Source organism: Sebastes fasciatus, chromosome 3 (assembly GCF_043250625.1).
Source record: "Sebastes fasciatus isolate fSebFas1 chromosome 3, fSebFas1.pri, whole genome shotgun sequence".
NCBI lineage: Eukaryota > Metazoa > Chordata > Actinopteri > Perciformes > Sebastidae > Sebastes > Sebastes fasciatus.
Genome location: NC_133797.1, coordinates 13,652,664 through 13,777,315, shown reverse-complemented (window position 1 = coordinate 13,777,315; position 124,652 = coordinate 13,652,664). Strand labels below are relative to the sequence as shown.

Below are 124,652 nucleotides of genomic sequence, written 5' to 3'. Positions count from 1 at the left end.
GCTTCAGCCTCCCGACTGCGCCCGCAAGGAGACACCTGCACCCAGTCAGAGACGATAACATTTCTCGCTGCGGAGCCCCGTCACTTCACAAGACACGGGCACCTCTGTTGGTCTGGAGGAGCTGCAGCAGTTATTTCTGCAAAAACGTCAACTGTACATTCACTAGATATTATCGGAGCTACTAACTCTTCTGCAGTGTGCAGTGAGCGCGCATGAACGTGTGGAGGTGGAGCGAGACAGCGAGAACGCTGTGTGAGTGAAGGCAAGCAGGCAGAGGAGGAGAGACTCTGGCCACACGCGAGCGCACATATGCCAGGGCGTATGGGATACTGGCCCGGTAGATTTATACCTGTAAAAAGTTACAAACATTATACTGACTACTACCTACCAACGGCTCTCCTGAAGGCTACTACCTACCAACGGCTCTCCTGACAACTACTACCTACCAACGGCTCTCCTGAAGACTATTAACTACCAACGGCTCTCCTGAAGACTACTACCTACCAACGGCTCTCCTGAAGACTACTACCTACCAACGGCTCTCCTGAAGGCTACTACCTACCAACGGCTCTCCTGACAACTACTACCTACCAACGGCTCTCCTGAAGACTACTACCTACCAACGGCTCTCCTGAAGACTATTAACTACCAACGGCTCTCCTGAAGACTATTACCTACCAACGGCTCTCCTGAAGGCTACTACCTACCAACGGCTCTCCTGATGACTACTACCTACCAACGGCTCTCCTGACGACTACTACCTACCAACGGCTCTCCTGAAGACTACTACCTACCAACGGCTCTCCTGAAGACTACTATCTACCAACGGCTCTCCTGAAGACTACTACCTACCAACGGCTCTCCTGAAGGCTACTACCTACCAACGGCTCTCCTGAAGGCTACTGTGATAGGTAGAATATTATATGAGGAAAGCTGATCAGCTATAAATAACTTCGAGTAATAAGGGCAATTGTGGTGACATAAAAGATTAATTAATTGTGAAATGGGTCATAAAAACATTATTTTGGTTAAAACCTCTCTAAATGTCATAATATGTCCTATCTCCCTGTCCATCTGTGATCTACCTGTTGGGCCTGTTCGGAGATTGATTAGTAGTACCTGCTGAGGCCTGAAGGGGAAGCTCGCGACTGCGGTGCCTCATTCTCATGAGACTGAAAGAGAGGAGGCATCGTGTCAAGAGTCTCAATACAAATATTTCCCTATTCAGGTATAGAAATAAGTATTTCATTTTCAAAGCTGTCAGATGTGTTTATTAAGTTGTTGAGTTGTGTTTTATTGATATGATGACCTAGTTTAGAGTGTTTTGTGTGTTTTGTTGACATTGTTCGAGCACTGGTTCAAGCTAGTTAGCTGTGTTTGATCCTGCCGCTTTGATAGCGCCACAGGATGGCGGTGCGGCGCGACTCGTCGTGTGTGTGTGTGTGTGTGTGTGTGAAGACAGTATGGGCCGGTGAAGTGTATGTGTGTGTTTGGGGGTAAAGATGATGTATTTGTGTTAATTATAAAGTGATTGTTTAGGACAGAGGGAACTTAGAGTAATTTGTGTCATTTAGGATATTTTTGTTTAATTCCTTTTGCTGAGATAATTAATGTTTATTGATTTATAGGCTGTTTACAGTAATATTTCATCTGTTATAAGAATTTATGTCCCTGTTGATATTGTTTGTGGAAATTAAAGATTCTCATGAGACTGAAAGAGAGGAGGCATCGTGTCAAGAGTCTCAATACAAATATTTCCCTATTCAGGGCACAACATCTTGGAGGCAACGCTGGGAAGAATGTGACGAGGGTAAGCTGTTCCAGATAGACGTCCCCGATCATCATTCAACTCATCACATCTACAGCCGAGGTGGAGGAGAGCGTGTGGTGGTTCGACAACTGCGCAGAGAGACTTGCATGCAACCTGAGGTCAACCGCTGGTGCCCGGAGAGCTGCGTCGTCTATTCTGCAAAGGAAAAGTTCCGCTTCACACTGACACTGTCCCACGGCCAGAGACTGAAATGGATTCGTCGGAGCGAGAGGATTTGAAACTCGAAGTTGGTGGTGCACTGTACACATTGACAAGAGATGATTTGATTGAAGTTTGTGATTTTCTACACATTGCTGGGTCAAAATTTGAAATAGTGTCAGGCAAAAGTCGCTCCTCTCTTATCGTACATGTCACAAGGCACATAGAAAGAGAAGAGTTAAGTGAGCTTGAAGATGAGGGTATGGTAGAGCTACTGACTTTAAAAGACAAGATAGATGAGTTGCAACAGGCTGCCCAAAATAGTGCAGTAGAACAGAAAAACTCAGATGCAAAACAGACAGATTCTGTGCAGGAGCAGATTATTCAGCCTCCAGAAGGAGAGCGGTTACAAAAAGAGATAGAGTCACTGCAATTAGCATTAGCTTTGTCACTTCAGGAGAAAGCAAACCTAAACAATAAAAATCAAAAGTCAGCGAGTGAAAACAGTAACAGCGCTAAAGGAGACCATGTACCTGCTCAACAGACCTCCCAACCCCGCCTGTCACTACAGTGGGGCAGAGAATTTAAAATATCAGGCCAGATAGGTGAGCCAGGTCAAAAGGACAAACTTACCTTCTCCAGTCTAGCACACCAGATTGAGCAAGGCATCAATAAGGGATTTCCTGAAATAGAAGTAGTTGATGCAGTGATTAGAGCAATAGCACCAAGTTTACAACTACGCAGTTACCTTGAGGGAAAGAGTAATCTTAACTTACCTACCTTAAGGAGGATTCTTAGGTCCCATTACCAAGAAAAAGGTGCAACAGAACTGTACAAACAGTTAACCTCAGAGGTTCAGAGTAGCAAGGAAACCCCACAAAATTTCCTTATCCGAGCCCTAGATTTGAGACAGAAAATCCTGTTTGCATCGCAAGAAGCAGAATCTGGTTTAAGATATGATCCTGTCCTCGTACAGAGCATGTTTCTTCATACCGTTCTGACAGGCCTGCAAAATGATAGCATTAGAAGTGACCTCCAGCCTTACCTGCAACAAACAACGACAAGTGATGAGCTGCTTCTTGAAAAACTTAACATTGCTTGTGCAAATGAAGCAGAACGACAAAATAAAAAGAAACTACTAAGCCAGCAGCGACCAACAACTGTGCACTCAGTTCAGTCTGACCCACCTGTGGATAAAGGGAGGAAAAATCCAAGCTCAGAACAAACCAGCAAAACCCAGCCTGATGTACTGAATGAATTGAAAGAATTGCGCTCTGACATGGCATTACTGAAAAATATTGGTGCTGAAGTTGCACAAATCAGAGAGTCAATTCGACAGCCTAGTCCAGCACAGACACAGCATGTGGCTGCACAGGAATACCTTCCCCCTCCTCAGTTCCAGTATCCACCACAAAGCGTCTGGCCTCCCCCAGGACCAGGACGAAGAGGAGAAACAGCACAATATCAACAGAGGTTTGCACCACAGCCACATTATCGTGCTCCAAATCGTGCACGCCTGAGAAAATGCATTGGCTGCCAGCAGAGTGAAAGTGAATATTGCACTCATTGCTACAGATGCGGCAGTGATGAACACTTCCTCGCAGGTTGCAAAGTGAGAGGAACCAGACAAGACAAAGATGGGCCTTTAAACGAAAGAGGGTTACCCCCACGGGACTAGGAGTAACCAGCAACAGTATAAAGTCCCAACAGCACTGTTCCCACTGTGGTCTCTCTGGGAAAGACAAAAGCTTAAGAAAGTGTGCATCATGTAAAAAAGACATTTACTGTTCAAAAGCCTGTCAAGTTGAACACTGGCCAAAACATAAGAAACGATGCAACAAGCCCACTAACTCACCAGTAAATCAGTGCTCTCACACAAAGACAAATGCCACCAAAACAAAGAAAGAGGACAGTCATTCCCGCCTTGTTGCTCTTGTAGGGAAACGATGTATAGTTGACTGCTATATACAAGGCCGTAAAACTAGAGCATTGTGGGATACAGGTTCTCAAGTCTGCATTGTTGATGAGAAGTGGAAACGGAGACATTTGCCACATGAAAAGTTAAAGGATATCTCTGAGTTACTGGATGCACCTGATGATTTGAAAATAACAGCCGCAAACGGACAGAGCATGCCTTATAAAGGTTTCATTGAAGTCACTTTTGGATTAGCTGCTGATGGAGCTGACCCTCAAGAGCTTATTGTCCCCATGCTGGTTATGAGAGGTGGAAGACTTCCACAGCCCATCTTAGGCTTTAATGTCATTGAGCAAATGATAAAAGCCAGCACCACAGAACAACTGGATACAACAAGAAGAGAGCAACTTAATGAGACATTAACAACTGCTTTCCCCAGTCTTGAGAGCGACAATGTCACTGCCTTCATTGATCTTGTGACTACTGAACATTCATGTGACTATGTTGTGAAAACGGCAAAAGAGAAAGTTATCGTGCCCAAACACACCTCTGTTCAGATTGACTGTAAGGTGCAGACACGGCCACTAAAAAAAGACACCACACTTCTCTTTGAACCTGACATAAATCCTCAGTGGACTGAAGGCCTTGAGTTTTGTGAGACATTGGTAAAGCTAAGAAGTGGTGTTTCAACTTACATTGTTCTTGATGTGCAAAATCCAACTGACCATGATATTGAACTGTCAGGAAAAACTGTTATTGGTACATTACAGCATGTCCAGGCTGTGTATCCAGCGACTGTTTTAGAGAAACCCGATCATTGCCCTCAAGTGTCAGTCAGTCAAGTAAATGCACAAAGTGAGCAAGCTAATGACATTTCGTGGGATCCACCGATTAACCTAAGCCATCTGAATGAACCTGAAAAAGAAGTTGTACAGGACATGCTGCGTGAAGAATGCTCCTCTTTTTCCAAGTCAGACAATGACATCGGATGTGTTGAAAAGTTAAAGTTGAGCATATCATTGAAAGACATGGATCCTGTTGCACGCACTTACCTGTCAGTGCCAAAGCCGCTCTACAAAGAAATGAAAGACTATCTGCACAATCTTATTGCTCAGGGATGGGTAAAGAAATCCAACTCACCTTATGCATCGCCTGTTGTCTGTGTAAGAAGAAAAGATGGAAGCCTGCGTCTTTGCATAGATTACAGGGAACTGAACAAAAAGACTCACCCTGACAGACAACCGATCCCTCGAGTGCAGGACATCCTTGACAGTCTTGGTGGCAACTCATGGTTTTCGTTGCTCGACCAAGGAAAAGCCTACCATCAAGGGTTTATGGATGAAAACAGCAGACCTTTAACTGCATTTGTGACTCCATGGGGCCTTTATGAATGGATAAGGATTCCATTTGGGCTAATGAACGCACCTGCAGCCTTTCAACGCTGCATGGAGGAGTGTCTGGAAGAAGTGAGAGATAATATCTGCGTCCCCTACCTGGATGATACTCTTGTTTACAGCCAGTCATTTGATGATCATGTTAACCATGTCAGAAAAGTACTCCAGCTGCTGAGAAAATACGGCATCAAGCTAAAACCCAGCAAATGTGAATTGTTTAAACATGAAGTCCGTTATCTGGGAAGAATTGTTTCAGACGAAGGAAGCAAAGTTGATCCAGCAGACACCATCGCTGTGAGAGCTTTGAAAGACAAAAGACCAAGCAATGTTGGAGAGCTAAGATCTGTCATGGGCTTATTAAGCTATTACAGGCAATACATAAAAGACTTTTCCCGTATCGCAGGACCACTTTACAACCTGTTGAAAGGGACAACAAAAGACAACAATGTGCCACAAAAGAAAACAAACTCGAGACAAGTTAAAGGGGAAAACAAAGGAGTGCCGTCACACACACCAATTGTGTGGAATGAAGGACATCAACGCATATTGGAGCGGCTAATAGACTGCTTGGTAGAGCCACCAGTTCTCGGGTTCCCAGACTTTTCAAAGCCATTTGTCCTCCACACAGATGCCTCAAATCAAGGCCTTGGTGCAGTCCTCTACCAAGAACAGGATAATAAACTCCGTGTCATAGCCTATGGTTCGCGAACTCTGACTGCTGCTGAAAGAAATTATCATCTCCACTCAGGAAAATTGGAATTTCTCGCATTAAAGTGGGCAGTCACAGAAAAATTCAGAGATTACTTGTATTATGCTCCAACTTTCACAGTGTTTACTGATAACAATCCCCTTACATATGTCCTGTCCAGTGCCAAGCTGAACGCAACAGGATGCAGATGGGTGGCAGAGCTTGCAGACTTCCATTTCACTATTCGATATCGCCCAGGTAAAGAAAATGTGGATGCAGATAGCCTGTCAAGAATGCCTTTAAATATTGACATGATGATGGAACAATGTACTGAAGAGTTGACATCAGACTGTGTAGCAGCGACAACCCAAGCCGTCGAGACTCAAGACTCCAGCTCATCATGGGTCTGTCCAGCAGTTAACTCTCTCCAATGTACAGAAAGTGAAGAGACACACAAACCATTCTCAGCCGATGAGATAAGACAAGCACAACAAGATGACAAAAATATAGGTCCTATAATGCAGTGTGTATTGAGCGACAACAAACCATCAGTACATGAACTAAGAAACTTCAGTATGCAAAGCAAGTGTTTACTGCGCAGCTGGGAGAGACTTCATTTTGATGAAGATGGAATTCTTCGCAGGAAGACAACAAACAAAACACAGCTTGTATTACCTGAGAAGTATAAAGCCACTGTTCTGAAAGAGTTACATGATGAAATGGGCCATCAAGGCATCGATCGAACAACATCACTGATCAGAGATAGATTCTTCTGGCCTTACATGCAGAAAGAAATTGAACATTATGTTGCCAGGACATGTAGTTGTCTGAAACAAAAGACACCAAGCAAAGAAACACGAGCACCCATGACCAGTATTGTAACCACACAGCCATTTGAACTGGTGTCGATCGATTTCCTCCACTTGGACAAATGTAAGGGTGGCTACGAGTACATATTGGTAATTGTTGATCACTTCACTCGTTTTGCACAGGCTTACCCCACCACATCCAAGTCTGCAAAAACAGTTGCTGACCGAATATTCAACGACTATGCTCTAAAGTTTGGACTGCCGAAGCGGATACACCATGATCAAGGTGGCGAGTTTGAGAACCAGCTCTTTTCCCAGCTGAAAAAGAACTGTGGTGTTCTAGGATCGCGAACTACACCTTATCACCCGCAAGGAAATGGACAAGTTGAACGCTTTAACAGAACATTACTACAAATGCTCAAAACACTGACTGAAAAACAGAAGACAAACTGGAAAGATACTCTGAACAAGTTAATCTATGCATATAACTGCACAAGATGTGATGTCACAGGTTTCTCCCCTTTTTACCTCCTTTTCGGAAGGTCCCCAAGGTTACCTATCGACCTACTGTTTGGACTCACTTCTGAGACAGGAAAGGTAGACCATCGAACATACATGGAGAAATGGAAGCGAGAAATGCAGGAAGCATATGACATCGTCAGAGAAAATGCAAAGAAGTCAACAGAGAGAAGTAAAAGACATTATGATGGAAAAGTGAGAAGCTCAGTGCTGCACCCCGGTGATCGTGTCCTTGTAAGGAATCTGACACCTAGAGGAGGCACTGGAAAGCTTCGCAATCATTGGGAAGAGAACATTCATGTTGTGGTACGCCAGGTTGGAGAAGACATCCCAGTCTATGAAGTGAAGCCTGAGCAGGGAAGAGGAAGATCAAGAACCCTGCATCGCAACCTGTTGCTACAATGTGATCACTTGCCCTTGGAAATCCAGCCAAAAGCAGCATCCAAGCAAAACAAAAGGATAACAAAGACAACCACAGGAAACACAGAACAGGACGAAGAAAATGATGAAGATGAATGTCTAATCTACTACAGACCAGCAACAGAGTCTCAGATACCTATGGTAGAAAGAACCATTGAGCATGCAGACATACAAAATGACCAAGAGCAATCAGTGTTAAGTGACGACGGACAAGTGTTTGAACAAGGTCACATAATAGACACAGATGAGTTTGAGGTACAGCAGGAAGATGTACTGCCAGAACACGATGATCAGAGTGAAGATGAACAACCAGATGAAGGAGCACAGGATGAGATTCAGGAACTCCTGCATCCAGATTCAGATGGAGATGTCATAGAACAGAGACATGACCTGTTAAGGAGAGAAAGACGAGCTCCTAAGATCTTCACCTATGACCAATTAGGAACCCCTACATGTTACAGTGCAACCCATGCAAATGACATGCATTACCAGTATCAGCCGATAGTATACAGGGCAGTTCAGCCAGTACCAATGTGGACAAGCCCACATCAGGTTTACCAACCTTTATTTATGCAGAGATATTAGGCATAAGAAAGATTTAAGCTGTTGAGTACAGTAAGAGATTGTTTAACAGAAAAGCTCTCTAGATTTAGTTGGGTCATGTATACAGTACATCCAGTACTTTGTTATAAGTAAAGTTGTCACTGTAGTAATCTCCCTTTAAGATGTAGTTAAGAAAACAGGAACATAGGTTGAGAACCATAACTCCACAACAGTAATGATGTCGGGACGACATCTAATTTTGCAGGGGAGTGTGTGATAGGTAGAATATTATATGAGGAAAGCTGATCAGCTATAAATAACTTCGAGTAATAAGGGCAATTGTGGTGACATAAAAGATTAATTAATTGTGAAATGGGTCATAAAAACATTATTTTGGTTAAAACCTCTCTAAATGTCATAATATGTCCTATCTCCCTGTCCATCTGTGATCTACCTGTTGGGCCTGTTCGGAGATTGATTAGTAGTACCTGCTGAGGCCTGAAGGGGAAGCTCGCGACTGCGGTGCCTCATTCTCATGAGACTGAAAGAGAGGAGGCATCGTGTCAAGAGTCTCAATACAAATATTTCCCTATTCAGGTATAGAAATAAGTATTTCATTTTCAAAGCTGTCAGATGTGTTTATTAAGTTGTTGAGTTGTGTTTTATTGATATGATGACCTAGTTTAGAGTGTTTTGTGTGTTTTGTTGACATTGTTCGAGCACTGGTTCAAGCTAGTTAGCTGTGTTTGATCCTGCCGCTTTGATAGCGCCACAGGATGGCGGTGCGGCGCGACTCGTCGTGTGTGTGTGTGTGTGTGTGTGTGAAGACAGTATGGGCCGGTGAAGTGTATGTGTGTGTTTGGGGGTAAAGATGATGTATTTGTGTTAATTATAAAGTGATTGTTTAGGACAGAGGGAACTTAGAGTAATTTGTGTCATGTAGGATATTTTTGTTTAATTCCTTTTGCTGAGATAATTAATGTTTGTTGATTTATGTCCCTGTTGATATTGTTTGTGGAAATTAAAGATTCTCATGAGACTGAAAGAGAGGAGGCATCGTGTCAAGAGTCTCAATACAAATATTTCCCTATTCAGGGCACAACACTACTACCTACCAACGGCTCTCCTGAAGACTACTACCTACCAGCCCAGTGACCAGCGAGTTCCTGTGTGACGTCATGCAGCAGACCGTTTTCGTCAACGCAGCTCCACTTGGACCGTTGGTCGGCAGTTGGTCTCCTGCCGCTCCAAGAAATAGTAAGTACTCTTTGGTACATTTGAGAGGCGTACACACTGAGACATGCCAGGAAAGCTCGTAGCTGGAGTTGGTGATAGCCAAGCAGTGAGGAACACACTACTGGTCGTGGTGTCTCTGTTATTTCACGGCTTCGGACGAAGACGGTGTGGTAGGAGTACAGGAGGAGCCAAAACACGGACACGGTGAGCCACTGGACTAGACCGCTAGAATGGACTGGATTAAAGAGCCGGACTGGATTGGACTGGATCGCTGGATTGGACTGGACTTTTTATAGGGTTTTAACCTTGCTGCTAGTAGCATTTTATTAATGTTAGCCTTTAAATTGATCATTCATTTAGACCCATGTTATTTTAATTATAATGAATCTGGTTTTAATTTGACTATAGACTTCTGTCTGGTTTTTAACTCCGCTCACCTGATTTTAAAAGAACCTGAATCTATCATAGTCCTAGGCTCTAAGTATTTCCTAGGACTGTTGTCGGCTCCAAGTAAAATCATTCATAGTTAAATGTAACTAGTGTAGGGACCCAGCAGATGGCTGGTTTCAAGTGACCTCATGAACTCAGTAACATGATCCTTGACCACAGGACTCATCTCAGTCCTCATTGGCTACAGTAACATTTCACACCTAGGTGTGAAATTCACACAGAACAAAACCAGAGGAATTTCTTTGTTCCTCCTCTCTTACCACTCTTTCCTCTTCACCTCCTCACCCAAGAGGTGAGCCACAGCTCTTTCTACTCATTCTCCTCAACAAGCTGCCCTGCTTGAGGTGAGATGCTGCGCTCCAGACCGGAAGCAGCTCTGCTCTCTGATTCTATGTTCTGTTAGGAAACAGTCATAACAACATAAGGAACCAAAAGGTGGACGACGCGAGTGCCTGCCTTTCACCAGCTAACTTCAAGCTATCAAGCTACTGGAGAGTTAGCACCAAGCTAACCAATCTGCACAGCAAAGACGACATCTTTGACTTGGAACCACAACTTCAACACATGGAATTACAAACCCTGTTCTTCCATCGGTAACGTACTGGGCCTTAGCATTAGCAATCGCACATGGCTGAGCAAGACAGTTAAACTTTGATTTCTAGAATGTACCTGTATTGATTTGGTTTAATGTTATTCATTGAGTTTGACTGTGGTGATTTATCTGTATTTGATTTTTGGGTAACTGGCTTCGCCACATCTGATGTGTTTAGTTTATGCTTCACATAGACAAGGTCTTGCATGCAAACTAACCATCTTTTCTAACCCACTGCATATCTAACACACATTAAGATCACATACAGAAACTGTGAATTAGTTAAACATAAACATACAGCTTCAGATAATCTTAACCCCACATCACCCCCCCCCCCCCTCTCTTTCCTTCTTCTCAGAAGAACAAAGAGGTCATGTGGTGACATGCTGATGGCCATCTTTGATTCCGCCATCTTTGATTCTGCCATCTTTGTAGTTTTACAGTGCTCGCCATTTTGTTTGTAGGCCATACAGACATTTTGAGACAAGAACCCATCTTGTTCCCCCCCCCCTCTCTCTCTCTCTCACACACACACACACACACACACACACACACACACACACACACACACACTGTGTTTGGTTTGTTTAGTTTAGTTATTTAGTTAGATTAATATTGTGTTTTGAACCTTTATTATCTTGTAAATAAATGTTTGTGGAATATACATGCTGGTCTCTTTAATGTTGCACAAGAGTGAATAATGCCAACCTAGAACTCCGATATCCTTCAACCTTTACTATCTATTTTGGTTATAGTTATTAATTGAATTATTAATCAGCGTTCCAAATTGATAGTTTAGCATATATAATGAGACTATATTAACGTTTTGGTCATTGGTCCCTGATTCCAGGGTGGTGCCCCGTTTATTATTGATGTTTATTGATAATCTTTATTAATATTAATAATTCTATTATTATTTATTAATTAATTTGCTGATAACCAAAACCTACTAAAGTAGAATCCCTACACTAGTATCTTAAACTGCGGCCTTGCTGTTGGGCCCGGACCACATTTACATGGTTGACTAACTTCTCAGCATACAGTCGAATAAACAGGTCACTGAAAAATTATAGATAAACGGCTTTTAATGTTTTCTAATGTGACGCCTTTGTTTTCTTCTTGTTTGAGTCACTTATACTTCTTATTCTGAGACTGCTGAATCAGTGTAAACATAAACAAACATATTGAACATGCACACAGACAATTAGTCGGGTGAAAGTCGGGTTGAGTAATTTCTGCATGGGCAAAGTATCTGGCAGGTTTTTTTTGGGAGTTTCAAGAGCAGATTTGATTAAAATGATCAAAAATCCCTCCAAAATACAACATTAAGACACCGAGACCTCGAGGAACACCATACCACATTTGATATGAAAAACTCTTGACATTTTGAGATTTCTGCATGAATTGAATTTTTCTACGATCGGATGGCGAGCACTTCTGTTCTGGAAACGGCTCAGAAACTTCCTTATTGTCAATAAAGCTAGGAAAGACATCCATCCTCTGAATTCTCTAGGTCTCTAGTTTGTGGCTGTAAAGTTTCATGAGACTGTTGTAGGGACCTCACGAGACAAAGAGCCTTGGCCTACATGGGAAACCAGAAGCCTGATCACAGCAGGGGTCCTAACGGCCGAGCTCTTGAAATTTCGCATCTACATGCGAAATTTCATTTTGAGTCCAAACAAGAGGCTCCCATTGGATGAGGCTAACAGGAAACGTGGGGTCTTTCCGGTGAAACGCCCACTATCTCACAGGAGATAAAAGCACGCTCACCTGAATCTCATTCCCTTTTTCCACTGCGACTCACGTTGCTACAGGAGGTACCCAACGCTGCGGTGTTCACCTAAGACTCGAGCCACAGTTTCTGACCTCGCTGGACGAGTTAAGCTTCTGTTGTGTCCATCAGACTTTGAGATCATCATACCTGCAGAAGAGAACCAGCCCCCGTCTTCAGAAGGAAGACGACCAGGACCCCGTTCTTCAAAGGAAACGAGCGCACCGCCTTTTCCTTCATTTCTGGCTGCTTTCCCCTCCGCTGCCACACGGAGGTCCAGCCTGCCGTTCATCAGCTGACGAGCATCCAGAACGGCCCGTTATTGTCCGAGCCTGCGACGCCGCCGGACCAATTAACGACGATATACTCCACTATCGCTCCGAAGAAGCGATTCAAGTAAGAGGCTTGTGTCTGGGAAGAGACTAGTGAAATTGTATATTCCAATAAGTTAATAACTATTGTTGATTTATACTAAACGTACGGACCGCCGAGTCCGTCTGTTTGCTTTGTTTATTTTACTTGCTTTGCTCTGCTTTGCTTGTTTATGTTGCTTTGTTTACTGTTGCTGACTGTCTGATTACTGTGTGCTCCTTGTGTTAGCTTCTGTCAAACGTGAAGATCTGTAGCTGTAGTTTATTATTAAAAGACCAGTGCACGGCTGACAAACGTGAGTTTGCCTGCCCAGCATCTGAGTAATAATAACCCAGCTAGTACATCTCTCGCGCGGCAGTTAGGATTCCTGCTGCTGCGGTGTTTACTGTTTTGACTGTGATACTGTTGTGAGGCGCTCCCCGCCTTTCTTTTCCTCCACTTCTACCACATACAAACAAACACTTTGCCGACACGCGGGATCACCTCCCGTTCGTACGCAGTCGGTAATTTCCGTGGCGCTTCCGCCACCAGAGCAACTCCTCCCTCGTGACGTAACCACTTACGTGGTGACGCCGCCTCGGGGTTTCCCTTGCTCCTCCCACACACGCACACCCATAGACACGCCTCCTCACGTAGGCTCACACACGTTCCCACCTTACTGATCACGCGGGAGTCACACCCCGTTTGTGCGTGATCTGTAACGTTCGAGCAACTCCTCCCTCACGTGACGTAACCACTTACGTGGTGACGTCCACCGCGGGCGTCCTTTGCTCCTCCCACACCACACACACACATAGACACGCCTCCTCACATAGGCTCACACCCATTACCTTACAGGACACGCGGGAGTCACACCCCGTTTGTGCGTGATCTGTAACGTTCGAGCAACCCCTCCCTCACGTAACGTAGCCACTTACGTGGTGATGCCACATCGAGCGTCCTTTGCTCCTCCTCCACACACACACTCCCATTTCACGTCTCCTCTCATACTCACACTCACTCACTCACACACACACACACACACACGCACACACACACACACATCTTCTTTTGCTGTTGTGTTTTGTTTAATTTTAGTTTAGTGCTTAGAGCTGCATTGTAGAACATCCATTTGTCTATTAAAAGTGTTGTTAATTAGTAATTACTGCTGTAATAACTATTGATTTAGATTAATGTTGTTAGAGTGTTTATTGTTGATTGAGATCACTGTATTTAAATAAATGGTCTTATTTTAAATAGCAGTTGTCTGTGTTTATTGTGCATTCATATTGTAATAACGGCTGGTTATGAGAGTTAGTTCTCGGATTCACCCTTCACCGTTCATCTCCTAAGTGTAAAGTAGTGCTTAAATACTGGCATTTGAAGTGAACAATCCCCTTATGAGACTGGATTAACGTTTTGGTTATTGGTCCCTGATTCCAGGGTGGTGCCCCGTTCATTATTAATGTTGATTAATAATTCTTATTAATAATAGTAATTCTATGAATATTATTTATTAAATTAGCTAATAACCAAACCTGTCCCATTTGTAAATCCCTTACACTGTGATTATCCTAGAGGTCACCACAGGACATTTTATACGGTGAGGTCAAGTTTAAAAAAAATGGTCTCACTATATGAAATGGCTACTATGAGGACTAACATCAAACATGAATACAGTTGGGCTCATTTGATCCACAAATGTCTCAGCCTTACAGTCATACCAATTTATGTAATTCAAAGACTGTTTGGGGACCCCAGTATGCAGAAATATTCAAATACCATTTTGGAATAGGCAAAAATAACACATTTATACTGCATGCAAAAAACTGCATGTTTTTGCACCAAACTGCATGTGATTATCATTAAGTGGGCATGTCTGTAAAGGGGAGACTCGTGGGTACCCAGAGAACCCATTTACATTCACATATCTTGAGGTCAGAGGTCAAAGGACTCCTTTTAAAATGGCCATGCCAATTTTGGAGAGTTACTGAGCCCCCTCCCCCAACATGCTAGCATCACATGGTTGGTACCAATGGATTCCTTAGGTTTTTTAGTTTCATATGGTATCTGTACCTTCTAGCTCTAAAACTGAACCTGCTACAGCCTCTGAAAGACAGTAAAGTTGGTCAGGATTGCCCGTGATCCCACGGGTCTCAGGGGGTTAAACTTCTACTTCTAGTTGAACTTCTCAACGTTTACTATACAGCAACCAACATAATAGTAATCAAACATTAACCAAATGTTAATGAATAAAACACAGAGAATGAGATTGAGACAATTACATTTTAATCAATATAGTGCAACATTGTAAGCCCTCATATCCCAAAGCGGTGAATGTTTTACATAATAAGAACAATGCAAAATAAAAACAATTTGACACTTTATTTCTTTTTCCTTCATTTCACTACTGCTGACATCCAAAGAGTTGGTACTGCTGGACCATCTCCTCCATGCCCAAACAGGTAGGCCGGTGTTCCTCAGTTTGACACTCTGCTTCTATGGGCCAGTACTCGATCCAGGTTCTCTCACCGAGTACATACTGGTATCTGAGGAGAGCAAAGTGAAACACACATTGGTTCTTCATTTGACCAGCCATCTGTAACCCGCTGGAACATAACAAAACACAAGCCTCCTCCCTCCTTCTGTACATTTAATGACTCTATCAACAGTAACGCAAAACTAGAGTACAAGAAAGAGTAACTTGATTTAGTAACAGAAAGCAGTGAAACAGTAAAAATCTTTAAAGGCACCCACCACACACATTGACTTTCACACAAAGAACAAACTTACGATTGATGTTCGTCATCTCTCTGAATATCTTTGGATGAGCCCATGATAAGATAGGTTTTGCCTGTCCCCAGATCTAAAGATTCCCTGCAGTGCGGATAACTGAGGAATGTGCGCAGTTTATTCAGAGGACCCACATCAAAATTTCCTGTAATTAAAATATAGAACAGAGAAAAGGTAAGGATTAAATGCATAGCTAAAGGTGCAGTTCAAAATAGTAGTACTGTATTCTCACATACCCCCAGTGCCACAGTGGAATCATGCCAATAGTTGGACATTTTGGGAAATACGCTTGTTTACTTTCTTGTCGAGGGTTAGATTGATGCCCGTTATTGATACCACTCTCATGAATGTATAGTAAATATGCAGCTCACAACCAGCTAACTGAGCTAAGCATGAAGACTGGAAACAGTTAGCCTGGCTTTGTCCAAAGGTAACAAAATACACCTACCAGCACCTCCAATTTTGTTTGTATAATCTGTACAAAAAAATTAAGCGTAAAAATGACAATTCACCTTTTAAGGGAGTGTACTGGACTATTGTACTTGGCTAGGACCAGTAACTTCCTGGAGTGTCTGCTGGCAAGCTAATTTGGCTGGCTGCTAGTGGTAGCTTTATACTTGGCCTACAAACATGTGAGTGGTACCAGTCTTCTCACTCATCTAACTCTCTGCAAGAAAGCAAATAAGCACATTTCCCAAAATGTTGAACTTTTCCTTTAAATGACCATTCATCAGTCATCAATCAATCATTTTTCTGTCTGACTGGAAACAGCATTGAGATTCAATGTGCCCATGAAATGTCAGAAAGAGACGGACAAGACAAATTGTTATGTCACCTTCACCTTTAAGGCACCTTAGAAACATCAGGGGGTAGTGCATTTTAGGCAGTTCAAAGATAAAAACCCACCTTCTTTGATGACTTCCAGGACCCGCACTGTGTAAATGTCAGTGGACAAGCCGTCTGTAAACTCTTCCAGTCTCACTTTGTACGCTGAGGACAGACAAGTTGCAGATTGTTAGCTCCCTTGCTCACCGATTCTCTCAATCTCTTACTCACACAAACACATACATTTTTGGGATTAAAGTGCTGCATAAATGCAGTGCATTTACACTCTCTTACCAAAGTCTATTTTGCTGATCTGTGTACTCTCACAGACCTTAGCTGTGCGCTGATCATTGTTGACTTTGTCCTTCTTCTGCATACTGCAGTTCTCTGGAAATACACAATCGGCACAAAGTGAATACACAACTAATGATTTGATTAAAGGTGTGTGTGGATGAGATGATGGATGAGTGCGGCTGTATCTTAGTCACAATTTAAATATGTTCGCGAGTTATTCTTTAGCAACTGCTGCTCTGATCCTACAGGATCCTGCAGGTGCTTGTTGCCGCTGACAGAACATTCTATTGATTACGTTATAATCTGGTGAGTTACTGTAAACCAAATTCCACAACCATCTCCTTCACCAGATCTGAAATGAAACCCTTTACTGGTGGTATACCACACCATCACAAGGAGTACAACTCAGTGAGAGAGAAAACGGTTCTATGTTGTAAGTGTTGTGTTTTTGTGTTTACAGTAGAGAAATTAGGTCAGTTTGACATCATCCTGTTTACCTTCAGCACATGTGCATTCATCCCCTCTACAGAGCCGCAGTAGCTGTCCAGCTCTCCTCTCTGGATGGTAGAACTTCACACAATGTGTTTCTGCGATGGGAGAGAAAGATTTGTGGTATGTGTGATCAGAAAATGCACATTAAATACGTTGAAAATGTAATAATGCCTGCTTATCCATGGTGTTATCTACTCGGACATCCACTGTCAGCAAAGTACATGGAGGCATCATATGTTCCTAAGTGTGTCTGACACTCACGGTCATAGTATTCATAGACAGACACAACAGCTGGTTGTAAGACGCCCACTTCCATCTTCTGATGGAGCCTAAAAGTGATCTCCTCTGGTCGTGTGTGAGAAACCTGTGGACAAAGGTGAGATGGAGATAAATACACAAAGAACAAGGCAGAGAGAAAAGTATAGAGGTAGGAAACAGGGATGTCTTACCTTGTCCAGGTAGATGATGAGCGAGCCTCTTTCTGACAGGACTGTGTTCATCTCATATTTTGCAATAGTGCGAGCACGTCCTTTGGACAACTACACACAAACACACACAGTCAGACAACTTTTTAAACCATAAAAAACATTTTGTTTCTCTGAACCATAAACACTGACTTGTGAACTGTATGTGGGTATAAGTCGATCTGTAAGTTCTTACTAAGTCCAGGTCCTTCGTGTTAACCGTGAAGCCAGTTAGCAGGCCAATATCCAAGATTGACATTGATGCATCGTGCTCCCTGTCCTTATACCTGTACACAGAACGGACAGAAGAATAATTAAATAACAGCATAAAGAAGATTGAGAGAAAGAATGATGTTTCAATTACAATTTAATACTCGCGGTCGATCCCGACCGACTCTAGCAGGTTGAATTTTAGAGCTAGAGTGAAGGTACAGATATCATATGTGGATCTCTTTTGGATCCAATGATCCAACTGTATTCATGTGTGATGATGTTTGTCTCCATAGTAGCCATTTCATTGTAATGAGACCATTTTTTGAAAGTTGACCTCACTGTACACAATGACCTGTGGTGACCTCTAGGATAATCACAGCCTCATGGAACTTTACAACCACAAACTACAGACCTAAAACATTTAGAGGATGGATGGCTTTACTAACTAGATTGACAATAAGTGGGCTTCTGAGCAGTTTCCAGAACAGAAGTGCTCGCCATCAAATCAACGAAAAATGAAATTTTTGCAGAAAAATCTCAAGATGTCAAAAGTTTTTTAAACCAAATGGCTTTTTCTGTGGTGTTCCTCAAGGTCTTGGTGTCTTAATGTGGTATTTTGGAGGGATTATTGTTAATTTTGATCAATTCTCGAGTGGTAAAAGAAATGGGTAAATTTAGCACCAAATCTGTGTAACAAATGGTATCAACCCAAAAATTGCTGCAACAACTTATGAGACATAATAGAGCGTGGGGATGCCAATCATAATGTTCTAAACCCTCATACACTTTCACAATTTATTTTAAATAATCAATAAATGAATTAAATCATGTTTATTTCTGGTTTATGACTAGAACAACTTGACACACAATAAACTGCATCTCAAACTAATCTTCAGGTTCACAGCTTTCAGATGATGTACACCACTTCTGTGTGAAATCTACAGTTGACCTGCTATCTCCCCCTAAAGACCCTCTGTAGCTCCCTAAAATAGACAAAAATGGGTCTATTGTGGGTCTCAGAGGGTTAAATGATTGGGAATGAGCAGCTCAAATGAGCTCAGATTCGAGGAAATCACACACAGAAGACAGGACAATTTAAAATGATGAGGAAACAGAGAATTTAAGAAGTGAAGTGTTGTAGGGGCCATATCTGGTTAGAACATGTTGTGTATAAAGCCATGTTACTGTAACACTTGTCAGGATGACTTCTTGATTGTACTTACAAAACCTCTATTCTCAGCTTGTATATCTTCTCATCCTCCTCAATTTTGTCTGCAGGAGCAAAACATTGTATTGAGTAACTGAGTATTTAGTTGATTCTTTTCTCATAAGGTACTTGGCAGAAACAAACAGATAAAATGACAACAAATGAAGACAAATAAACAGGAAGAGGAGGAGGGCACCAAATTACCTGGGAGGAGCTGCACTGACATGTTAAACTTCTGACAGTCACTCTCCTTTTCTTTAGGCATAGCGTAATACAGCGACACCATCTGTCACATAGACAAAAGTGCATCTTAATATGTGATAAACTAATAGACATCTGTCTAGTATAAAAATGTATTTGGTTGTATCTGAGATTCAAAAAGCACACATCAGTAATCAACAGATGATAAATATATAGAAGAATATGAAAATATATTGTACTTACTGTCACCGTTGCTTCTCCTGAACCCGTGGCGGTCACTTTCACGTTCTGGTTTATATCATTTATCTGTGGTAATTTAAATACGCACACAAACACACACACACAGTCAGGGATCAGCAGAAGAAACATACAGAAAACAACAGGACTGATGATGTTAATGAACCACTGGGAGTCTGTTTGTGTGTGCGCTCACTTTAGATGTTCTGGTGGCGAAGTGGTTGTTGATGTTGAAGTTGTACTTGTCAGGCCTTGACCTGCCCGGCAACAAGATGTCCACATTCAGATCATACTCTGGTTCTCTAGCGCTGGACCAGTACTCTGCTATAGCCTGATACACTATTATGGTAGCCTAGAGACAAAACGAGTGAGGGGGAGAAAACAAGACTTAGACATACAGTAAACAGGTTATAAGTAAACATAAGATGGAGAGAAGGGTCTGTGTTACCTGAGTTGATCCATAGCCTCCGCCCACCTTCCGCTGTTGGTTGAACCATCTCACAATAGGTCTGGCGTCTTCATAGGCCTTTATTAACAGAAGGCAAGTAAATGGTTGAAATTGTCCGTGGTTAACTGTGCATTTGCATTTATAAAACAGCTTCAGTGAAAATAGAGAGAACTCCTGATTCTGGTACAGTTACATTTTAGATTGTAACCTGTAAGTTTCCAAAACCTACCATAGAGCTTCTAAATAATTTTTTCCCTGTTATGGCACCATCAAACAGCAGCTACTTGAAACTTTCCTGATAAAAGCAATCAATCACAAATAATCTGTTATTGTCAAATGTGTGTTATTATTGTGTGATTATGCCTTGCAGGATGTTCAAATCAGTCCCTTGTTTTTATAACTATGTCATAACTAAGTCATTGCAAGTGAGGCAGAAAAAATGCCTTCAAATACCTATCGAGATAATCATGAAGTGCTCTGTGAAGTGGTAGCAGTAGTGTAAAAGGTCAATAATGTTTGCCAAATATGGTTATTTAAAAAGTGTAAAAGCTACTGTAAGCAACATTTCATTGCTTCATTGACTTTGTTTCCAAACCCTCTACCCTGTTAGTGAGGCAGCATGGATGAGGACTCAGTTGTATGTTTTCTGTAGCAGGACATCCTGGTGAAACGCACACATGTGGCAGATGCTCACCTTGGCCTTGACCAGAGCGAGGAGAGCGTAAGCTGTGGCCTCCAGTGTGTAAACATGCCCCTTAGGTGTCGGCCAGTGGGACAACGCTGAGGAAGACACACAAATATATTTGTTATTACTACTGTATGCTCTACCTGGAACAAGCTCAGTTTACTAACAATTCCCCAAGACATCATCTTGGAATATTTAATGTTACAGAAATACCTGGGGAGGCAAACCTGTAGAGGATCTCGCGGTTCAGTTTGTTTTCATTGGCCAGGGCATATGACGTCATGGCAACAGCATATGGGTTGGTGAGGCTGGGCAGACGTCTTTCCAGATAGGCTACTGCTTTGTCGATACTGCCTGGCAGACTCTGGACAGAAGGAAAAGAAAGTTAGGAGAAATGGGAGAAGAGCCAGATAACAGTGATCCATCTATTTTTAATATCCCATTCTGTTCAGGAAACATTTGATCCTGGGACAATAGACCGGATCGTCCCCTCTCTTACCTTCTTCTGTGTCTTTTGAGCTAGACTGAGCCACTGAAAGAATCATTTTAGCACAATTGACCATTCACTAAACACTCTCCTTGAATAGCGATATCCCAATTTTAGTCAAAGTTAACGCGATAACGCGTTCACGCAAATTTGTTTCAACGCCACTAATTTCTTTATGCAACTTCTGATTTGTAGGTTGTAGCGGGCTCAGTTAGAATGCTAGAGTGAAGATACTGGCATCTTATGAAACTAGAAAACCTCAGGAATCCAACCATGCCACACTAGCTTATCGCAAAGGAGGCTAAATAACATATAATAATAATTTTGTCAAGGAATAGCTGGCGTGGCTATTTTCAAAGGTGTCTTTTGACCTCTGACCTCAAGATATGTGAATGAAAATGGGTTCTCTGGGTACCCACGAGTCTCCCCTTTACAGACATGCCCACTTTATGATAATCACATGCAGTTTGGGGCAAGTCATAGTCAAGTCAGCACACTGACACACTGACAGCTGTTGCCTGTTGGGCTTCAGTTTGCAATTTTATGATTTTAGCATGTATTTTATGCTAAATGCAGTACCTGTGAGGGTTTCTGGACAATATTTGTCATTGTTTTGTGCTGTTAATTGCTTTCCAATAATAAATATATACATACATTTGCATAGAGCAATCATATTCTCCCACTCCCATGTTGATAAGAGTATTAAATACTTGACAAATCTCCCTTTAAGGTGCATTTTGAACAGATAAAAAAGTGTGCAATGAATTTGTGATTAATTGCGATTAACTATGGACAATCATGCGATTAATCACAATTAAATATTTCAATCGATTGACAGCCCTAGTTAAGAGTGATACTTTGCAATTTCGGCCATCACTAGTGAGTCAGTAAATGAAGAAACAAATGCAGTGAGGGGGAAAAAAAAGAAAACATTGTATGCAGATGAGTTACTCACATTAACAGTTGCAGTACATAGTGTGCGTGACTCCTGCATGGCAATGAGGCAGAAGGCCGTCATGGAGGCATCTGAATCTCCGCCGCGCACATCACCCTACACATGCACACAGAGAGATTATAGATTATAGTCAATGATATGTAATTGTTTTCATCTCGCTATTTTTGTAGCACTAAGATGAAATATTGATGTTAATGAAATCCGTGCACGCACAATCATCTGTCCGCTAAACACAATTCCAACTTCTCTAAACAAGCCGTCAGGTTGCTGCGTGTTGAGAATCAGAAACTTAACAGCGTCACAGATGTCTTTTCTTTGCACTGCCACCAGACTGTTGGCCATGGCAAACACCTTGGCAACATAGGCTGTCAGCCTTAGACAGGAGAGAAGAGGAGAAGTTTAGTTTCATTTATTTGCCTATGAAATACACAATATTGTCATCACAGTCAAGTTAAGTTAAAGGAGGATGTGGAAACCATTATGTATGAGTTCAAAAATGTTTGAATGCCTCACCAGGTGCTACTTTGGTAAGTGGGATGCACAGTAAAAGACCCATCACTTTTTCGGTAGTTAAGCTCGTTCTGGTAACCTGGACACAAACAAAAACACAAAACCAGTTTGAGGAGTCCTCTAACATTTTTTTCCTGTGATTATAGCATTTTTCAAATGATTCTGGCGGCATACGTTTTTGTTTTTATAAGACAATCCTGGTGAAAACTTCTAAAGTCTATAAATGTCTATGTGTTGCATTCAGACCATTAATTGTCAGTGTCCCTAGCCTGGATCTGTGGGGAAGGGGTAGCATCGCATGCATTGCTGTCTACCATGCTGTTTTTGTTTTTTTTATATACCACTTCTGCCACGTCAGGAACTTTAAAATCCCACACAGAGGGGTATCAATGACATTTCTGGTATGTGTGCTAATAAACACATCTGTGAGCCTACCGAACTTGATGTGTTGGAGGGCTTCGTTACGTTTCTGAAAGCCCACAGCTTCCCACTGGTTGGTTTTGTCCAAATATGTGGCTGCAATGACAGGCAGGGTCATGCGGTACATGTTCTGCTCTCCGCAGCCTGAGGGCTGGAAGATCAGAGTACCCATAGAGTTCCCACTAACGGCGTTCTCCACCAGTGAAGAAACTTGTTCTCTCCCTGCATGCACAAACCAAACAGAAAAAAAATAAACATTATTAACTAAATAAACATGCAAAGGTCCCCCACAACCAGTGAGGTGGTCATTCATTTCCCAATAAGACCAATAACAATTTACACCAATGCAGAGTTCATTGTAACTGGCACTATATCGCATAACATGCCCAATACAACATCACATCTCACCTGTCACAGAGATCTGTGTGCTCGTAGGTGTGTTTGGAACCAAATCTTTCCTAGGAATTCCACTGTTGAGAGTTTCTTCTTGTTTACCATCTAAAGGGATAAACAGTGGGCACGTTGGGGGATCAATTAGCAAGTGATAAAAATTTAATATTAGTAAATTACTATATGATATAGCGGTTTAATGTGTAAACTCACCTACACCTTTTTTAGTGGGGTCTAGAGTTATAATCTGAGGAGATTTAACCAGCACACCTTCAGGCTGGAAAAGCAACAGATAGGACAAAGGTTAGAAATAAACAACTATTTTTGAGTAATCGTTATCTGCTGGTGTGTAACAAAATAAAATACGGCTTGATTGTTAACTGTCTCTCCTATTTACAGTTTATGTTGAAAAGTTGATACAGTATACATTTGCATCAAAGTTACGCCCCAAAAGATGTCCGTTTCCCTATACTGACTTTAACACAGGAGATCGCCGTTCGTTTCCCGTTTCTCTTACCACCACCCGCAGCATCTTCATGATTCCGTCATGGAGCGACGAATCTTTAACAGCTGCTTTGACCTCAATGCTGTATTGTCCGTCTTTCATGGGAATAATGATGAAGGGTACAGATCGTGTAGTTTGGGGCCCAATTTTGACCTCCTGACGATACTTCCCACGCTTAGAAGCTGCGCTGCACACGTGCTCCTTCTCAATCAGATCCACACGCACCTTGAGAACAGGACAAAGATGGAAAAAAGATATTGAAGTATGTGTAGTTGATCAAAGATGCTTCCCTAATTTGAAGACATTTTATGCTTTACATTGTTTCCTATAGGATCAATTTGATCTTGAAGGTACACTGTAAATATTGCAGTAAGGATTCCCCCAGTTCTGGGGCCGACCACCATGGAAGAGGATTTCATTCCCTTTTTTTGCCACACGTTGTAAGTCAGTCCAATATTTACTGTTGCTTTTGCTCTTTTGTTTGCAAACTCTTTGAGAAAAATATCATGGCCTCATTGTCTCTGGCATAAAACACCAGAGCAGGGCAACCCAGACTTACGGTGACATCATCGGGGCTGTAGTTGTGGAGGATTGCCTTAACTTCTAGCTGCTCTCCACGGACAGCAGAGTACGGCAGCCTGAGATCAACAAAGAATTCCTTTCGGACAATCACTTCTAACGGAGCGCCAACACAGATTCCTTTAAAATGAGAGGGATTCAAAAAGAAGTGATGAAACAGAGAATGGGAGAGAGAGAGAAAGGTGTAAAGGGATGATAGAGGTTTAAGATTAGAGGCACAACTAAAACACATGACAGATTTTAGTCACTGAATCCTCACCGTGAGTTTTTGACAGACTAATGCCAGTGATCTGCCAGGTTGTGATCGAGTCTTGCAAAGGAACATTTTTCATCAATGATGTGGTGTCACTGAAACAAAGAAAAGTGTCAACACTTTGAGAGGTACCTTTGAATCCTAGTGGTGTCGGTGTGAAGTTATCAGTCTATTTTTTCTGTGTATATTTCAGTTTACTCACCAGTTAGGTGTTTGTCGAGGGCAAGCAGGCAGATGGACATCTAACCACAGCCAACTTTCAGGGAACTTGGTGCGAGAAACAATTTCATTGCTGTCCATGTAACTGTTGTCATCCCCCTCACCTAAAGTGTCATTCAAAAGGTTTTTAATTTTCATTGTTTCATAAGTATGACCATGAATAGTAACCACCCATCCCTTGTCCCCGTCTCTTACTGCGAGCCAGTAGGAGGCTATCCTCCTTCTGCTCAGATCGCTGGGTTTCCATCTCCTTGCAGCAGTGCACGAAGGCAGTGACACAGGTTGCGCCATCAAGGATGTACTCGGCGCGCCTCTCACAGCTGTATGAGAGGAGGGTTTGCCTCATGCCTTCCGAACAACAGTCACGCTGCACTTGGTCGTTATATTGACTCACTGGAAAGAAAGAGGGTTGTAGAGGAGAGACAGAGGTGAGACGATATGGAGTACAAGAATAAGATAACAATTAGGATTTGAATAAGGAAAAACAAATAAACTAAATGGGAAAGGGAGGAAAGAACTAATACATAACATGACAAGAGTATTGTCAAAGTCCACAGTCCTGAACTGAGTGACTGAGTATGTGGTTATTGGGTAGTTTAGAGCTGTGGTTCTTACGTAAGCTGGTTGTGACATCCATTACAGTAGGGGCTCGTTTCCTCCTGCTGGGGGCCGGACATTTCAATTCTGGAAATGTAACACAGACAAGGTCTTTAACAGGTTTGACCCAGACTTGAGTTTTGCATTGTTTAGTTGATGTGATACTCTTAAAATCAGACTGAGATGGTTTATCTGGTTGGACACATTGACAGCATGATCTACAATTGCACACCTCATTTGTTGAAATGTTAAAAGGTTGTATAAATGCTTTATTAGAATAAAAACAAATCTTTTAAAAGCCCTAACAAACAGGAGGGATCATGATCAGCTCGTGTGGCAGTGACCAGTGTTAAGGTTAATATGGAAATGCCTCAAAGCGTCGGTTCAACCAAATTATCTCACTTACCCCAAGTGGTATAGTGTTGGTTTTATGTGCCCAAAGTGTAAGACATCTGTTTGAGATTCTGGCTCTCTGTTTGTGGTGCTCGCAGCACTGAAGAATTAAATAAAACTACACAGCAACGAGTGATTTCAGAAACAGTGTCTCTGAAACTATCTGCCTGTCCAGATACCGACAAAGGGGAGCAAGAATAATGTCATCCGGGTGAAAAGACCCTTTAAGATGCAGTTCTTCTACTGTCCACTAGATCCTTACTTATATAAAAGCATTTGACTGTAGGTGATGAATAAAGGTCCATGTGCCCACTTCTCCTAATTAGAGATATTTCATTGAGCATAAAGAGAGGCATGTTCAGAGAAGGGGAGGGTAAAGTAGCATCACCTAGTCTGTAGGGAGTACCAGAAGCCGTGTTGGACTCAAACAACAGCCCGGCATCGTAGAACACACCCATACCGTCCTTCCCTCCACCTGGTGTGCAGCCTGTGTCGTGCTTCTCGACAATGTCCCACACCTGAGCAGGTAGGAATGAGACACATTTACTAATGCAATGTATTTGCTGCAGAACAAACTTACACCGGATATTATTTGAATCCAAAAGCTAACAAAATTGAAAGTTAACATGTCTGAATGTTTTTAATACGTAGCTTTTTGAATTTAAGCCCTTTCAAATATTCTCAAAGATAATTATGAAATAAAGAAATTACCTTTTTCTGGGTGAGGCGGTGCTTGTTGTTTAGGACGTAGACGCCTTTGTCAACTGCCACCAATCCCACTGTGGCCTCTGGATCTCCTGTGACCTTCAGACCAAACATCTTGCGAGGCTCATAGGATTGTCTAGGTATAGATGATTCCAGCCTCAGCTAAATGTGAATCAGTGAATGAGACGTGCAGTTTTGAATTTGTTTCATACATAAAAACATATCAGAGAAGTATACAAAAAACGTTATCAGGTTGTGCATGGGTGTCTTGTTTGCCTTTTCGTTACATCAGTGTTGTGTGACTCACCGAGCCCATGCAGGAGTCCTTGACATCCATCCAAACAGAGTCTGATACCAATTCATTGCCATTTGTATGGTAGTAGGCTATGATGCGGAACGATGGCAGCATTTCTTTGGTAATGAGAACTATCAGGGAAATCAGTACTTGACCTATTGTCCTGTAACGGCCACTTTTCACCAGCTGACCTCTGCTCAGGATCTAGGGACACAGATTTATACATCAGCACTTATCACACATGAGTCGTGGGACGCAACAAAAAGAGTTACACATGTGCACACAAGCACAGGTGTAAAACACCTCTCACCAGGTATGTGATGTCAGTGTCGTCATTTTCCCGCCTGTTGAGGATAAAGTTGATTTTCAGGTTGTCTCCTAGGCCAAGCTCAGCTGCATCCACACCTGCAAATGTGACATGTTGTGATGAGTGCTGATCACAGAAAAGATTTAGCGCATGGTGCATACTTTGCCACTGCCACCACCTTTGTTTTTAATCATCTGATGTCATTTCAAGATGTAACTTACCTATGTGGATGTAGTTGTTGCTTTTAGTGGTATATGGGAGAGCAAACATGGTGGCTGATGCTTGCCTATCAGGTGATAAACGAGGATCATTGGTCTTTGCCTGCAATTAAAGACACACACAGGTAAGCATACACACACAGTTTAATAAATAAGACTTGAAAAGTCCCATGTCTATCCTATCTTAACTTATTGAGGCTTTGCCTGCCATAGTTTTGCCTTGCAATATAAAATTGCTAAATAGAATGACAAAAATACACAACACTGACAGGATGAAGTTCACCATTCACATACTGTACAGTAAATGTGTGAGCAGCAGAACCAAAACAAGGAGCTGGGTGATAGCTCTGCTTGATTTCACCTCTTCAAGTGAATATCAAAAATGTTGATTTTTGTAGGGGCTGAACGGTGGTGCAGTGGTTAGCACTGTCGCCTCACAGCAAGCAGGTTTGAATCCGGCTTCTGTGTGGAGTTAAGCGTGGGTTTTCTCCGGGTTCTCCAGTTTCCTCCCACAGTCCAAAGACATGCAGGTTAATTTAAAGGAACTGTTTGTAACTTCTTACAAGTATAAATCAATCCGGGTCGGCGTCACATGCGCGCCCGTGTGTGGCTACGCTGTTCAGACTCAGACTCCGACTCCAACACAAACTACACGGAAGCACCAAAACCGCAAAGTTATATCTAGTGAAGCCCGTCTTGCAAAACAGTGTTGGCCGCGGTCGGAGGACGCGGGGGAAACCGTAGCTTTGGTCTCCAGGGCCGGAGTCTCTGCTGTACTCTCCTCCTCTGCCTTCACTCAGCTCGCTCCACCTCACGTGCATGCACGCACACTACACACTGCAGAAGACTTCGTAACTCTGATAATATCTAGTGAATGTACAGTGGACGTTTGTTCAGAAATAACTGCTGCAGCTCCTTCACACTAACAGAGGTTTTCCGTGTCTTGTGACGTGACGGGGCTCCGCAACGAGTTACGTTATCGTCTCTGACCGGGTGCCGGTGTCTCCCCTGTTTTCTCCGGCCGCGGTCAAGAGGCTGAAGCAGGAAAAGCCAACACTAGGATCAGCAGTGATTCATGGAGATACCTTCCTCTGGTCAGCTAACATTACTGCCAAGCAGGTGAAATATAGAGTGATATTGTGGTTTAGCTGACGTGTGTCGCCTCACTGTTTTGAGCGATGCTCGTTCATGTCTATGTAGAGCGAGAACAAGTGCGAACCCGATGCTGATTTTCGAAGACTTAACGGCCACAGGTGTCGCTGTTAACAAGCATTTCTGATTCTTACAAACAGTCCCTTTAATTGTTGACTCTAAATTGGCCGTAGGTGTGAATGTGAGCGTGAATGGTTGTCTGTCTCTATGTGTCAGCCCTTTGATAGTTACAACCCCCCCTCCCACCCAGCCCCCGCAATTTCAGAGAGACTTACGGTGATTGTCAGTCTTGGTTCTCGTGTCACTGTATTGATGGTAAGCCTCGCCATGCCATTGGCCGCGGAGCTGCCCTCCACCTGTCCTGGATCGACCACCACTCTAACACCTTGTGCCGGAGTGCCGTCAGGATTCACAACTTCAACCTGCCATCAGAGACACAAACAGCTGAACAATCAGAAAACGTCCAACTGTCTTATTAAAACACACCTTATTAAGGTCAAACTCATGTTATTAGATTTGGTTTTAGTGCTGTGCACTAAGTTTAAGACTCAGGTAGTTTATGGCGATCCAAACTGTTGATGGATGAATTTCTCTTTTTCTCTGGAATCTCACATATCTGCCTTTATATCGTAATAAACATTATGTGACTTTTATATTTAGGACATACTGCCATTTGTGTTTTCAAAGAGTAACTATATTTCAGTTATGAAATGTTTTCAGTGAAGGATTTAGAAATATAGCCATTTGATTAGATTGATTTATTTCGAACATGTAACAAATAATAAGAATAACCAATAAAATAACAGTAAACATATACAGTAAATTCTAAATAAATTAAATAAATCAATATTGTATGTCCGAAAAGGCAGAAGTAAACACTTATATATGGTCCTACTCCTTTCTATAACTTAAACAATGAACTTAATGTTTATCACATACACACAAATAATCATCTTAATATAAAAAAACAATAACAACAACATCAACAATGAGCTTCACAGTCCCGAGAGAGACAAGGCCCCTTCCTCATCCCTGTACCTCTCAAAAACATTTTATACATCTTGAATGGATTTATAATTTTACTTTGCTAAATTTCTTCATCTATAACATTTCATATATTCACCCCACAAATTGTAGTACGAACATAATGTTTTTTTTTAAATAAATTTCCTCTTATAATCCCCCTCTATGTCTGAGAACATTTTTTGTTTGTTGCCAGGAAGTACCAGGCCATAAGCCATACATATGCTGTCAGTTTATGTAAATGTAAACAAGTGTACTTACTGCAACATCGAAGGACATTCCTGGTTTGAAATATTTGGGGGTTTTCTTGAAGTGGATGGTGTAAGGTGATGTGACAATCTGGATACTTCTCAACTCTGCCTCCACCATTTCACTACCTGTGAGTTGATGCAGAAACACAAACACATTCACACACAAACTTATTACAAGAGTTTGTTTTTTAATCTGTTCACAATCCATTAAAACGTATCCTGATATCATTATTTTCTTTTTTCAAATATACTGAACAGGCCCAAACACACAGTCTTTTTTTCTTACCGCTCTCCGTCATCACACTGACAGATACAAATATGGAACTCCCCACCAGGTCTGTGATGTTTGGGAAGGTCTGTGTGATGTGCTCTTTCTTCAGTGTGACCTCTCCACTACCTCTCTGGACCTAATGTGACATAATATAATAATGCATCTTGAAATACAGTATAGTGGTACAGTGATACAGTTAGTGGTTCAGGTACTTTACTGCTGTCCTCTGAGAACCACAATAGACCCGTTTTTGTCTGTTTTAGTGGGCTACAGGGGGTCTTTAGGGGGAGATAGCAGGTCAACAGTAGATGTCACATAGAAATGGTGTACATCATCTGAAAGCTGGGAACCTGAAGATTAATCTGAGATGCAGTTCAGCATTGTGTGTTAAGTTGTTCTAGTCATAAACCAGATATCAACATCAATTAATTAATTAAAATAAAATTGTGGAAGTTTATAAGGGCTTAGAACATTATGCTGGCCATTCCCATTAAGTTTGTCCATACCATTTGTTACACAGATTTGGTGCTAAATTTAAAAAAATTTTACCACTTGAGAATTGATGAAAATGATAAATAATCCCTCCAAAATACAACATTAAGACACAGAGACCTTAAGGAACACCATAGAAAAAGCCATGCTGTAATTTGGTAACAATAACTTTTGACATTTTGAGATTTCTGCAAGAATTGCACTTTTGTGGTTGTAAAGTTTCATGAGGCTGTGATTATCCTAGAGGTCACCACAGGTCACTTTATACAGTGACATCAAGTTTAAAAAAATGGTCTCACTACAATGATATGGCTACTATGGGGACTAACATCATCACACATGAATACAGTTGGGCTCATTGGATCCACAAGAGTCTCAGCCTTACAGTGATACCCAATTTATGTAATTCCAGGACTGTTTAGGGACTCCAGTATAGAGAAATAGTCAAGCACATCATTTAAGAATAGGCAAAAATAAGTGTTTGGTTCTTGCCCCAAACTGCATGTGATTATCATAAAGTGCATGTCTGTAAAGGGGAGACTCGTGGGTACCCATAGAACCCATTTAAATTCACATATCTTGAGGTCAGAGATCAAGGGACCCCTTTGAAAAACGCTATGCCAATTTTTTGCCAAACTTTGGAGCATTACTGAGCCTCCTACCCCAACATGCTAGCTTGACATGGTTGGTACCAATGGATTCCTTAGGTTTTCTAGTTTCATATATCTGTACCTTCTAGATCTAAAACAGAACCTGCCACAGCCTCTGAAAGATAACTTTTACAATACATATAAAAATATATCAAAAGTGTAAGAATGTGTTCACCTGCACTCTCTGAAGAGAACCTGGAAAGCTCCTCTTTTGACCATCTTGCATAACCCCAAACACCACGTAGGCCGTCCCATCCACCTCTTCACCAAACAGATACCTAAATCCACAAGAGGGAGACATGTTTAAGCCACAATGAAGCAAAACAGGACAATTAAAAACAAACAAACAACAAATGGCTAACAAACTAAAATAGCAAGAGCCTCAACACAACTTCTGAACAACTCTCTTTATTTTCTCCTCCAATCAATCTACCTATAAAACCTGGTCTTTAAAGCCACAGAATCTTTACTTACGTAGCTTTGATGTTGACGGTGAGGGCGTCACTGTCCACGTAGAAGAAGGGGCTCACAGGCGTCAGTTTAACCTCAAAACTGGGCAGCACTGGAAAATTGAAAACATTTTATTCTGTGTCCAATCCAGTAAAGAATAAGTGAATGTTGTAGGTTTATATAACATTTAAATAAAAGTACAGATAATGAAGGACTCACCATATTCTTTGACCTCGAACTCTGCAGAAAAGCTCTGCTGTGGGTTGCTGTGGAACTTCGTCACCACCTTCCACAGTCCGGGACTAAACACACACACAAACACATATTTCAATAATCAAACAAAAAAATATATACTGTATATATTAATTTAGAGACTGAAGGTAACAGGAATTAGACTTCGGACGGCGTGAAGTTATTTATGTCACACAAATTGAGATATAGGCCTACACAAATGAGCTGCTGTAAAGAACTTAACATTTCTAGAGAACTACAGAAACTCTGAAGTTTAGAAGAAAAGGTTTAAAGGTTTCAGGTTGGCTTTGCATTAGATAGAACGGATGTAGTACCTTTGTTTTATGTCTTTTTAGGCTGATTGGTTTTAGTTCATAGGGATTAAATGCATTTCTGTTTTGTCTGTCCATTTATAATTCATATTTAAATCTTAATAGATAAATTGCCCTACAACTTTAAGGAATAGTTTAACATTTAGTTTAGATGAGAAGATTATTGCCACTCTCATGTCTGCATGCTAAATATGAAGGTAGAGCCAGCAGCCAGTTAGCTTAGCTTAGCATAAAGACTGGAAACGGGCAAACTACTAGTTTAATAGTTTTTACTGCAAGTATATATATATATATATATATATATATATATATATATATATATATATATATATATTATACTTTTCTGTATACTTTTCAGTATTTCCAAGTATACTTGGACTCTTCTGTATACTTGCCAAGTATATTTCTATACTGCTGTCTGTATAAGCTAAGGATTCTTAAGTATAATTTTGTGAAGTATATCTCTGATAAGTACATTAAAAGTAAACTGAAAGCATGCTCTCTTTTTTAAGTTTAAAAGAAGTATAGTAATAGCACACTTGAACAAATTTATTTTTTGTAAGGGTCTCCACACTTCATACACTGTAGGCTATTATTTCTTTTAAGTTGTTTTCCAAACACTAAATTACAAACATGGAAATTAATTGTAAAAAACACAACATAAACATGGTAAAATAGCCTATGCATAATCTTAAAAGATTCTAGGTATTAAGATTTTGAATTGAATTCACTGTATCCATGTTAAAATGTAATTTCACTAAACAACAAAATGTAAATAGATACAATGTGGACAATTTTATTTAAATAAGATAAAATACTAACCTGACAATTTCAGCGAGTTGAAAATCTCCAGTGTGCATCCCTGATTTCAAAGAGACTGCATCAATTGGTAAAATGATGCCTTCAGGGGTCTAAAAATAAACAATATTGAACAATCATTAACAGAGAGCAGTGCCAGTTTACAAATTAATTTATTAAATCCATGCTACATTTTATGTATGTCCTTTATCTACAATCTAAGAAAGAAGAGACTGTCTTCAATGTGCAACTCAACCACTAGAGGGAGGCATGCATTTGTTTTAACAGTAAGTGGTAGGACAGGTGTTACTAGACACAAAACAGACACAAGGTTCAGTGGATGTGTTTTGGTTATTTTGGTCATTTGCAGCAAACTTATCTACTGTTAAGCATTTGTGATATCACCTCATCAAGAGGCTTCCTGCTCCCAGTCACAGCTGATTATATAATATTACATTAAATTCTGTGCTTATCAAAAATAAAATACAATACCACAATCTCGATGGCAATAGAAGGTTCAGGTTGGGTTTCGTCATCCCTCTCTACTGGCTCCATACGGGGCGTCAGTGCAAACATCCTGTAATGAACTGACACAGAGAAGGGAAGAGGTTAATTTTGCTGCTGAAGGTTGAAGGAAGGTGTATCTATTTTGAGTCATGTGACTGTTAAAGAACTCTTTTGACTTTAGGCCATTTCCACTTGTGTGTAGGGAAGGGTTCATTTACTGTAATTTACAGTACAATCATTCAATTTGGAAAAAAAGCCATGTAAAGACATTAGGCGTGTTTTTCAGCACTGATGTAAAAAAAAACTCACCTTTGCTGTTGGGAGTGTAGAGGGTCTTGTCAGTCTGGATGAAGATGTACCCGGACTGGAAGGACACTAAGACCACTTTCTCCAGCAGTCGGTCAGGGAACTGAGCTTGCAGGTACACATACTGCTTCATGTTGGGATCCTTGCTGAAGTCTCCAGCAGGGATCTGAAACCAGTATAAAGAGACACGAACAGCACATGAGGAGCAGGGTGGGGTAACTTACATCATGTGCGTTTCTGGATTCATTTCTAGATTCTTTGTGGCCATGTTAGAAAATGAAGCCAAGTAACAGTAACATATACAGTGACAGTATTTCATGTACCGTTATTTGTCCGAGCGCCTGGAAGTTGTTTGCACTGGTAAGTGTCACAGGTGTGAATGCCAGCCTTTTGTTTTTGGTTGGATGGTTCCTCACGCTGATTTCGACCGGGATGTTTGCACCGGAGCAGTCTTGACACTCCACAAAGATGTTTTCTGCTGTTCCTACCCGCAACAAGTTGGGGGCAGACATCACCTGCCTGCAGAGCAGCGATGAGAGAGGAAGAGTAATGTGTAGTCACTGTGCAGAAAGAACCACATGCTGTTTAGGTACTGACAAACATGTTTTTTTATGCATTTAAGGCACTATAAGACACACATGTCGGAAAAAGTGCACTCCGTAGAGTGCAGATTTTCGCCAGGTGTGTCTCCCTCTCCCCTCCCAAACAAAGAAATTGGATCTCACTATTGTCCATCCCGGTTCCCTTACGGTCAAGATGGCGGGGAAGATAACAAAAACAGGGATTTATTCATCGTGTATCGTGCCTAACTTTAGTGGATCATAACATATCGGGTATGGAATTAATCTGCAGATACTCCGGTTCAAAATGAGACCAAACATGTCTGTGGATGTCAGTTTTTGAGCTACGACAAAGGTCAAAATGTGGCCGGCAACAGACTAAGATAAGGCTTGTTTTTAGCCTAGCCGTTTGCCGGAAATGCCTTCAATCATGGTATAAAATAGTCAATGAAATATTTTTTACAAATTTTGAATCCCCGCAACTATGAGAGGTCCTTGACCAAAAAGTCATAAATGAGAACAAAAAAATATTAGGCTGATGGGTCCAGTAGTATACAAGATTAGCCGTGGACAGACAGACAGGTCCACGCACACACGACCAAACGCATGATCTCCCCACAGGCTTACGTCTGGTGAAAATGGAGGGTTATCACTGTTTAAACACGTGATTTACAGGTTTATGTGAATTTGTCCAACGGTTTTAAGAGTGGATCCCAAACCTTTTTTTTGTGTATGACTCTTTAAAATGAATGTGCTTGTTACCTCTCGTCAGGTATTGGCCTTACCGAGGGCAAAAGCAGAAGTCTGGAAAATAAACCTAATTTTGTGCATCAGAAATGTTATTTTTTGTCTTCTGACCCCTCAGGTTTATCTTGCCCCCCCCCATGTGCTCTCAGGACCATGAGCTCCGGCATGGACACACAATAAGTAATCTATTGATTACCTTGATGAAGATCCAGCACTGGATCAACAAAACATTTCATCATGGCTCTAGACTCTTGCTCTGTCTGGCGTAATGTATCGTTGTGCAAACTCTGAACAAAATATAGGCCAATTTACTGGCATCATTTGAAACACCACATTACCTTGTGACACAAAGTGCAAACTGGACTACAGCCCCTCATTATGTAAGACACACAATATTTGTATCCATACACTTTTTAAATGTAATATAAATGCAGAGGACCTCAAGTATTGTTGTTGCTCCTATTACAGTTTAACCAATAACAATGTGAATATTATGAAGATGAACAAACAAACTGTATATTTTAGCTCTGTTTTCTTATGTCAATTAATTCAAGCACGGGGGGTAAAGGTATAGGCTGGTCTACTTACAATGCAGCTCCATCAACTAGAGAAGTCAGGGAGACAAAGGCCACAGAGGCCAGCAGCCACAACAGAGTCATCCTCAACTGATCCTGATCCGCTGTCAATGTAGCCTGTCGCTGTGCAGCACCCTCTTTTTATCCACTCTCACCCCTCCTCCTGCACCCCACAAACAAACACATGATTTCCCAGCAGCAGTTGAGAAACCGTTGAATTCCGATAAGCTCTGATCTGAGGAAAAAGATAAACAGAAAATCAATGAGGGGTTTATATGACAGGGTCAAAAATGCCGTGTTCATGCTGCATGTTTTTTCTGGTTGTTTTTATTCTATTTTGCATGTTTTATAGTTGTTTTTATTCAAAATTATTTTGCATGTTTTATCCCTGCATGTTGTGTTGTAGGTGCACCGACCTTTTAAAGGGACTATTTGTAACTTTCAGAATTGCTTGTTAACAGCGACACCTGTGGCTGTTAAGTCAATGAAAGTCAGAGTCGGGCTCACGCTTGCTCAGGATGAGCCCATGATAAGGTAGGTTTTGCCTGTCCCCAGATCTAAAGATTCCCTGCAGTGCGGATAACTGAGGAATGTGCGCAGTTTATTCAGAGGACCCACATCAAAATTTCCTGTAATTAAAATATAAAACAGAGGAAAGGTAAGGATTAAATGCATAGCTAAAGGTGCAGTACAAAATATTAGTGCTGTATTCTCACATACTCCCAGTGCCACAGTGGAATCATGCCAATAGTTGGACATTTTGGGAAATACGCTTGTTCACTTTCTTGCCGAGGGTTAGATTGACGGCCGTTATTGATACCACTCTCATGAATGTATAGTAAATATGCAGCCAACAACCAGCTAACTGAGCATAGCATGAAGACTGGAAACAGTTAGCCTGGCTTTGTCCAAAGGTAACAAAATACACCTACCAGCACCTCCAATTTTGTTTGTATAATCTGTACAAAAAAAATAAGCTTAAAAATGACAGTTCACCTTTTAAAAGGACTGTTTGTAAGAATCAGAAATGCTTGTTAAGTCAACGAAAGTCAGCGTCGGGCTTGCGCTTGTGCTTTTTCTAAATAGACATGAACGAGCATCACTCAAAACAGTGAGATGACACACGTCAGCTAAAACCACAATATCACTCTATATTTCCCCTGCTTGGCAGTAATGTTAGCTGACCAGACGAAGGTCTCTCCATGAATCACTGCTGATCCTAGTGTTGGCTTTTCCTGCTTCAGCCTCCCGACTGCGCCTGCAAGGAGACACCTGCACCCAGTCAGAGACGATAACATTTCTCGCTGCGGAGCCCCGTCACTTCACAAGACACGGGCACCTCTGTTGGTCTGGAGGAGCTGCAGCAGTTATTTCTGCAAAAACGTCAACTGTACATTCACTAGATATTATCGGAGCTACTAACTCTTCTGCAGTGTGCAGTGAGCGCGCATGAACGTGTGGAGGTGGAGCGAGACAGCGAGAACGCTGTGTGAGTGAAGGCAAGCAGAGAGAGGAGGAGAGACTCTGGCCACACGCGAGCGCGCATATGCCAGGGCGTATGGGATACTGGCCCGGTAGATTTATATCTGTAAAAAGTTACAAACATTATACTGACTACTACCTACCAACTGCTCTCCTGAAGGCTACTACCTACCAACAGCTCTCCTGAAGACTACTACCTACCAACGGCTCGCCTGAACACTACTACATACCAACGGCTCTCCTGACGACTACTACCTACCAACGGCTCTCCTGAAGACTACTACCTACCAACGGCTCTCCTGAAGACTGCTACCTACCAACGGCTCTCCTGAAGACTACTACATACCAACGGCTCTCCTGACGACTACTACCTACCAACGGCTCTCCTGAAGACTACTACCTACCAACGGCTCTCCTGAAGACTGCTACCTACCAACGGCTCTCCTGACGACTACTACCTACCAACGGCTCTCCTGACGACTACTACCTACCAACGGCTCTCCTGAAGACTACTACCTACCAACGGCTCTCATGAAGACTACTACCTACCAACGGCTCTCCTGACAACTACTACCTACCAACGGCTCTCCTGAAGGCTACTACCTACCAACGGCTCTCCTGAAGACTACTACCTACCAGCCCAGTGACCAGCGAGTTCCTGTGTGACGTCATGCAGCAGACCGTGTCCGTCAACGCAGCTCCACTCAGACCGTTGGTCGGCAGTTGGTCTCCTGCTGCTCCAAGAACTAGTAAGTACTCTTTGGTACATTTGAGTGGCGTACACACTGAGACAGGCCAGGAAAGCTCGTAGCTGGAGTTGGTGATAGCCAAGCAGTGAGGAACACACTACTGGTCGTGGTGTCTCTGTTATTTCACGGCTTCGGACGAAGACGGTGTGGTAGGAGTAAGGGAGGAGCCAAAACACGGACACGGTGAGCCACTGGACTAGACCGCTAGAATGGACTGGATTAAAGAGCCGGACTGGATTTGACTGGATCGCTGGATTGGACTGGACTTTTTATAGGGTTTTAACCTTGCTGCTAGTAGCATTTTATTCATTTTAGCCTTTAAATTGATCATTCATTTAGACCCATGTTATTTTAATTATAATGAATCTGGTTTTAATTTGACTATAGACTTCTGTCTGGTTTTTAACTCCGCTCACCTGATTTTAAAAGAACCTGAATCTATCATAGTCCTAGGCTCTAAGTATTTCCTAGGACTGTTGTCGGCTCCAAGTAAAATCATTCATAGTTAAATGTAACTAGTGTAGGGACCCAGCAGATGGCTGGTTTCAAGTGACCTCATGAACTCAGTAACATGATCCTTGACCACAGGACTCATCTCAGTCCTCATTGGCTACAGTAACATTTCACACCTAGGTGTGAAATTCACACAGAACAAAACCAGAGGAATTTCTTTGTTCCTCCTCTCTTACCACTCTTTCCTCTTCACCTCCTTACCCAAGAGGTGAGCCACAGCTCTTTCTACTCATTCTCCTCAACAAGCTGCCCTGCTTGAGGTGAGATGCTGCGCTCCAGACCGGAAGCAGCTCTGCTCTCTGATTCTATGTTCTGTTAGGAAACAGTCATAACAACATAAGGAACCAAAAGGTGGACGACGCGAGTGCCTGCCTTTCACCAGCTAACTTCAAGCTATCAAGCTACTGGAGAGTTAGCACCAAGCTAACCAATCTGCACAGCAAAGACGACATCTTTGACTTGGAACCACAACTTCAACACATGGAATTACAAACCCTGTTCTTCCATCGGTAACGTACTGGGCCTTAGCATTAGCAATCGCACATGGCTGAGCAAGACAGTTAAACTTTGATTTCTAGAATGTACCTGTATTGATTTGGTTTAATGTTATTCATTGAGTTTGACTGTGGTGATTTATCTGTATTTGATTTTTGGGTAACTGGCTTCGCCACATCTGATGTGTTTAGTTTATGCTTCACATAGACAAGGTCTTGCATGCAAACTAACCATCTTTTCTAACCCACTGCACATCTAACACACATTAAGATCACATACAGAAACTGTGAATTAGTTAAACATAAACATACAGCTTCAGATAATCTTAACCCCACATCACCCCCCCCCCCTCTCTTTCCTTCTTCTCAGAAGAACAAAGAGGTCATGTGGTGACATGCTGATGGCCATCTTTGATTCCGCCATCTTTGATTCTGCCATCTTTGTAGTTTTACAGTGCTCGCCATTTTGTTTGTAGGCCATACAGACATTTTGAGACAAGAACCCATCTTGTTTCCCCCCCCCTCTCTCTCTCTCTCACACACACACACACACACACACACACACACACACACACACACACACTGTGTTTGGTTTGTTTAGTTTAGTTATTTAGTTAGATTAATATTGTGTTTTGAACCTTTATTATCTTGTAAATAAATGTTTGTGGAATATACATGCTGGTCTCTTTAATGTTGCACAAGAGTGAATAATGCCAACCTCTGCTATGTCAAGAACTCCGATATCCTTCAACCTTTACTATCTATTTTGGTTATAGTTATTAATTGAATTATTAATCAGCGTTCCAAATTGATAGTTCAGCATATATAATGAGACTATATTAACGTTTTGGTCATTGGTCCCTGATTCCAGGGTGGTGCCCCGTTTATTATTGATGTTTATTGATAATCTTTATTAATATTAATAATTCTATTATTATTTATTAATTAATTTGCTGATAACCAAAACCTACTAAAGTAGAATCCCTACACTAGTATCTTAAACTGCGGCCTTGCTGTTGGGCCCGGACCACATTTACATGGTTGACTAACTTCTCAGCATACAGTCGAATAAACAGGTCACTGAAAAATTATAGATAAACGGCTTTTAATGTTTTCTAATGTGACGCCTTTGTTTTCTTCTTGTTTGAGTCACTTATACTTCTTATTCTGAGACTGCTGAATCAGTGTAAACATAAACAAACATATTGAACATGCACACAGACAATTAGTCGGGTGAAAGTCGGGTTGAGTAATTTCTGCATGGGCAAAGTATCTGGCAGGTTTTTTTTGGGAGTTTCAACAGCAGATTTGATTAAAATGATCAAAAATCCCTCCAAAATACAACATTAAGACACCGAGACCTCGAGGAACACCATACCACATTTGATATGAAAAACTCTTGACATTTTGAGATTTCTGCATGAATTGAATTTTTCTACGATCGGATGGCGAGCACTTCTGTTCTGGAAACGGCTCAGAAACTTCCTTATTGTCAATAAAGCTAGGAAAGACATCCATCCTCTGAATTCTCTAGGTCTCTAGTTTGTGGCTGTAAAGTTTCATGAGACTGTTGTAGGGACCTCACGAGACAAAGAGCCTTGGCCTACATGGGAAACCAGAAGCCTGATCACAGCAGGGGTCCTAACGGCCGAGCTCTTGAAATTTCGCATCTACATGCGAAATTTCATTTTGAGTCCAAACAAGAGGCTCCCATTGGATGAGGCTAACAGGAAACGTGGGGTCTTTCCGGTGAAACGCCCACTATCTCACAGGAGATAAAAGCACGCTCACCTGAATCTCATTCCCTTTTTCCACTGCAACTCACGTTGCTACAGGAGGTACCCAACGCTGCGGTGTTCACCTAAGACTCGAGCCACAGTTTCTGACCTCGCTGGACGAGTTAAGCTTCTGTTGTGTCCATCAGACTTTGAGATCATCATACCTGCAGAAGAGAACCAGCCCCCGTCTTCAGAAGGAAGACGACCAGGACCCCGTTCTTCAAAGGAAACGAGCGCACCGCCTTTTCCTTCATTTCTGGCTGCTTTCCCCTCCGCTGCCACACGGAGGTCCAGCCTGCCGTTCATCAGCTGACGAGCATCCAGAACGGCCCGTTATTGTCCGAGCCTGCGACGCCGCCGGACCAATTAACGACGATATACTCCACTATCGCTCCGAAGAAGCGATTCAAGTAAGAGGCTTGTGTCTGGGAAGAGACTAGTGAAATTGTATATTCCAATAAGTTAATAACTATTGTTGATTTATACTGAACGTACGGACCGCCGAGTCCGTCTGTTTGCTTTGTTTATTTTACTTGCTTTGCTCTGCTTTGCTTGTTTATGTTGCTTTGTTTACTGTTGCTGACTGTCTGATTACTGTGTGCTCCTTGTGTTAGCTTCTGTCAAACGTGAAGATCTGTAGCTGTAGTTTATTATTAAAAGACCAGTGCACGGCTGACAAACGTGAGTTTGCCTGCCCAGCATCTGAGTAATAATAACCCAGCTAGTACATCTCTCGCGCGGCAGTTAGGATTCCTGCTGCTGCGGTGTTTACTGTTTTGACTGTGATACTGTTGTGAGGCGCTCCCCGCCTTTCTTTTCCTCCACTTCTACCACATACAAACAAACACTTTGCCGACACGCGGGATCACCTCCCGTTCGTACGCAGTCGGTAATTTCCGTGGCGCTTCCGCCACCAGAGCAACTCCTCCCTCGTGACGTAACCACTTACGTGGTGACGCCGCCTCGGGGTTTCCCTTGCTCCTCCCACACACGCACACCCATAGACACGCCTCCTCACGTAGGCTCACACACGTTCCCACCTTACTGATCACGCGGGAGTCACACCCCGTTTGTGCGTGATCTGTAACGTTCGAGCAACTCCTCCCTCACGTGACGTAACCACTTACGTGGTGACGTCCACCGCGGGCGTCCTTTGCTCCTCCCACACCACACACACACATAGACACGCCTCCTCACATAGGCTCACACCCATTACCTTACAGGACACGCGGGAGTCACACCCCGTTTGTGCGTGATCTGTAACGTTCGAGCAACCCCTCCCTCACGTAACGTAGCCACTTACGTGGTGATGCCACATCGAGCGTCCTTTGCTCCTCCTCCACACACACACTCCCATTTCACGTCTCCTCTCATACTCACACTCACTCACTCACACACACACACACACACACACACACACACACACACACACACACACACATCTTCTTTTGCTGTTGTGTTTTGTTTAATTTTAGTTTAGTGCTTAGAGCTGCATTGTAGAACATCCATTTGTCTATTAAAAGTGTTGTTAATTAGTAATTACTGCTGTAATAACTATTGATTTAGATTAATGTTGTTAGAGTGTTTATTGTTGATTGAGATCACTGTATTTAAATAAATGGTCTTATTTTAAATAGCAGTTGTCTGTGTTTATTGTGCATTCATATTGTAATAACGGCTGGTTATGAGAGTTAGTTCTCGGATTCACCCTTCACCGTTCATCTCCTAAGTGTAAAGTAGTGCTTAAATACTGGCATTTGGAGTGAACAATCCCCTTATGAGACTGGATTAACGTTTTGGTTATTGGTCCCTGATTCCAGGGTGGTGCCCCGTTCATTATTAATAATTCTTATTAATAATAGTAATTCTATGAATATTATTTATTAAATTAGCTAATAACCAAACCTGTCCCATTTGTAAATCCCTTACACTGTGATTATCCTAGAGGTCACCACAGGACATTTTATACGGTGAGGTCAAGTTTAAAAAAAATGGTCTCACTATATGAAATGGCTACTATGAGGACTAACATCAAACATGAATACAGTTGGGCTCATTTGATCCACAAATGTCTCAGCCTTACAGTCATACCAATTTATGTAATTCAAAGACTGTTTGGGGACCCCAGTATGCAGAAATATTCAAATACCATTTTGGAATAGGCAAAAATAACACATTTATACTGCATGCAAAAAACTGCATGTTTTTGCCCCAAACTGCATGTGATTATCATTAAGTGGGCATGTCTGTAAAGGGGAGACTCGTGGGTACCCAGAGAACCCATTTACATTCACATATCTTGAGGTCAGAGGTCAAAGGACTCCTTTTAAAATGGCAATGCCAATTTTGGAGAGTTACTGAGCCCCCTCCCCCAACATGCTAGCATCACATGGTTGGTACCAATGGATTCCTTAGGTTTTTTAGTTTCATATGATATCTGTACCTTCTAGCTCTAAAACTGAACCTGCTACAGCCTCTGAAAGACAGTAAAGTTGGTCAGGATTGCCCGTGATCCCACGGGTCTCAGGGGGTTAAACTTCTACTTCTAGTTGAACTTCTCAACGTTTACTATACAGCAACCAACATAATAGTAATCAAACATTAACCAAATGTTAATGAATAAAACACAGAGAATGAGATTGAGACAATTACATTTTAATCAATATAGTGCAACATTGTAAGCCATCATATCCCAAAGCTGTGAACGTTTTACATAATAAGAACAATGCAAAATAAAAACAATTTGACACTTTATTTCTTTTTCCTTCGTTTCACTACTGCTGACATCCAAAGAGTTGGTACTGCTGGACCATCTCCTCCATGCCCAAACAGGTAGGTCGGTGTTCCTCAGTTTGACACTCTGCTTCTATGGGCCAGTACTCGATCCAGGTTCTCTCACCGAGTACATACTGGTATCTGAGGAGAGCAAAGTGAAACACACATTGGTTCTTCATTTGACCAGCCATCTGTAACCCGCTGGAACATAACAAAACACAAGCCTCCTCCCTCCTTCTGTACATTTAATGACTCTATCAACAGTAACGCAAAACTAGAGTACAAGAAAGAGTAACTTGATTTAGTAACAGAAAGCAGTGAAACAGTAAAAATCTTTAAAGGCACCCACCACAAACATTGACTTTCACACAAAGAACAAACTTACGATTGATGTTCGTCATCTCTCTGAATATCTTTGGATGAGCCCATGATAAGGTAGGTTTTGCCTGTCCCCAGATCTAAAGATTCCCTGCAGTGCGGATAACTGAGGAATGTGCGCAGTTTATTCAGAGGACCCACATCAAAATTTCCTGTAATTAAAATATAGAACAGAGGAAAGGTAAGGATTAAATGCATAGCTAAAGGTGCAGTTCAAAATATTAGTGCTGTATTCTCACATACTCCCAGTGCCACAGTGGAATCATGCCAATAGTTGGACATTTTGGGAAATACGCTTGTTCACTTTCTTGCCAAGGGTTAGATTGATGCCCGTTATTGATACCACTCTCATGAATGTATAGTAAATATGCAGCCAACAACCAGCTAACTGAGCTTAGCATGAAGACTGGAAACAGTTAGCCTGGCTTTGTCCAAAGGTAACAAAATACACCTACCAGCACCTCCAATTTTGTTTGTACAATCTGTACAAAAAAATTAAGCGTAAAAATGACAATTCACCTTTTAAGGGGGTGTACTGGACTATTGTACTTGGCTAGGACCAGTAACTTCCTGGAGTGTCTGCTGGCAAGCTAATTTGGCTGGCTGCTAGTGGTAGCTTTATACTTGGCCTACAAACATGTGAGTGGTACCAGTCTTCTCACTCATCTAACTCTCTGCAAGAAAGCAAATAAGCACATTTCCCCAAATGTTGAACTTTTCCTTTAAATGACCATTCATCAGTCATTAATCAATCATTTTTCTGTCTGACTGGAAACAGCATTGAGATTCAATGTGCCCATGAAATGTCAGAAAGAGGCAGACAAGACAAATTGTTATGTCACCTTCACCTTTAAGGCACCTTAGAAACATCAGGGGGTAGTGCATTTTAGGCAGTTCAAAGATAAACACCCACCTTCTTTGATGACTTCCAGGACCCGCACTGTGTAAATGTCAGTGGACACGCCGTCTGTAAACTCTTCCAGTCTCACTTTGTACGCTGAGGACAGACAAGTTGCAGATTGTTAGCTCCCTTGCTCACCGATTCTCTCAATCTCTTACTCACACAAACACATACATTTTTGGGATCAAAGTGCTGCATAAATGCAGTGCATTTACACTCTCTTACCAAAGTCTATTTTGCTGATCTGTGTACTCTCACAGACCTTAGCTGTGCGCTGATCATTGTTGACTTTGTCCTTCTTCTGCATACTGCAGTTCTCTGGAAATACACAATCGGCACAAAGTGAATACACAACCAATGACTTGATTAAATAAGCACATGTGGGTGTGTGTGGATGAGTGCAGCTGTTTCTTAGTCACAATTTAAATATGTTCGCGAGTTATTCTTTAGCGACTGCTGCTCTGATCCTACAGGATCCTGCAGGTGCTTGTTGCCGCTGACAGAACATTCTAATGATTACGTTATAATCTGGTGAGTTACTGTAAACCAAATTCCACAACCATCTCCTTCACCAGATCTGAAATGTAACACTTTACTGGTGGTATACCACACCATCACAAGACGTACAACTCAGTGAGAGAGAAAACGGTTGTATGTTGTAAGTGTTGTGTTTTTGTGTTTACAGTAGAGAAATTAGGTCAGTTTGACATCATCCTGTTTACCTTCAGCACATGTGCATTCATCCCCTCTACAGAGCCGCAGTAGCTGTCCAGCTCTCCTCTCTGGATGGTAGAACTTCACACAATGTGTTTCTGCGATGGGAGAGAAAGATTTGTGGTATGTGTGATCAGAAAATGCACATTAAATACGTTGAAAATGTAATAATGCCTGCTTATCCATGGTGTTATCTACTCGGACATCCACTGTCAGCAAAGTACATGGAGGCATCATATGTTCCTAAGTGTGTCTGAGACTCACGTTCATAGTATTCATAGACAGACACAGCAGCTGGTTGCAAGACGCCCACTTCCATCTTCTGATGGAGCCTAAAAGTGATCTCCTCTGGTCGTGTGTGAGAAACCTGTGGACAAAGGTGAGATGGAGATAAATACACAAAGAACAAGGCAGAGAGAAAAGTATAGAGGTAGGAAACAGTGATGTCTTACCTTGTCCAGGTAGATGATGAGCGAGCCTCTTTCTGACAGGACTGTGTTCATCTCATATTTTGCAATAGTGCGAGCACGTCCTTTAGACAACTACACACAAACACACACAGTCAGACAACTTTCGAAACCATAAAAAACATTTTGTTTCTCTGAACCATAAACACTGACTTGTGAACTGTAAGTGGGCATAAGTGGATCTGTAAGTTCTTACTAAGTCCAGGTCCTTTGTGTTAACCGTGAAGCCAGTTAGCAAGCCAATATCCAAGACTGACATTGATGCATCGTGCTCCCTGTCCTTATACCTGTACACAGAACGGACAGAAGAATAATTAAATAACAGCATAAAGAAGATTGAGAGAAAGAATGATGTTTCAATTACAATTTAACCCTCGCGGGCGATCCCGACCGACTTTCCTGTCTTTCAGAGACTCTAGCAGGTTGAGTTTTAGAGCTAGAGTGAAGGTAAAGATATCATATGTGGATCTCTTTTGGATCCAATGATCAAACTGTATTCATGTGTGATGATGTTAGTCCCCATAGTAGCCATTTCATTGTAATGAGACCATTTTTTAAAACTTGACCTCACTGTATACAATGACCTGTGGTGACCTCTAGGATAATCACAGCCTCATGGAACTTTACAACCACAAACTACGGACCTACAACATTTAGAGGATGGATGGCCTAGCTAGATTGACAATAAGTGGGCTTCTGAGCAGTTTCCAGAAGAGAAGTGCTCGCCATCCAATCACCGAAAAATGAAATTTTTGCAGAAATCTCAGGATGTCAAAAGTTTTTGAAACCAAATGGCTTTTTCTGTGGTGTTCCTCAAGGTCTTGGTGTCTTAATGTGGTATTTTGGAGGGATTATTGATAATTTTTATCAATTCTCGAGTGGTAAAAAAATGTTTAAATTTAGCACCAAATCTTTGTAACAAATGGTATCAACCCAAAAATTGCTGCAACAACTTATGAGACATAACAGAGCGTGGGGACGCCCATCATAATGTTCTAAACCCTTATACACTTTCACAATTTATTTTGAATAATCAATAAATGAATTAAATCATGTTTATTTCTGGTTTATGACTTGAACAACTTGACACACAGTGAACTGCATCTCAAATTGATCTTCAGGTTCCCAGCTTTCAGATGATGTACACCACTTCTGTGTGACATCTACTGTTGACCTGCTATCTCCCCCTAAAGACCCCCTGTAGCCCCCTAAAATAGACAAAAATGGGTCTATTGTGGGTCTCAGAGGGTTAAATGAGTGGGAATGAGCAGCTGAAATGAGCTCAGATTCGAGGAAATCACACACAGAAGACAGGACAATTTAAAATGATGAGGAAACATAGAGTTTAAGAAGTGAAGTGTTGTAGGGGCCATATCTGGTTAGAGCATGTTGTGTATAAAGCCATGTTACTGTAACACTTGTCAGGATGACTTCTTGATTGTACTTACAAAACCTCTATTCTCAGCTTGTATATCTTCTCATCCTCCTCAATTTTTTCTGCAGGAGCAAAACATTGTATTGAGTAACTGAGTATTTAGTTGATTCTTTTCTCATAAGGTACTTGGCAGAAACAAACGGATAAAAAGACAACAAATGAAGACAAATAAACAGGAAGAGGAGGAGGGCACCAAATTACCTGGGAGGAGCTGCACTGACATGTTAAACTTCTGACAGTCACTCTCCTTTTCTTTAGGCATAGCGTAATACAGCGACACCATCTGTCACATAGACAAAAGTGCATCTTAATATGTGATAAACTAATAGACATCTGTCTAGTATACAAATGTATTTGGTGGTATCTGAGATTCAAAAAGCACACATCAGTAATCAACAGATGATAAATATATAGAAGAATATGAAAATATATTGTACTTACTGTCACCGTTGCTTCTCCTGAACCCGTGGCGGTCACTTTCACGTTCTGGTTTATATCATTGATCTGTGGGAATTTAAATACGCACACAAACACACACACACAGTCAGGGATCAGCAGAAGAAACATACAGAAAACAACAGGACTGATGATGTTAATGAACCACTGGGAGTCTGTTTGTGTGTGCGCTCACTTTAGATGTTCTGGTGGCGTAGTGGTTGTTGACGTTGAAGTTGTACTTGTCAGGCCTTGACCTGCCCGGCAACAAGATGTCCACATTCAGATCATACTCTGGTTCTTTAGCGCTGGACCAGTACTCTGCTATAGCCTGGTACACTATTATGGTAGCCTAGAGAGAAAACAAGTGAGGGGGAGAAAACAAGACTTAGACATACAGTAAACAGGTTATAAGTAAACATAAGATGGAGAGAAGGGTCTGTGTTACCTGAGTTGATCCATAGCCTCCGCCCACCTTCTGCTGTTGGTTGAACCATCTCACAATAGGTCTGGCGTCTTCATAGGCCTTTATTAACAGAAGGCAAGTAGATGGTTGAAATTGTCCGTGGTTAACTGTGCATTTGCATTTATAAAACAGCTTTAGTGAAAATAGAGAGAACTCCTGATTGTGGTACAGTTACATTTTAGATTGTAACCTGTAAGTTTCCAAAACCTACCATAGAGTTTCTAAATCATTTTTTTTCTATTATGGCACCATCAAACAGCAGCTACTTGAAACTTTCCTGATAAAAGCAATCAATCACAAATAATCTGTTTTTGTCAAATGTGTGTTATTATTGTGTGATTATGCCTTGCAGGATGTTCAAATCAGTCCCTTGTTTTTATAACTATGTCATAACTAAGTCATTGCAACTGAGGCAGAAAAGAATGCCTTCAAATACCTATCGAGATAATCATGAAGTGCTCTGTGAAGTGGTAGCAGTAATGTAAAGGGTCAATAATGTTTGCCAAATATGGTTATTTAAAAAGTGTAAAAGCTACTGTAAGCAACATTTCATTGCTTCATTGACTTTGTTTCCAAACCCTCTACCCTGTTAGTGAGGCAGCATGGATGAGGACTCAGTTGTATGTTTTCTGTAGCAGAACATCCTGGTGAAACGCACACATGTGGCACATGCTCACCTTGGCCTTGACCAGAGCGAGGAGAGCGTAAGCTGTGGCCTCCAGTGTGTAAACACGCCCCTTAGGTGTCGGCCAGTGGGACAACGCTGAGGAAGACACACAAATATATTTTGTATTACTACTGTATGCTCTACCTGGAACAAGCTCAGTTTACTAACAATTCCCCAAGACATCATCTTGGAATATTTAATGTTACAGAAATACCTGGGGAGGCAAACCTGTAGAGGATCTCGCGGTTCAGTTTGTTTTCATTGGCTAGGGCATATGACGTCATGGCAACAGCATACGGGTTGGTGAGGCTGGGCAGACGCCTTTCCAGATAGGCTACTGCTTTGTCGATACTGCCTGGCAGACTCTGGACAGAAGGAGAAGAAAGTTAGGAGAAATGGGAGAAGAGCCAGATAACAGTGATCCATCTATTTTTAATATCCCATTCTGTTCAGGAAACATTTGATCCTGGGACAATAGACCGGATCGCCCCTCTCTTACCTTCTTCTGTGTCTTGTGAGCTAGACTGAGCCGCCATCAGTTACAGTTACTATTGGGGTTGTAACAATAGGATTGTTGGTTCCTAGTTGTTGTTGTTCCGGGGAACTGTTAGAGTGTGACACAGACAAAGTAACGCTAGCTGGAGCTGAATTAACATGTGGACTGTCGTACTGAATAAAGTCACAAGTAAGCAACTGTAATGCTTTAACCGTCCAGTCTGTATGGTTAGTGAAGAACGGAACAGATAGAAACATGGTGGCAGCGGTGCTAAAGTTTAGTAGCCGTTAAATGAGGATAAGTGCTGCTGGCTAGCTGATTAGCATTGAAGAGGCTAACCGAACACGGCAACGGTGAGCGGAGAAAAATAGCTGACGTCGAGATGGAAGGACTGAAACCTCCGTCAATACTGATTTTGGACTCCAACAACCTTGCAAAGATATGGAAGAGTTGGAAGGAGGAGTTTTCACTGTACATGGACCTTACCATGCCCGATGCTGAGGAAAGTACAAAAGTCAAGCTGTTTTATTACCTCATCGGAGAGAGTGGAAGAGAGCTCCTGGACACGTCGGCGAGGAGAACAGTGAGTTCAATGATGGCGCTATTTGACGGACACTGTAATCCAAAAGTTAACGAGACTGTTGAGAGATACAGATTCTTCGTGCGGAACCAAGGATTAGCAGAAAACATCGACAAATATGTCACGGATTTGAGAGTGTTGGCCAGTAGTTGTAACTTTGGAGACATTAAAGACACACTAATAAGAGATCGAATTGTGTGTGGCACAAGTAGCTCTGCTATGAGGGAGAGATTACTCAGAGAGGAGAATCTGACACTGGACAAATGCCTGAAAATTTGCAGAGCTGCTGAGCTATCAAGGGAGAACAGCAAAACACTGCAAGGACTGACAGTGGAGGAAGTTCATGCACTGAAATACACAGGAGAGAAAAGCAAAGACAATGAAATCTGCTGTAAGTTTTGTGGTAAAACACATGAGAGAAACAAGACAAAATGCCCAGCTTTTGGAAAGAAGTGTAAAAAGTGTGGGAAAGACAATCATTTTGCTGCAAAATGCAAATCAAGAGCAGAGAACAGCAGGAAATATAAGGCAGTGCATGTTGTCTCAGAACATGACAGTGATACATGTGAGGACATTATGACCATATCAGAAGTATATGGGGACAATGAGACAATAAACCAAGTGAAAGAGAGACATAGTCAAGGACAGCAACTCTTTGCAGGAATGATGATGGACAAAACACTGGTTAACTTCCAGATAGACTGTGGAGCCACCTGCAACATCATCCCAGTACATCTGCTAAACCCAGACACACAGCTGGAGCACACAGAGAAAGTGCTTGTGATGTATAATAAGACCAGGTTATGTCCGCTTGGTAAATGTAAGGTCAAGATCAGAAACCCCAGAAACAACAAACTGTACAGACTGGAGTTTCAAGTGGTGGACCAGAACAGCAGGACTCCTTTACTGGGCAGGAAGGCCAGTGAGGCCATGAAGTTAATTAAAGTACAGTATGAGAATATCCTGGCCATTGACAGCATCGTGAAAAAAGAACTGTGTCCGGTAACAAATGAGGAAAAAAGTGACGAACACATGACGATGGAGAAAATCAAAAGTGAGTTTGGAGATGTATTCACCGGTGATGGATGTTTGGAGGGTGAATATAGCATTGAAATAGACAATAGTGTGCCACCAGTAAAACTGCCAAAAAGGAGAGTGCCAGTTTCGATGATGGCACCCCTTAAAGAGGAACTCAAGGATCTGGAGAAAAGAGGGATCATTGCACCAGTGGAACAGAGCACAGACTGGATAAGCAGTATGGTCTCAGTGGCAAAGCCGAACGGGAAACCGCGGATCTGCATAGATCCAAAACCACTGAATCGGGCACTCAGAAGGAGCCATTTTCCCCTTCCTACAATTGATGACATCCTCCCAGAGTTATCAAAGGCTAAAGTATTCACAGTCTGTGATGTAAAGCACGGCTTCTGGCACGTGAAATTAAAGGAAGAGTCAAGCTACCTCACCACATTCGCCACCCCATTTGGCCGGTTCCGTTGGCTGAGAATGCCGATGGGAATTAGCCCAGCACCAGAGGTCTTCCAGAGGAAGCTCATGCAAGCGCTGGAAGGCTTACCTGGAATACACATCATTGCAGATGATGTGTTGGTCACGGGGGAAGGAGCGACACAGGAGGAGGCAGGCAAGGATCACGACGAGAAACTCAGATGCTTGCTTATCAGGTGCAGAGAGCGAAATATCAAGCTAAACGGAGACAAGTTGAAACTAAGACAACAGGAAGTATCGTATATTGGGCACCTACTGACAGCTGAGGGACTGCGGATTGACCCAGAGAAAGTACGAGCAATCAAGGAGATGCCGAGGCCGACAGATGTTAAAGGGATACAGAGACTGGTTGGTATGGTGAACTACCTGTCAAAATTCTGTGATCATCTGTCAGATGATTGTGAGATCTTGAGACAACTGACACACAAAGAGAACATGTGGGAATGGACTGACGTACAGGAGGCATCGTTTCAGAGGCTGAAAGACAAAATAGCCAATACGCCTGTTCTGAAATACTACAACCTGGAAGAGGAGTTGACGCTACAGTGTGATGCGTCGGAAACAGGACTGGGAGCCGCCCTGACACAAGGGGGTAAGCCAATAGCATTCGGTAGTAGGGCACTTACACCCACTGAGAGGGGCTATGCCCAAATAGAAAAAGAATGTTTGGCGATAGTATTTGGGATGGAAAAGTTTCATCAGTATACTTATGGTAGACAGGTGACGGTACAGAGTGACCATAAGCCGCTGGAGAATATTCACAGGAAACCACTTCTTAGTACACCAAAGCGACTGCAGAGGATGCTACTCAGGCTGCAAAAGTACGATATCAACGTGGTCTATGTGCCAGGCCGAGATATGTTGCTAGCAGACACACTGAGTAGGGCATACTTACCAGAGAGTCCTAAGGGAGACACTGAGACAGAGTTAGAGACTGTGAACATGGTTAACTACCTGCCTATCTCTGCTGAGAGACTGAGCTCCATCCGATCTGCTACAAAAGAGGACACAAAGTTACAGATGGTGACAAAGTGGATTCTGACAGGGTGGCCACAGAACAAAAATGACATTTCAACAGACATCCAGCACTACCACTCATTCCAGGATGAACTGAGTTTCCAGGATGGCATAGTGTTCAGAGGTGAGAGAGCAGTGATACCGGATGCACTCAGAGCTGACATCACTCATCGTGTCCACTCTTCTCATCTGGGAGTTGAAGGATGTCTCAGGAGAGCAAGGGAATGTGCATATTGGCAAGGAATGAATGAGTACATAAAGACTTTCATCTCCAAGTGCGACATATGCAGGTCAGTAGACCCAAAGCAACAAAGAGAGACATTACACCCTCATGACATGGCATACAGACCCTGGGCCAAGGTGGGTACCGATTTGTTTTTCTTTAATAACAAGGACTACTTGATAACAGTAGATTACTATTCCAACTTTTGGGAGATAGATTATCTACCAGACACAAAGAGTAGTACAGTAATCAGGAAGCTAAAGGCCCATTTTGCACGATATGGGATACCAGATGTTGTTATCTCAGATAATGGCCCTCAATACGCATCTCAGGAGTTTCAGCAATTCAGCCAGATGTGGGAATTTAAACACAGGACATCCTCGCCGGGATATGCTCAGAGCAATGGGAAAGCTGAGTCGGCAGTGAAAACAGCCAAGCGTCTCATGCTGAAAGCAAAGGCTGCGGGACAAGATCCATACTTGGCTATGCTGGACCATCGCAACACACCGAGCCAAGGTCTCAACACAAACCCGGCACGGAGACTTCTGAATAGGAGGACAAGGACTCTGCTCCCTACCAGGGACACTCTGTTGGAGCCAGAGATAACAGACAACGCACATGGACTGATACACAATAGACAGCGACAAGAAAAATACTACAACCGCACTGCAAAAGACATGGACTCTCTGAAAAAAGGGGACAGTGTGAGAGTTCAGCCTTTCGAGCCACACAAGGTCTGGAGAGCGGCGAAGGTGATGAAACCTGTAAGCCATAGATCTTATGAGGTGAAACTGGAGTCAGGTGGTGTTCTGAGAAGAAATCGTCGGCACCTCAGACGCAACCATGATACAACCTCCACACCGACACAAACCGGGACTGTGGTACACACACCAAAAGCGGTAGTGGTAGAGCGGGGTCAGGTGGGACACCAACACCCTGTCACTACCAGGTCAGGTCGTCAGGTTACCAGACCTCACTACCTGAGAGACTTTACTCAGTGAGGAAAGCAGGGTTTCTGGACTCTGGCAAGGCCTCTGAGAAAGGAGTAATGTTTAAAATGTGATATCCGCTGTTTGTTTTGTTACAATGTTAAGGAGTGTTAAGCTACTGAAAAAAAAAAAAAAAAAGGAGAAGAAAATTGTAATGTATATGCACAGTTTATTTTATTACAATGTTTGGTTATGTATATCTGTAAAGATAACGTTTAAGTGTCACAGTACCCCAGAGAGGATAATTTTATTTGTTTCCAAGTGATAGTGGCATTAATAGTTAATATTCTTACTGATGTTGAGAATCTACATTTTTTGTTTAATTATAATATTGGTCACTGAGTTTGAGTAAGAGACTTTACTTCAAAGAAAAAAAGAAAAGATGTAACAATAGGATTGTTGGTTCCTAGTTGTTGTTGTTCCGGGGAACTGTTAGAGTGTGACACAGACAAAGTAACGCTAGCTGGAGCTGAATTAACATGTGGACTGTCGTACTGAATAAAGTCACAAGTAAGCAACTGTAATGCTTTAACCGTCCAGTCTGTATGGTTAGTGAAGAACGGAACAGATTGAAACAGGGGTGTGGATTTAATGCTTCCATACAAATACAAGACTAAGGGTTGGCATCAAATGTCGTTTTGAATTTGAATGTGTCAAATTCTGGGAAAGAATCATTTTAGCACAATTGACCATTCACTAAACCCTCTCCTTGAACAGCGATTTCCCAATTTTAGTTTAGCAACTGTAACTAGAAACGACAAGTCTGTCCACCTGCTGAAGCAGCATGGGATTGTGTTAAGAGGGCTGTCAAAGTTAACGCGATAACGCGTTTACGCAAATTTGTTTAATGCAACTTCTGATTTGTAGGTTGTAGCGGGCTCAGTTTGAAAGCTAGAGTGAAGATACTGGCATCATATGAAACTAGAAAACCTCAGGAATCCAACCATGCCACACTAGCTTATCGCGAAGGAGGCTAAATAACATATAATAATAATTTTGTCGAGGAAAAACTGGCATGGCTATTTTCAAAGGTGTCTTTTGACCTTTGACCTCAAGATATGTGAATAAAAATCGGTTCTCTGGGTACCCACGAGTCTCCCCTTTACAGACATGCCCAATTTATGATAATCACATGCAGTTTGGGGCAAGTCATAGTCAAGTCAGCACACTGACACACTGACAGCTGTTGCTGCCTGTTGGGCTGCAGTTTGCCATGTTGTGATTTGAGCATATATTTTATTCTAAATGCAGTACCTGTGAGGGTTTCTGGACAATATCTGTCATTGTTTTATGTTGTTAAATGCTTTCCAATAATAGATATATACATACATTTACATAAAGAAGCATATTTTCCCACTCCCATGTTGATAAGAGTATTAAATACTTGACAAATCTCCCTTTAAGGTGCATTTTGAACAGATAAAAAAATGTGCGATGAATTTGTGATTAATCGCGATTAACTATTTGAATCGATTAACAGCCCTAGTTAAGAGTGATACTTTGCAATTTTGCCCATCACTAGTGATTCAGTAAATGAAGAAACAAATGCAGTGAGGGGGGAAAAAAAGAAAACATTGTATGCAGATGAGTTACTCACATTAACAGTTGCAGTACATAGTGTACGTGACTCCTGCATGGCAATGAGGCAGAAGGCCGTCATGGAGGCATCTGAATCTCCGCCGCGCACATCACCCTACACATGCACACACAGAGATTATAGATTATAGTCAATGATATGTAATTGTTTTAATCTTGCTATTTTTGTAGCACTAAGATGAAGTATTGATGTTAATGAAATCAGTGCACGCACAATCATCTCTCCGTGGGACACCCTTCCAACTTCTCTAAACAAGCCGTCAGGTTGCTGCGCGTTGAGAATCAGAAACTTAACAGCGTCACAGATGTCTTTGCTTTGCACTGCCACCAGACTGTTGGCCATGGCAAACACCTTGGCAACATAGGCTGTCAGCCTTAGACAGGAGAGGAGAGGAGCAGTTTAGTTTCATTTATTTGCACATGAAATACACAATATTGTCATCACAGTCAAGTTAAGTTAACGGAGGATGTGGAAACCATGTTGAGTTCAAAGATGTTTGAATGCCTCACCAGGTGCTACTTTGGCGATTGGCCCACACAGCATAAGACCCATCACTTTTTCGGTAGGCAAGCTCTTTCTGGTAGCCTGGACACAAACAAAAACACAAAACCAGTTTGAGGAGTCCTCTTACATTTTTTTCCTGTGATTATAGTATTTTTCAAATGATTCTGGTGGCATACGTTTTTGTTTTTATAAGACAATCCTGGTGAAAACTTCTAAAGTCTATAAATGTCTATGTGTTGCATTCAGACCATTAATTGTCAGTGTCCCTAGCCTGGATCTGTGGGGAAGGGGTAGCATCACATGCATTGCTGTCTACTACGCTGTTCTTTTTTTATATACCACTTCTGCCACGTCAGGAACTTTAAAATCCCACACAGAGGGGCATCGATGACATTTCTGGTATGTGTGCTAATAAAGACATCTGTGAGCCTACCGTACTTGATGTGTTGGAGGGCTTCGTTACGTTTCTGAAAGCCCACAGCTTCCCACTGGTTGGTTTTGTCCAAATATGTGGCTGCAATGACAGGCAGGGTCATGTGGATCATGTTCTGTTCTCCGCAGCCTGAGGGCTGGTAGATCAGAGTACCCATAGAGTTCCCACTAACGGCGTTCTCCACCAGTGAAGCAACTTGTTCTCTCCCTGCATGCACAAACAGAAAAAAAATAAACATTATTAACTAAATAAACATGCAAAGGTCCCCCACAACCAGTGAGGTGGTCATTCATTTCCCAATAAGACCAATAACAATTTACACCAATGCAGAGTTCATTGTAACTGGCACTATATCGCATAATGTGCCCGAATATATCATCACATCTCACCTGTCACAGAGATCTGTGTGCTCGTAGGTGTGTTTGGAACCAAATCTTTCCTAGGAATTCCACTGTTGAGAGTTTCTTCTTGTTTACCATCTAAAAGGATAAACATTGGGCACGTTGGGGGATCAATTATCAAGTGATACAAATTTAATATTAGCAAATTACTATATGATGTAGCGGTTTAATGTGTAAACTCACCTACACCTTTTTTAGTGGGGTCTAGAGTTATAATCTGAGGAGATTTAACCAGCACACCTTCAGGCTGGAAAAGCAACAGTTAGGACAAAGGTTAGAAATAAACAACTATTTTTGAGTAATCGTTATCTGCTGGTGTGTAACGAAATACAATACGGCTTGCTTGTTAACTGTCTCTCTTATTTACAGTTTATGTTGAAAAGTTGATACAGTATACATTTGCATCAACGTTACGCCTCAAAAGATGTCTGTTTCCCTATACTGACTTTAACACAGGAGATCGCTGTTCGTTTCCCGTTTCTCTTACCACCACCCGCAGCATCTTCATGATTCCGTCATGGAGCGACGAATCTTTAACAGCTGCTTTGACCTCAATGTTGTATTGTCCGTCTTTCATGGGAATAATGATGAAGGGTACAGATCGTGTAGTTTGGGGCCCAATTTTGACCTCCTGACGATACTTCCCACGCTTAGAAGCTGCGCTGCACACATGCTCCTTCTCAATCAGATCCACACGCACCTTGAGAACAGGACAAAGATGGAAAAAAGATATGAAGTACGTGTAGTTGATCAAAGATGCTTCCCTAATTTGAAGACATTTTATGCTTTACATTGTTTCCTATAGGATCAATTTGATCTTGAAGGTACACTGTAAATATTGCAGTAAGGTTTCCCCCAGTTCTGAGACCGACCACCATGGAAAAGGATTTCATTCATTCCCTTTTTTTGCCACACGTTGTAAGTCGGTCCAATATTTACTGTTGCTTTTGCTCTTTTGTTGCAAACTCTTTGAGAAAAATATCATGGCCTCATTGTCTCTGGCATAAAATACCAGAGCAGGGCAACCCAGACTTACGGTGACATCATCGGGGCTGTAGTTGTGGAGGATTGCCTTAACTTCTAGCTGCTCTCCACGGACAGCAGAGTACGGCAGCCTGAGATCAATGAAGAATTCCTTTCGGACAATCACTTCCAACGGAGCGCCAACACAGATTCCTTTAAGATGAGAGAGATTAAAAAAGAAGTGATGAAACAGAGAAAGGGAGAGAGAGAAAGGTGTAAAGGGATGATAGAGGTTTAAGGTTAGAGGCACAACTAAAACACATGACAGATTTTAGTCACTGAATCCTCACCGTGAGTTTTTGACAGACTAATGCCAGTGAACTGCCAGGTTGTGATCGAGTCTTGCAAAGGAACATTTTTCGTCAATGATGTGGTGTCACTGAAACAAAGAAAAGTGTCAACACTTTGAGAGGTACCTTTGAATCCTAGTGGTGTCGGTGTGAAGTTATCAGTGTATTTTTTCTGTGTATATTTCAGTTTACTCACCAGTTAGGTGTTTGTCGAGGGCAAGCAGGCAGATGGACATCTAACCACAGCCAACTTTCAGGGAACTTGGTGCGAGAAACAATTTCATTGCTGTCCATGTAACTGTTGTCATCCTCCTCACCTAAAGTGTCATTAAAAAGGTTATCATTTTGATTGTTTCGTAAGTATGACCATGAATAGTAACCACCCATCCCTTGTCCCCGTCTCTTACTGCGAGCCAGTAGGAGGCTATCCTCCTTCTTCTCAGATCGCTGGGTTTCCATCTCCTTGCAGCAGTGCAGGAAGGCAGCGACACAGGTTGCGCCATCAAGGATGTACTCGGCGCGCCTCTCACAGCTGTATGAGAGGAGGGTTTGCCTCATGCCTTCCGAACAACAGTCACGCTGCACTTGGTCGTTATATTGACTCACTGGAAAGAAAGAGGGTTGTAGAGGAGAGATAGAGGTGAGACGATATGGAGTACAAGAATAAGGATAACAATAAGGATTTGAATAAGGAAAAACAAATAAACTAAAAAACTAAATGGGAAATGGAGGAAAAGACTAATACATTACATGGCAAAGATGAGTATTGTCAAAGTCCAAAGTCCTGAACTGAGTGACTGAATATGTGGTTATTGGGTAGTTTAGAGCTGTGGTTCTTACGTAAGCTGGTTGTGACATCCATTACAGTAGGGGCTCGTTTCCTCCTGCTGGGGGCCGGACATTTCAATTCTGGAAATGCAACACAGACAAGATCTTTAACATGTTGGATCCAGACTTGAGTTTTGCGTGGTTTAGTTGATGCGATACTCTTAAAATCAGACTGAGATGGTTTATCTGGTTGGACACATTGACAGGGTGTGGGTGTGAGAAAATATGATCTACAATTGCACACCTCATTTGTTGAAATGTTAAAAGATTGTATAAATGCTTTATTAGAATAAAAACAAATCTTTTAAAAGCCCTAACAAACAGGAGGGATCATGATCAGCTCATGTGGCAGTGACCAGTGTTAATGTTAATATAGAAGTGCCTCAAAGCGTCGGTTCAACCAAATTATCTCACTTACCCCAAGTGGTATAGTGTTGGTTTTATGTGCCCAAAGTGTAAGACATCTGTTTGAGATTCTGGCTCTCTGTTTGTGGTGCTCGCAGCACTGAAGAATTAAAAAAACTACACAGCGATGAGTGATTTCAGAAACAGTGTCTCTGAAACTATCTGCCTGTCCAGATACCAACAAAGGGGAGCAAGAATAATGTAATCTGGTTGAAAAGACCCTTTAAGATGCAGTTCTTCTACTGTCCACTAGATCCTTACTTATATAAAAGCATTTGACTGTAGGTGATGAATAAAGGTCCATGTGCCCACTTCTCCTAATTAGAGATATTTCATTGAGCATAAAGAGAGGCATGTTCAGAGAAGGGGAGGGTAAAGTAGCGTCACCTTGTCTGTAGGGAGTACCAGAAGCCGTGTTGGACTCAAACAACAGCCCGGCATCGTAGAACACACCCATACCGTCCTTCCCTCCACCTGGTGTGCAGCCTGTGTCGTGCTTCTCGACAAGGTCCCACACCTGAGCAGGTAGGAATGAGACACATTTACTCATGCAATGTATTTGCTGCAGGACAAACTTACACCGGATATTATTTGAATCCAAAAGCTAACAAAATTGACGGTTAACGTGTGAATTCTTTTTATACATAGCTTTTTGAATTTAAGCCCTTTCAAATATTCTCAAAGATAATTATGAAATAAAGAAATGACCTTTTTCTGGGTGAGGCGGTGCTTGTTGTTTAGGACGTAGACGCCTTTGTCAACTGCCACCAATCCCACTGTGGCCTCTGGATCTCCTGTGACCTTCAGACCAAACATCCTGCGAGGCTCATAGGATGGAGCGGGTCTCGATGATTCCAGACTCAGCTAAATGTGAATCAGTGAATGAGACGTGCAGTTTTGAATTTGTTTCATACATAAAAACATATCAGAGAAGTATACAAATAACTTTATCAGGTTGTGCATGGGTGTCTTGTTTGCCTTTTCGTTACATCAGTGTTGTGTGACTCACCGAGCCCATGCAGGAGTCCTTGACATCCACCCAAACAGAGTCTGATACCAATTCATTGCCATTTGTATGGTAGTAGGCTATGATGCGGAACGATGGCAGCATTTCTTTGGTAATGGGAACTATCAGGGAAATCAGTACTTGACCTCTTGTCCTGTAACGGCCACTTTTCACCAGCTGACCTCTGCTCAGGATCTAGGGACACAGATTTATACATCAGCACTTATCACACATGAGTCGTGGGACGCAACAAAAAGAGTTACACATGTGCACACAGGCACAGGTGTAAAACACCTCTCACCAGGTATGTGATGTCAGTGTCGTGATTTTCCTGCCTGTTGAGGTTGAGGTTGATTTTCAGGTTGTCTCCTAGGTCCAGCTCAGCTGCATCCACACCTGCAAATGTGACATGTTGTGATGAGTGCTGAACACAGAAAAGATTTAGCGCATGGTGCATACTTTGCCACTGCCACCACCTTTGTTTTTAATCATCTGATGTCATTTCAAGATGTAACTTACCTATGTGGATGTAGTTGTTGCTTTTAGTGGTATATGGGAGAGCAGACATGGTGGCTGATGCTTGCCTATCAGGTGATAAACGAGGATCATTGGTCTTTGCCTGCAATTAAAGACACACACAGGTAAGCATACACACACAGTTTAATAAATAATACTTGAAAAGTCCCATGTTTATCCTATCTTAACTTATTGAGGCTTTGCCTTCCATAGTTCTGCCTAGCAATATAAAATTGCTAAATAGAATGACCAAAAGACACAACACTGACAGGATGAAGTTCACCATTCACATACTGTACAGTAAATGTGTGAGCAGCAGAACCAAAACAAGGAGCTGGGTGATAGCTCTGCTGATTTCACCTCTTGAAGTGAATATCAAAAATGTTGATTAATGTAGGGGCTGAAGGGTGGTGCAGTGGTTAGCACTGTCGCCTCACAGCAAGCAGGTTTGAATCCGGCTTCTGTGTGGAGTTAAGCGTGGGGTTTCTCCGGGTTCTCCGGTTATCCTCCCACAGTCCAAACACAAGCAGGTTAGTTTAATTGTTGACTCTAAATTGGCCGTAGGTGTGAATGTGAGCGTGAATGGTTATCTGTCTCTATGTGTCAGCCCTGTGATAGTCTGGCGACCTGTCCAGGGTGTACCCCGCCTTCGCCCAATGTCAGCTGGGATCGGCTCCACCCCCCCCCCCCCCCCCCCCGGGACCCCGAATAGGATAATCGGTTACAGATAATGGATGGATGATTAATGGAGGTTTAAGTGGCCATTTGGGCTATAATGCAAAAAGGGTAAAAGATTTCAGAGACTTACGGTGATTGTCAGTGTTGGGTCCACTGCCACTGTATTGATGGTAAGCCTCGCCATGCCATTGGCTGCGGTGAAGCCCTGCACCTGTCCTGGATCGACCACCACTGTAACACCTTGTGCCGGAGTGCCGTCAGGATTCACAACTTCAACCTGCCATCAGAGACACAAACAGCTGAACAATCAGAAAACATCCAACTGTCTTATTAAAACACACCTTATTAAGGTCAAACTCATGTTATTAGATTTGGTTTTAGTGCTGTGCACAAAGTTTAAGACTCAGGTAGTTTATGGCGACCCAAACTGTTGATGGATGAATTTCTTTTTCTCTGGAATCTCACATGCCTGCCTTTATATCGTAATAAACATCATGTGACTTTTATATTTAGGACATACTGCCATTTGTGTTTTCAAAGAGTAACTATATTTCAGTTATGAAATGTTTTCAGTGAAGGATTTAGAAATATAGCCATTTGATTAGATTGATTTATTTTGAACATGTAACAAATAATAAGAATAACCAATAAAATAACAGTAAACATATACAGTAAATTCTAAATAAATTAAATAAATAAATATTGTATGTCCGAAAAGGCAGAAGTAAACACTTATATATGGTCCTACTCCTTTCTATAACTTAAACAATGAACTTAATGTTTATCACATATACACACAAATAATCATCTTAATATAAAAAAACAATAACAACAACATCAACAATGAGCTTCACAGTCCCGAGAGAGACAAGGCCCCTTCCTCATCCCTGTACCTCTCAAAAACATTTTATACATCTTTTCTTGTATGGATTTATAATTTTACTTTACTTAATTTCTTCATCTATAACATTTCATATATTCACCCCACAAATTGTAGTACGAACATAATGTTTGTTTTTAAATAAATGTTCTCTTATAATCCCCCTCTATGTCTGAGAACATTTTTTGTTTGTTGCCAGGAAGTACCAGGCCATAAGCCATACATATGCTGTCAGTTTATGTAAATGTAAACAAGTGTACTTACCGCAACATCGAAGGACATTCCTGGTTTGAAATATTTGGGGGTTTTCTTGAAGTGGATGGTGTAAGGTGATGTGACAATCTGGATACTTCTCAACTCTGCCTCCACCATTTCACTACCTGTGAGTTGATGCAGAAACACAAACACATTCACACACAAACTTATTACTAGAATTTGTTTTTTAATCTGTTCACAATCCAGAAAAACGTATCCTGATATCATTATTTTCTTTTTCAAAATATACTGAACAGGCCCAAACACACAGTCTTTCTTTCTTACCGCTCTCCGTCAGCACACTGACAGCTACAAATATGGAACTCCCCACCAGGTCGTTGATGTTTGGGAAGGTCCGTGTGATGTGCTCTTTCTTCAGTGTGACCTCTCCACTACCTCTCTGGACCTAATGTGACATAATATAATAATGCATCTTGAAATACAGTATAGTGGTACAGTGACACAGTTAGTGGTTCAGGTACTTTACTACTGTCCTCTGAGAACCACAATAGACCCGTTTTTGTCTTTTTTAGGGGGCTACAGGGGGTCTTTAGGGGGAGATAGCAGGTCAACAGTAGATGTCACATAGAAATGGTGTACATCATCTGAAAGCTGGGAACCTGAAGATTAATCTGAGATGCAGTTCAGCACTGTGTGTCAAGTTGTTCTAGTCATAAACCAGATATCAACATGAATTAATTAATTAAAATAAAATTGTGGAAGTTTATAAGGGCTTAGAACATTATGCTGGCCATTCCCATTAAGTTTGTCCATACCATTTGTTACACAGATTTGGTGCTAAATTTAACAAAAATTTTACCACTCGAGAATTGATGAAAATCATAAATAATCCCTCCAAAATACCACATTAAGACACCAAGACCTTGAGGAACACCATAGAAAAAGCCATGCTGTAATTTGGTAACAATAACTTTTGACATTTTGAGATTTCTGCAAGAATTGCACTTTTGTGGTTGTAAAGTTTCATGAGGCTGTGATTATCCTAGAGGTCACCACAGGTCACTTTATACAGTGACATCAAGTTTAAAAAAATGGTCTCACTACAATGAGATAGCTACTATGGGGACTAACATCATCACACATGAATACAGTTGGGCTCATTGGATACACAAGAGTCTCAGCTTTACAGTGATACCCAATTTATGTAATTCCAGGACTGTTTAGGGACCCCAGTATAGAGAAATAGTCAATCACATCATTTTAGAATAGGCAAAAATAAGTGTTTGGTTCTTGCCCCAAACTGCATGTGATTATCATAAAGTGGGCATGTCTGTAAAGGGGAGAGTCATGGGTACCCAGAGAACCCATTTACATTCACATATCTTGAGGTCAGAGGTCAAGGGACCCCTTTGAAAAACACTATGCCAATTTTTTGCCAAACTTTGGAGCATTACTGAGCCTCCTACCCCAACATGCTACCATGCCATGGTTGGTACCAATGGATTCCTTAGGTTTTCTAGTTTCATATATCTGTACCTTCTAGCTCTAAAACTGAACCTGCCACAGCCTCTGAAAGATAAGTTTTACAAAACATATAAAAATACATCAAAAGTGTAAGAATGTGTTCACCTGTACTCTCTGAAGAGAACCTGGAAAGCTCCTCTTTTGACCGTCTTGCATAACCCCAAACACCACGTAGGCCGTCCCATCCACCTCTTCACCAAACAGATACCTAAATCCACAAGAGGGAGACATGTTTAAGCCACAATGCAGCAAAACAGAACAATTAAAAACAAACAAAACACAAATGGCTAACAAACTAAAATAGCAAGAGCCTCAACACAACTTCTGAACAACTCTCTTTATTTTCTCCTCCAATCAATCTACCTATAAAACCTGGTCTTTAAACAACAGAACCTTCACTTACGTAGCTTTGATGTTGACGGTGAGGGCGTCACTGTCCACGTAGAAGAAGGGGCTCACAGGCGTCAGTTTAACCTCAAAACTGGGCAGCACTGGAAAATTGAAAACATTTTATTCTGTGTCCAATCCAGTAAAAAATAAGTGAATGTTGTAGGTTTATATAACATTTAAATAAAAGTAAAGATAATGAAGGACTCACCATATTCTTTGACCTCGAACTCTGCAGAAAAGCTCTGCTGTGGGTTGCTGTGGAACTTCGTCACCACCTTCCACAGTCCGGGACTAAACACACACACAAACACATATTTCAATAATCAAACAAAAAAAGATATACTGTATATATTAATTTAGAAACTGAAGGTAACAGGAATTAGACTTCGGACTGCGTGAAGTTATTATGTCACACAAATTGAGATATAGGCCTACAGAAATGAGCTGCTGCAAAGAACTTAACATTTATAGAGAACTACAGAAACTCTGAAGTTTAGAAGAAACGGTTTAAAGGTTTCAGGTTGGCTTTGCATTAGATAGAACGGATGTAGTACCTTTGTTTTATGTCTTTTAGGCTGATTGGTTTTAGTTCATAGTTCATAGGGATTAAATGCATTTCTGTTTTGTCTGTCCATTTATAATTTAGATGAGAAGATTATTGCCACTCTCATGTCTGTATGCTAAACATGAAGGTAGAGCCAGCTGCCAGTTAGCTTAGCTTAGCATAAAGACTGGAAACAGGGGCAAACTACTAGTTTAATAGTTTTTACTGCAAGTTTACTTCTAAGTTTTCTTTAAATGAACTTATAGTACTTAGACAAATGTACTTTCTGTATACTTTTCAGTATTTCCAAGTATACTTGGACTCTTCTGTATACTTGCCAAGTATATTTCTATACTGCTGTCTGTATAAGCTAAGGATTCTTAAGTATAATTTTGTGAGGTATATCTCTGATAAGTACATTAAAAGTAAACTGAAAGCATGCTCTCTTTTTTAAGTTTAAACGAAGCATAGTAATAGCACACTTGAACAAACTTCTTTTTTGTAAGGCTCTCCACACTTCATACACTGTAGGCTATTATTTGTTTTAAGTTGTTTTCCAAACACTAAATTACAAACATGGAAATTAATTGTAGAAAACACGACATAAACATGGTAAAATAGCCTGTGCATAATCTTAAAAGATTCAAGATATTACTATTTTGAATTGAATTCACGTTACTCATGTTAAAATGTAATTTCACTAAACAACAAAATGTAAAGAGATACAATGTGGATAATTTTATTTAAATAAGATAAAATACTAACCTGACAATTTCAGCGAGTTGGAAATCTCCAGAGTGCATCCCTGATTTCAAAGAGACTGGATCAAGTGGTAAAATGATGCCTTCAGGGGTCTAAAAATAAACAATATTGAACAATCATTAACAGAGAGCAGTGCCAGTTTACAAATTATTTTATTAAGTCCATGCTACATTTTATGTATGTCCTTTATCTACAATCTAAGAAGGAAGAGACTGTCTACAATGTGCAACTCAACCACTAGAGGGAGGCATGCATTTATTTTAACAGTAAGTGGTAGGACAGGTGTTACTAGACACAAAACAGACACAAGGTTCAGTGGATGTGTTTTGGTAATTTTGGTCATTTGCAGCAAACTTATCTACTGTTAAGCATTTGTGATATCACCTCATCAAGAGGCTTCCTGCTCCCAGTCACAGCTGATTGTATAATATTACCTTAAATTCTGTGCTTATCAAAAATAAAATACAATACCACAATCTCGATGGCAATAGAAGCTTCAGGTTGGGTTTCGTCATCCCTCTCTACTGGCTCCATGCGGGGCGTCAGTGCAAACATCCTGTAATGAACTGACACAGAGAGGGGAAGAGGTTAATTTTGCTGCTGAAGGTTGAAGGAAGGTGTATCTATTTTGAGTCATGTGACTGTTAAACAACTTTTTTGACTTTAGGCCATTTCCACTTGTGTGTAGGGAAGGGTTCATTTACTGTAATTTACAGTACAATCATTCAATTTGGTAAAAAAAGACATGTAAAGACATTGTCACAGAACTAGGCGTGATTTTCAGCACTGATGTAGAAACAGTGGCGGCTGGTGGAAATGTTTCTAGGTAGGGTTGTGCCACATCCAATCAATTTCAGCAAACATCCCGGTGTGATTTAATGCAAAAAAGTGAAGGTATCAAAAACACATTACTACTTTTCAGTTAAATAATCAACAATTATTTTATTCCAACAGGAGCAGTAAAGAATGCTTAGAAAAACACAACAGTATAACATGTACTCAGTGGTGGAAAGTCACTAAGTACATTTACTCAAGTACTGTACTTAAGTACAATTTTGAGGTACCTGTACTTTACTTGAGTATTTCCATGTTCTGCTACTTTCTACTTCTACTCCACTACATATCAGAGGGACATATTAGACTTTTTACTCCACTACATTGATTTAATAACTTCAATGATTCAGATTATTAATACAAAATATAATCAACTAATAAATGATGTATTATTATAGATTAAACTACCCAGCAGTATATAAAGTCATTAAAATGAGCTCCACCTTTACCAGCTGCAACATTAAAGTGATGAACATATTAATGCATCAATAAGTATAATCAATAATATACATTATTCTGCATAATGTGTACTTTTATGTTTGGTACTTTATAGCTAAAGTAGGTGAGATTGGAGAGAATATGATTAAAAAGGTTATTTTTATAAAACGGTCGCTATATCCTGGCAGTAGTACATGAAACAGGTAACCTGAAAAACATCCTGTCCCTCCGTGTCCTCTGGTGCTCCTAACGGCTCCTAACGGCTCCTAACGGCTCCTAACGGCTCCTAACGGCCTCTGCAGTCAGAGCTGATCTGAAGTCTGCTGCCTAGCAACCATCTATGAGAGCCGGCTGTCAATCACTCTGAACTGCGACCAAACGGTCAAACTGGGCCGCGCTGATCAAATATTAATCAACATTATGTTACATTAATGCCTATTTCTCTCCTCAAATGTTTTCAGAATCATCTTGTAGTTTACTCTTTAGCTGTAAAATGAGAAAGTCTTTGACCCCGCCGCCATTGTGAAATCTGTTGAAGAAACGCCAAGTTCCGGTCACATGACCGGAGCACAGCCAATGGGAACGCTCTCTCTCTGAAATTACATAAGAATTGGTCAAAGTCTCCCGTGACGGGCTAGATGTTCTACAGCCTGACGTCAGCAGTAGCTCGCTTGGGGCGATACAATAATCTCAAAAATAAAAAAGATAAATAATCTTTTGTATGTAAATAATTTTAATGTTTTCTGCTGTTACTATGTATACTGTAATTTTGAAATAAAAAAATAAAAGATAAAAAATAAATAAATAAATAAATAATCGACCTTCTTGTATCAGATTTGAGGACGCTGATTGGCTAAATTTAATGTCAATCGTTGATGGCTTGAATCAACTATTTGCTAAGCTGCTACATAGACTCGCCTGCTGGGGGCGATTTCTCTGTAGCACTAGAGCTGAACTTCAGACATACAGACAGGCAGAGGAGAGTCAGACAGGCAAAGGAGAGTAAGACAGGCAGAGGAGAGACAGACAGGCAGAGGAGAGGAGAGTCAGACAGGCAGAGGGGAGTCAGACAGGCGGAGGGGAGTCAGAGAGGCGGAGGGGAGTCAGACAGGCAGATGGGAGTCAGACAGGCAGAGGGGAGACAGTCAGGCAGAGTGGAGACAGACAGGCAGATGGGAGTCAGACAGGCAGAGGGGAGACAGTCAGGCAGAGTGGAGACAGACAGGCGGAGGGGAGTCAGACAGGCAGAGGGGAGTCAGGGGAAGTGAAGGAAAACCATATATTTTGCACGGATGACTTTCTGTCATATTTTACACATATTACTGGGTGCATTCTATATTTTAAACACACAAATATTGACAATTTGTATAATCTATTATTATTATTATTAGTAGTAGTAGTAGTAGTAATGTTTTTTTGTGTGTGGCTGTCTGGCTCAGGGGGGGCCCTCTATTGACCGGCCACCACTGTGTAGAAATAAACTTACCTTTGCTGTTGGGGGTGTAGAGGGTCTTGTCAGTCTGGATGAAGATGTACCCGGACTGGAAGGACACTAAGACCACTTTCTCCAGCAGTCGATCAGGGAACTGAGCTTGCAGGTACACATACTGCTTCATGTTGGGATCCTTACTGAAGTCTCCAGCAGGGATCTGAAACCAGTATGAAGAGACACGAGCAGCGTATGAGGAGCAGGGTGGGGTAACTTACATCATGTGCTTTTCTGGATTGCATTTCTGGACAGTGACAGTATTTAATTTACCGTTATTTGTCCGAGAGCCTGGAAGTTGTTTGCACTGGTAAGTGTCACAGGTGTGAATGCCAGCCTTTTGTTTTTGGTTGGATGGTTCCTCACGCTGATTTCGACCGGGATGTTTGCACCGGAGCAGTCTTGACACTCCACAAAGATGTTTTCTGCTGTTCCTACCCGCAACAAGTTGGGGGCAGACATCACCTGCCTGCAGAGCAGCGATAAGAGAGGAAGATTAATGTGTAGTCACTGTGCAGAAAGAACCACATGCTGTTTAGGTACTGACAAACATGTTTTTTCTATGCATTTAAGGCACTATGAGACACACATGTCGGAAAAAGTGCACTCAGTAGAGTGTAGATCTCCGCCAGGTGTGTCTCCCTCTCCCCTCCCAAACAAAGAAGTTGGATCTCACTATTGTCCCTCCCGGTTCCCTTACGGTCAAGATGGCGGTGAGAGGTCCTTGAGCACAAGGTCATAAATGAGCACAAAAAAATAATAGGCTGATGGGTCCAGTATTATAGAAGATTAGCCGTGGACAGACAGACAGGTCCACGCACACACACGACCAAACACATGATCTCCCAGCAGGCTTACGTCTGGTGGAGATAATAATGGAGGGTTATCACTGTTTAAACACGTGATTTACAGGTTTATGTGTTTATTTGTCCAAAGGTTTTAAGAGTGGATCTCTTAGAGAAGTGATTCCCAAACTTTTTTTTGTGTATGACTCTTTAAAATGAATGTGCTTGTTACCTCTCGTCAGGTATTGGCCTTAAAGAGGGCATGAATGTGACTTTTTTTTGGTGAGATTATTGTGTGCTCGAAGAGGGGGACCTTCTTAGTATTTCAAAAGCAGAAGTCTGAAAAATAAACCTAATTTTGTGCATCAGAAATGTTATTTTTGGTCTTCTGACCCCTCAGGTTTATCTTGCCCCCCCCCATGTGCTCTCAGGACCATGAGCTCCGGCATGGACACACAATAAGTAATCTATTGATTACCTTGATGAAGATCCAGCACTGGATCAACAAAACATTTCATCATGGCTCTAGACTCTTGCTCTGTCTGGCGTAATGCATCGTTGTGCAAACTCTGAACAAAATATAGGCCAATTTACTGGCATCATTTGAAACACCACATTACCTTGTGACACAAAGTGCAAACTGGACTACAGCCCCTCATTATGTAAGACACACAATATTTGTATCAATACACTTTTTAAATGTAATATAAATGCAGAGGACCTCAGGTATTGTTGTTTTTCCTATTACAGTTTAACCAATAACAATGTGAATATTATGAAGATCAACAAACAAACTGTATATTTTAGCTCTGTTTTCTTTTGTCAATTAATTCAAGCACGGGGGGTAAAGGTATAGGCTGGTCTACTTACAATGCAGCTCCATCAGCTAGAGAAGTCAGGGAGACAAAGGCCACAGAGGCCAGCAGCCACAGCAGAGTCATCCTCAACTGATCCTGATCCGCTGTCAATGTAGCCTGTCGCTGTGCAGCACCCTCTTTTTATCCACTCTCACCCCTCCTCCTGCACCCCACTTTCCCTTTCTGTACACATGTATTATTGTATTAACACAAACAAACACATGATTTCCCAGCAGCAGTTGAGAAACTGTTGAATTCTGATAAGCTCTGCTCTGAGGAAAAAGATAAACAATAGAAAATCAATGAGGGGTTTACATGGTTGACTAACTTCTAAGCATACTTTCGAATGAACAAGTCACTGAAAAAATTATAGCAAAACAGCTTTTAATGTTTTCTAATGTGACGCCATTGTTTTCTTTTTGTTTTCTTCTTGTTTGAGTCACTTACACTTCTTATTCTGAGAATGTTGAATCAGTGTAAACATAAACAAACATATTGAACATGCACACAGACAACTAGTCGGGTGAAAGACGTGTTGAGTAATTTCTGCAGGGGCAAAGTATCTGGCAGGGTTTTTTTGGAGTTTCAACAGCAGGGAATTTTCTTCAGTGACAGACTGATTAAAATAAATGTAGTCTGTGAGTTAAATATATTTTTTTTTAATTTATTTCTTGAATTTCATAATTATATTCAGTGGATTCAACAATTTAAATGGATGTTGCAAATGTATTCAACTCTTTTGAATGTCAGCAGAATGACAAGATAGATCCCATTGTTTGATACTGAAATATCTCTCACATTGCTTTTTATTCCTTGGGCGTGATGCAAACCAAGGATGTTGTGGTTAAGGTCCCCCAGGTCACCAAGGTGCCCCAATTATTCTGAAATATTATTTGTGGAGTGATGAATTATCGCTTTACGTTATATTGAATCCTTCCTGAGCAAAAAATGTGAAGCTGACATTATATTTAAATATTTGTGCACTTTAGTTGTCTTCTTTCTATTAAAGTGACAGTAGGCAGAATGTTTTTGTCATCATTGGGCAAAAATTCCATAACAACCTTTCAGCATATTGTAATTCAAGTGTTCTGAGAGAAAACTAGACTTCTGCACCTCCTTATGGCTCTGTTTACAGGCTTTAGAAAATCTAGCTCGTGACGGGAGACTTTGGTCAATCGCAGGTCATTTCAGAGAGAGAGCGTTCCTATTGGCTGTTCATTCAACAGGCAGCTGTCAATCACTCACAAACTCAGATCCAACGGTCAAACTATGCAGCGCTGAGCAAATATTAATCAATATTCTGTTACTGTAATGCCTATCTTGTAGTGTACTGTTTAGCTGTAAAATGAGAAAGTTTGCTCCGGCTGGTGGGCGGTGCTTGGTATTTCCTCACCTGATCTCAACATGGCGGCTGGGTCACAAACTTTCTCATTTCACAGCTAACCAGTACAAGATGTTTCTGAAAACATTTGAGGAGAGAAATAGGCGTTACAGTAACAGAATATTGATTCATATTTGATCAGCGCTGCCTAGTTTGATTGTTTGATCGGAGTTTGAGAGTGATTGACAGCTGCTCAGAGACGGCAAGGCCCCAGCTCGGCTCTGATTGATCGTTTTCCTCAGGTCTGTGAAATCGTGCAGATGCCATTAGGAGCACCGGTGGACACAGAGGCACATGATTTTTTTTATAGTTTTATGAAAATAACTTTTTTAAATCATTTTTTCTCCAATTCTACCCACTGCAGCTCTATTGACAAACATGCGGTAAAAAACATAAGCTTCTATTTTTAGGCGTAATGTTACTTTTACTCCAGGTAACTGTTACATAATACCAACATTTTAAATCACATTCATTGCATAGTGTACACTTTGTATAGACTATCAAAAAGAAACATAAAGTGCAGTTCAGTCGGTCACATTTAGCCACAATCTACTTGAGATTTAAATTCTAATTCTCTTTCCACATCTTCCAGATAAGGATCTACTGGGGAAAAAAAGTTCCTCTCAGTGACTCGTGTATAAAAATGGACATTATGTCTCCGCTTAACTTTTACTCTGGATGACTCATTCTTATTTTCTTTTTAACTTCTGATAAACGCCGATCCCGCCTATAGAGCAGCCACACTGTGCCTTTGTTCTGCGTGTCAGGAGTCGTATTTGGACATGAGCAAAGTTTGTTTGAATAGTAATAATGAAAGTAGGCCACACCAGAAAGCAGATTGTCCTCAGCTGCCATTTAAACCTGCACAAGGCCTTTTCCTCTCTAATTATTAAACCTTCATATCAGAGTGATTGATGATTCAGCAAACACAGTCAATCTAGATAGTCTCTGTACTACCACTACCTTTCCATTTAAATAGAATAGATACAAAATAAAAAATGTGGATTATTTGATGACAAAAAAGAAGACAAACAGAGAGAGAGAGAGAAGAGAGAGAGAGAGAGAGAGAGAGAGAGAGAGAGAGAGAGAGAGAGAGAGAGAGAGAGTGAGTGAGTGAGTGAATGAGAGAGAGAGAGAGAGAGAGAGAGAGAGAGAGAGAGGGCGTGAGAGAGAGAGATAGACTAGAGAGAGAGAGAAAGAGAGAGAGCGTGAGAGGGAGAGAGAGAGAGAGAGAGAGAGAGAGAGAAAGTGTGTGTGTGAGAGAGAGAGAGAGACAGAGAGAGTGAGAGACATAGAGAGTGAGTGTGTGTGTGTGAGAGAGAGATAAAGAGAGAGAGAGAGAGAGAGAGAGAAAGAGAGAGAGGGAGAGAAAGAGAGAGAGAGATAAGAATCTGTCTCTGATTGGTGCAGGTGGGACACGTGACCAGGCTCATTAGCATATGGACCAGCAGGTGAGCGTGGGAGAGAATAGTTTCAGCTATGCCGCGAACACACCGACCTGACCGGATCAAGAGTTTTGTCGGTTCGCCAGAGCATCTCGCTTTGAACCCAGAGTCACCACAGGGCGGCACGTCGTCGGTCATCTCACCTGGACGCTCAATAACCGGCAGGTAACTCCTTTAATCAAATACAGACTATCCAACAGGTAGCCTATACGGGGTCAAACCACAACCGAAACAGTTTGTGAGCGTCTGCGTGAGTCAGAGCGAGCCTGAAGTCACCTGCTAGTTAATAGCAACAGCAAGCTCACCTGTGCTGAGAGAGCAACCGGTTAAACAGGTGTAGCGGGACCTGCTGCATTCCATCCGCCTGTAGCAATGTAAACCTTTGGTGGGTGTGTCAGTGTCGGTGTGATTAGTTTATCTGGGATTAGTGAGGAAATTGGCCTTTTCAGAGTCTGAATGAGGCCAAAACTTTCTCTTTACATGAGAAAAAAAAAATCACCTTTAGTGTATCTTCTTCCTTTTCTTCTACTGCATCATTATATTCATGAGTGTTTAATTAATAGGCTGTATGCCTCACTGTGAGGAACAGACTGGGATCATTCTTTAATGTGTAAGGCAACATCAGGCTTCACCTCAATATTGCTTTTCTAATTTTGTACAACAAAATGTAACAAATAAATACATAGATTATAAATTGACTAAATTGTTATTTATTATTAAAAATAATACATTGTACACCAACAACTTGGTAAAAAAATCTAAAATCTTCAAAATAAAATAAGGAAATAAAATGAAGGTGTAAACGTTTTTAATGCAGCAACAAATTGGTCAAAACTTAAAAAAATTCCAGTATATAATTTGTATATATAGATCTATATATAAATATATAGATCTATATATCTATATATATCTATAACTGAATTGAATAGATCAGCACCATTGTCACTGATAACCGACCCAGCTGTTTGAATCAGTATCGGCCGATATCTGATCCAGAATCGGTATCGGTGCATCCTTATTTTGGTGTTGCCTCTCCATATATTAGGCTTACATATTAATGTATACACTCATTTACACTCAGACCCAGTCACAAAGGTTGTCACAGACACAGTAGAAATTGGTGTAATTTATTTGAATTTTCTGTACATTTTAACTGTTCAGCATTTTTGGTCTACAACCAACATTTCTTTTCCATTATCTAGCTATTAATTTGCCGATTATTTTCTTGTTTTGCCTATAAAATGTCAGTCACCGCTTCCTAGAGCTCAAGATGACAAATTCACATCTTGAAATCTCTGCAACATAAATATGTTTAATGTACTATAATATAAAAGGAAGACAAGCAACAAATCTTCAGATTTGAGTTTCTGGAACAAGCACATTTTTGGTATTTTGGTTCAAAAAGTGACTCAAATTGATTATGAAAATTGTAGCCAAGTTTTTTTTTCTCAAGAATTGTAGTGCAACTAGTCTACAAAGTATCCGAAATGCTGCAGCTCTTGTCTTGATTAAGTCGTGGCAGTGACATAATTGCTCCTCCTTTTAGCTTTCCTCCAGTCAGAGTTAGAGTTGATAAGAGCTTTCTCCTGCTATTCAAAGCTCTTCTTCTGTGTCACCCGGGTCATCCGGCAGTGGGGTTTTTAAGTCTTTCTCTGTCTAACTGTCTGCACCAGACCAGACCCAGAGACACTGCGGGCATACCTGAGATGATGGTCTCTCCTGCCTTTTCTTATGCACGTGCAGGTTTACAGAAGCTGCCTTTTTTGTCACAATTCGTGTTGTATAAATAAAATGTGATTTGACATAGACCTCTCTTAGTTCATGCTGACTAACCTACATGATCTTCATTTTTTCCTCTAAATCTGGGACAGTGATGTGACGGTGATTTGATCAAACCCTGATTTTTCTTTTTTCCAGATGCCCCACTGTTGTTTCTATCTAACTGATGCTGTGTTGGCCCAGATGTGAGAACACAGGCCTCGCAGACCTGATCGATACTTTCTATTCCTCTGGGAGGTGAGTTCAGACGAAACACTGTCGCGTGATCTCATCTCTGTGTGCGTGTTTGCTATCAGGGAGACTAGTAACTCTTTATTTTATGGGTTTGTTATTTCCTAGGACGTTTCCTGGAAAGAAGGATTGTATTTTTTGTACTAATTATAGGAGAAATATTAGGAAACACTCAGTTTAAATCCATGAAAATATTCATTCATGAATGATTATTCTCCATACATATTGATATACTTGTCTACAATAGGGTGACCAGATCCCAACAAGCCAAATGTGGGACAGAGAGTAGGTTTGTGTGGGACATTGTGGGACACGTTACCAAGGCTGAGAGGTAGTCTACAATTTTGATATAATGTCTATCTAACTTAAATAATAAACATTTTTATTCTGCTCCTTATCTTGCAACATCTTGTGAGACTCACATGAACTGTGTCTCTTCATGTCGTATTCCCCCCGTGTGAAATTGAAAAATAACTGGCAAATTTCACAAAAAACTCTAGAAACAACTAGTTTCACAGTCTTTGTTGAAGCTGCTCTTCCTTTTCGTTGTGGTAGTTTCCATCATGTTCCGCCTAAATCTGCATAGCTTGTGACTTTGCGGTGGATGGTCAACTTGCGTCTGAACCACGTGTGCGCAGTTTGATTGACAGCAAACATAGCCCTGTGATGACGGCCTTCCCAGCTTTCTTCACAGCCAATTGGATAAAAGCCAAATTTAAAAAAAGCGTCTGTCCTGCAGTGGTTTGACTTTTGAAAACTAGAGCCAGTGAAAATGTGGGACATCGTTTTCAATATGTGGGACAAGGGATAAAAATGCCCACGTAAAATGGGACACCTGGTCACCCTAGTCTACAAATTTCACATTTTTGCATATTAAGCTGACCTGCTAAGCATTGACTCAATAGGTTATGCTTTTAATTTGAAGGGCACCGACTGAACACTCTCTCTGTTCTTTCTCCCCATATTTAGTGCCAAATTACACAGTTCTCTCCGGGAAACGTCCAAATGATTACATAGACTTTGACATGCTGCATCTGATCAATCAATAGTTTTATCTGGAGTTATACATTTACTGACTTGCTCTGCCTGACCTGTGTGCGACTCCCTCCCCAGCTGTCGGTCACCATGGCGACACAGGTGTTAATCCCACCTACGGTGTCGGTGTTTGTGTCCACCGTGCTGTCCCTGCTCAGCTTGGCTCTGCTGCTGCTGATGTGTGTCATCAGGAAGAAAAGGAGGACGGAGGGAACATACAGGCCCAGTGCAGAGGAGAGGAAACAGACGGCGTCGGCGGGATCTGAAAAACCTGGCCTGCCTCTCCCGTTGCCCAAAGAAGAACGCCTCATATGATGAACGTATAGAAGTGGACTCACCCTCCCATCACTTGGGTTAACCTGCGGATGGATACCTCCGGTCTTCTGACGTTGCTGTCCTCTGGGATGATCCGTGTTTGTCTTTTGCAACAGAAAATCTTCCCTCTAAACACTGCCGCACCTTTTTATTCTTGGTGACAAAACACTGATCAGTCAATTCTATCACCCGATTCACTGCTTGAAAAGATGAAATATGTGTCATTCGAGCTTCCGATGTATTCCTTTTTTCAAAATAACTCACTCCCTTTATTCTGCCACGTAAGGAACATGAGCTGAAGTATATTTTGTATTTGTACAGAGGTTAGTATATTTTTACTGTACTGTGTTCTATTTATATATAAAACATAGTGTTTTACACTATTTCCAGTTATGAAGGATATTGATTAAAACACTGATAATGACTGATGCACTTTTATGTCGAGCTCTGAGAAACTCCATTTCTTAAAAACAAAATCAGTATGTATGGTACATAAGGTGTTCTATTAATAAACCAGGAATGTGCACACCTTCTGTCTTGGATCATTGAAGCCATTGAAGGAATGTTAATGTTCAAAATGTTTAGTTTATTAAGTTATTCAGATTCTGTGTGAAGACGTACCAAAATATGCAATACTTCATTTGTCAGTTTTAGCTGATGCAGTACATATCTCTCTTACACACACACACACACACACACATATTCATGTATCAGTGATAAATGGGCCATCATACAGTAGCTGATATGCAAAACATTAATTGTCCTCACTGCTGGAGAACTTCTTTATTTCAACCGTGCCGCCTAGTTGCCTTAATTGCAGGTGCAATTAATTTCATCAAGTATACAATATGCAGACAAATAAACCAAAATCGGTTTAAATATTTGCTAAATCTTGGCCGTATGTTTTCCTTATTGTCAACAAATGCCATGAAAAGACCAAAAACTATTACAAACACATCAGTGAGCCACACTGTGTCACCGGGCTACATGCTCCTTCATTACGATGAGCGTATACATTCCTGCTGCTGTAAATATTGTGCCTTCAAATGAAGCTTAAGTGGTGAGAACACCGCTGCTAAGCAACGGCAATATTAACGTTACTGTCGGTGTCTAGAAGCCACAGAGGCTAACAATTTAGCAAGCGGGTAACATAATGCAGGAAAAGCATAAAGGCATAATGACAGAGGGAAAAGATGAGGCCGTAGGGAATATCAACATTTTCCTCAGACCTATTATAAAATCACGAAGAAAAACAATATACGACTAAAATTAACTTATTATGCACCGAAAAATTTACTTCCATGGCCTCCGCCATTTCTGACATGGTCAACAAATACGTCACAACTCGTGAACTCTGAGCTTTCAGAAACTTTCCACTTACGAGGTCGTGAATACCACAAGAGGTTCATATGGACTCTTCTCCTGAACACAGTAAACACGACCCCATTTGAAGGCATCAATACTCACCCGCGCACCAAATCTGTGGCTGATAATAGTCCACAACAAACGCACTATTTACTCCAGTTTGTGTAACATTTGCTTAAAGTGCTCAAAGTTTTGTGAGGTCACAGCGACCTTTGACCACCAAAATCTAATCAGTTTATCTTTTCAGTCCAAGTGGACATTTGTGCCAAATTTGAAGAAATTGCCTCCAGGTGTTCCTGAGATATTGCGTTCACGAGAATGGTACAGACGGACGGTCGGACAACCTGTAAACATAATGCCTGCCTCCACGGCTGTCACCGGTGTGGAGACATACAAATTTAACTATGGCATTGTCTGAAATCGCATACTATGCACTCAAACTCAATATGTGTACTATCGTTCGAATAAACAGTAGTAGATGTCTTTTTGGATGCACTGAGCAGTAATTTACATCGTCACTTCCTGAGAGCCTCCTTGCTGGTTGGAAACGTGTAACCATGGTAACCCGTGCCAACCTCATGAGACCAAAAAGACGATTTGTGAGAATTAAAGTCTGAACGAGTTTTAAATATATATTACGCCTAGCAAAGTGAAATCTTATACTTATATTTAAACTAAAGCTCTAATGACGTTACAGAGCTGTCTGGCAAAGTCTGTTATGAATGTTGTCGTCACTACCGCATTGCATTGTGGGATATTTATGCTGCTGTAATGTCCAGCGTTGCATTCTGTAATATTTCACCGGAAATAGTCTGCAATTTGCGCACTATTGGTTTCATACTAAGGTTTCGGACATAGTAAAATATCTCACATACTGCTTTAGCGTACTAAACACCATGTTAGTATGGAATTTCGGACACAACCTATATATTTGTGACCCATTTTTCTGAGATTAACATCTGTAATAGCAACAAAAGGGCTTGGGGCAGTCACACACAGGCTGAAGAAATCAGAGTACTGAGAGACAAACTTACACATTGCTCATTTTGGTATTTTCATGGGATTTTGTTGAAAGTAAGACAAACTAGAAAGTCACCAGCCTCACCCTTTAAACTTCAAATCTCTTCTTCAGTTCAGACACTCTGATTAAAGGCGGGTCTTCCTCCTCATGTCCCTCTGAGCATTTTTTCTCTTCTGAGTCACACGGTGGCCGCGTTTGTGCGTTCTCCTTGCTCTGAAGCATGTTGCAAGGTCTCCCAGGTTCAGCCAGTTCCTTGATCTTGGACTTCACCGGAAAGCCCTGGCTATGCGTCTGAGATTGGAAGCGTGCTACAGCAGACAGCACTTTCGGAGGAGAATGAGTCGGCCTCTCCTCCTGCTCTTCTTTCTTCACTGCTTCTTCACTCATTTTCTCTTGACCTGCTGGAGGTTTAGGGTCATCGATGAGACTCCGAGGCTCAGGAGAAGCTGTGGATTTCAGATTGTCCTCCTCCTCAGCGTTGGGATGATGGGGATTCAGTTTGTTTAAAGTCACCTCTTCACCTTTGTCCTCCTGCTTCTCTTTTCCCTCTTCTTCTCTTGCTTCACCTCTCTGCATTTCATTTGTCCCTTTTTCCGCCTCTTGTCCCTCAGCTACCTCCTCACTCTGATTTTGCTCATCTTCCCTCTTTTCTTTCAACCCTTCATCCTCTCGCTTCTCAGTCATTTCCTTCACAGGGTCCTCTCTTAAACTCACTCTATTTTCTTGACCCTCTTGCTTCGTCTCTTCCTCTAACTTCACTTCCTTAAAGTTATTTCCGTCGTCTATTTCTTCTTCTTCTTGGTTCCCGTTTATTTCTACCTTCACTTCTTCCTGTTTCTCTCTGACCTCCCTCTGTCTGCTTTCTTGCTCCCCCATTTCACACGCTGCCAGCAGACTCTCTGTCCCCACCTCCTCTGGTACGCTGGTGTCCAGGCACAGCCAATCGGAGTCCTCCGTCAGGTCTGACAACTCCTCTGTGGTTTCCAGATTCCAGCTGTGCAGGCTGCCACTGCCGATAGACAGAGACAGGCTCTCCTGGCTGGGGTTGCCTGGAAAACCGACCTGGAAAAACACAACAGCCGATGTGAGACCAAAAATCACATTTGTGTGTGTGTGTGTGTGTGTCAGTTCATCATCTTCGCACCTTTGTGATATAGTCATGGCTGTCCGGTCCAAACAGATCCAGGCTGCGTGTCCCGTACAGCAGTCCGCGCTCGTGGGAGCTCCGGGAGCTGAGCGTGTCAAAGATCTCCCCCAGCAGATCCATCTCCTCCGGGTCACACAGCAGCGAATCTTCCCCCTCTTCTTCATCCTTCTGGAGCTCAGAGTCCGGCTCGACCACGGGCCCAGACACAGCTCTGATAACAAACAAAGAATGGCAAAAACAACAAAATACATATTCTTATCTTGTACCTGGGGTTTTTCCACATTTCTCCATCTCTCAGTTTCTCTCTGACTCTCACCCATCCCATGTGTCTTCAGTGTCCTGCAAGTCCCCCTCGTCTCCGGGAGCCCTATGTTTGAGAACAGGCCGACGGGGACGTGACTGACATGAAGCAACATAGAGTAACAAAGCAAAGGGATAGCAACACAACATTCAAGACAGATGTTGGGGTGAACCACAATAAAGCGATAGAAATGGAGCAATAAAGGGTGCAAAATAGCACAAAGAAGCAGTGCAGGACAGTAGAGTAAGAAGATTAGGTGTAATAAGGAGCATACATATGGGGGGTATCTGTTCTGATTCTATAAAATATTTAAAATAGATATGAGATGTTTTGAGACAGATCTCACCCTCCCAAAGTGTTGTGTGATTGGCAGGCGGTTCTGCAAGCAGTCGGATTGGGCACGGCGGTGCGACACAGATCCTCCTCTTTGAAGGGCGTGGTCTTCATTGTGGGCCTGCATCACATACACACACACACGCACACACACACACACACACACACACACGCACACACACACACACACACAGAGAAGAAGTATTATAGTAAAACCACAGCAGAATTGGATTCAATCGAAGCAAAACGCTGACCTACCTTGTGCATCAGCAGGTTTTTCAAACCAGACCTGGCGAGACCTTTGGCCTGGGAGAGATTAAAATCATTATGAGTTGTTTTTGTTGACGTAGATTGAATTCACTTGCCCTCCTCCTGGCAAAAAAACACCTTGGCCTGTACTCACCCTCATGTTTGCTTTGGACTTCATGTTAAGGATGAGCGCTCCTCCCCCTTTCTGTCAAAAGTACAAGGGCATCTGTGTCGCACTTTTCAACAATACGGGAACAAACTTCACACTGTTTCATTAAAGATTCAAAGAACTTACCTTTAAATTCCCAACTAACTGTTGATAAGATTTGCTTCTCCCTATAAACGGACAGAAACACAATGGGAAGAGGATAAGTGGTAAGTGAGTAATAGGAAATTTCACACCCACACAGATACACACCTGCAGCTGTTTCACACTTCAAGATCTCCTCCTCAAAGAGATCATCTGGTTCCGTCTCTTTGTTCAGAATATCCAGGCGGCAATCAATGAACTAAAAGAAACCCAAATATGTGATTATTTTTTTAATTATTTGATCAAAATATATGTATAACATGAAGTTTACTTGGTCCCACTGACTTCTCAACTGATTTATCAGTTATTTTATAAACCAACATACAGTTCTGTGGCTTTAATCGAGTAAAACATATAAATACCAAGTCTGAAATAGCAACCAACACCTAGTTCATTAAATTAAGAATCTGCATCAAAGGATGTCAAAGACTTTTAATAATAACCAGCTACAACATTTCACTTCAATGCTCTGCCCAACAAGCCCTTCTCCAGTGTTGTAATTGCATTATCTGTCCAGCAGAGGGCAGTAAATGACACGAGGCACAGCACGTACCTGTTTGAAGGACTGTAAATGAATGGCACTCTGTAGGAACTGCCTCATACTGGCAGACTTGTGATCTAGAAACAGTTCCTCACTGAAATACATCTCACCCTCCTGCAAAGAGAGAGATACAGAGAGAGAAAGGCACAACAAAAGAGAAGAATGAATCCCAAAAATACATACAGACATATAGAGCTGCCTATAGAAATGACAAAAATAGAAATGCAAGGAATACAAAACGTTTTAACAAACTATTAATTGTTTACTCCGCTGTTGTCATTTTTATTGTAAGAAACTTAAAGGTCCCGTGAGTAGAATCATATGGCAAGCCATTTTAACATTTAATAGCTAAGCTTGACTATCCGGAATTAACATTAAAGATATACACAATTTCATTTTGACTAGTCGTAATTACATTGTGACTAGTCAGAATTCTTATTCAAGATATCTGACTATATGACCTGATATATGACCTGCTCATGCAAGGCTTCCCATTGGATATTGGCCCAACAAAGCATCTGAACAGTGTTAGCAGAAGCTTTTGCTAACTTGGATAGTTCGGTAAAGTTGGAAAGATATTCACAGATTCAAACTTCCGGGACAAATAACTCATAAGCGAAACATTGTTAAAACTGAAACGACGGCTCTTACTAACCGTAGTAAGGTAGACAACGAGCTACAACCTCATTTTAATCAAAACGAGCCGTCCTCCGAGCTGGACACATAATATTGGTCTCTAAATGCCATGAAATAGAAAGAGAGCTCATCATGAAGGAAATTGTAGCCAACGAGAGCTTTGTTCGCTAGAGCTGTGGTAGAAATTTACAGCGTATTGTAGATTTATTGTCTCCAGACACACTTTATGAACCATACGGCTGCAGTGCAGTGCCATAGTACTGAATGTTCGAATAGCTTCCGCCTCCCACTTGCCGTAGCTGCTGACGTAATTACAGATATCTGCAACGTCATTTTGCGTAGTCAAAACTCTAATTCAAGATATATGTAATTACATTTTGACTATCCCTAACTCTAGTTTGAGATATCTACAACATCATTCTGAGTCACTCAAAATTGAATTTAAGATATCTAAAAATGACAATGTAGATATCTTCAATTGAGGGGAATTAAAGATATCTTGAACTGGAATTACGACTAGTCATAATTAAGTTGCGGATATCCGTAATTCACATTGCGGATTTCTGCAACTGAATTGTAGATATCTGTAATGACAAACCCCATACACATGAATGGCAAAAGTAGTTTGAATCGTACTCGTCAAAATGTAATTACGGATATCTAAAATTAGAGTTTAGCCTAGTCAAAATAGAATTAGGGATATCTTGAATTAGAGTTTGGACGTTTTGACAAAATGACGTTGGAGATATCTCTAATGAATATCCTGTCTAGCTATTAAATGTTTAAACGGCTTGCCATAAGGATCTGGCAGTATCTAGCGGTGAGGTGAGGTGAGGAGATTGTAACCAACTGAAGCCTCTCCAGAGTGCCAAGCGTGTTGGAGAGTTACGGCGAATGAGCCAGTAGAGTGAAGGTACATACTCTGTCCTTTCCACGCTTTCCATTCATTGTCTATGCAAGCAGCCGTGCAATGCATTCTAGTAGCATGGCGGCGCAACTCGAGAGACGGACCGTCATGTCGCCCAATCCTCATTTGCATAAAGTTGAGGGCTAGTCTGCTTTATGCAAATCACAGGCGTCCGACACGAACCGCCGCCTCTGGAAACGCCCGAGAAACTTTTCAACTAAGCGTTGTAGATTCAAAATAAAGACAGATTCAGCAAATGCACAGCTTATTTCTTGCATAAAATGAGTTCAGAAACACATTTCGGTGAACTATTTTTATGAGACTATTTTTGAAGAGAAGAACGAGCCGCCATATTGTTTCCGGTTTGAGAGCTGGGAGCAGCAGCCCATGAGGGAAAGCGTTCATCCAATCAGGTGCCTAGTGCCTTGTGTCTCGTGGCAGCCCATCAAGCGTCCAATGCTGGGAAGCGAGGCGATCCCTCGCGATAAAAAACGCCTCTGTGGACACGTACCATGACTGTATATGAGGGAAGTTAGTGGTGAAGCAAGAGAGAGAGAGAGAGTGGCAGCGACAAGAGCGAGTAACGTTATCTGCCCAAGCAGGAAAAGTTAAGAGTTTGGTTTGTCCGCTCTGGGCTAATGTAGAAACACGGCGGTGCAACATGGCGGCCTCTGTGGAGAGGACCCGCTCCCTATGTAGATATAAACATCTCATTCATTCAAGGTAACGAAAACACAATGATTCTTAGTTTCAGGTGATTATACACTAAAGAAAACATACTTATTAATATTACATTCCATTTCTGCCAATAGATCCCCCTAATTGTTACACACTGGTCCTTTAAGTGTTAATAATAAGCCTTTTGAGTGACTGACCTTGTGACTCTGCAGCGCGTCCCTGTAGCCTCCGAACAGCAAAGCCTGAGCTCTCAGGAACGCCCTTGAGACACCACAGCCAGGAGACACGGTCTGACGCTTCAAACATGCCTTCAGCCCGGACATCTGGAGACATGTTTACATTTATATCTGTTATATAAATCAAGACCAACTGCTGCTGCTCAATAACAACGATGACGACAACACCATTTGATTAAGAGAACACGAGATAGAAGTGTGAAAGTGCTACTTGGGAATAAACTTTTTTGTCATTTTGCCTTTGTTAGATCGTTGATCGTATAGAGCGATAGGAAACATGGGAAGAGGGATGGGGGGAGGAAATCTAGCGAAAGCCCCTGACCGTGTTCATACCACTGAAACTGCAGCTGATAGGCCGTTTCCATTGCAGGATTTTACAGGAACCATTCCAGGACCTCAAGAATCTTGCTGTGTTTCCATCAGAGGAGCCAGGGTCTAAATTTGGTTGCTCTGCCACAGTTCCTGGCCCCAAAACCTCCCCGCTCTGAGGGTAGCACTTTTGGATTGCGCATGAACTATTGGGACAGAGTTTTTTAAATGCTGATCATCACTGATTAAACTCAAATGTCCAGCTGCTACATTGCGTAGGCTATTGTGTGCAGAATTTATTCACACAATAAACAAACACCGTGTGACCTCATGTGTTAAAGTCAGTGGGCTAGCTCCAGTTCTGAAAAGTGAAGCCAATGCTGAAGTGCCTTAACCTTGCATTCTTTCTAACAGCCAGCAGGGGGCGACTCCTCTGGTTGCAAAAAGAAGTCCGATTGTATAGAAGTCTATGAGAAAATGAGCCTACTTCTCACTTGATTTATTACCTCAGTAAACATTGTGAACATGAGTTTATGGTCTCAATCGCTAGTTTCAAGTCTTCTTCAATACAGCATTATGTTCATTTAGTAAATTACTATGGCTACATTGTGATTGACAGGTCGCTCTCACGATGTTGTCCTGTCTGGGTGCTGTCCGTGTTTTTGTCTTACAGCTTTAACCCTTCCACGGTGTGTTTTCAGTTCATGAAACTTAATTATAACCTTTTTGGTTGCCTAAAATTGACCTATTCAGCATTCAGTTGTATTTAGCTCCACCCTCTTTCTGGTTGCAAAAAAAACAAGATGGTGACGGCCAAAATGCTGAACTCGGGGCTTCAAAACGGCAGTCCATAAACCAATGGGTGACGTCACGGCGACTACGTCCACTTCTTATATACAGTCCAGTCTATATGGTTAAAGTTGTTGTTCTTCGTGGTTCTACAGATGAATTATAAATGCAAGCAGGAGTGCACAAAAGGGACTTTTACTTCATGGTTTATTTCCTGAGTTTAGTTCCTGTGGCAGGACACCTGGACCCTTTAACTAACAAGCATAACTGATTCTGTGGTACAGACTTCATTTAAATAACATAGTGGGAGACGACAAAAAGACATTTATAAAGTCACACAAACCCACATCAGTATTTATATTTATTACAGTAGACGATGTATTACCACGTCTGAAGGTATCCTTTTTAGGTCTTCAAAGGGGGTTTCCAGAGTGTTTGTGTCCACATTCAGAATCACAACTTCCTCCAACCCACGACTCCTCACCCGCTGTCAGACAGACACAGAGACACAGTATGATCTTTTGGGGACAAACCTGCTAGAAGTGAGTGACTGTAGATTGTTTCAATCAGTAGTTTACCTCAGATAGACTGGTGTGGACCCCTATTAGGTAAGGCATAGGTGCACTGTAACCAAATAAAAAAATGTGAATTCATTGAAGATGGATGGATGGATAGATATAGATGAGATAAATATATTTCTTACCAGCAGTAGTCCAGTAGATGGGGTGGCAGGACAGGGATGAAGATGTGTTGCCAGTACATGGGGTATAACACGGCACTGAGTGCATGCACGCAAGACGTCAGCTACACACAACACAAAATGGACGACTGTTTCAGACAACAACACACAAGACACACAAGCCTTTCTCTGTGGTCTGCCATAGGCCACATATGGTGGCTAATTTGTGACTTCATGGCAGCACAATGGAGATTATTCTAGTCGCATTCAGCAGAAGCTAAAGTGGTTTCTGTCTCCACTGGTGTTAGGTGAATGTTGAGGGGTGGGAGTTGGGGTTAGCCATGTGTCAAATATGGTTAGGGGGATTTTTCAGAGAATGAAAATGCATCTGCAGACAGATATAGAAGAACAAAAATGTGTCTCACAGTGCTGAGTTTGCTGGCAAAGATGAGGATGCGTCTCTCAAATAGCATGCTGGCATAGAGCTGGAGCAGGTTGCCCACATCTACGGCCACAATCAGTTCTGTCAAGTTCCTCTGGTGAACACACAGACAGACGCATATCAGTCTGAATGGTCAAAGTGTACAAAATCCCAACTGCTGTATAAGATATGAACCTGAGTTTAGTTTAATCTTCCATACTCACATTTTCAGGAATGGAAGGGAGACTTCTGGGGTCTGGAGCGATGAAATATGGAACCTGGTCAAAACGAATGAAACAAAAACATTAATGAGAAAACTGGGGAAATTGAATGTGCTTTTGTTGGTTCAGCTTTCAACATCATACAGACATGCGTGCATTACAGGTTACAGGATCAGACTTTAGGTTTTCATCCCAAAATTCTGATAATGCTGTTGTTAGATGCAAGCTAATATCTTACTGTAACATGACCTTAAAGTTATAATAGTTTTTAATAATTAAATAAATTTAATAATTTTCATGAAATCTAAACCCATTTTTGATAGAATTTATGGCAGCCATTTTTCCTGCAATACAGCCATTCAATGTATTTACATTCATGAATTACCTTCATGAAGTTTTCATTGTTAGTTGCCTTGACTCTGATTACACCGTATTAGAGCTGTACTAACTTACTGCTAATGCAAATACCAAGAATTCTTAGCATTAAATCAGACTTGCTGTTACCACGGTAACCACGGGTGTCACAAAATCAATCAGGACTGAAATCGTATGGATAAAAAAATATTTTCACACCATAGAATTGTTTCAGATGAATAAATGTTTCTTTCAAGCGGATAATTTGTTATGTTGGAATGAAACAATCCACAAGATAAAACCAGCTGCAGCTTTCTTGTAAGACAAAACATTTGCTGTAGGGTCAGTACAGTGCAATCATGGGTTATTCTTTATGGATACATACAGTCAACAGTTCCAAAGGTCATAAATGGCAGACGTTAGTGCAAATTGTGTTAAGTTTGGCTCAAACAGAGGGGTGAGTGACAAGGTTTTAGTCCACACACATTTGGTTTAGCCATCAAGCACAGACAGCTAAAGTTTTCCAGCAGGAGTTAGTCTCGGCCGTTATTCCAGACCACATGAACCCCTGCGGGACTCACCCCCTCTTTTCTCTCTGGGTGTTCAACAGGATGGGACACTTCTGTGCTGACCAATAGCTGCTCTCCCTCAGAAAAAAACACAACACGCTAACCACTGACAGAAAACAGCCATAAAGTCAAGTGTGACTCCTGGTTCTCATTGGATAATTAGACATTTACCATCTGCAGAGTGACAGATCCGGCTGCCAGTGGTAAGGGCTGCTTGTAGAGCGCAGCCAGCAGCGCCTTCATCTCATTGGTCTGTTGAGAACATGATGGTCGACGTTATGTTAATGACTCAAGAGTGTGTGGATAAGAGACTAATGGAGAGATACAGAAAGATTACACACAAGCAATGGAAACTCACCTGTCCTTTTGTGAGGTAATCAGCCAAGTTGTTGAGAAGTTTGTAAAACACTTCAAACCATGGAAGATAACTGCAGTCAAATTGATGAAAAAGGGTTTTCATTATGATTTTGAAGGCATGGTTAAACTTGGCATGAGAATTACTCTTTCAATACCCCCCTCATACACATTCACACAGATGTACCTGAGTATGCAAAGGCAGGTTTGTGTGTTGTTGGTGAGACGGCAAAAGCCAAACCTCTGGCATCCCCCAAGGTCAGTCAAAACAAAGGTAAAGTGCTGCACGGCCACTCCCTCCCTCGCTCTGTGCAGATGAATGTAATGAGTGAGAGGTGGACATGTAAAAAAAACAGACGTTGAGTAAAGACAGTATATACTCACCTTTGTATGTCATACGGGAAGCAGAACCTGGGTAATATTTGACAAGACTCCTGGAGTGGGAGAGAAGTGTGTGTGTGTGAGATGACTACATGCTAGTGGCTCTGTGAGCCTGTACTGCTAACATATTCACAATGACAATGACAATGTTAATGTGTTAATAATGGCAGGTATAATAGCATTAACCACAAATTAAGGCTGAGGGATGGTTAGTAGTTTTGCAGGTATTTAAATCCAATCCCCCAGGAAGAGCGCTGGGCTTTGAAGCAAATTTTCATAGTGGCCAAACTGGGTCAAACCAAACCATAGAATTACAACTTCCGGGTCGGTCACGTGACGCCATTGGGCCCAAAACGACTTTGGTTGTGTCCGAAATTCCATACTAACATGCTAGTTAGTAGGCTAAAACAGTATGTGAGATAGTTTAGTATGTCAGAAACCTTAGTATGAAATCAATAGTGCTCGAATTGCAAACTATTTCCGGTGAAATATGTCAGTATGCAACGCTGGACACTACGGCGGAATAAATATCCCACAATGCAATGCGATAGGGACGACAACGTTCATAACGGACGTTGTTGGACAGCTCTGCAATGTCAATAACTCTTTAATTTAACTGTAGGCTAAGTATAAGATTTTACTTTGCTTTGCGAAGTACATATTTTAAATTAGTTCAGACTTTTCACAAACTGTTGTTTTCGTCACATGAGGTTGGCACGGGTTACCATGGTTACACGTCTCCAACCGGCAAGGAGGCTGTCAGGAAGTGCCGACATAAATTACAATTCAGTGCGTCCGAAAAGATACATACTACATTTTATTCACACAAAAGTATGTTGAACGATAGTGCACATATTTAGTCTGTAGTGCATAGTATGCGTTTTTTTGGACACTAATGGCCGAATCCAGAATTAATTGTGCTGCCGTTCATGCGAATGAGCCCGAGACCGAGCGGCACAGATGATGGCACTACATGAAATATCAGGGGATCACCAAAGTTTGATGTATTCTCATACAACGGTTCGTTTGATATCTTACGAAAAAGCTAGCTTCTGCTTTTTCTTTCGTTTTCCTACGAATGTCCAGCAACATGTGTCAATTTACGCTTGTTACATGCATACAGTCTTTTCATAATAAACTTCTGTCTTCACAGGAAACAGCTTCCTTGAGTTTAGGCAAGAAAACTACTTAGTTAGGTTTAGGAAAAGATCGCCGCTCTTTTTATGACCTGGCTCACGATTCAGGAATTACCCACAAATGAATTTCGTTGGATATACACGAATTACAGCGCATTACTTTTTGTGTATAGCTACGAACAGTGTCTGAGACCAGCCTGCAAAGTTATTACAATTTATCATAAAGGGGATATGTCTGTACCAAATTTCATGGCAATGCATCCAATAGTTGTTGAGACATTTCACTCAAAACTACAAATGTAAACCTCATGGTGAAGGTAGATGAAAAGTCTGGGGATCATCAAAGTTATTAGGATTCATCCTCTGAGGACCATAAATGTCTGTACAAATTTCATAGTAATACATCCAATTTTACTACAAGACCCTACTTGTACTTGTACTACTTTATGTTTTACCTGGCATAATGCAATACATTACGTGTGGTATCATGGCCATAATACTAAACATTTTCAATTAAGCATACACACTTGTTTACCAATACTTGAGAATAGATATTGTACACAGATATCTGCCACTTCTCATACATACAGTATATATATACATATATATATATATATATGTATATATATGCAACTCACCAAGAAGCAATTTACTGTTAATCTTGTTTCTATTTTTGGCATTGTTTATATTTTGGATTTTGTGAACTTTAGATATCTGTATTGATATTTTATATATGTGCACTTTATATTTGCACTATTTCCTACTTTGTACAGCTGCTGCGAAACAATTTCCCTCTGGATATATACAGATCTATCTTATCTTAATAGTTGTTTAGTCTGAACCAAAGTGGTGGACCGACCAACATTGCAATCCCTGAGCCACACCGCTATCGCATGTCTAAAAACAAGCCACTTAGATCGTTTCAACATGACAATACATCCACAAATACTATATCTTTCCAGGAGCAGGAGACATAGGCGGCTACCTCATCACTGAAGTCCTCTGGAAACTGAAACAGTACACCAGGATCTATAACATTAAAAAGAATGAATGAATGAACATCATGGCTAATACTCCAAAACAAACTAGGTCTTGTAAGTGTTTACAAGGCAACAATGAGTGAAATATATAGAAGATATGTGGCGACATATCATTAAAAATGGGCAAATTAAATACATGTTTCAAGTCATAAAAAGTATTTAGCATTTTGAACCCCTTCAGCTGCTCAGTGCGTCAGATTATCACAACACGCTCCGATCTGGCTCAAGTGTGACTAGACAGGCTGTGTGGTTTTTTGGATCACATGACAGGAAGTATGAGCAACTCTCAGCTCAGCAGAAACACCTTGATATACACTAAGTCTCATCATCGTTATCATTTTATAACACTTGTGTTGCTTTGTGTTATGAATATATTATATATGAATATGTTTGAATGTTCAGATGGTGGTTACAGATTGTAGGAAAATGACAAGAAGAAGGTGAATAGAGTCACAGGAAGAATTTGAGGAACAATTTTTTTATCAACTTCTCTGTTGCTGACAAATCACTCTGCATATCTAAACAGACCTATCACAGACAACACACACTTCTAGTACTCCAGAGAGGCTGAAACACAAGCTGGGAATCACAATCATTTCAAACATTGGCCCAGTTGTGCCACAGGAAATGAAGACTCACCTTTGTCTCTGGCTACGGGACAAGTTGCTTCAAAGAACCAGTAGAACGTTCGCTCAGGGTTTTGTCTGATAGGAAAAAGATTCATAGCAGCACTGATGTGAGATTCTCCTTACAGTGTGTTACCCATCAAAACATGTCGTCAGTAATACAGAGATATTCCAATGAATCAGCCCAACATTTAGCACATTACTTAAATCATAATTTCACAAAACCAGAAGATTTTGCACTAAGGATGTTATGAAAACTACTGTTAAAGACAAAGGTAGGTAAACTGTGATATATCTAGAGAGAGTTACGTGCAGTGGTGGAATGTAACTAAATACATTTACTCTAGTACTGTACTTGAGGTACTTGTACTTTAATTGAGTATTTCCATTTTATGCTACTTTCTACTTCTACTCCACTACATCTCATATTGTACCTTTTACTCCACTACATTTATTTGATGATTTAGTCTCTATTACTTTGCAGATTGAGATTACAAAATATCATTCAACTACTAAATTATGATGTATTACTATATATTAAACTCCACAGCAATATATAAAGTAGTAAAAACCGGCTCCAGATTTACCAGCTGCAACATTAACATATTAATGTATCAATAATTATAATACCATTTTTTTATATTATATTGATGCTAATAAGTTTGTACTTTTACTTAAGTAGAATTTTAAATGCAGGGCTTTTACTTGTAACAGAGTATTTTTACACTCTATTGTTGCTACTTTTACATAAGTAAAATATCTGAGTGTTTCTTCCACCACTGTTGAGTGTGATTACATTCAAATAAATTTGTCATGAACATTTTCAGGTCTACCATGAAGTGTACTGTATGGCAACACATAAAAGCCAACAGAGTTGCTGCAGGAAACTTCCTGTGCAGTTGTGAGAGGAAGTAATAAAAACCACAAGAACAGACTGACGGGCAGAGTGATGATGGAAGTCGAACAAAAAATGACACGATTAACTCACTTCAGTCTGGATCCCATGCTGTCTGGATGTGTCTGTGTCCATGTGTTTGTCCAGCAGGGCAGAGGTCTTCAGCAGCAGGTGTTATTAGATGACAGTCATACCCCTGATCTGATGTAGCAGAGGTGGAAACGAAGGCAGACAACGGTGGTAACAGCAGTCTGCTCAATCAGCGCAGTCAGAGTGACAGAACACTTCCTGATCTATGTCAGTATGCGTGTTGTGTCAGTGTGTGTATATGACGTCTTTTACAAGAAGCCACCTCTCCAAGCTCTCAGCATTCACACTCACTTCTCTTGTTGTTGTGTTGATGTTTTTCCCCCCTCTATTAACTTTAAAACTTTTCATCTATTTTAAAAATCAGTAGCCATCAGGTCAAAAGGTGGTGTTTAATTACAAAACACACATCTTGTGTATCTGTCCAAGTTATGTGTCATCTTGGACAATGTCTTCCACCCACTCCACAACATGCTGCTCAAACACAGGAGTACATTCAGACCAAGACTCATTCCAACGAGATGCACCACAGAGCACCACAGGAAGTCACTCCTGCCTGTGGCATGGACTTATTTCACCCATCAGCTGCTATATACAATACTGACTCATTTATATTTAAGTTTTCAAAAAAATGACTTGCTCCCGCACACACTTTTCTCTGCTTTATTAGTCAACGTTTCGGTCAACAAGGACCTTCATCAGGACATTAAGAAGATAAAACGGCGGTGTGTGTTCTCTTTCAAACACCACCAAATCAATGTGATTGGATGATTGGAAGTGTCTGCCATCCCTATTGGTTGAGGTCACATATCCATTGCACCATGAAAAAAAACAGGAAGAGAAGAGAGGAAAAATACATGTCAAACAAAGAACATCAAACATACTTCACTATTGAAGGAAAACACTAATAATCTTACAATAAATTATCACATGGCACATGATCATAAAGTTACATATTAAAAACACTGCTTGGTCAATTTACTAACAGCAACTCAAACAACAAGATCAAAATGCCAAGCCATCATCATTACAATTAAGTAGAAGTTCTACATTTCACAGACATACACTCAAATCAATCATTTATATTTAACACACTTAATAGATCCCACATCTCAGCATTTTGTATTTACCTTTTTTGCACTGTGGTTATATGCTATATATTGCACGCCTTAATGCAAATATTTATACATATTTCATATTTGTATTTTCTCATTTTCTTATTTTTAATTTAATACTTACATTTCTTTATATATATTTTGTTTATATTGTATTATTATGTACACATTGCAGCATGATGTACATAATTTACATCTTACATACTCCTTTATTTCTATTTTCTTACATTTCTTATGTTTATACCAGGGATGCATCGATACCAATACCGGATCGGATATTGGGCCGATACTGACTCAAATAGCTGGATCGGATATCTGTGACAGTGGGGCCAATCTATTCTATTCTGCGATTTATATACATTGTACATGATATACTAATTTGAATTCCTGTTTAAGTTTTGACCAATTTGTTGCTGCATTAAACTAATTTGCAGCATTCATTTTGAAGAGTTGAAGTTGCTGTTGCACGATTTATTATTTTGATAAGAAATAACAATCAGGTAATTTGTATCTATGTATTTATTTGTTACATTTAGTTTTACAATGTTAGGAAAGCAAGGTTTAAGTCAAGCCTGTTGTTGCCTTTAACATAAGTCGGATTGGTGCATCCCTAGTTTATACAAGAGCAACTGTAACGCCCTGGGGATCAATAAAGCATTTCTGATTTTGATTCTGATTCTAATTTGCACCAGCAGCTGCAGGAATAATCAAGTTATAGAAATAGCATTTCTGCTCAGTGACCTCAGTGAGATTTGCATAAAAAAATTCCCCTTCAATCCTCCACTTTTGATTTCATTTTTCATTCATCTATGCATATAACCAGGAGAACTACTACTGGCTGATCAAGCATAATAGAAAGAGAAACTGTCATTAACACTCACAGCCGTGAGACAAACGGTCTCCACAACAGCAGCTGCTTAACGTAGTGTATCAAGAACAGGATCTGTTTATCGTTTAATATGTATAGAAAGACATACATTATGTCTTTATATGTCATATAGTCTACATGGAAAGCTGACTGTGATGGTGTATCTTACAATTGCTCAAATAGACGTGCTTCAAAAGCCTCTGCTTTTACGATAAAGAAGTATTTCTGACATAACAGAGCATTTGGTGTTTCAGGTTTCATATTGCACAACTGAGTGAGGCAGTAAACTCATTGATCCCATTGCTGCCTCCCAGTGGTGAACAAGCACAACTGCCTAATCTGTAGACAATGCAGGTCTCCATTTTGGTTTGCCTTCATACTCTGACATCTTGAGTAAAACTAGAAAATGAATTACGCATCATCAGAGGTTTTTGATACTCTGGTTGGTCTATTTCAATCATAAGGAGTATTTTATACATATATTAACAAAATAAATCTCAAGAGTAAGGGTTTAATTATCTCCTTATATTGTTTGTATTTAATTTTAAAATGTATTATAATTCAAAATGTAGCATAAAGAAGAACGTCAAACACACAAGGGGATATTTTTCCAACAAATTTATTTCAATCAAATTTGCGTGACTTGAACAGTTTAATTGAATACTTGGCCCAGGTACAGTTTGACTGATGGTGAGAAATGAAGATAAACAGAAAGCTACTGACAAAAGACCACAAGCACACCTTTTTTAGCTACGTCTATACGAGCACCATGATGGGAGAGTCAATTTATTGTTGTGAATCCTACTCTAGCTAGGGGGGGGGGGGGGACCGACAATGGAAGAGGGAGGAAAGATGCAGAGAGAAGAGCAAACAGAAACATTGTGAGGATAAGAGAAGAGGGAGAGGAGAGTGAAACAAAAGTCAGAGAGAGAGAGAGCAGAGTAGGAGTGGGATAAGTGGATGGATTGTTGGATGGAGTTATGACGAGTGCAGTTGAGAAATGGTGATTGATTTTAGCCTTAGGCCACTTCCTCTTCTCCCTCCTCCTCAAACTCTCCCTCCTCGGCCGTGGCGTCCTGGTACTGCTGGTACTCGGACACCAAGTCGTTCATGTTGCTCTCCGCCTCTGTGAACTCCATCTCGTCCATGCCCTCGCCGGTGTACCAGTGGAGGAAGGCCTTGCGGCGGAACATGGCGGTGAACTGCTCGGAGATGCGCTTGAACAGCTCCTGGATGGCGGTGCTGTTGCCGATGAAGGTGGCGGCCATCTTGAGCCCGCGGGGCGGGATGTCGCACACGGCCGTCTTCACGTTGTTGGGGATCCATTCCACGAAGTAGCTGCTGTTCTTGTTCTGCACGTTCAGCATCTGCTCGTCCACCTCCTTCATGGACATGCGGCCGCGGAACACGGCGGCCACGGTCAGGTAGCGGCCGTGGCGCGGGTCGCAGGCAGCCATCATGTTCTTGGCGTCGAACATCTGCTGCGTGAGTTCGGGGACAGAGAGGGCTCTGTACTGCTGGCTGCCTCGGCTGGTGAGGGGGGCGAAGCCGGGCATGAAGAAGTGCAGACGGGGGAAGGGAACCATGTTGACGGCCAGTTTGCGGAGGTCAGCGTTGAGCTGGCCGGGGAAACGCAGGCAAGTCGTCACACCGCTCATGGTGGCCGAGACCAGGTGGTTGAGGTCTCCGTAAGTGGGTGTGGTGAGTTTGAGGGTGCGGAAGCAGATGTCATACAGGGCCTCGTTGTCGATGCAGTAAGTCTCGTCTGTGTTCTCGACCAGCTGGTGGACAGAGAGGGTGGCGTTGTAGGGCTCCACCACTGTGTCCGACACCTGGAGGCACAAAACGCAAAAGGTCAGCGGGGATAAAGAGCCAGAAAAAATAAAACATAAAAAGCAACAGTACGACGTGATGACTGTACCTTAGGAGAGGGCACCACACTGAAGGTGTTCATGATACGATCGGGGTACTCCTCGCGGATCTTGCTGATGAGCAGAGTTCCCATACCAGAGCCGGTGCCACCGCCCAGGGAGTGTGTAAGCTGGAAACCCTGCAGGCAGTCGCAGCTCTCGGCCTCCTTCCTCACCACGTCCATGACTGAGTCCACCAGCTCGGCTCCCTCTGTGTAGTGGCCCTTTGCCCAGTTGTTACCGGCTCCACTCTGGCCTGGAAGGAAAGGGTTCATTGAATATTCAACCTTATTAATCCCGTCAAATGGTCTTCATTTAAACTCATTTAAAAATAGTTTCTCTCTAATATGCTGATAATTAAAATGACCTTTCCTTTTCCTATAATAACCAACATATGTGTGTGTGTGTGTGTGTTTGTGTGTGTGTGTGTGTGTGGCTGATCACGTACCGAAGACAAAGTTGTCGGGTCTGAAGATCTGTCCGAAGGGGCCGGAGCGGACAGAGTCCATAGTGCCTGGCTCAAGATCCACTAAGATGGCCCTAGGCACGTACTTCCCACCTGGAACACAAATGCATCATGCGTCAAAACCGTTTTTTTTATCCTAAAAGAAAAGACAGACTATTAGAACACCACGTTGTTGTTAACAGTCCTGACCTGAAGCCTCGTTATAGTAGACGTTGATTCTGTCCAGCTGCAGGTCGCTGTCTCCATGGTAGCTTCCTGTTGGGTCGATGCCGTGCTCATCACTGATCACCTCCCAGAACTGCACACAGGTTGATGATGGGTTGGATTAGCCAGAAACCAGTTAATAAGAACTTGCATATCACAGTCTGAATTCATGCAAATTTCCTGCCTTCAGCAGCTGATTGACAGATAATTAAAAACTAATTTGATGATCGAATTATCATTTTTAATGCTTGTTCCAGCTTTTCAGCTGTGCCACTCTTCTCTGTTTGGAATTTGGACTGTTGGTCAGACACAACTAAGGATGCACCGATCCGACTTTTTCAGTTCCGATACCGATAACGATACCTGGGCTTTGGGTATCGGCCGATACCGAGTACCGATCTGATACCAGTGTTTAATTAATCAGCTGTGTGCCTCACTGTGTGGAAGTGACTGGGATCAATCTTTTATGTGTACGGCAACATCAGGCTTGACTTAAACATCGCCTTTCCTAACTTAGTAAAACTAAATGTAACAAATAAATAGATATACATTTAGTGAATTTTGTATTTATTATTAAAATAATTAATCGTACACCAGCAAATTGGCAATAAAATTAGAATTATAATTCAAGTGTAAACCTTTTTAATGCAGCAAATTGGTCAAAACTTAAAAAGGAATTACAATTCCAGTATATAATATATATAGTATATAAACATAGAATTGAATTTAATAGATCGGCCCCATTGTCACCAATACCCGATGCAGCCATTTGATTCAGTATCGGCCCGATATCCAATCTGGTATCGGTATCGGTGCATCCCTACAAATTTGATGGTCGAATAATCATTTAGGGGGCTGCGCGGGGGGGTGCACCGTCGCCTCACAGCAAGAGGGTCGCAGGTTCATATCCCGCTTTCTGGACCCTTCTATGTGGAGTTTGCATGTCCTCCCCGTGTTCACGTTGGTTTTCTCCGGGTTCTCTGGCATCCTCCCACAGTCCAAAGACATGAGGGTTAATCGTTGACTCTAAATTGCCCTGTGGGTGTGAATGTGAGCGTGAATGGTTGTCAGTCTATCTCTATGTGTCAGTCAGCCCTGTGATAGTCTGGCAACCTGCCCAGGGTGTACCCCACCCTTCGTCAGCTGGGATCAGTCTCTGATAGATAGATAGATACCTTCAGTAGATGGGTTGATTTTCATCTGAAATTAGGCTGAGCCCCATTATTTGATGCAGTAATAAAATACCAAGGATTTATTTTTTCATTGCAATTAAATATGTCCTTATATGTGTGTGTTGAAAAACTGCATGTCATGCTTGGGTCCCTTCTATGTGGCGTTTGCATGTTCTACCCATGTTAGCGTGGGTTTTCTCCGGGTTCTCCGGCTTCCTCTCACAGTCCAAAGACATGCAGGTTAATCGTAGACTCAAAATTGCCCTGTGGGTGTGAACATGAGCGTGAATGGTTGTCTGTCTCTATGTGTCAGCCCTGTGATAGTCTGGCAGACCTGTCCAGGGTGTACCCCGCCCTTCCCTTCGCCCAACGTCAGCTGGGATCAGTCTCTGATAGATAGATAGATACCTTCAGTGGATGGGTTAATCTTCATTTGAAAATGAGGCTGAGCCCATTATTTTGATGCAGGGTTGGTAATAAAATACCAGCCTATTAGGATTTATTTTTTCATTGCAATTAAATATGACCTAATATGTTTGTGTTGAAAAACTGCATGTCATGCTTGGGACCCTTCTATGTGGCGTTTGCATGTTCTCCCCATGTTAGCGTGGGTTTTTTCTCCGGGTTCTCCGGCATCCTCCCACAGTCCAAAGACATGAAGGGTAATCGTTGACTCTAAATTGCCCATAGATGTGAATGTGAGCGTGAATGGTTGTCTGTCTCTATGCGTCAGTCAGCCCTGTGATAGTCTGGCGACCTGTCCAGGGTGTACCCCGCCCTTCGTCAGCTGGGATCAGTCTCTGATAGATAGATAGATCCTTTCAATAGATGGGTTGATTTTCATCTGAAATTAGGCTGAGCCCCATTATTTGATGCAGTAATAAAACACCAAGGATTTATTTTTTTCATAGCAATTAAATATGACCTAGTATGTTTTGGAAAAAAAACTGCATGTCTGCACCCGGTGTCTGAGCCGCACCCCTCTCTCTCTCTCTCTCTCTCTCTCTGACCACACACACACACACACAGACACAGACACACAGGCACACACACACACACACAGTCTAGGTGTCGTCGTTCATTTTAAAGGGCATCATCCTCCTCCTCAGCCTTGGGGGGATGTCTCTGCTTGCCACCGCCCATCCCAAAGGATCCCAAAGGATGCTATTGTGCTTTCAGCCTTCAGTCTTCGTACACAACCCTCTCCCCTCCACTGTGTGTGTGTGCGTGTGTGCGTGTGTGATGACCTATTTAGTATTTCCTGTGGACAACATGGCCTCTTAAACAGGGCGACACGTAGACAGGCATTTAAAACACTGCATCCATCCACATAGCGCGGAGCAGCTAACAGGTTTAGATGTGTAACTTGTGTTTCATACCTTTGCTCCAATCTGGTTCCCGCACTGTCCGGCCTGCAGGTGCACGATCTCACGCATGTTGTCGGTTTGTGTGCGTCGAGAGTCTCAGGTGATAAACAAGAGGAAAGATCAGCTGATGACTAGTCTGGTAGTTCTGCTGTCGGGTCCTGGGCCTCCCGGTTGTTCAGTTCGCAGTGTGGCTGGCTGAATGGCGGAGGAGCTGTGTGCGCGGCTCTAAGCTCTCTCTCTCGCTCTTTCTCTCTCTCTCTCTCTCTGTGTCATCTCGCCCTTCCCTTTTAGTCTGCGGCTGCGCTGTTCATCCCGGTGCTGCAGCATGACGTCATCTCCATGACAACGGAGAACCGGGCACAACCGGATAGTATCGGGCCCGGCCGGCCTGCTGCCTGTCTGGGCTGGATTTGTTGGGAAACCGCTCGTTGTTGTTGTTGGGATTGGATTGGATTGGATGTTGAGATAATACTGTACTGGGGAGGAGGGTAAACGAGCGAGATTAACGTTCTTGTTAAAGTTTGATTGTGCTGACATCAGCATGTGATGTGGAGGAGTTAAAACCTCTTATTCCATTCGCCATCTTTCTACAGAGGGGGAGGGGAGGACACAGCAGGGCCGCTGAGAGACATCTGGAGACCAGGAGGAGGAGCTGCTCTGTGGTACCCAAACCCCCCCGCCCCAAAAAACTAAAATACAAATTAAACAATAAAAAATACAAATATTTGTTTAAATATTTGTATTTGTAAGAAAAAAAACCTGTTCAATTAGTCACACACAATGCTTTGTCCACACGGGGAACATCAGGAGCATGTGGCGGCTGCCTCGCTTCACGGCTGCGTGCGTGATTCATGGCTGCGGGCTGCGTGATTCGCGGCTGCGTGATTCATGGCTGCGGGCTGCGTGATTCGCGGCTGCGTGATTCACGGCTGCGGGGTGCGTGATTCACGGCTGCGTGATTCACGGCTGCGGGGTGCGTGATTCACGGCTGCGTTCATGATTCATGGCTGCGTGATTCACGGCTGCGTGCGTGATTCACGGATGTGTGCGATTCATGGCTGCGTGCGTGATTCACAGATGCGTGCGATTCACGGCTGCGTGCGTGATTCACGGCTGTGTGCGTGATTCACGGATGCGTGCGATTCAAGGCTGCATGATTCACGGCTGCATACGTGATTCACGGCTGTGTGCGTGATTCACGGCCGCGTGCGATTCAAGGCTGCGTGATTCACGGCTGCGTGCGTGATTCACGGCTACGTGCGAGTCACGGCTGCGTGATTCACGGCTGCGTGTTTCTGCTGCTGCAGCTGAATGATATGATGATCTTCTGCGCACCACGGGCACTCCATGCGCTGATGGTACGTGTCCACAGGTTCCGTGCTTTCCACGCTCCCCATTCATTGTCTATGCAAGCAGCCGCGCAATGCATTCTGGTAGCGTGGCGTCGCGATTCGAGAGACTAGGCGTGCAGGAAGCCCCCTCCTCATTTGCATAAAGTTGAAGTCCTGGCTACTTTATGCAAATCACGGGCGTCCGACGCGACTCGCCGCCTCTCCAAACTCCCGAAGATCTTTTAAAATAAATGTTGTCGATCCAAAATAAAGACAGATTCAGCAACTGCATGGATTATTTCTCGCCTCAAATGTTTTCAGAAACACATTTCAGTGAACTATTTACGTGAAATAAGAGAAGATAGTTTCCAAACGAGCCTCCAGACTGGTTCCGGTTTGAGCAGCAGCCAACGGAGGGAAAGCGTTCGTCCAATCAGGAGCCGAGTGCCTTATTTCTAGGACAGCCCACCAAGCGTCCAATGCTGGGAAGCGTCGCGTCGCCTTGCGATAAAAAACGCCCCTGTGGACACGTACCATGACTGTGACTGAATGTTGTGTTAATGACGTCAGTGCAACCAATCAGGTGATGACAGGAGAAGGAGGCTGCTCGAGAGGGAGCTCGGAAGGCGGTTGGCAACACTGGGCTGTGACTGGACAGGAGATGGCAGAGGGAAGTGACGGATCAGGAAGCGAGTTAGGCGAGATGGAATTAGGTGGCGGGAGCTACGGAGAGTGGGATATTGCTCGGAAAAAGAAACGTAAAAAGAATCCAAATAATAAATCGGATGATAGTGATTCTGTTGGCAGAGAAGCTGTAACAGAGAGGAGGAGAGATGATTATAAGGTAATCATTAAACTGGCGCAAGAAGGAGCTTCTTTTGGAGAGTGGAATCCAATACAACTTACCAGATCAATATGTAAAGAAATCGGAGAAATAAAAAGTGCTAAAGTGTTGAGAAACGGATCACTGTTAATTATGTGCAAGGATGGAGGACAACAAGGGCGAGCAATCAGGATGAACAAAATAAATGGCAGAAAAGTACAATGTTCCCTAGCTGGTGACAAAAAAACTAGTCAAGGGAGTCATCTCAGGGATCCCAGTAAGTGTAACAGATGACGATGTTAAAGCAAACATAACTAATGCAAAAGTAAGTGAAGTCAAACGCATGAAATCAAACAGAAATGGCATTAAAAGTGACAGTCTCTCAGTGCTGATCACTTTTGAGGAGGAAAAACTTCCCGAAAAAATCTTCATTGGATATATGTGCTATGATGTCAGGCTGTATATTCCCCCACCACTCAGATGCTTTAAGTGTCAACGATTTGGACATGTGGCGGCTGTGTGTAAAGGACACCAAAGGTGTGGAAGATGTGGAGGAGAACATGAGTATGGCAAATGTGCCCAGGGAGCAAAGCTGAAATGCTGCAATTGCGGTGGAGAACATAGTTCAGCGTACGGTGGATGTGAGGTTAGCAAAAGAGCGGCAGAGGTGCAGAGAGTCAAGGTGTATCAGGGAATCAGCTATGCAGAGGCAGCAAAGAAGGTTTCAGGAGGAATAAAGGTGACAAAGCAAAATAACACTGTGAATGAAGATGTTGTAAAATGTGCAGGATGCGATAAGTTGAAGGAGGAAACTCTGCTAGTCAGAAAAAGTGACTTTGTGCTCTTTATGGCAGAAATAATCAACTGTTCGGCACAGTCAAAAAGTCGCAATGAAAGGATTAAAATAATTGTAAGATCAGCTGAGAAGTACCTTGAAGTAAATGGGTTACAATGGGAAACAGTTAGAGACATTCTGAATGAAGATACACAATCCGCACAAACATGGGCTGGATCCTCTTAATGGTGCTAATTCTGCTACAATGGAATGCGAGAAGCTTAATAGCAAATGGACAGGAGTTTAAGAAGTACATTGATAAATTACAAAATAAACCGAATGTAATATGTATACAAGAGACATGGTTGAAACCACAGTGGGATTTTGTTGTAAAGGGATATTCTGTAGTTAGAAGGGATAGGGAATCTGGTAATGGTGGAGGAGTTGCAACATTCATACAGAATGAAATGAGTTACAAGATAATGCATGTAAACACTGAGCATGAATCAATTGTTGTTAAGGTGTGGACTGACAGAGGTGATATAGATATAATTAACTTTTATAATCCATGCGGGAAATTAAGTCAAGGTATATTGGAGGATGTAGGGGGATCATTGCAAAATAATGTAATATGGTGTGGGGATTTTAATTCACATAATTCATTGTGGGGGAGCAATAGCACAGATGCTAATGGTGTAGTTGTAGAAGAATTTATAGATGATCACTGTTTGGTGTGTATTAATAATGGGGAGGGAACACGGTATAATTGCACTCAAAACACAGAAGCAGCACTTGACCTAACATTTGTAAATAGTACTTTAGCAGGTGTAAGCACATGGAAAGTAATAAAGCATACTACAATGGGCAGCGATCACTACCCCGTACTGACTAAAGTTGGTGTAAAAATTTATTTTGATAAGGGAAAGAAAATTCCTAGATGGAAGTTGGAAAATGCTAATTGGGCTGCTTACCAAGAGATAAGTGACACGAGATGTGAGGGAATTAAAGAAGATTATCAAATGGATGTAAACATATTTAATGATGAACTAGTTAATGAAATAATTCAGTCTGCTGAGGAAACAATCCCAAAGAGTACAGGAACTAAACGTATTAAGAATGTACCTTGGTGGAATAGCGAATGTAGCAAAGCCATAAAAAATAGAAATAAAGCATTTAGGGAACTCAAAAAACTTCATTCACAGGATGCTTTGATCCAGTATAAAAGGGCACAGGCAATAGTAAGGAAAACAATAAGAACCCAAAAACGCACATTTTGGAGGCAATATTGTAGCAGTATAGGAAGAGAAGTACAGCTTTCAGATGTCTGGGGCATGATCAGGAGAATGGGAGGGATCAGAAGGAGTTATAAATTACCAGTGATGAATAATGGGGATCAAATGGCTGTCAGCAACCTAGAAAAGGCTGAACTTCTGGCGCAAACATTCAGGAAAGTTCACAGCTCCGACAACCTAACAGATGAGGCCAGGCGCTGTAGAAATAGTTTTATTGGAGAAATCTAAAATATTAGAGAAAAAAGAGACATCAGAAGATCCAATAGACCTGCCTTTTAGTATGTTTGAATTGAGAAGAGCAATAACTTGTGCACGTCAGACCACACCTGGTAAAGATGGCGTATGCTATAAAATGTTAGAGAACATGGCAGATAACACTCTGGTCACTGTTTTAAGACTGTATAACAGAGTTTGGGAAACTGGACAACTTCCTTCAGTGTGGAAACAAGCCGTAATAGTGCCTATTCTAAAACCAGGGAAAGACCCATCAGATCCATATAGTTACAGACCTATTGCCCTAACCTCTCATTTATGTAAAATTATGGAGCGAATGGTTACAGAGAGATTAACATATTTCCTGGAAAGTAAAGCTCTTTTATCTCCACATCAAAGTGGGTTCCGTAGGGGTCGCAATACTATGGACTCTGTCTTATGCTTAGAGTCAGACATCAGGAAAGCACAGACCAACAAAGAAGTAGTATTAGCTATCTTCTTTGATGTGGAAAAAGCATATGATATGCTCTGGAAAGAAGGGTTACTCATTAAATTGAATTCATTGGGAATTGGTGGTAGAGCATATAATTGGGTGAAGGACTTTTTATTTGACAGGAAAATACAGGTAAGAGTAGATGCAGAATATTCAAATGTATATACAGTAGATAATGGAACTCCACAAGGTAGTGTATGTAGTCCGTTATTATTCAATATAATGATCAATGATATATTTTCTCAGGTTGAGCAAAAAATAGGAAAGTCTATGTACGCGGATGACGGAGCTCTTTGGATAAGAGGCCGCAATGTATCATTTGTTAATAAGAAAATGCAAGCTGCAATAGCTGAGGTGGAGAAATGGGCAAACAAATGGGGATTCAAGTTATCAGTAGCAAAAACACAAGTTATTTGTTTCTTAAAACGGCGTAAAATCGCACCCATTTCCCTAAAACTGTATGATCAACCTCTGGAGCAAGTCAAAGCTGTTCGATTTCTGGGGATTTGGTTTGATGAAAAGCTCACATGGAACATTCATTTAGATAAAATCAGGAGCAAATGTAAAAAAGTCATCAATATACTGCGTTGTTTGACAGGACAGGAGTGGGGAGCAAGTAGAGCATCTTTACAACATATATACTGGGCTCTCATGAGATCTGTCCTTGACTATGGGTGTGTAGCTTACATGTCAGCAGCAGAATCAAACCTCAAGAAATTAGATGTACTGCAAGCTCAGGCTTTGAGAATCATTAGTGGATCATTCAGAACATCTCCGGTATCAGCAATGCAAGTGGAAGTGGGAGAAATGCCCCTACGGATTAGAAGAATAAAATTAATGCTGGCATACTGGGTTAATCTTCAGGGGCATTATGAAACTCACCCTACCAAAAGTGTTTTGATAGACTGCTGGGAACATAATGAAACAAACTTCATAAGCTTTGGGTGGGTAGGTGATGCAAAGGCAGAAAACATAGGGTTATGTCAATTCCAATATTGCTCTACAGTTTCAGTTTCCTCCATTCCTCCCTGGTTATTCCCATTACCAAATGTTGACCTCAATATACAGCAGGAATTGAAGGAGAAGTCAAAGAAAATTCCAGCATGGCGCATAGTCCAGAATTATTTGGATCAGCACTTCACAGACTCCGTGTTCTTATTTACAGACGGTTCCAAAGATCCTGAGACAGGGTGTGCAGGTGCAGCAGTTTATATCCCGGTGAGTGAGACATACATCAAGAAACGAGTATCAAATTATGTGTCAGTATATACTACAGAAATATTGGCAATATTATTGGCCCTGCAGTGGATAGAGGAGAGGGAAATAAAAAACACCGTTATTGCATCTGACAGTTTTTCAGCACTCACAAGCATAGGATCTGGTAGATCATCAGTCAGAACGGATTTAATTAATGAAATATTTCTCATTATGTATAGGATGGAAATAAAAGGCACAGGTACACGATTCATATGGGTTCCTGCTCATGTTGGTGTGGAAGGAAATGAGCAGGTAGACATTCTGGCCAAACAAACACTAAGAATTAAGAATATAGAATTACAAATTCCATTAAGTAAAGCTGAGGCTAAACCATTCATCAAGAACTATGCACAAAAAGTATGGCAGGAGTATTGGGATGATCAGGAAACTGGAAGGCATATGTACAATATACAGAAACATGTTGGAGCAGGGAGAAAGGTGGGCTGGAAAAGAAGGGAAGAAAATATCATCACTCGACTAAGAATCGGACATACAGGTCTTAATCAAACATTATATCGAATAGGCAAACACCCAACTGGGAAATGTACACACTGTAACCAGCCAGAAACTGTTGAACACGTACTGATACACTGCAGTAATTACACTATCCAGAGGAATCACCTTTTTCAGACACTAAGGAAGGCAAAACATCACGACTTTTCAGTGTCAGGTCTATTGGGGAATAAAGCAGATAATATATACAGTGAAATTATTCAGTTTTTGAGAAAAACTGATTTAGTTAAAAGAATCTAGAGTTTTCATTATCATTTTTTATTTATTTAATTTTTTTTAAATTTTTTTTTTTTTAGTTCTATTTTGTTTCTGCACAATCTTCTGTTCCACACTCCAGTCCAGGTGGTGGCGGTAATGCACCTCTAAGATGGTTTGCCAACCGCCAATAAACACCAAAGAAGAAGAAGAAGAAGAAGAAGAAGAAGAAGAAGAAGAAGAAGAAGGTGATGACAGACGAGGATCATACCATCAAGCAGGGAGGGGCGGGGGTGCGCGGTGCGCTGATGGTCTACAGCAGGGGTCTCAAACTCGCGGCCCGCGGGCCAATTGCGGCCCGCAAGACGATATTTTGTGGCCCCCACCTTGATATGAAAGTTTAATGTTAGTGCGGCCCGCAAATTTTTTTTTTTTTATAAAGTTTTTTATAAAGTTTTTTTTGGGGGCATTTTTTCATTTTTATTGACAGGACAGTGGATAGAGTCTTGGAAAGGGGGGAGAGAGAGAGTGGATGCGGAAAGGGCCACAGGTCGGATTCGAACCCGGGCCGCCGCGGTCAGGACCAAGTCTTGTTACATGGGCGCCCGCTCTACCAACTGAGCTAACCAGGCGCCCTCGGCCCGCGAGTTTTATGTGAATGGCAGTTTGCCGTTGAAGGTCCCTTTGTTGCGCGAGCCCGAGCTGAACGAACCTACCAATCACAGTGGGGTATATGGCTCCCGGGGACGGGCAATCGGCCGGGCTTGATGCAAGCAGAGAAACATTTCACAACAACTGTGGCGGCGCCCGTGTAACATCGCATAAGCTTGATTAAAGCTTGATTTATACTTCTGCGTTGAATCGACGCCGTAGCCTGACGTGCACCTCTCCAGAAATGTAACTACACGTCGCGGCGACGCAGACCGCAACAGCTGTGATTGGTCCAGTCTCTCAGCGATGCTGAGCGGCCAGGACCAAGTTCTACTTCTCTCTGCCTCCATCTTTTCAATGTTTGTTCACACAAATCCACTCAGATATATTTTCTCTTTTCGGCGTTGCAGTAATGTCAGTAAAAGTTCTGTGGTTCAACAGTTATTAGCTCCAACTCCCTCAGTTTCTGTTTGTAGTACAAGAAGAAGAAGGAAACTCATAGAGACGCCGCCGCCAACTAGCGGTTTGGTGGTGTAATTGCAGAGCAACACAAACACAGCAGGCACAACTTTATTGCGGAGTGACACCAAGTGGAATGAATATATATCTTGTCTTTTTCAAAGCCTGCAGTGAAGAGAAAGGTTGGTGACGAGCACAGACAATTTCAGGAAAAGTGGGAGACGCAATAGAGGCCATGTTCAGAAGAACCGTTCATGTTCTTCAATGTTCCATTAATGTTCAGGACAGTTCATGTTCAGAAGAACCCATTCAAGTTAAAGAACTGTTAATAATGACGTTTGAGAAGATTGTTTTTTTTTTTAACAAAGCTTTTTTTGTGGAATACCTGATGCGGCCCAGCCTCACCCAGACTCTGCCTCCAGCGGCCCCCAGGTAAATTGAGTTTGAGACCACTGGTCTACAGGCACAGAGCAGGAGGTAGAGGAGGAGAGAAAGAGAGGATTGCGGTGCGCGAATAGCAGACAAGATAAGTGACAGTCGGAAACGGAGCAGCATTTGGATTAATTATTTAATTAATTAATTTAAGTGATATATGTGCACACATACTAATCATAGGTCAAAACGGCGCTAAATTTGGCTGAATTATAAAAGGCAGAAGTGGTAAAATGAAGAACCGAAGGAGCCGGCTCGTCTTGGTGAGCTGAGCCAAATTATCCGGCTCACTAAAAAGAGCCGGAATTCCCCATCACTAGTGCTCACGCGGGCGGTCTGGACAAGCCAACTCGAGTTTGTCAGGCGCAATGGAACAAACCACAGGATGATAGAGGAGGGGGCACCATCATTCCTTTTATTATTTTGAGCAAATATGTATATCGTTGTATTGCCTATAATGGTCTAATGATGCCAATTGTAGTTGTGCACTTGTGCTTCGTCTTAAATTTAAGTAATTCATCATTATGATTATTATGATGATGATCATAATTGTGGTGCCCCCTCCGGCACTTCGCACAGCGCGTGGTGGGAGCGGCGGCCCTGGGGACAGGAGATGTTCAGGGGGAGATAAGTATAGTCAACAGTAGATGTCACACAGAAGTGGTGTACATCATGTGAAAGCTGGGAACCTGAAGATTAATTTGAGATGCAGCTCAGCACCGTGTGTCAAGTTCTTCAAGTCATTAATGAGAAATAAAAAATAATTAATAAATGAATTAATCAATTGTGAGTTTGAAGAAACATCATCTGCATGTAGATGGTGCGGCTTGGACACATCATCAGTGATGAACCCAGGGTCATCGGGTATTTCGGGTCTTTGATCATCAGACACCCTCACCTGGGCGACCCAACCGGGGATGATCAGTCATGGATCCCCCCTCTTGATCCACAACCACCACCAGCTTTTTCTGCAGCTTCAATGATGTTCCTAGTGGCTTTTCTCTCTTGCAACCCTCTGATGCCAAGTAGCCTGAGTGCCCGGTGTAGAGACTGCCCTGGAAATCCCCTGCAGCCCACCTCGATAGGCTCACAGCGGGCTTTCCACCCACTCCTTCTGCAGGCCTCTAGCAGCTCAAGGTATTTGGCCTTCTTTCGCTCGTGGGCCTCCTCTATGTGGTCTTCCCAGGGGACTGTAAGTTCCAAGAGCACCACTTGCTTTGAACCCTCAGATATTAGGACCAAGTCTCGCCTGAGTGTCGTTCTCGCAATGTGCCCCGGAAACTTCAGCTGTCTCCCGAGGTCCACTTTCAGCTGCCAATCACGAGCCGAGGCCAGCAGCCCAGTTGAGATCTTCCGCTCTGCCTGAGGTTTTTGAAAGTGTATAAGAGCGTAGAACATGTTGATATAAGTTGTGATAGTGTGTGATGGCCATTCCCATGCCCTATTATGTCTCATAAATTGTAGCAGCAACTTTGGGTTGATACCATTTGATTTGGTGCTAAATTTAGCCATTTTTTACCACTCGAGAATTGATAAAAATGATCAATAATCCCTCCAAAGTACCACATTAAGACACCAAGACCTTGAGGAACACCACAGAAAAAGCCATGCTGTGATTTGGCATCATAAATGTTTGACATTTGGAGATTTCTGCAAGAATTGCATTTTTCGGCAACTGGATGGCGAGCACTTCTGTTTCGGAAATGGCTCAGAAACCCCCTTTATTGTCAATCTACCTAGGAAAGCCATCCATCCCCTGAATGCTCTAGGTCTGTAGTTTGTGGTTGTGTAGTTTCATGAGGCTGCGATTATCCTAGAGGTCACCACAGGTCATTTTATACAGAAAAATGGTCGAACTACAATGAAATGTCTAATATAGGGACTAACATCATCACACTTGAATACAGTTGTGCTCATTGGATCCACAAGAGTCTCGGCTTTCCAATGATACCCAATTTATGTAATTCCAGGACTGTTTAGGGACCCCAGTATGCAGAAATATTCAAGCACATCATTTTAGAATAGGCAAAAATAAGTGTTTGGTTTTTTGCCAAAAACTGCATGTGATTATCATAAAGTGTGCATGTCGGTAAAGGGGAGACTCGTGGGTACCCATTGAACCCAGTTTCATTCACATATCTTGAGGTTAAAGGTCAAGGGACCCCTTTGAAAATGGCCATGCCAGTTTTTCCTTGCCAAAATTTAGCGTAACTTCGTAGCGCTATTTAGAAAATCTTAACCCGCAACAACCTCTGAAAGACATAATAGAATAAATGTATGCTCCTCAATTGGTAAAATCCCAATACTAGCCTCCTACCTATAGAAAGGCAATGCTATGAAGCTAATATAACAGTTTTGCATGTTACACTGTTTTACAGCACAATTTGAGCTGTGATCTGTGGCTATACTGTATGTAGTATGTGAGCTTTCTTTAGTTATTTCCTGGATAAAAAGGAATGATGTTGACATGAATTGGATTCACTTGTGACATGCAGAGACTTGCAAAATACCAACTTACTTTTGGAATGATATTTCCTTTATCTCGTATTTTGCCATATTTATTAATTTAGTTTAATTTTAGACATTTTTTGTGTGCTGCTGTGACACATGCATTTGAGTCTCATATAATGTTATCTTATGAGTAGCCTATGTTTACATGCACACATTGTATCTCGGTTACCTGCAAGTCCAATCCTGGTTTTGATCATATTTGGGATGTGATGTTTGCATGAAACATGGAGAAACCTGTTCAGTCATTTTGGCTGTGGATCAAAAATGCGCCGTTGGGCCCATCTCCAACCCCTCCCACTGCCCTCTGTGAATCGCACATGTCCAGGTTAGGTACTGTATTCAACAAGGATCTTGACATCTGTCTATATCATTTAAAGCTAAAAGTGTTTATGCCTGGTTCGAATGTGCACCTCCCCAGGCTGCTAAAACTGCCAAATTCCCAGAGAAAAAGACATGACCTCAGTGTCCCCCATTGAATATCTTGCATGCACAACCCAATTGAATGTTGTCCATCATTAGGAAGCAGCTTGTTGTTTTGTTTGTGCTGTCGGCCATAGAGACAGGAAGTTTGAAAACAGAGTAGGGAAGGGAGTGAGGAAGGAAGAAGAATGTGATAGTCACCAAACAAGATGGCATTCCCCAACCTTTTGTTGCAGGCGTCCAAAGAAAACATCAAAGGTGAGTAAGGAGGTGAAATCCGATCACAAGTGATCACTAACAGCAGTTGTATATCAACAGGATCCTGAAACAATCTGTATATCGTATCTGGGTTCATGATTGTAGATCATGCTACTTACACATAAACTGGGATCTGTTTCTATTAAACTGTATTTTCCTTTCCTCACATGACCTTCAGCTACATCCATGACACAGAAACCAGTCAGAGCTGCAGCCAGACCCTGAAATACACTGAAACGCAGCCAACATACTCACACATATCATCAGTCTGAGCCAACAGTTAGCTGTGTTTGGAGGGTTTTAGTCATACACAAGCCTGACCTGTTTTTCATTCTTAAAAAACTCCAATCACCGCCTCGTGGTTGTATGCCTCTGCCAACTAGTCAAGTTACAGTTTACATCCATGTCTGTCCAAAATGTCATCACGTCATCATTTTACGGAAAACCTGGGCAAAGTGGGCTTTGTGCCAAATTTGAAGAAATTCGCTCAAGGCGTCCCTGAGATTACGCATTCACGAGAATGGGATGGACGTGAGGTCACTTTGACCTCTGACCACCAAATCCTAATCAGTTCATCCTTGTACATTTGTACGTACGGACAGACAACCTGAAAGCATAATGCCTCCAGCCACGGCTGTCGCCAGCGCGGAGGCGTAATAAAAAGGGTTGTTGACGATAGTTTTTTTTGGCCACATGGGAGCAGCAGAACAAGCCGTAAACGCATTTTTGCATTATCACCTTATGAAGTTGTTAAAGCAAATGTGTTAACAGACAGTTGACATCCAGCAAGCATGGAGCAACATTATCATTCATTTGGAGTTGTGTTTCTGGCCACCTGAAGAATGTAAGTCCGATATTCACTCTCACGCAGTTTATGTTGGTTCAGGGGGCTCACTGAACCCCTTAGAAATGCATCTATATTTTTTATAATAACGCAGAACCAGTGCTTGAAGTGGGCCGGTACGCAGCGGTACGCAGTATCAGCACTTCTTCATTTTACTCCTTGGCGTACCGTGACTTTTTCATGCGTACCGGAGCTTCTCACAAGCTGCCGGTACCGCGCGAGCTGAAGCCTGGTTGTTCACATCAGAAGCGCATTTCTCTGCGCTGGTTAAGCGTTTCTGATCTTCTGCTGTTTACTATAGACCTATCCATCTCTCTCTCTGTGTCTCTGTCTGTCTGCTTGTGTGTGTCTGCTCCTCTCTGTCCCTCTCTGTTTAGAAACAACTGACAAATATGTGGGATAAGTATGTCATTTAAAACCTATGATCACAAACAGCAGTGACAAGAAGCTGTTTCTAATAAATGTAGTGGATGGATTTTGAAATGTGATTGGGTAGAGGGACTGGGAGGGATTCGGAGGAATTAAAACTCTGGGAGAACAGCAGGGAGAGAGGGAAGTCAAAGGTGCTCGTGGGATGCATGTTTTATCATCATATCAGAATCAGATCATTTATATCACATATTACATGCTGTAATTTATCAATACAATGTTCACGTCTTTTTTGTAAAATAATTAGGGAACTGTTCGTCACAACTTTTTTTTATTTGTTAACAAATATAATTAATGAAACATTTTTTAAAAGTTTTCTGAATCTGCTCTTCTGATTTATAGACTATGATTTTACAGGGCAAACATCTCCAGAAGAATTAAGCGTTCAGACGAAGGCTGTGATAAATAATAAAAATAATCATTTAACTAGTAATAGTAATGGTCCAAAATGATGTAAAATGCGTAGTTTTAAGTCAGAAACCTTCAAATTTTCTTGGGAAGGACCCCAAACCCAAAATTTCCTAGTATCTTTTATTCAGTATATAAATTCATAATGGGTCACTGTATAATATGTAGGAGCATCCTGAATGAAGAGCTCACACACCTCAGCTGTATATGTATACCGGCATGTCTTGCTGCTGTTGATTCCAGCCTATAGACATCCTATAATATATTATAGAGCTATACTAATAACACAGGAAAGCACTAACAAGTATTAACACTATATACAAACACAGCACCACAACCCTATAATGTTCCAGTGTGAATATTATTGGAGTATTATAGGCCTACTATAGAAGATGCATAGCTCAAGTATAATAACAATAAAACCACAGCTGATTATGACTGGCACATTATAACATGCTTAAAGAAATAATGAATAAATAGGAATAAGTCGCAAGAGATAGCTTATACCGGCCGATACACACAACATGTGAATAAGGGGAGTACCGCCACTTATTTTTTTCCACTTCAAGCACTGCGGCAGAAATAATAATCTATTGTAAGAATGAATATTATTGACCTTGTTGTGTCTTTTTATTGACAGAAAGAAGAAACCAACAAGATAAAAACATAGATTTGTGGTCTCTTTATTTATTTATAGCCTAATAACATCAGACACTTTCTGTTACGCCATGTAAACAAACCACGTACCTATCAGCTGTGCGCTTGAGATCAGGCTGACGACGTAACCACTTAAAAGATGGGTGAGTAGTAATTGCTATGTTCCGACGTGTGTTTTTTAAACAGAAAACACAGGCTTTCATTCATTGACTTTCAAACCCTAACCCTAGAAAACACTGCATTCAAAATGATTTTGTCACTGACACTTGCTTGCGTAGCATTCTGTTTGGAGGGTCTAATATTTAGGCTATGTGCATCCCAATACAATAGACCTCTCTGTGTTGTGCACATTACATTCTCTCTAGATTTTTTTTATGAACCCCAACCTTAAAGTTCAAACTGCACTTATGCTTTTAGCTCTGCTTTGGTCTGCACAACTCTTTAATGCTCCACTATGTTCACCAGCTAGTCGCTAACTGTGTCTGCCTGCTGTTTGGTGCTGAGCAGGTACTCTACCAGTGGGTTTATCAGAGCTTTATTCCTGAAAACAGGTTCTGTGGCTGGAAATAAAGTGGTGGACACACTGCCCGCATGAGGCTCGCGTGAGGCTCGCGTGGCGGCTTGTTTTTTATTTCGGTGTCCATGTTAACAGGTTAGAGTGGACACACTGCCCGCGTGAGACACGCATCAGACGCGCGTCTATTTTATAGAATAGAAGGCTCGCCTATTTTACACGCAACCCCCTCGCGTCTCGGCTGCGTGTCCCAGCAGCAACAGACAGTGAAGGTGATCTATTGACAATATATGGACATCATATCAGCAACATAATACAGTTTACATGTCTAGACATCTGTAGAATATGTCACAGACAGTGAAAGGGATCTAGTGACTGTATATTAACATCATACCAGCAAGACTTTACTGCAGTTTACATGTCTGGACATCTGTAGAATATGTCACAGACAGTGAAGGTGATCTATTGACTGTATATGAACATCATACCAGCAGACAGTTTCCATGTCTAGACATCTGTAGAATATGTCACAGACAGTGAAAGTGATCTATTGACTGTATATTAACTTCATACCTGCAAGATTTGACTACAGTTTCGAGTTCTATCTGTAGAATATGTTACGGAGATGAAAAAAAGTAAAGTTAAGTAAAGTTATTTTTAAATCAACACTTCCTGCTTTCATTTCAAAATAAAAGCCCTGAGGTGTTTTTTCTATAGACAGAATCCCTTCATTAGTTAACACGAGGCTTTTATTCTGAAATATGAGCAGTCAGTGCTGTGGAACACACAATAACTTTGAGACCTCCAAGAATTGATAAATTTTGGGGTTTAAATCAACACTTCCTGCTTTCATTTCGAAATAAAAGTCCTAAAGCGGGTTTTCTTTGCACAGAATTCCTTCATTTGTTAACACGAGGCTTTTATTCTGAAATATGTGCCGGACAGTGATGTGGAACAAGCAGTGACTTGAAAAGCATCATAAATGAATACAGTATGGAGTTTTAATTATTATTTTTACTATTATTTACTAAATACCACACGTTTCTGAACCTTTCTCTGTCTAAAATAAATATGAATTATATTTATCATGAAGTTAAATGGCCATTAAAAGGCAAACTCTATGCAGAAAGAAAGGGCTGACAGCAGCAGCAGAAACACAGCTGACAGGCAGCGGACATGTGTCTAGTGTGAACACCAGACTCCTGCATCACGCAGCCACCACGCGACACCGCGCGAGCATCCCACAGCTTAAGGTTGATTAGAGCGGCGAGGCTAAACCAAAACATTAAAGTTATGGGCACTTTTCACTGTTTTGACACAAAATGCATTTAATGACCACATCTTTCAAAATCTATGAACTGTTTTCTCACTCAGGCTCAACCACCAATAAAACTCTGTTTACATACTATTCTCGAAACTCTGACGCAGTGGCCTGATTCATGACCGCCGAATCACCGCCCAAATGTCGAAGTTGTTCACCAATTCACATGAATAGTAGCATCACAGTTTTGCACGTTGCTTATGTCTTTATAGCAGACTGCAGCAATTAAGCAATACGTGGCTCACGTGTGTGTATGGGTGTGTCTGTGTGCAGGCTTTCATTAGTATTTTGGTACGAGTCTGTCACATGCAGGGACTTGCAATAATGTGAACTTGGTTTACAGTATTTGCCTCAGAATCAATATATCAAAGTACACAGGATGATATTTGCTTTATTTCTTGTTTTACTGTATTATCTGTTAGATATGTAGTTTGTTGTGTGAACTGCACTTTGCAGGTACTTTGAAGGCAAGATGATACACATTGCACAGAGAGTACAGTATGTGTGTTTGTTGGGGAGGCCTTACAAGTAATCCAGCCATGATCGCTGTAGTAACACCTGATATCCACAGAGGGGCGATAGAGATCTTCTGTTGTCCAGCTGATCACACACTTTCCTCCCTGTCCCTGGTATCTTTACTGTCCCTCACTCCTTCAATTTATGTGTTAATTTTATGGGTTATAAAATTGCAAGTACCAATAGTTACATGCCTCAGGAAAGGGAGATCCTAAGCCTGAGTGCACTACTTTTTGTATTTTCAATGCATAAATTATAGCTATAATGAAATAAAATGTGAAGACAAAAATGCCTCTTAACATGTAACAAGTGAGCCTCTTTTTGGGCTTCCTATACTGTATGTCAGAGCCATACCTTCAACCTGCCCTGTGGATTATTTCCAATTCTGAGAATATTGGGATCTCATTCACATATAGAAAAATCTCTCAGGCTGATTTACTTATGAATATTACCACACCACCTCATTTTCCATTTTCTATGTATCAATATTCATTTTTTCAGGAAGGTATACGTTTTACAGAGTTCTGAATGCCTGAGGAGGACAGTGGAGCAATTAAAGACTAACACACACACACACACACACACACACACACACACACACACACAATCGTGTTTCATGACTTTTGAGGACATTACATTGACTTACATTCATTTCCTGAAGACTTACCAGAACCCTAACAGTAACTGCTACTTGCCTAATCCTAACCCTAAACCAAGTCCTCACCCTAAAATATAATGATTTACGTTATGGGGATGTGCATTTTGTCCCCATTTGAAAGGCGATCCCCCACAATGTGACTGTATTAACAGGTTTATGTCCCCACAGCGTGGGTAATACAAACCCACACACACACACAGATTTCATTCTGCTGCTCCTCCTTTTCCTTGGGAGGACATGAATTGAGCAGAACATATTATCCTGCTTTAAGAACATATCCTGAAGTCGCGTATTCAAAATGCTCCATCAAACCCACAACGCCTCAGGTCACATTCCCCTATAGCGCCACACTCGTCTTATTCTCTCAGCCTCAGCCTCCCACATCACCGCTGTAACCATCATCTGTGCATCTCCAGCTCCACATCTGTCCAACCCATTTCCTCCCAGTGTGCTTTGTTAAAAATGCACACGCAGACACACACACACACACACACACACACACACACACACACACACACACACACACACACACGAACACACTCACACACACTTCCTTAAGCTTTCTCACTGCTCATAAATTTCATGGTTATTTGAATATGTTACACTGAGGTGAACACTTGACCAGCAGTTTGTCATTTTATGCCATGAGCTGGCAGATACATCCCCACTCATTAATGAGAGTCATAAAACCACCCGGCCTGTCGGAAACACCTACATCACTGAGGAGGAGGAGGGCGCTCAGCACTTTGAAAGGACACACACACAAGTGAAAGTGCATGCACACACACACACACACACACACACACACACACACTGAGGAAAAGGTAAAAATGGGATCAAAGAAGGACAAAACTGAGGACTTGCAGAGGAATAAGGACAACTTGATTCGCTACGTAATGAAAAATATAATTTATTGTGTTATTTGCACCGATCAAAACTTTATTGCAGTGATTCAGTGTTTATGTAGAGTGCATCTTCAGACCCAGTGAATCTGTGCTGCTGTAAAAGGTAAATAAAAGTTAAGTGATACATGAATTACGGGAGTAGTAGCCTGGTGAAAGCTCTACTTACTTGTTTATCTATATGACTGAGAAGGATTAGATGAGAATGGGGAAAAGTGATTTTGGCTGTTGGCCTTTGTTGCTAATCAATATGACAATCCAGACAAATACAATAGTGTGGTGAGGAAATGGGGAGAAAGAAAGATAACTTATGGGTGTGCAGTGCGTTTGCATGTGGCATATGGAAGATTTAGTTCTCTCTATCTTTACATAATCAGCTTTCATGTTTGTCAGCCAAGAAAAAAAAAATGAGGAGAAATCAGCCTCTTCATCTCAATTTTCCTTCAGTATATCCTAAGGAAAAGAAACGTAAATCAAACTATGAACAAATGAAAATAAACAACAAAATGGGCCACTGTGTACAAAAGAATAGCTTGCAGAATGATTGTTTCATTGCTCATTCATTGACTTTCTTCACTCGGTCATGCCTTTAATAGCTTGAGAGGCCATTGTGGGCAATGATGCACATCACTGAGCAGGAGTGCTCTATGGCAATATTGAATTTATAAGTTTTTTCATCATCAGTATGGTGATGTACCATTCCTTTTCAGGCATTTAAACCTGCAGTAGGCAGATTATTTTTGGCATCATTGGGCAAAATGTCCATAATAACCTTTCAGCATATTGGAATTCAAGTGTTCTGAGAGAAAATTACACTTCTGCACCTCCTCATGGCTCTGTTTTCAGGCTTTAGAAAATCTATCCCGTGACGGGAGACTTTGACCAATCACAGGTAATTTCAGAGAGAGTGTTTCTAGTGGCTGTGCTCTGGCTGGTGGGCGGTGCTTAGTATTTCCTCAACAGAAGTGAACATGGCTGCCGTGTCACAAACTTTCTCATTTTACAGCTAAACAGTACACTACAAGATGTTTCTGAAAACATTTGAGGTGAGAAATAGGCATTACAGTAACAGAATATTGATTCATATTTGATCAGCGCTGCCCAGTTTGACCGTTTGATCGGAGTTCATGGGTGATTGACAGCTGCTCAGAGACGGCAAGGCTCCAGCTCGGCTCTGATTGGTTGTTTTCCTCCGGTCTGTGAAATCTTGCAGATGCCATTAGGAGCACCGGAGGACACAGAGGCACATGATTTTTTTTTCAGTTTACCTAACTCATGGACTACTCACAGGATTTAGTTACCGTTTTATAAAAATAACTTTTAAAATCACATTTGCTCCAATTCTACCCACTGCAGCTTTAAGTTTCAGAATTAGCCAGAAACGGTACGTATTGATACTGCAATATAAAATTACATATACTGAAGTCCTGTTTGTCGTGAGCTCTGACTTTGTGTAAACAGGGTCATTATGTGTTAGACAAGTAGGCCGTATGGGGAGGTGTTTCAAGGCTGGTGTGCCTTATACGTATATGCAGTACATTACTAAATAAAAATGCATGAGGTAGAGGAAGATATTTGATACTATCAATCATATGACAAAAAGACTTATCACACATCACACACATGTACAAGTCGTGTACATGTGTCAAGCCATTATCACGTTGATTGGATTTCTGCCACACTCAACGTATGTTACAAGTCTTACTCACCATCACCATAGCAACGGAGGGCTGGAAGGGGTTGTAATTGAAACAGTTTGCCAGATGCTTTTTCTTATCCCTCAAGGCCGCCTTCTACTTCTTCTTTAGAAAGCATCAATGAGTTTTACTGTAAAATATTGGGCAGATAGTGATGAATGGTTGCATTCAAACATCTATTTTATGATGACTAAATACTCTAGTTCAGCTATAACACGCTGTGCTTGATGAGCAAAAGATTAAAAGCATTTACTGTGTTGGGAACAGTGCCAATCACAGACTTCACTGGGTTTTCTTTCACTTCTTGCTGCTTTGATTCCTTCATCCTTGTTCTTTGAATAAAATCCCCGTGTCACTGGATTATAAGAGGAAAGTGAGAAACACAATAAAACCATGCAAAACCCTCATAGAATCAATCCCACAGCTGACAGGCCAATAAAACAAACCACTCAGCCACCGTGCTGCCATTATTACCTTAATTGGTTTTCTTTATCTATTAACCGCCTGTTTTATATTCTGGAAGTTAGTTGAGCCATGGGAAGCCACTCATGATTTGTGGCTCACCACTCTTACATTATCAGGATAAGTACCAAGAGAATTAGTGCTAAAACCCTTTTCTAAGTTGCTTGGTTTAATGCCACTGTATGTTGTTTACTGATATCATTAAACCAATTATATTTCTTCCTCGCTGACTGTTTCTCTGAGATATCTCACAATGCGAGAGTCTCTCTCTTTCCACAGCAGACAAATGACACATGCAGCAATCTGCAGCGTTTCTCTGCATGCGCTTTGCTTTTCATGTTGCTACAGAGGAAAAAAAAAGAACAAAAAAAAGACTACTGAGTCATAAGTGGAATTCACACTTGCATACATATTTATAACACACTGCCAATATCACTTATACAGCATTAGCCCATTATCATAATTACTGCCATTAGGAAGTCAAAAACAACAAAATTAGCATCCAAATAAACAAGCCCAAGGCAACTAGATGGCATTAATTCTATATGTCTTAAGGGAGCAGCTTATATATACAGATGTCACTGCTGCCTCTCTCTTGTTCACCTCCCTCCTTCTCTCTTTTTCTTCCTCAAAGACTACACGTAAAGGCTCTCAAATCATCTTAGGGTTAATAACTGAAACGTGACTTCAGTCATTGTGAAGATGTGTGGTGTGTACGTGAGAGTGCGCACGATCAGAAACTCATACACACACATTTCAAATTTCAAAAAATGACATTTCTCTATTATTTATTCACATTTATTATTCAGTGGGCAATCAATAGGCTGCAGCATTAAACCTGATGACTCTCAGAAACTCCAAAGTCAGACCAACAACAGCCATTGGAATAAAGAGTGTTTTATTTTCAAATAAGCAGGTTGTTTAAAAAAAAAAAAAAAAAGCATCATGTGAAGGGTTTTATTTAAAGAGGACCTATTTATCATTTCCCCCTTTCCTTTAGTGTGTTGTATAGTTTTTTGTGCATGTAAAAGGTCTGCAACGTTACAAAGCCTAAAGTCCACGCCAAAGGGAGTTACTCTCCCCCACTGAAACACTGCTCCTGAACCGACTGAAACGCCCTGCTTGAAGTCCCGCCTTTTCTTCTGTAACATGGTGATGTCACCAAGTACCACATTTTGCATAATACCTGCCTAGCAGCTAGTTTGTCCACGCCCTCAAACTAAGCTAGTTAGAGCTGAGCTGGAGCAGAGTCCGAAGAGTTTGGTTCGGTTGACCAATCACAACAGAGTGGACTGGCTGACCAATCAGAGCAGACTGGGCTCAAACAGAGCGTTTCAGACAGAGGGTGAAAAGAGGTGCTGCAGCACAGCCGGTATGAGAAAAATAAAGCATTTTTCTTTAACATTAAAGCATGTAAACATGTTCTAGTAGAAACCAAAACTACAAGTATGTAACTGAAAATAAGCATAATAGGTCCTCTTTAATATCCTACATATCTGTCTTATAAATATTTAATCAGTTATCGATCATTATATGAACTTTGGCCATGAATCGCTGCATCCACAAGAATTGATTGACTTTTAGCTTGTTTCTGCTGCTTCGTGTTCAAGTTTTTCATTAAAGAAAAGAAAAAGTCAGGTGTCTATCCCTTAGTTTTATCTCACTTCTCCTACCTATCAACCCCCCTCCTCCTCTCCACTCTTATTTGTCTTGGTTGTGTTTTTAACAAGCCGTTGCTATATTCCTCATGGCACCCTCAATCTGTCCAGCAGACACTGAGCTTCCCATTGCGGACAGACGAACAGACAGAGGACAATGGATGGACAAAGAGGAAATATGAATACAGAAGAAAATGATGACCCTGAAGGGCAGATAACAACATGATTGTGAGTATATTACAGGAAGTTGATGAATCCTCTGTCAGTTTTAACCAAATGACGAATTACTGTGATTGCAATTTTTCTCCTGCTTTCGATCGGTGAACTGGGGTTATTTTTGATGTGTAGGTCCTTACTTCACCCAGCAAAGCTGAAGCACAGCACATTTGACATTTTGGGGAATACACATCATCGCTTTCTTGCCGAGAGTCAAATGAGATGATCGATGCAGTTCTGTGCGCCACACGAGCATGACAGCGCTATTGATCCTCTCAGCTAACTCTCAGCAACTAAACAAATAAACTTCTTTCCCAAAACTTTTTCTTTAAGAAATACTACGAGTTTTGGATAAGAATTGCTTTTTGCATTGTTTGGTAAAAAAATGGCTAACCAGTACTATTATATCATATACTCTGTTAATATTGTATTTGTTCCACATATGAGGCATAGATTACCTTTTTCTTTCAACCATGTAACTTTCCTTTTTCAAACAGATACCTGCTTTTTTCAGCCTGCAAGCAATTAGTTTGACGTGTCATCTCACACGCTGATTCCTGTGGGCGTTTTCATGTGATTATAGAACTTCTCTTTTAAAATGAATCACAACCAGCCCAAAAGAGAAAAACAACAGAAGGATGGACAGCAAAGGAAGGGACGAGTCATGCTGTTTGCACCTCGAATGAATATCAGCTCCGACTGCTGCTTCACAAACATCTGGTCATTTGAATCTGCAATTGCCATGTGGGCTGATTCACAAACACGGGAATAGAGCGGTGAGAAGATGACGCAAATGAAAAACAAAATGAAAAGAACAACGAGTATGTTTGAGCCCTGGGACACTGCTCTGACAACAAGTCATGTTTCATGCCAAGGTTGTTGCCTCAAAGTCAGTCACAGCTGAGAGAAAAGCAGAGGAAATTATAAAAAACACCCAAGGACAATGCTAATTATCAAATTTAAAATGAGCTGCTTTAGGCAACACGTTTTGGAGAGCAAAAAGAGTAATTGCAAGATATGTTCACTGCATTGTCAGCCATGAAATCATTCAGATCATGTTGTGTCACATTTTCTTGTTTATAACAAAGAAGTGAGTCACTTGGTAGTTTCAGCGATTCAAATATGTCTGCTGTTGTATGTAGTATGAACAGAAAATTAGCCATGAAATGGCGACAAGTTGTTGTAAGCCATTTTGCAGAAATAATGAATCTTAAATCAGCTGTGTCAAACTAAAGATTTTAGTTCATGAGCCACATACAGCCAGACCAGTAAAACCACTGCATGATAACCTAGAATTATCACCTCAAAAAATTTTTTTTTAGTGTAAAGAAGTACATTCTGAAAACGTTCACAATTGGGTACATTTTGTACAGACATTCAAGGTGCAAATGTTTCACTTACCCTGTCAACACCTATACTTCGTGGATTGGTGCACAATTCGGTACAGATATTCATGGTGCCCAGATGATGTAATTCTCCTGACTTTGGTGATCCTCTGACTTTTTCTCTAGTGCCACCATGAGGTTGATCTTTTATTTCTTGATTGAAATATCTCAACAACAATTGGATGGATTACCATGAAATCTGGCTTTGTACAGACATTCGTGTCCGATCAGGATGACTTTGATCCCCCGGCTTTTCATCTAGCCGCCATCATCAAGTCAAAATGTCAAAATGTGTCCAATACTTTGGTCTATAACCAAATACCTGCAAAATTATGGCATTCCCATCAATGACATTATTTACTATTTCACCAATGATGCCAAAAATATACTGCCTACCCCAGCTTTAAGAATATGTGGGCTAGACAGAGGAGTAAATAAAAGACTTTGCAGGAGAGGTTGAGGAAAGACAGAAGGGTTTGTGAAATTAAGCTCGTCGTGAAGTCACTCAATATTAAAAACAATACAAATCCAATACGATCAGAGAAAGAAGTTATCTGAGTATAGGATTTTTTTGAAGGAAAAAAAACCATCCATCTTAAAAATAATAAACAGGAAGTTGTGCACCCAATTTCACAAATTACAGCCCCTCTGTTTTCATTCACCGACAAAACAGGAGATAGATGACTGAGAGCACGAGACCTCATTATCAAAGCCCATTCCTGAATTTTCCATTTCCTACACAGCAAGATGTTTTCAAAGAAAGAACCAGAGAAAGAGATGTTGTGTGAGTGTGTTGTGTGATGTGTTTGGGGGTGAAAGGAATTCATTGGTAATGACAAACACATACATTACAGACCCAGGATCAGTGGTCTTACTTAGAGAGAAAATTCCATTTGAGATTCATGCTTCCTTTGCGGTCTTGTTGTCCTTAAAGCTGCAGTGGGTGGAGCGAATATAATTGAAAAAAAATATTTTTATGAAACGGTCACTATATCCTGACAGTAGTGCATCAGACAGGTAATCTGAAAAAAATCATGTGCCTCTGTGTCCTCCGGTGCTCCGAATGGCATCTGCAAGATTTCACAGACCGGAGGAAAACAACCAATCAGAGCCAAGCTGGAGCCTGACGTCTCTGAGCAGCTGTCAATCACTCATGAACTCTGATCAAACGGTTCAAACTAGGCAGCGCTGATCAAATATGAATCAATATTCTGTTAATGTAATGTCTATTTCTCTCATCAAATGTTTTCAGAAACATCTTGTAGTGCACGGTAGTCCACAGAGGTCTCGATTACACAGGATGTTAAATTAAATCTGCCCTTTAATGATCAAGTCCTGCTTTTTTTCTATAAAGAACATGCATTCACCTTTGAGAGATGTGAAGAGGAGGCAGGGCGAGAGCAGAGGAAAGGAACAAACATCATTTAAACAGGTGGAAGAGAGAAACAAATATGAGCAGCTTGTGGTATGTCAGCTCATAGATGGAAACAGAGGCATACCAGTAAGAGAGATGATGAGAAGGATGATACGGTCCAGCCTCCTGATGAGGAGGTGTGAACAGAAACAGCTTCAGGCTCCCTCCTCCTTACCCCTCATGCGTCAGCAGTTCCCCGCGGACGCAGAGAAAGTTAAGAAGTTGATGCAGATAGAAATGACTGGCACTGTACTGAGTGGCCGAGGAGTGAGAAAGTAGAGGATGTGGAGAAAAGCAACAGACGTAAGTAAGCGAGGGAAACAGAGAGGGGGGTGAAGGGACATGGAGGCGTCGATGCTGCAGCAGCTGTGGGTTATAACACTAATCTATGCACACTGTTTATCTCTTTAATTAATTCCTGTTGATTCGGCTCATTGGCAGTCTTAATTCTCCACAGACTCCTGTTCTCATTGTATAAATCTTGTAACTGACCTTGGCGCCTCACTGGTGTAGTCATACTGAATGAAAACGTTGAAAAGAATAATAAAAAGAAAACCTCTTGGTCTTCACATCAAATCATTTTACAGGGGGCTCAACTATACATACACAGATTACACTTTTTTTTCCTCACTGGCTGAAAGCATGGCCAACAGCACTTTAAAGAGCCGCTGCATTGGCAGCATAATGGTGAAGAGCTTTGGGGACTGAAGAGCAACACTATAGAGGAAGATTATTTTAGAGGCGTGCACACTGCAGTCACACGCACACTTTTGTTTATTACAGTGACCCTTATTAATTAACGTTTACATATGATGATGGGCCTCGTAATTCTTCCTCCCACACGTCTCCCACTCCTACACATACAGCATATACGTTCTTCTTCATGCATAGTAAATCACTTTCTATCTCTAAATTATTTTTA

General features: G+C 41.6%; 3 protein-coding genes and 2 long non-coding RNA genes across 7 annotated transcripts; 1 reads left to right on the top strand and 4 right to left on the bottom strand.

Moving 5' to 3' along the window:
- Window positions 1-14,929: 14,929 nt before the first annotated feature.
- LOC141765416 (uncharacterized) lies at window positions 14,930-70,325 on the bottom strand. The gene is made up of 87 exons (XM_074631467.1): window positions 70,167-70,325; window positions 68,785-68,980; window positions 68,512-68,674; window positions 66,225-66,319; window positions 65,757-65,845; window positions 64,656-64,738; window positions 64,461-64,548; window positions 64,163-64,265; window positions 62,858-62,978; window positions 62,582-62,697; window positions 61,568-61,714; window positions 60,763-60,862; window positions 60,545-60,639; window positions 60,247-60,438; window positions 59,946-60,101; window positions 59,625-59,754; window positions 58,845-58,913; window positions 58,412-58,609; window positions 58,201-58,321; window positions 58,005-58,093; window positions 57,728-57,867; window positions 57,179-57,391; window positions 56,875-56,938; window positions 56,680-56,769; window positions 56,291-56,497; window positions 55,863-55,938; window positions 55,567-55,726; window positions 55,354-55,449; window positions 49,163-49,313; window positions 48,959-49,044; window positions 48,264-48,341; window positions 48,012-48,167; window positions 47,822-47,884; window positions 47,582-47,663; window positions 47,394-47,442; window positions 46,142-46,232; window positions 45,931-46,020; window positions 45,743-45,845; window positions 45,487-45,576; window positions 44,990-45,082; window positions 44,777-44,860; window positions 43,871-44,015; window positions 43,486-43,626; window positions 37,813-37,987; window positions 35,708-35,811; window positions 34,136-34,331; window positions 33,816-33,978; window positions 33,492-33,586; window positions 33,024-33,112; window positions 31,858-31,940; window positions 31,663-31,750; window positions 31,364-31,466; window positions 30,062-30,182; window positions 29,786-29,901; window positions 28,777-28,923; window positions 27,353-27,452; window positions 27,135-27,229; window positions 26,837-27,028; window positions 26,536-26,691; window positions 26,213-26,342; window positions 25,450-25,518; window positions 25,030-25,227; window positions 24,818-24,938; window positions 24,622-24,710; window positions 24,343-24,482; window positions 23,796-24,008; window positions 23,492-23,555; window positions 23,297-23,386; window positions 22,904-23,110; window positions 22,472-22,547; window positions 22,172-22,331; window positions 21,959-22,054; window positions 20,730-20,880; window positions 20,526-20,611; window positions 19,832-19,909; window positions 19,580-19,735; window positions 19,390-19,452; window positions 19,150-19,231; window positions 18,962-19,010; window positions 17,722-17,812; window positions 17,511-17,600; window positions 17,323-17,425; window positions 17,067-17,156; window positions 16,570-16,662; window positions 16,357-16,440; window positions 15,451-15,595; window positions 14,930-15,206 (listed from the first exon to the last, which is right to left on the bottom strand). The coding sequence occupies exons 1-87, from the start codon at window positions 70,235-70,237 to the stop codon at window positions 15,065-15,067; spliced, it is 10,149 nt and encodes a 3,382-aa protein (XP_074487568.1). The 5' UTR covers window positions 70,238-70,325; the 3' UTR covers window positions 14,930-15,064.
- A 2,595-nt stretch (window positions 70,326-72,920) lies between these two features.
- On the top strand, window positions 72,921-76,320 carry LOC141765172 (uncharacterized). The gene is made up of 3 exons (XR_012593397.1): window positions 72,921-73,144; window positions 74,897-74,995; window positions 76,183-76,320. It is a non-coding gene; the product is annotated as an uncharacterized LOC141765172 (long non-coding RNA).
- A 590-nt stretch (window positions 76,321-76,910) lies between these two features.
- Window positions 76,911-92,132, bottom strand: dennd1c (DENN domain containing 1C). Of its 3 annotated transcripts, none has more exons than XM_074631153.1 (23): window positions 91,931-92,132; window positions 90,956-91,020; window positions 90,262-90,305; window positions 88,144-88,193; window positions 87,947-88,066; window positions 87,764-87,833; window positions 87,577-87,657; window positions 87,418-87,483; window positions 86,486-86,539; window positions 86,266-86,376; window positions 85,865-85,965; window positions 85,740-85,785; window positions 85,547-85,648; window positions 84,025-84,150; window positions 81,619-81,720; window positions 81,174-81,264; window positions 81,051-81,091; window positions 80,910-80,960; window positions 80,765-80,812; window positions 80,520-80,627; window positions 80,189-80,271; window positions 79,870-80,083; window positions 76,911-79,787 (listed from the first exon to the last, which is right to left on the bottom strand). In XM_074631153.1, the coding sequence occupies exons 1-23, from the start codon at window positions 91,945-91,947 to the stop codon at window positions 78,813-78,815; spliced, it is 2,766 nt and encodes a 921-aa protein (XP_074487254.1). In that variant the 5' UTR covers window positions 91,948-92,132; the 3' UTR covers window positions 76,911-78,812. The 3 variants fall into 3 exon arrangements, with proteins under 3 accessions (XP_074487254.1, XP_074487255.1, XP_074487256.1); XM_074631154.1 differs by having other exon boundaries at window positions 87,418-87,474; XM_074631155.1 differs by lacking the exon at window positions 87,418-87,483.
- A 2,378-nt stretch (window positions 92,133-94,510) lies between these two features.
- Window positions 94,511-99,315, bottom strand: LOC141764143 (tubulin beta-4B chain-like). The gene is made up of 5 exons (XM_074629122.1): window positions 99,039-99,315; window positions 96,473-96,581; window positions 96,266-96,376; window positions 95,829-96,073; window positions 94,511-95,739 (listed from the first exon to the last, which is right to left on the bottom strand). Exons 1-5 carry the CDS (start codon window positions 99,093-99,095, stop codon window positions 94,927-94,929), a joined length of 1,335 nt encoding a protein of 444 aa, XP_074485223.1. The 5' UTR covers window positions 99,096-99,315; the 3' UTR covers window positions 94,511-94,926.
- LOC141764145 (uncharacterized) lies at window positions 98,600-99,032 on the bottom strand. The gene is made up of 2 exons (XR_012593225.1): window positions 98,693-99,032; window positions 98,600-98,656 (listed from the first exon to the last, which is right to left on the bottom strand). It is a non-coding gene; the product is annotated as an uncharacterized LOC141764145 (long non-coding RNA).
- Window positions 99,316-124,652: the final 25,337 nt, after the last annotated feature.

What these genes read in the sequence shown, in the direction of transcription:
- LOC141765416 (XM_074631467.1), bottom strand. Translation starts at nt 70,237, where the DNA reads ATGACTCTGCTGTGGCTGCTGGCCTCTGTGGCCTTTGTCTCCCTGACT. An exon ending in GTTCTCTTCAGAGAGTGCAG is followed by an intron (nt 30,183 to 31,363) that starts GTGAACACATTC and finishes ATGTCACATTAG; the next exon opens with GTCCAGAGAGGTAGTGGAGA. An exon ending in CCTGGAAGTCATCAAAGAAG is followed by an intron (nt 15,596 to 16,356) that starts GTGGGTTTTTAT and finishes TTTTAATTACAG; the next exon opens with GAAATTTTGATGTGGGTCCT.
- dennd1c (XM_074631153.1), bottom strand. An exon ending in GATCTGTCACTCTGCAGATG is followed by an intron (nt 87,484 to 87,576) that starts GTAAATGTCTAA and finishes TTTTTTTCTGAG; the next exon opens with GGAGAGCAGCTATTGGTCAG. An exon ending in GCCATGACTATATCACAAAG is followed by an intron (nt 79,788 to 79,869) that starts GTGCGAAGATGA and finishes GTGTTTTTCCAG; the next exon opens with GTCGGTTTTCCAGGCAACCC.
- LOC141764143 (XM_074629122.1), bottom strand. Translation starts at nt 99,095, where the DNA reads ATGCGTGAGATCGTGCACCTGCAGGCCGGACAGTGCGGGAACCAGATT. An exon ending in GGAACCAGATTGGAGCAAAG is followed by an intron (nt 96,582 to 99,038) that starts GTATGAAACACA and finishes ACCTGTGTGCAG; the next exon opens with TTCTGGGAGGTGATCAGTGA. An exon ending in GTGTGGTGCCCTCTCCTAAG is followed by an intron (nt 95,740 to 95,828) that starts GTACAGTCATCA and finishes TTGTGCCTCCAG; the next exon opens with GTGTCGGACACAGTGGTGGA.